This window comes from Larus michahellis, chromosome 5 (assembly GCF_964199755.1).
Source record: "Larus michahellis chromosome 5, bLarMic1.1, whole genome shotgun sequence".
In the NCBI taxonomy this organism is placed as follows: Eukaryota; Metazoa; Chordata; class Aves; order Charadriiformes; family Laridae; genus Larus; species Larus michahellis.
In genome coordinates, this window is record NC_133900.1 from 18,900,838 (window position 1) to 19,045,016 (window position 144,179).

A 144,179-nucleotide genomic window follows, 5' to 3' on the forward strand; every position below is an offset into this window, starting at 1 on the left:
AAATATGCAATACGCTGGACGAGTGCTTCTGGGAATACTGGATAAAGCTGACGTTTTTCCACTCCAGAAAAACAATCACCTTTCTAAAAGAAGCAGCAGTAATAAGAAAAATGTTTTTCCTTTATTTCGCTACCTTTGTATGTCATTAAACTGGTACAGTATGATACTTTGTTTACCTTTTAAAAAACATTGTGCTGCACTTTGGTAATGTGCTGTTATCAGTGAAGATAGCAGGATATTAGTGGAGGGTAAAAATTGCAATTTGAGATTTCTTTGTGCCTGTGGATATTACATGCTGCTAACAATGTTTTGCTTTACTAAAAGGAATGTATCAACAGAAGAATCAGTGCTGACTTCCAGGGTGAAAGTTGGGGAAGTGCCGGAGCTGTGCATTCACCAATTCTCCCTCTCCCTCAAAAAGCTGATCAACATCTGAAGACAATTCTTTTCAACATGCTGTGTAATGTACATTATGCCCACACAAGATATGAGTCATATGAGATGAATGTAATTTTAAAGCAAATACAGTTACACTGTATTAAGCTAAAATTATATTTAAATAAACTATAGCATGAAAAGTATTAAGGATTTTTAGGAGGTAAAAAAAAAAAAAACAAAAAACCAAAACCAAAACATACTGAACTTTTTAGCCCCAATTTGTAATCTACACAACCTGGTCAGAGTCAGTGACATCCTCCGAGATTTAAGACTCTCACAATTTTACTCCAAGAGCAAGGCCAAAGAAAGTAAAGGGGAAGAAAAAAAGAGAGAAAGCATTATCCCACTACATTTCTAAAAATAAATTGGTGCTTGAAGATTCCCTGATTTTCAGGAAGAAAGAGACCTCTCAAAATTCTAATGCTGCCATTCCTGAACAATCTGTACTTCAACCATAGGAGCACGTGACTGACCTGTCTGGGCAGTAGAGTATTCCCCAGTTCTGCATGGGCAAAATGCCTCATCCATGCTCTTTTCCCTGGTCTATCTTGCGTCACACACTCCAGAGAGCATCACCCACCCTCATAGCGACATCTCATGTAGCAATGCAATTGTTTCTTGCAACGCACCCGCTTTTGCCTCGTGCAGAAGACAACCGTGGGCACAGGTTCCATGCTGATCCTGGCACAGGAAGGCTTAAATTGATTTGGGCCACCAAGATGACAGAAAAGCCATGCACAAAGCCACTCAGAATCATTTTTTCTTTCAGTGCAGATTGTTCAGGTAGCTTTACCAAAGCAGAAACTTTGAAAAATACACACACACGTGTGTGTGTGTGTGTGTGCATATATATATATATATCTATATATATATATACACACATGTATAGGAGGACATATATGTCTCTGGCACTCCTAACATTCATCAAGAAACTGGTGTCTCCGAGGTCATACAGCTTTTTCCATTTGTCCCAAGGTTTCCAAAATAAACATCCCTGAAATGTATCTCATTGTACCCTGAGTTTACTGTGCTAACACAACGCCAGGCATCTGCTGCTACTTGACTGACATTTTATAAACACAATCAGCGAGATTTTATATCTTGTGTTAATTCTTAATGGCTATACGTATTGAATTCAGATTACAGCCTTCAAAGTTTGAAATGAGATCTGCAGTGCATGTAGAGGCTATCCCCTTCAGGATATCCATAAGGGATACTCTACTGTAATTGATTTTAACTTTACAAGCCACATTACTTCAACTGGAAAAGCTGCTATCAGAACTAATAGGAGCAAAATAATGTCTAAATAATGAAAAAAAACCCTCACAGTCTTGATGAACATCTAAAGTGGCATAAATGTATTTATTTTTACCTGGGAGAACTGCTGCTACTTCATGTAGGAAATTTCTAACTGATTTTGCATAATGAGTAAGTACCATGTGAAGGGAAAAGCTGTGCAAGGCTTTACAGAGTGCTAAACACTATGGCATAAACCTCTGACATTTACAGAAGCCTTTGTAATCCCTTAGCTAGCTAGATCAGAGAGAAAAAGATGAAGAAAAAAAATCCCAACCCAAAAAAACCCCACAGTTTGAAATTTTGTTTTATTCTTGGTATATTCCTGGTGTATGGCTTTTACTCGGATTCATTACCCAGGCGTGACAGACCGTGCTATTAAAAATGAAGCTCAACCCTTTATATAAAATGTGCATGAGCTGTACACGTTTTCCCGGAAAGCCTCGCTGTTCCTTAGCTTCCAACTTGCAAAAAATGAAAAATGCAATTTTTAGTAAACGTTTGAATTACTACTAAGATGGAACAATTCGCAAAACAATATGAAGTGCCACATTTTTGACAAATTTCACTAATGCAAGCCATTAGTAAATGGTGCCCTAGGTTTTTTACCCATCTCTGATACCTCTCACGAACACATTACAAATAAATGGAGAAGAATATGCCATGGGAGGGAGTTACAAGTTGCTGAATTGAAGAAAAACAATCATCTACTTTGTAGACGTGTCCACAGAGAGTATGGGATGGCACGCTGAAAACCACTCTTGACTACCATATAAACCAGCAAATTTTTAGTCCTTTTTTTTTTGTGCATAGCTTGAAATTAATATTAGGATCAGACAACACTTAGGTCATAGCAGTAACTTAACTGACAACTTACAGGCTTCTTTAGTCAACCCAGATGTCCTTCACTAGACTTCAAGAGCTATTCCTAGGTACGGTGAGATTCTCATCTGTAGATTGGTTCCTAGCAGGTACCACCTACCATCAGAAAGGAATAGCAGATCTGCTTTTTAGGAATGCAAAAAAAAACCCACGCAGATTTCATCTGCAAGGTGTATTTTAAAGTTCAATAGTCAACAGAAATTACTAAAAACAGACGGGTGGAAAAAGTTACTATTTTCATTCTGCAATGAAATATTTATGGTGACTTTTGCCCTTCCAACTTAAGTGTTTGTATGCAAATGCATTGTAGCTATCTGAAGTGTATTTTCTCTGCAGACATCTAAAGCTAGCAGTTACGTGTCATAATGTCTCCTTTCCTCCAGTTTGCTGTGAAGATTTCCAGAAGAGATCTGTGGCACTCTTCCCATGGACTGTCAGAGACATCCCAGAGATGACTCGTCCTCCTTACTTAATTAAAAGTATCAAATGAGCTCATCAGTTGGCTATTTGCTGGAGATTTGTTATAATTGGGACAGTTCATATGCAAGGCATGTTGAAATTACATTGAGGGGGGAAAAAATAAGATATAAAATAAGAGATGGAAAACTGTACAAATAACATGAAAGTTTTGGAGAGAAGTGCTGGCTTTATATTCTTGACTATACAGAGAATGAAATACAACACAACAGACTGTAATAAATGATAATTTCAGCCGAGAAGAATATGGATTTACTTATTTCTCACCTACACTAGTGAAACATAAAAAAACACCCTACTGGCAACTGGAATGTGAATTATTATCTATATAAATGATTTAGCTAAGGTGAGATAAATAGGCTGTCAGAAGAAAAAGGGGAAGAATGAGGTTTCTGAGAGGAAAAAACCTCTCAAACCATGTCACATCCCTTGATAATGAGGATTTCCATACAGCTATTGTGTTACACAATAAAAAATGAGGATATCAGGATATCCCATCATGTAGTGACTTTCAATAATAAGAAAATTAGCGCGCTGTGGGAGGTGTTAGGGAAACTAGATGGGAATTCAAGGCAGTAGTTTGCACAGAGAGGCTAGAGGGAGCAATGAGCATGGATGGAGCATTTCACAACAGCTTCCAGGCGTGATAGAAGCTCTTCAGGGCTACTGTGCCTGTGTTCAGACAGAAGGAAATAGATTTTGATTTTTCACCAAAATTTCAAGGCTTAAACTTGACGAGAAAAACCAGAATACTGATTTATTGCCTCTGAGTCTACTGCCTGACTATAGCACCAATTCTTTGTGATTTTTTTTTTTTGTTCATTTTCCCTCAGTTACAGAGAGCTGCCGTTTCTGCAGAAATACCCCAGCTCCACTGTGTAAACTAAGAGGCAAGATACCGAGAGCTTTTGCAAACACGAGGTAGCCACTGGACACAACAGAGCGTAACTCCTCAAAGACAGCCTTGAACACCTTGTTCAGGTTGGTTAGGGGAAGAAATGAGTGAGCTGATAGAGAAAGAACAGTGTAAATATATACTTCATCTCTAAAGTCTGTGACAGGGAAGTGGAGCTAACAGTAGCCAAAGCATTTCTGTACTAGAGTTCTGCTGTTTGAAAGAAAAAAACAATCATCTGTTTCTATCTTTCTGTCTTACTGATGCCATTACTTGATTTGCCGATTGATGAAGGATTAAGCCCTTAAAGGTACGGAGAAGGAGTTATAAACCACACTGTATTAAAGGGAAAAAACAGTAAATTTAGCATTTACTAGATATCTTCCCACATGGGTAACAATCCCACAGACACCCTTCTGAGTTAAGGACAGTTTGTACTACATTTTCTCAAGAGAAATCACTCTATTATACCTAATGATAATGAATTAGAAGGCTGGTCAAAGATCTTAACAATTATTTTTATTTTGCAGCTGCAACACACCTGGGAAAGTCATTGTCATCAGGTCATGTTCAACGACTGGACTTTAAGAAGGCTGGAGAACTCTGTGATCATAAATAATACATCCTTGCAAATCAAATATGTTTAAAAGGATCCGATCTCATGCTAAAGCGTATTTTAAGATTTCCCTTTGGAATTATTTTTTTCCTTCAACAGATCTTGGTTGGAGAGGTATGGATGTGTTGTTACAGCATCTGTTTGCACAACAGGTTAAGTAGAAATTATAACACTCGCAATGCCCTTGCCTGGAAATGGAAATTAAAATCACACTACAAATTATTGCTTCTGTTTCTACTAAGTGTTCTGAAAGAATAGCGGTACTATAAGGAATCCTGACATGCAGAAAAGAAGGTGCCTGCATTTTCAAAAATTTGCATTTGCTACAGAGAAACACCACAACAGAAAACTAATACTGTCAAATTCAAGAAACTGACCTATGGGTTGACAAACACTGAAGTAGGGACCCTTCATGCTGGAGCAGTGCATCCCTTCTTAAGAAGTCTGTCAAAAAATTTTTTAAAAGGTGTGATCCACCTCAGGCCCAGCGGACTCAGTATTCTTTGCTTTTGTCATGCTTCTTGATAAGTTACAGCATTATATAAAAGTTCTCTGCAGTAGGTATCTGTGGAGGTGACGATGTTTTTCTAAACTGTGGAAGAGCTGAAATACAGCTTTCAGAAAACAACCATTAAGTAGATCAGGCACAATCAGCTCAAACATGATCTGTGCAGACTGACACCACTCAACAACGCAATATGCTTCGACTATGTTCTCCTTCCTCCCTTTTTCCCCTAGCTCCTTAATTCTCCACTATACCTTTTTTCTGGTGCTTCAGGCAATGTTGAGCAGTATTTTATCCTGTGCTTATAACTTCAGTTGCCAGGATATAATTTTAAGCATTAGTGTGACTACAAACATGGATATTTGGGAACTGATGTTTGTACGTGCCACAGAAAGGTCTCACTGACCGGTAAGAAGATGTGCTCAATGTCCATCAGTGGACATAGGCTAACTGAGCCTCAGCTAACTGAGGCTACAAGCTGACACTGAATGTGAATACAGAATGTCTGAAGGTCTTTATTGTCCCCACTTTCTATTTTTATACAATTGTTTATCAGATATGTTAAGTATTTGGAGCTGATTTGCATTTCTATTTTCATTTGCCATGCAAAGGCTTTTTTTTTTCCCCCTTCCAAAATCAAGAGCACATAATACTCTTTCTTTCTCTCACACAATACGAGTTGTTTGCCTTTCCTCAGGCACTTGTCACATTCTGGAAAGACAGGCAAGCTACTAAGACACTGCTAGCAAGCTGAAGTTGTGCACTGCTTTGTTGTGTCAAACTATTTGGCTTTTTCTTCTCATCAAGCAGATCCAAGGGCTGCAAAGACCACAAATTCTCTGAAGGGGACTAGAGAAAACAGCTCTTTCCAGATTTATTGAGTCACGCTTTTTTGTTCTTCCCCTGCCAGCAGTCTCACGGAAATCAAACACGGTAACAGACAGGGATGCCCCATGCGTTATTGCAACAGAATGAAGGAAATAACCTAACCTACCAGCTTCACACCTCTCGCTAAATACCCTGCAGCTAGCAATAGGTAAGCCACTGGTTACATGGTACAATAGCTGCACCCATTCATTTTAAACAGCGAAGGCAAAGGGAAGGATTTTCTCTGTCTAAACCTTCACGCTCTGTTATAATCATATGTGTTGTTTAAATCCTCTTTGCTGTTCCCTTTTGTCTGTTTGCATTTCTCTCTGCAGCCGTTTGCTAAGAAAACAAGAAAAGGTTCAGATAATGGAGTAAAACACAAAACAAACAAAAGGTTTTAAGGTTCTAGAGTTTCCATAAAACAGCTGGTTCTTTCTCTATTTATTTTAATATCTGGATTTATGCACTTCCTTCTTTCAGCCAGGTAGGTAGCAGCCATACTCTGATTCAAAGTGTTCCTCTCTCGCTGTTTCTAAAATCAGCTGTAAATGTACTGTAGCCGGAGGGAATTCTCTTGGGAGCCTGTGCATTCTACTGCCGGGACAAGAACATGAGAAAAAGAAAAAAGTAAAAAAAATGGAAAAAAAGACAGGCTAAGACATAACACCTTATAGGCAGCTTCTAGCTGTCTGAAGCATGCTTTCTGCTTTGGAAAGTATACCGAGGCAGTGTTAGGAAGGAAGCCAGATATACTGAAAAGCTGGCGTTGCACAGACCCAAAACGCAGCAGGAGGTCACTTAGCAGTACTAATATGCTGAAATAGCAGTGCTGCTGTTCAGATGGAATACATGGGCGCACTGTTCAAATTACTGAGCTATTTTTAAAATTGTGCTTGAATTTGAAGTTCATAAGGCTGACCTTTAGACTGATATCCCTTACATGGTCCAACTCCTGAAGTCACTCAAGGTATTAATGTTTGTTTATCTGAACTATGCCTGCTAACTTGTCAGAAAATATCTTACCATGAGTACTTTATGCTGGCCACAGGCTGGATATTAAATGGTAACGTTAAACTGTAATAAATTTTCAGACGGTTCTCGTATTCTCCCCATGAATTAAAACCTTTAATCCTGGATTATCTTCAGCCCAAGTGGCGACCCAGAAGGCAAAGCCCCCAACTCTTCTCAAGGATCTTGCTCCTTGGTAGCTAGTAGGACACAGTGCTAAGCCTGTGGAAGCAGTGAAGATGTATGCAGCATTACTGTGGGGTGTTTCCTCTTGTTTTCCAATCAGTTCGTTTTGAACACCAAAAAAAGTGCAGGATATAAGGGGTAATTTCCTTTCCTTTGATTCCTAAATTCCCCTTATTTTAGCTGATGCACACATCTGATCAAGTGATTCAACATGCTAATCAGTTCCAGAGAGATTCTGCTCTGGCAAGTCTCAAAATTTCAAAACCTAAAACAGTAGATGAGCACCCTCATTTCCATAACACTGGTAACTGACAGTGTTTGGAAGATCACTTGTGCCTTTAGTGCCTCTTATCTCAACCTAACAGCTCCCTACACTAACTAGCAACTTTGCTGTTGCCACTATTTTCCACCGAGACACCCAATCCCTTGTTTCTTTTATTTGATTTCATTGTTCTATCATGATCACTTTATGCAACCACCAGAAAGAAAAGCTAAACAAAGGAAATCAAACAGGTTTCCTCAAGATTCGTCCACTAGAAAATTAGGTAGACTAGGTAGACCTTTTAACTTTAGTAACTTTTAGCCCAAGAAACAATTCTCAGAAATCCCCAACTTTACAGTGAGTGCTGTCCAGTGAGTTGGAGTTTTATTTCACTGTTGATTTTAACAGGAATAGTTAGGTCAACACTGAGCACTTTGAAATTTCACCCTAAACATGATGGCTTAGTTTCTTCTCTGTGAAGCTCCCCAAGTGCAAATGAAGGTTTTGGTTGAGCGGATGCCTTCAAACAATCCTAGGGACGCTTTTGTGTTGTTCATATCTCCTTCCCAGTAAAAGATATTGCTCCCCTTCCCCTCTACCAGCCCTTGTGCTGGAGAAAGAGTTGTGAGATTCTGAAATATGCTGACCCAGGTCATGCCTTAGCCTCAATTTGACACTTTTATAGCTAAAGTATGGAAAAAGAAAGGGGCCTTTGAGAATATCATCAACATGTACCAGAACTGTATTTCAGCAGGACTTGTAAAAAGAACATGAATTTAAGTCTTGCCAAAAATTGTATTTCCTTCTGTGACAGCTGCCCATCATTCAGACTCTTCCACTTTGAAGATTAGATGAAGGACCTGAACAAGGACACAAAGAACTCCTCTCCTCCAACCGCAGCACGTGTCATATCGGACATGGGCGGCTAGCTGATACAATTTGGGCAAGGATAATAATTTCGAGCAAAAAATTGCTCCTAAGTAAAATTAAATATTTGGGGGCAAGAATTAACCTGTGATTTTATGAGAAAAGGGCAGAGGCATGTTTTGAGTTCCTTTTGTACACGTTCTTAACACCAGAATCCAATTAACAACATCCAGAAGAGAAAAGGGCAAATATTTAGCAAGGTGGTGCTTCATGTTTGGTTATATTTGGTAGGAAAACCTCTTTCTTATGCTAGTACACAACCAGACAAAAAAGGAACACTAAGAGTGTGATTGCGCTTACCATCACACAGAGATATCATCAGAGGTTACTTCAGAAATGGTGTTCTCTACTGGAGATGAACCTCAGCACATCATTGCTTATGACCTGGTTATTTTTGCATCAATTTCCTCCTTCCCAGCAACTGCATGAAATTTACTGAATCACCCCAAACCATGTGTGTCCTCTACCCAAGTAAAATTAAGCAGCAGTCGCATCCTTCAGAAAACTAAAAGCTAATTAAAAGATTCTTTCTTCAACAAAAGTTACTTCAGGAAAGAAAAAAAAAACCCACAAGAGGTGTCAGCTGACAGAAGCAATGAGGTTATTAGCAACAGAATCAGAAACACTCACGGTAAAAAAGAAAGAAGATAAATTAAACATTCATATTTTATCTCAATTTCTGAAATATATGTTCTTAAGCCTACTTTGAAGTATGTGATTAAATTTTCCAAAACCTTTTTATCTTTCCTTGATTGCTAAAGTTTGCTATCAGTGCAGAGCGTGTAGCTGATATTGTATATCATCAAACTTGTTTCTTTATCTTCAAAAGTAACATCTAAACTTGTTATGAATAAACATAAACAGGGTGCCTGTTCCTCGTTTATTAAATATAAGCTGTAATAGAGAGAGCGAGCGCGCACACTCTATAGCATAGCAGCAATGGAAAATGTTGTGTTCTCAGCTCAAGAAGAAACATAGGCTAATGAATATGGGGCACATAGAGGAATAAATGACCTGAGATGAAGAACGAGCAGAGTTTTGACAAGGAAGGATATGCACACAGAATTTTTGCCTGCATGTTTGGTGGCCTTCAGGATGTAAAGAAGAGCGGATGGCGATGTTACCGAGGAAAGTTGACTCTATAGGAAGTTCTGACTCTGAGGGTGGGGGTAAGTACAAAACGCAAGAGAAATGCAGCCATAAAAATAAGCAAAGAAGAAAGCCTCCTGAGACCCATAGTAAAATATTCCAATATAACGCCACATAAATGTATCAATAAAGTATAATGAACAATTCCACATTGCTGGCATAGCTAGGTAATTTACAGAGTTGCCATAAGATAATAGTTTTGAAGAGCCTGCCAAAAGCCTGGTAATTTGCATATAATTGTCAATAATGCTTTCCCATTTACTAGATGGAGGTTTTGTTTTTCACAGGATAGAGTTATCGAAATTCAATTTGCAGTCTCTGTTTTTATGACTTTTCTATACAGTACTGTATTATTTAGAAATAAATGGGAAATTTTAGATGCAGTTTTCTATCTCCTGCCCCAAGGTATAAAATACAGATTACCTTTTCACTAGAAATTAATAAATAAAAATATAAAGAAAATTGTTAAAAAAGGAAAAATACAACATTTCTTTGGGTTGCAGTTCATCTTATTTGTAAACATTTCTCAAATTATTTACCTACAGTTTCAAGGAAATAAACATCCTGATTTTTTTTTACAGCAAAGTCAGGATTCAACTTTTGACTTACTAAACCCATGGGGTTGAATTTATCACGGATTTGAGTTATCTAAGAATGGTTACTTTTAACAACAGCAGATTTTGAGGCCAACTGGAGGGTTGAAAACATATTTAACATCATATTTAATATGGGATAGTGATTTACAGTATCATGAACAATATTCTTTCTTTGTAGGAGTATAACTGAGGATTAAATCCTCATCCTGCTGAAGCCATGGCAATCCTCCCAATGACTATAAAACAGACAGGATTTCAATATAGAAGGTTTGTTTGTATTTACTGAAGGGAGGTTGTATAGCTAGCGTGATGATATTTGCATGTATAAAATATGTAGAAAGTATTCAATTGCCACTTGAAGGTAGTGAAACATATTTTTAACTCATTAATCACCGTTTTGTCAGTTGTCACTAAGAATCTGCAAAATAAGAAATTTTTGTTCTTTTTCACATAATGCGGCAAAATAAACAATCACAATAAATAAAAATAAATATTTATCAATTGTATACATATACACACAGTTACTCTCTATGCTCTTTTCCTTTTGTATTAATAAATGTGGATTTTGTGCATTGGCATTCACTTGTGTAGTCTCTGCAATTAAGTATGTAAATTTGAAAACTTCATCTATAAATGACTGAATAGGTATTTCCGTAACACTTTGCGTACGTATACCTTCCTGACGGTTTGTGACTAAATGAAACATGAATGCAAATAAAGCTCCCATCTTTGTGTTTAAACTCAGGCTTCCAAAGGATTCAAAGCTTGGGCAAAACACACTATCACCTAGGACAGTAGTTCTGTTTGGAGTCTTCCAGACATCTGATACTGGCTGTTTACTGGGTTCCTCTTAACCAGTTAATCTGCTTTAGCTTTAAAATACGTTTTCATATTCATACCTCCTTCCCCAAAAGAAAGAAAAGAAAATTAGCCACTACTCCCCTGAATAAGGCTTCATTTTAGTGTGTATATTCTAATTAATTGCTTCAAGGTGTAATTCATTTGACATTCATGGACAGCAATATCACTGAGATTATAATTCTGACTCCGCAGATGAAACCATGCTAACAGTGACATTTTGGACAAATACAGGCTTGAATGTAGTGAGGTGAGGTTGGAGTGTAGTGAGGATGGTTGCCTAGCGAGGACTTTCACTCTGCCATTTAATTTGAGAGAAGGGACAGACATTTAGAAATCATGGAAGCACCTGAGAGGGGTCTGGTGGGAAATGGGGCCCACACTCACAAAAAGGTGTTGGAATCATTACCACATCTGAAGTGCATCTATGCCAATGCATGCAGTATGCGCAACAAACAGGGGGAGCTTGAAGCCATGATGCACCAGGAAAACTACGACACAGTGGCTATCACAGAAACGTGGTGGGATGCCTCACACGACTGGAGTGCCACAATCGATGGCTACAAGCTCTTCAGGAGGGACAGACAGGAAAGGTGAGGCGGTGGAGTAGCCCTGTATATTAGAGAATGCTATGAGAGCTCGGAAATCAAGTATACTGATGATGGTGTGGAGAGTGTTTGGATTAGGTTAAGGGCCGATAAAGCTGAAATCGCTGTGGGAGTCTGCTATAGACCTCCCAACCAAAGCAGTGAGGCAGACAAAGCTTTCTATAAGCAGCTGCGGGAAATCTTGCAGTCACTTGCCGTTGTTCTTGTGGGGGACTTTAACCTCCTGGATATCTGCTGGGAATACAACACAGCTGAGAGGGAACAATCCAGGCTGTTCCTGGAATGTGTGGAAGATAACTTCCTCACACAGCTGGTAAGTGAGACGACAAGGAAAGGTGCCCTCCTGGACCTGCTTCTTGTGAACAGGGAAGAACTTGTGGGGGAAGTAAAGGTTGGTGGCTGTCTAGGGCACAGCGATCATGAGATGATCGAATTTCTGATTCTTGGAGAAACAAGGGGAGGGGTTAGTAAAACTGCCACCTTAGACTTCCGGAGGGCAAACTTTGACCTGTTCAGAAGACTGCTGGACAAAATCCCTTGGGAGGCTGCCCTGAAGGATACAGGAGCCCAGGAAGGCTGGACATACTTCAAGAGAGAAGTCTTAAAGGCACAGGAAGAGGCTGTCCCCATGTGCCGAAAAACAAGTAGACAGGGAAGGAGACCGGCCTGGCTAAATAGGTACCTCTGGCTGGACCTCAAGAACAAAAGGAGAGTCTATGACCTCTGGAAGAGGGGGCAGGTCTCTCATGAAAACTATAAGGATATAGCGAAGCTATGCAGGGAGAAAATTAGGAGAGCCAAAGCGCAGCTAGAGCTTAACCTAGCTATAGCTGTTAAGGATAACAAAAAATGTTTCTATAAATTCATTAACAACAAAAGGAGGATTAGGGAAAATCTCCCGCCCTTACTGGATGCAGAGGGAAACATAGTCACAATGATGGATGAGGAAAAGGCTGAGGTGCTCAATGCCTACTTTGCCTCAGTCTTTAGCAGTGGAACGAGCTGTTCCCTGGGCACCCAGCCTCATGAGCTAGGAGGCAGGGAGGGGAAGCTGAATGAGGTCATCACAATTAAAGAGGAAGTGATCAGTGAGCTGCTACACCGCTTGGATGCGCACAAGTCTACGGGACCGGATGGGTTACATCCAAGAGTGCTGAAAGAGTTGGCAGACGTGTTCGCCAAGCCACTTTCCATTATCTACCTGAAGTCATGGCTAACTGGGGAGGTCCCAATGGACTGGAGGGTAGCAAATGTAGCACCCATCTACAAAAAAAGCAGAAAGGAGGATCCAGGAAACTATAGACCTGTCAGTCTGACCTCGGTAGCAGGGAAGGTCATGGATCAGATCATCTTGAGTGCCATTACAAGTCATATAATGGACAAGCAGGGGATCAGGCCTAGTCAGCATGGGTTTATGAAAGGCAGGTCCTGCCTGACAAACCTCATCTCCTTCTATGACAAGATGACCCGATTATTCGATGAGGGAAAGGCTGTGGACATTGTCTACCTAAACTTTCAAAAAGCATTTGACACTGTCCCCCATAGAATTCTCATGGAAAAACTGGCAGCTCATGGCCTGGATGAGCATACGATCTGCTGGATCAAGCACTGGCTGGATGGGCGGTCCCAAAGAGTGGTGGTCAATGGAGTTAAATCCAGCTGGCGGCCAGTCACAAGTGGTGTCCCTTAGGGCTCAGTGTTGGGACCATTTCTGTTTAACATCTTTATTGATGACCTTCATAAGGACATAGAGGAGTGTATCATCAGCAAGTTTGCAGATGACACGAAGCTAAGCGGGAGTGTTGATCTACATGAGGATAGGGAGGCTCTACAGAGAGACTTGGATAGATTGGACCGATGGGCCAATGCTAATGGAATGTGCTTCAACAAGGCCAAGTGCCGGGTCCTGCACTTGGGTCACAACAACCCCATGCAGTGCTACAGGCTTGGGGAAGCGTGGCTGGAGAGCTGCCTGGCAGAAAAGGACCTGGGGGTTCTAATTGACAAGCAGCTGAACACGAGCCAGCAGTGTGCCCAGGTGGCCAAGAGGGTCAATGGCATCCTGCCTTGTATTAGAAATAGTGTGACCAGCAGAAGGAGGGGGGTGATTGTCCCCCCGTACTCAGCACTGGTGAGGCCACACCTTGAGTATTGTGTCCAGTTCTGGGCACCTCAATATGAGAGAGAGATCGAGGTGCTGGAGCGAGCGCAGAGGAGGGCAACGAAGCTGGTGAAGGGCCTAGAGAATAAATCTTATGAGGAGCGACTGAAGGAGCCGGGACTGTTTAGTTTGAGGAAGAGGAGGCTGAGGGGAGACCTCCTCACTCTCTACAACTACTTGAAAGGACATTGTAGAGAGGTTGGTGCTGGTCTCTTCTCACAGGTAATGAGCGATAGAACGAGAGGGAATGGGTTCAAGCTGCAGCAGGGTAGGTTTAGGCTGGACATTAGGAAAAAATTCTTCACAGAAAGAGTGGTCAGACACTGGAATAGGCTGCCCAGGGAGGTGGTGGAGTCACCATCCCTGAGTGTGTTTAAGACTCATTTAGATGTGGTGTTAAGGGATATGGTGTAAGGGAGAACTTTGTAGAGTGGAACTGATGGTTGGACTCGATGATCCCAAGGGTCTTTTCCAACCTAAATGATTCTATGAGGTACCAGTAGCTTATTTTGGGTGCTTATCCTGACACAGTATGACCATGCAATGCCTTTGCAGTTACCAGCAAAATGCAGTGGCAACATGCAGCCTCTCAAATAAATCTTGGACCACAGCATAGGATGTTCCCCTACTAATTAGTGGATGTGAGCTGCAAAAGAGGTCAAGTCCCAAACCAGCTTTTTAAGCTGAGCTGAGCACCAGATCTGAATAGGAAGATTTAATACTGGTGTAAGCAACTAACTAGATAAAACTACAGGGAGGATACTGCTTTGGAAATACAACCCTTAGTGCTTTCCTTGAGATTTTTACCTTATTTACTATTCTTCTGCCTCGGAAGAGAGAAGAAAACCAGGCCCTGTTGAAAACTTATGATTGTATAGTATTTCTTTCATAAATAATATCTCTATGCACAGCAGTGCTTTAATGTGTCAACTGTAACTTGGATTGTGTCCTTTAATCTATCATGTACTGCACGTGTGCTACAAAAGAAACAAATAATTCATGAGTGGAGCTCTATGCGATAATGTATGATATATGAATCCTCCTCTGAAGTGGAATATATGCCATACATCATGGTACTGAGATATGATTTTTATTGCATAAATAATCTATTTAAATTTTATTTATCTTTCATGACACACTGGGTGCCCATAGGGCATCAAGTATTCAAAGCATTAATAATATAGAGGGGTTTTTTTTGCCCAGGAATAGTCCATTATCTGTAGTACCAGTCAATTTTGTGAAAGTATTTGTGAACACTGGACAAACTCAGTAATTGCTCGAGCAGTAAAAATGGGACTTCTTTCCAGAAAAGTCAAAATACTCTGTTTTAAGATTGCTAAGAAAAATACTTAGACTTTTCATGTCTAAACACATTGAGAGAGGGAGAAAGAAGTCAGTGGATAGTAAAGGACTATATGGCTCAAAAGTAAGATAACATGATGGTATCCCTTCTCACTCTCCTCCCACAAGCTTTTTTTCTTTAATATGGTGACTGAATAAAAGACTCATTGCTCAAAATGCTACTGCCTTTGGTGGCCCTGCTTGGATATCAAATCCCTTTCTAATATTTTTCACTATTTTCAGTCTCATCCCTTCAGATGGGCTTGACATTTGTCCTGCCTTAACAGGGCCTTGTAAGAAGTCCACACTCCCATCCCTCAATGTTCCTGCTCACCCCAGCCAGCGATGACATGTCCCCTGCAGTTAAAGCAATCGGGTTTTTTTTCCCCCTCATCTGTTTCTGTATTCCTGAGGGGAGCTCTGCAACATTTCCCTTCTTTCTCCCCTCCCTCATGTGAGTATGCTCGTTATTTTTAATGTGTCCTTTTCTGAATATATGTAGCCCAGGAAAAGTCCGTGACAGTAGATGAGATCTTTTGCTTGCAGAAGGAAGAAACGCTAGACAAAGAGGTTTTCAGGAGTGAGATAAAACAGCAGCAAAAAATAATACAGTCAAAAATCCTGAAGCTAGCTAAACCCAAGAGAGATATAAAATGTGCACTTCTGGTAAACTGTACAAGCTTTACAACTTCTGCCTCACTCCCACAATGTCTTAGGAACAGACCTGACCATGCGTTGTTTGCGTATCAGACAGCTGTAACTCCATAATGATGCCCCGGAGAGCCGTTAAGCAGCGAGAAGAACATCCTTGTGGGTGTATGGGGTGAGAGGGCTCCCAGACTTCAAGGGAGCAGCAAACACAGTAAAAAACGGGCAGTGTAGCAACTACAGGGAGCATCCACTTGAACGTTTCTTATCTGGCTTGTAAATAACCAAAATTTCCCCACAAACCTGCTAAGGGTTTAAGAGCTTATAAAGGTTATAAAGAGGTTATAGTTCTCTTGCAACCTATTAGCTTTTTTTGGTTTTGCTTTTGTTAACTACTTTTCTTGACAATAAGGTATTGTTGAGATAACACAGGGTGGTGGTGTTCGCTTTGGCACATCGGTGTAGCTGCCATAACCAGCCACTTTGCTGCAACCAGTAACCCTGAGGTTGGGCACCTACTGTCCTTCCTGCAGCCAGCAACGCCCCCACCAGTTACCCACAGCCACCATTCCTCCACATGAGAAGTCACCTGCAGCTCTTAAGTGCACAGAGCCTCCTTTTCTCTTCCAAATAGAACAGGGACACGCTCCTGCCTACCCATGCCGTACACTCAGATTTCATCCTTACACCTACTGAGGACATGAGCACCAAGAGCTGGGAAGGACTCCTGGGTTCCATTGTTGTTCAGGATATAACCATTGTAGCTCTTCCAAGTGAGCCCACCAGCACTTAACTCTCTAAAAAGTCAAGCAAGCAGCGAATGAATTGCAGTGACAAAGAAATTGCTTCAAACCAAGGCAGGACACGTTGCTGCGGTTGAGACTTCTGAGGTTACAAGGGAAGAGCAAAGTTTACATGGGTGACCCAGCATCCCAGGATGCCCTCCCTGTCATTGAACTGGCACCTAACAGCTTATTTCAAATTCTTTTCATGAGCTTTGCCCACCATGTTTGTCCATCCTACCTGCTCATGGGTCTAAACCGGTGGCTTATTCAAATATTCGCAGCTTTTGCTTTACACCAAGGTAGACACATCTAGGCAGAAAATACAGCCTTCATGTCCTCTTCTAAAATAGAAACTCATTTCCTAAGTTTTAGTGGTTCACACCACAGAGATGAGCAGGGAAAAGCTACTACAAGATTTCCTTATAACAATGTTAACATTCACTAATGATAGAACGACTAGTGCTATCATACTTCCCACAGCCAGCGCCCCATCCTTGCAATAATTTTGAAAAATGCTTGGATGGCCTGGGTTCCTTCAACATTTTTAATTCTGCAGAATGTCATGACTGAGAAAAATGTAATGGATGTACATGGATGAATGTTAGATAAATCAGAAAACACCCATGAAAAGTGTTGCAGTTGGGAAATAATATAATTAAAGTAATTAATTCCTTTCTTTACAGAACTCTCCAAAATTGCTGAGTGAGAAATTATCCTCCTCTTCCATTGTTAATATTTTTGTCATAAAATGCAAGGACTGTTCTGTTTTGGTTTGGGGTGGCTTTTCATTGTTCCACCCCCCCAATCTTTTTAGAAGGATAACATATTCTAAAAACATCACACATTAAGAAAAGGAAAAAAAGCCAGTATTTCCAATGTAGGTGTTACAGTGCTGATGTTTTTCAATTCTACAACAGGTACTGCCTTTTTAAAATATGGACAGACAGCAGCAGCTCATGGCACTCCTAATAGTGAATACTCCATCACACCTACTTGTCCCTTCTAATATACTCAATATCAACTTTTACTGTAATTTCTTGCTTATTTCTCCAAGACTCCACTGATTAAAAAATTCAAATTTTGATTAGAATTTCAAACATTGTAAAGGATATTGAGGATCATTAACTTCATCTGTGTACTCCTTTAGAGGTATCAGTTCATTCCCATAATATCAGCTTAATAAAACCATCTCAAAAGTCTTTTTCATTAACGTACACTGCTGAGATGAAGTTTTTGTACCCGGTTGTTTTGTGAGATATTTTTTTATTTTTGCTTGTTTAATAGATCAATACTAGAAATTCTTACGGATTAGTTAGATATCCAAAGATTCAGATTAATACAGTAGATATGTCTGTACCAATGTAAGACAGAGAAATGCTGGAAACACGCACTTACAAGTGACCTCACCTTTGCCAATAAAGACTGCAGAGTCAAAGCTATTCACAACAGCTATTACTAAGGAAACACCGCTAACAGGAGAGTTGACGGTGACAAAGAAGTCACAAATACAGAAGGATTGGCTTTAATATGACTGTAGCATATTTACAGTACTAAATGATAAAACAAGAATAAATTATCCGATGGAATTATGTGATAAAATAAAAATCTAATAATGGAGCAAGTTGACAGCAGTATGATTTGGTGAAGTAACACAGGGCTGAGGGATTTTTTTTAAGTTTCAAAAGCACAAACTTGGGTAACTAGTTAGAAAAGATAATGAGATTAAAGAGTTCAAGTCCTCAACTACAGCAGAAGGCAAAGGTTCTTCGAGGCAAAGATTAAAAACTTACTAGGAATTTCCAGCTAGAGAAACAGGACAAAATATGAAGGGAAAAGCATCAACTGTAGAAGGATATAAAACTATTTTCAAAAGCAGAATCAAAACAGGCGTGTATTTCGGAAACCTCAAAGTGTACAGATCAACTGAGAATTATCAGAATTGAAGCTGAGCTATAACTCTGGAGAGAGATTTAATAAACAGCAAAAGTTTCTCAAGCCATAAAAGGGAAAGATGGAAAATAAAGAAAGAAATCAGATTTTCAGTGACATTTAGCCAAAGTCAATTTAGTTGTAGTCCCCAAATTAAATATACTGTTTCTGTGTTCATTAAGGGCATTAGGACTTAACAAGAGAACGAACTAAGGAAAAAAAAAAAAAAAAAAGGAATATTATTCACCACGATACTAGGATTAAAAAGTGTAAATGGAAATTGTAACATCTAAAGGAAAGCAAAAAAACAAACCCCCCCAAAAAAATAAACAAAACCAAGCACTTAAGGGCTGTAGGTTGGGAAAATCAAACTATCATTACAGACACAAAATAAAGAAAAGTGGCTTTAATGAATCTATGAAAGTGAGTTGGTATTTATGAATGCAGAATAACCATTGTCTTATCTGTATTTAAGAAAGCTGAAAATAAAATGAGGGCACACGAAACCCGTTAGTCTGACTGTAGTAGTATTATCAGCTACAGAAGAACTTTTAGAAGAATTGCTCAGATGAGAATTAAGGTGAGAGAATGAAGACAAGCCTTGAGACCACCTGTTTTGAATGTTTGTTTTCCTCTTGCTAATATTTTTGCATGTTAATGTTTATATGTTTTTGTTAAGGATGCAAAGCTTAAAATCATTACCAAAAGAGAAGACAACATGAACATGACACAAAGTAATGCAACCATTGTTGGGCTATCAATATGAAGTGAAACTTAATTTATAAAAAGTGCAGCTGTGGCTACTACCAGGATTTTCTGCTAGAAAGCAGGTACACGTTATGCGACCAAAATTTTAATTCTGGGTGCACTGGCTGATAAGAGAGCTGACTATGAGCTACAGCTTTGGAAAAAAGGCCAGTTGGTTCTTCTCCATGCAAGCACTCATGGGTTGCACTTAGGCATAGGTATCCCACAAGCACACACCTCTTAAATCACAAGCTGAAGCCAGCTGGTGTCTCTAGAAAATTCCAAGTGGTTACAGAGAGCTCAAAACCATGCTCCTTGAGCCCATGTTTCCTCCTCCTGTCCCTTGTTACTTTTTTTTCAGTCTTCTGCTCCAAACGGACCCACCTAATTCTGTTCCAGTTTTGCCTGTTCAACATTCCAGACCTTCCTGCATAGGGTTCCTTGGCTACCAGCCACAGCAATGAAGGCGTTTCATCCTTCATAATCCCTGAGGACAGTTCAAAGCAGTTGTCATGTTGTTTGCATCTAATGTTTCCATTACTTTATATCAATTTACTGGCGGTATGTGTAGTGATGTGTTAGAAATTAACATAAAATTGAATTTTTATTCTTTCAAAAGCCCAGTAAGAAAGAAATTGCATGTTCATCATATCTTCAAGCACGTCTGCCAAAATAACTACAGGGCGTTGTGCCACGAGTTCCTAGTGTGTCCTAGTGTCACTTAAAAACAATACACCTCTCCCTGAAATTTCTGGTGACTACAGAAAACTTCCATTAATCTATACATTTCCTGCCACGAGGTACGTGTTAATTACACACAACTTCAAGAAGCCAAGTGCTTCATTCAAAGGAATGAAACGGTTCCCGTGCAAAAACCAGCTGTATTGCCTGGATGAGAGGAGAATGGGGGTGGGCCCACACACAACAGGTACGTAAGGAATCAGAACATCATCTCCACAGCTTCTCAGCCTCTACAAGAGTGTTTTGGTCCATTACTTTATGCAGCTTGTATACAACGAAACTAAACACATCTTTATCAGACAAACACCTTGTTTGCCAGCTGATGCTTCCGCATTGCTTCTACTGAAGCCTCCTGATGGCATGTCCCACCCCACAGCAACCCAGCTCTATCACACCCAGATAGTCATAGAGGAGAACGTGGATCAAGCCAATGAGTTCCAACAAGTTTACAGGTCTTCACCGTTAGAAACCTATGATTTTTTTTGCTGACAGAGTGCAAACAAGGTTACCCTTACGTACCTTCAGTCCATTTACTCATCAGCTAAACTATTTACTTTTCAAGCTGTGACAAAAGCTTAGGTACAAATTAACTTTGTGGCGTACGTGCTGCAACTGTCAATCTGCAAAAGCCCAGTCCCTCATGAATTGCTGGCTACAGCGGAGTGAATTATATTGCTGCTTACCCCAGGTAGCAACAAACCTCTTCCTCCAGGTAGCTCCTTATCTTTGCCTGTTCCCCACATTGGATGCTATCTGTTCCACAGACTGATTTTTAGCCTGAACTGTGAGCGTACATCTGACTTGGGAGTTCACAGAAATTCCCCCAACCTCTGCCCAACTTTTAACCATTTTCTTGCTTTGCCTGCTGGATTTACAGCTCTCCTTCTGAAGCTGGCTCAACACAAGCATCACGCTGATGCTGCCTTCACCATAATTCTAGCATAAGATTAGCCACTATTACTGCATGTCCGCATTCCAATTATAAAAACATCAGACAGGACAGTTCCGTCTAGATAGGAAACTATTAATGCTGTTGTAGTAATTGTGCGTATTTACGGCTATCATGGTGAGAACATTCTGCAAATAAATTAAAAGTGTTATTTCATAAGGGCCCAAGAATGGCATCAGTAGAAAATTAAAATACCTATTCACATTACTGCCAACAGGGTAAAGCAATAATGACAGCAGTGTTATCAATCTGTGACTACGTCTTTTTAAGTAATTTAAACATTTTTAACATAAAGTGTGTATTGAGCCAAAAACTAAGTGATAAATAGCGTGTAACAAAAGGGTAGATATTCTGCAAAAAATTAACTGAAGATCAAGTTTAAATCAAAACTAAAAGTACATTAAAAGTTGACAAATGACGCTATTAAAAGTCAGCAAAATCTAATATAGAACATACCAGAGAGGAAAAACCTGTTCAAAACCATTTTTTACTATATTTATAGCTCCTACAGTTTAGAAAAGAAAAAGAGTAGACACAATTTATAAACAGAATTGATATTCTGGGCAAGTCTACAAAAAGAAGTCAAATCACATAAATGTGATTGCACATGGAAAAAAGCAGGCAGTGGCTTTCGTATTTGCTGTAATCTAAAATTTAGGTCACTGGACTGAGAATTGGTAGTCTTATAAATAAAACTCATGCTCTGCCTGACTTGCAGAGACCAGGGACCAGTTGTTTCAGGGATTTTTTTATTTGCAGTATCAGCAGTAAAAAATTAAAAAGACTTGAAGATCTGCATAGAGAAAATGCAAACAACCTATGCAAAAAAGATCTAGTTTTTATCTTCAAGGTATTGATTATACAATACATAATAATGAATGTTTTAAAACTCTAATACAGTACTGTAGAAGTAGGGAAAGAGAAGCAGTATTTGAGACATGAGGTACTTAGGAGCAAAAAACCTAAACAGGATTAAAAAGAATCCTTTTTGACTTCTTTGTTTGTAATAAAAGATTAGCATACATCCAGTTACAGAGATGATGCAGGCAGAGAAATACAAAGGCGAAATCTGAGAACACCAACAGGAATTATGGATCTGTATGTCATCTGTGTAAAAGCGATAACATAAGCCATAGGAATAAAGCAATGCACGAATGGGCTGGTAAAAAGCAGCAGTCCTAAAATGACAACAACTAACACTGAAACAATGAATGTAACATCTGACTGTCCCCTCCCACCTGAGTCAATCACCTGAAATGCACATTCAGAGAGACCTGGCACTACGAAGGGAGTGCGCTGCCCTGGACATCAAATACTGGTGACAGCTAAGGTACTAGGTACTGTAAGAGCATTTCTGTGCCTGCTCCAACACGTTGAACGCTAGTGACACACTGAACAAAGCTCCATCACGTGAAACTCACTCACATTAGCTACAAGAAGGTTTATATATACAAATATAAACTTTTAATAAAGTAAATTCACTTGAGTGCCCTGCTTTGACCCTTGACTGAAATAGGTTGAAACAAGAAATGCAGGAAGAGATAGTTTAGGCAGTGTGTTCCAAGGCTGTCAGGAAAATAAGACTGAGAATCAAACAGGACAGCAAGGAGTACCAGAATTAGATTTCTTTAATACTAGAGTGCTTTATTGGGGAGCACAAAGGTTAAACACATAGTTATTCTGACCAAAACAGCCCAGACTGTCACCAAATGAAACTGAGGGAAATTAATCAAATATTCCCAAAGGTGTAAAAGATGTTCCATGTTGTGTTGTATTCTCTCAGGGGACATCACATCACAAACATTTTTAATTTAATTAAAAAAGAAAAACCATGACATATGCATATATTTCAGTATGAAGAACAGTGAAATGTATGCCTTAAGCAATAAGAGAAATACTGAAGAGCTAATCATGTGTTGCAATTACTTCACTCGAGTAAACTTACAGCACTGCATTCAGTTCAAATAAGTTTCTACATTTATGTTAAACCGTACAGTCCATAGAGGTGTAATTTCATGCCCTCCATTATCCCGTGAATCCGTATGTGAGAACATTTTAATGAGTCAACATCCCACCTGCAAGCTAAATTTGCTTCCCTGCGTCCTGGAGTATGTATTTGACAATCCTACAGCAGAGGCTGCTTCAGCACAGATGAGAAGAAATAGCTCCTACAGGAGAAAACGGCAGCCAGGGACTGTCAAGACACAGGGATAACCTCCCCGTGGGTCACCTCCCCAAGCTGTGCTCTCGTGGGAGTGAGCAGAGTACATAATATTTACAACATCTTTGGAAGATACTATGGTTTCCTTCCCAAAGCTGGATATACTTACTTCCAGTAGGAAGAAGACTGGCTGACCTCAGTACAGCCTAAGAGATGAACCATTTGCATAGAAGTGAGGGGGCAAAAAAAGAAAAACTAAAAAGCAAAAAATAATAATTGTCAAAGAACCAAACCAAAAGCTATCATCTAAAGTAACTGTCTTTATTTGGGGAATAGAGAGAGAAAGTAAGTAAATTTGGTATATAGTATGCACAGGTGGTATTATTTTAAACAAGAGTATTTTCAAACTTCTCCATTTGCTGTCAACATCTCTCTAAGTGCTATTGAACCACCGAGCCATCAAGTAAATGAAAGCAGGATGTTAGACTGAAGTGGAAAGTAAAGACATAATCTGAAGGTCATGGTGACAAAGGAGACACAAAGCCACCCTTGTTATGAAATAACTCCAAACACCGAATAGTCAACAAAGCTATCATTTTAATAAGAGCAAAGCTACCGCCCGTGACAAAATGAATTATGACTCACAAGAGGCAAATATTAATGAGAAGTTGCCTATCTGAAAGTCTCTTACATGACACACCTTTGAAAAGTGTTTTATATATAAACCCTTTTTCAAAGTTTTTACATAAACGTGCATAAGTCATCATACAATAGGATACTCCAGAAGTATTAATTTCTGAAAAGTCTTCCTTTTATGTATTATGGGTATTTGGTGCAGCACCAGAAAGTATTTTAGATTTCAGGTTAAGGTTTAAATAAAGCCCAAGACACCAGTAGATAGCATTTGTGAACATTTAGATTCCATTCTGTTTCTTCGGTAGACATCTCTCATCCCTTGCTACCCAGGTCCAGAGAGATCACCAAGAATCATCTCCTGTCTTTTTTCCACAGAAGGGAGGACAGAAGGTGTAGAAAGCCCCACTAACCTCTTCATTCTATATACAATGCATAGAAGAAGATGAAAATGTCTGCCTTAACACATAGTTATTTTTTCCCTTTCTCTTATTTTCCCTCTCTGCTTACCTTCCTCCCAACCCACTCATCAGGCCATGCAGACTTGGAAATTCGCCCATCTTTCGGGTTCTCCTACAGCGTGCTGACAGTCTAAGAGAATATGAAGAAAAGAAGCCTTTGACAGGAGTTTTCTGAACAGAAGTCTCCCAGCTGGCCAAGCAAAAATTGTCTGTGAATGTGCAGGTGGTAGAGCTGCATAAGGCAGCATCCTCGGGATCTCATTCCCTTCTCTTTCTGTTCATATCACCATTTGTTCTTCAGTCCCTGCAGGCAAAGTGAGTTGCAGTTTTCAGACTGGAGATTTTATTTAGGTTTAACTAAAATGGCGAATGTATTTGTATAAATCCATGTTATTACCTAGCTGTTATTTCCACAATAATCTGAAATATGATCTCCCTCTGTGTTCACATGGTAGCTAGCACCCTAACTTCACACAAAAATCTGCACTCAGGGCCTCACAGGTGTGTGTCAGAAGAGAGAACAGGTTTTGAACAGTTTCCTTCGTGGTTCAAAATCAGAAAATAATTTCTGCAAAAAACAGCTCACAAAACTACAACAACTGTGGACTCACAAAACTACAACAATCATTTTCTACATGTTTCTGTTTACTGATTAAACAAGCAAAAAATCTTAGATCCCTCTATCACTATTAACCACGTTTGGCATTTCATAATGTTGTACCTGACACTTCTCCAAATTATACTGTAATTTGGTTCACTATTTCTGTAGAATCTATTAATCAGAGTTGTTGCACACAGCAAGTACAACGCCTTTTTATAAGAGCAGTACTGTCTTCGTTACTTTTTTCCCAGAAATGGACCTCTGTGCATATGATACGGAGGAGAAAGATTTTTCTGATAGTAAAGCTAGTAAAAACATCTGCCCACTAAAGATACCAAATCATGTTATAGGCAAGCCATACTGTGCTAAAGCAGAGCCTCTATCAGGGCTTTTGCACAGATGGTATCACAGATTTTTAAATTATTATTAGATAATTGTGCTCCTCTCAAACCAAATATAGCCCATCTTAAAACATCTTTTGAGCAATGCTGCATTATAAACAGGTTCCTCAAATGATCAGAAACATTATTTTGTCTTTAATATGGATGGTATCAAATGTTAGAGAAAGGCAAGTATGTCAGTATGTGAAAATAATGGAAATAAACCCAAATGTAGTACATTACTCTTAAAAATAAAGGCTTTCTAACAGTGTATGCCTGTGTATATATATGAAATATAACACACAAGTTGTAAATAATAATTTACTTACTCCTAATAGCAAATTTCTGGATTACCAAGATACTCAGAAAGGAAAACCCACGTTTTTCTTTGCATTGTACAGATAGTAACTTCATTTGAGAACTCTATCCTATAATTTCTTGCTGTTCAGTGTAGTGAACCATTAAAAGTGAAAGAATTTACTGAACTGAACAAAAATAAAAAAACACAGCAAAAAGCCCCTTAAGATGGCAAAAAACATGCCTGAAGCAATGGATTTTTACACATCTAACTCCCAGCTCTCCCATTACATGTGATTAGTCACAAATGGATCCTTATACATTTGCTCTGGTATCATCTTTCTTCTTGACACTTGTATCTGACACAGTCTTTTACCTCCTTGCTTCTCCAGGTAGTTGTGTACCCATTGGAAGTTGATGTTAAGCAACGTGTGTTCACAAGTTCATATCAAGGATTTTGTTGCTTTGAAATTTATTTATTTTGAATGTTCTGGAAAGCACTCATTCAATGAAAATTATCCCATGTTAGCAAATTTAGTAGCAGGTTAACTAACTTGCCTACGGCGGCTACCTCTATCACCATGAATGCTAGCCCCCAGTTAAGAAGTGGGAGCAGATGACTTAGAAAGTGATAATAGAGGTCACGCCATTCAGTGGGATGCCACTTCTTGTTCTGCTTATCATGATCTAGTTCCTATCCATCCATTCCTCCCACCTCTTCTCTACAGCAGCTTTGCTGGTCTGCTGCATACTGAGCAGCAGATGTTCTTTTCTTGATACTACATGCAAATTCTTCAAGCAGCTGCGTGGAGCTGATATTATCATACGAGAAACATCATGACTTTGACTTTCCTTGCTGTCACTAATTTGCTTTCCTGCTTTTCTTTGGAGCCTAAGAATTTACAACTATATATATAATAACAATAATTGTTTTTATTTCTATTGTTGATGCTGCTGTTGTTCTTTCAATTTATCTGTTTCACAGTGGGGCACATAATAATTTCTTGCCTTTCTTCCTCATCTCAAGTACTGATTACTGTATTCTCTTTAGACCTTGTTAAGTTTCTTTATAATTCCTTGACTTAGAGACTTTGCCTCCTCTAGGTTAGAACCTACAGGATATCTGCGAATGAAGCTCCACTTAAATCAGCTAGCTTGGGAGACAGAACCCTCTTTCACTGATGAAGATGCAACACAAAAGATAACATCACCCAATTCCCTTGGTATTTTATTTCTCTTTCTATTCCTTTTCTTTTTAGTATAACAATTTAGTTGTGAGAAATTCTATTTGATTTATAATCAGCTTATTTTTTTAAAATATTTGCTTTGATTTACATGGACTTTTCATGAACTCATAAACACAGATTTGCTGCAAAAGTATCTTGGTACAAATCAATCCTCGGTCTACCAGGAAATGATGAATTTTGACTTTCGCTTTGAAAACTGGCAGAATCTGCCTATGGGAAGCAGCATACTTCTGCATATTTTTCTTACTCTAAGTCCGTTTTGAAGCCGTTTACATACCTGCCAATGACACTGTAGGTTTAAGTTCAAATGCGTACCCATAGTTTTGACCTAACAAAGTATAAATGTTCCTCATTATAGATGTCAATATTCTGCGGTAAGCACTTTACAGAAGAAAACAACCCAGTGGAAATAGAGAACTGCGATACATATGGTCTAGCAATTTTCTTTTTTATTTTGCCACCACATGGCTTCTCCTTTAGGTAAAACGAATAAAGCCTTATCTAATTACTTCAACTACCGTGACTCCCTGCTGTTACGGGAGATGTATTATATAGAGAGGGACATTTCACAGTGATTGCATTTTATCTCTGCCCAAATCTCCTCTGCATGCTAGTAGAAACAAGACCTTTGCGCTAAGCAAACTGTGCTCTGTGTCCCAAATAACAAGTTCAATATTGTAAAAACAATGCATACTAAGCACAGAAAAAATTCTCCACCAAAAAGGCTTATAATTGGCACTATCCCTGTATTAAAATCACCTCCCCTCTCTGCATACGAAAATGTTCAGCTGAACAAATGGTATGAGGAAAAGCAAACAATTTTGTTCCAATTCACTTAATGTATTCACCAAGCACGCAAATACTTTGTATTAACAGTTAAAGTTGAGGATTTCTCATTTGCTGCCAGAAGTCAAAAGCCAATGTTTGAAACTGCAGAACTGCATTCACATATTTTTATTATTTTTTTTTACGATAGCATGCCTGTGCTTATATATGTATTATTGGATAAAACTTTACGGACTCTACCATGCATGGTAACATTTTTCAGTTACCTCATTGCTGCTCCGATGACCAGAATACTGTGTGCGCATTATTAATCAACCTCACAGCTTGAGAAAGGCAGTGCAATTCAGGAAAAGGTAGCGATGTGGACTGTAAGTCAGACTCACCAAATGGAGTTTGGGTGCGGTGAAGGAGACGATGCGGGTGTGAAGCCTTCTATCACAAATTTGTCTTTTGGATGACAAACTTTTACCATTCCAGCTCTGCATCGTCTGTTTGATGGATCATCTAAGCTGCAAAATGCTTTCTTACCCTGATAAAGTGTATGCATGTTTCAGAAAAGGGTGATTGTGGGAATAAGGCCTCATATCTCACAGAAATCCAAGAATAATTAAGAAAGAAGTGATAATACTACTACTTTTTTTTTTCCCCTCAGAAAAAAATAAAAGTAATTGCATGCAACATTTGTAGCTGGTGGAATCTTTCTACTTCTATTAAATCATATTTATACTGAAGTGGCTTTTAAACGTTGTTAAACAAGTAACTTTTCAACTAATCCTATCTAATTATCAGGTACTGCAAGACTTTGGTGTTACAGCCATTTATGTTTGAGAGACTTCGCTAGCAAAGATTTTACGAAGAAAGTCTAGTTCTTTTTCTGATCTTTCCCTATATTTAGCTAATTTCTTTATTTTTACATTTTGGAGAGGAACACAGCTTACTCTGAATGTTTGATAAGTAGGAATAAATTGATGTTTAATCCTGGATTAAGATAATAATTATTATTAACACAATAAATAATACTGTATTGATGATATTTCAGAAACATATTATGAACGGTGAAGAGGCTTCTTGTTTCCCTGTAGTCAAATGGTCTTAATATCAAATTCAGAGTCTCTGTCTCAAAAATAAATAAATAAATAAAATATTTCTCCATTCACCCACATTAGCGTGAAGGCTCACCTAACAAACCAAACTAAATTATCTCTGTGGAGTATCTTCATTCAGAACCAAGCCCCTGGATTTCAACAGATTACAGATGGGTCTCACAGTATCACCCAAAGACAGAAGGATGATGTTCCAGGCCATTGGTCAGGGGGGAAGTCACTATGTGCTTTTCTAGTCCTTTCCAGTTTCTTGTCCTCAGCAGCTTTTTTCTCATCATTCTCTTTTAGCTAAGAAGTGCTGAGGAAGACTTACATAACCTGGCTGCATATAAATAGGGGAATAATCGCCACTTCTCCCAAACAGAAATTATGTGAAATAAATAAGACTGTTTAATTTAAGATTGCACTGGTGGATCAAATTTGGAAATCAAATGTTCCTTCCAGGATAACCAAGTGGTTGCCCAGAGAGTCTGTCTCCATTCTCAGAGCTTTCAAGACCTCACTGGTTAACCCCCTGAGAAACCTGGTCTGATTTCACAGTTGATTCTGCTCTGAGGAAGGACTAGAGACCTCCTGAGATCGCTTTCAACCTGAACTATCTATCCCAGGGTTTTACAAATCCACCTACCACTCCCACCCTAGTCTTCAACATAATCAGGGGTACTCATGAACAACCCCATCGGCATCTCAGACTTGCGATTTTGTGCCTGCAAAGCCAGCAATGCTAAACCTGTCCCATCTATGCTACACAAAAACCCATGGAGCTCTGGGATGCACTTGACTGTGTCACATAGCTGGCCATGTTCATGCTGCACTGACTTCCTGTATTGGGAAACAAGGCTCTTTGGCTTCTCGAACAAGGTAATTGTTCACAACCAGTAAGCTCTGATAGGAACTGAACGTATTGTACAAATAAAAATGAATCTCCATTAACTTGCAATGAAGAAAAATAAAATTCTATTGTCTGAGTGACTAGTTCATATTTTTTCCTCCATAAGACAAAAACTCACAGCAAAGGATGTTTTTATGCATTATGTTTTTAAATTTACAGATTTAATATTGTGTTTATGAACACTGTTACCTGAGCATCTCCCCCTGCAACATACGATAATGTGATTGTCATCTATTATATTTTTTCTTTTCTCCTGTTTCAGAACAAAGAAACACACACAGTGAACTGTGTTCTTTTAGTAGTCTGCTTTGGCCTTACTTCTTTGGAATTTTTTTTTAATACACACTCTACTACTTATTACTTACTTATGTCACATCAAAGAAATATGCCTTCTCTCAATAACAGCAAATAAAAAGGCTGAATGGACCCAAGTTCCTGAGAAAAATTCACTGTATGTACTCAGACTTACACAGGTGAAATACACCCTCAAAGGAAAGTGGTGGTTTGGCAATGAAGTTGGGGACCATTCTCTTTAAGCTTTTGATAAACTACTTTTTGATAACCCAGATTGCCAGAAGATAACTTGTAGATAAAGATCAAAACCTCATCTTAAAATCTGACATCTTGTGAGGAGGTAGTATGGAAAGCTAAAGACAAATGAGATACTTCCATAACATCTCTATTGATAACAACTACCCTTCAGAACTTTGTTCTGGCTGGAAGCTCCTAACACCTGAAGGCTTCATGCAAGCTAGAGGCATAAAGGCATTTCTATATTCTGAGATAACATTAGACTTCATTAAGCTCTTACCAGACTAATACAAGAAAAAAAAAATAAATCTAAAAACATTCTTATGAACAGACTGTATGGATCAACTGTAGGTACATGTATCCACAGTCAATGACAAACTGCAGATGAACAGAGTTCTCCTCTTCCTGTCCTATCTGTAGCACCATCTCGGAGAGGACATCTAACAGCAACATCATTCATTTGAGGGGTGAACCTACTTCAGAGGAGTGAAGAGGAAGAAGGCTCCATAGAAAGAGTCCACAGCTCTTTCCCCATCCCCTTCTACCGGGAGAAATAAATAGTTTACTGCCTATAAACCAAACTTGCGTCCCTAGAGCAATCCTGAAATAACAAGTGATGGGGACAAATTAAGGGCCTAAGTAGGATTTGAATACAGGTTTGTGACCTGGGCATAACATGTAGAACTAGCGTGCTGCATCTTAACAGCCTCACTTAAACATTGGTGAGACATTATCATCTTAGACTCAGGCTAGCAATGGGAAGCAAGATTTCTCCCTTTTTGTTTCCTTACTCCATCCTTACGTGTTCAGACAGCAAGTGGCCTACAGATTGTAACCGCAACGCTCTCTTCATACGTGATACTCACCCTACTCTTCTATCCAGCAACATAGCCTTAGTTTAAAAGCGTGTGGCATTTTAGCTCTCTTGGTTTACTAATTCATTTTTACTGGGGTATGGGGAGAAACTAAGTTTATGCATCTTATTTTCATCTTGGTGCATGTAAATGTCACACAGGCAGAACTGAAAATCCAACCTGAAATATGGGAAGAAAAATGTTCCAGCATTCAGTAATATTTGCATTTTATTTTACTAATGACTTCATTTTTCACTGTTTTAGATAAGCGTTAGGACAGCCACATCACTGTGATTCATCAAGAGAAGCCTGCTTTATCACACTGTTGTATTAAAAAAACCCTTTTGTAACGCTTTATACTTTAGTGGTTTTAAGAGATCAGCATTCATCATTCTGTATCTTGTTGGGTAACACTTCTCTGAGAAAAGCTAGAAATTGAATTGATCTTTCAACTTTACTAAAGTATTGGTAAAGCGGCGAAGTGTTATTGGTCATGCTTGTCTTGCTGTCTGCTTTCAAGTCCGGCTCCTATTGTCATGTACACATAAAGCAACTAAGTGCCAACAAGGTATAAGGAAAATGGCACTCACTGGAGAACACAGAATGCTCTATTCGGGACCTTTGTTGAGATTTGTTCTTAAATTATGGTTGTATCTTCAGTTACGCTACAAACTTATTTTCTGCCTATTACCGAAACACAAAAAGTGTTTCTCTCCAGGAAGGTAGTTCATAAAAGTGCTTAGGTTTTAGATTACTAGGATTTTCTACGTTATGCAACAAATAGAGAAGAAATTGTACACAACCCCTGCAGTCCTTATTTCCTAGAGAAGGCTGTGTATGCACTATATGTATATGAGAAAAGTAACTTCTCTTACATTTTTGCTGATAGTTTAAATTACAAATGAATATACTAGAACAAGAAACTTCTTAACAGAGAAATTCAGATCTCTCGAATAAGAAATTAGAGGGTTTAAAAACAATCCCTGCTGATTCTTTCCTTATAATTGTTCTTACTGAAGCAACTTCTAATGGGTTGCAGCTTTAACTTTATGGATTGCAACAGCATCCAAACAACTGCCTCTAGATCCCTAGGAAAAATGTCCCTGTGCTGCTTCTGAAGTCTACCCGTGTGGGCACAGCTATCTTCACTCCTTCGGTTTTCCTTCCAGACACAGTCTCTAAAGTGACATATAAAGAAACAAATAAAAAGTTGCCTCCTTCACATCTTGTAAAGCCAAAACAAAAATTACACTGGATGTTGTTCTCTGACAGGAGCATTATAAAACTGGAATACTTAAGTTCTGACCTTCTCTTTCTATATTTGACATACAAAACTTTTTCTATATTAGGCATTTTAGTGTTGCTGCTGTTTAATTGCTGTAATCATGAAAACGTACTGTGGGCCTTAGACATAACTTATGCAAAAAACAGGAAATGTGTGACATGAACAGTAAAGGTTTTGGAATTTAAGTAAAATAAAAGACAACAGGTGGATGCAGAGGAAGTGCAAGGAATTAACAGAACAGGCTGCAAACACAGGATTTCAGCTCCTACCTATTGTCGTAAGAAGAACACAGAGGAAGATAAAACTGGAAGGCTTTGTAGATGTTTACAAAGAGCTCCTTTATGGTAAAAGTTAGAAGGTGTATTGTCTAAAAGCCAAAGATGTGCTTGTAGATTCACAAGATCTTGAAGAAGCAAAGTATCTGGGATGCGATCTGTTGTGAACTATCCTTAGAAAATCTGAGTGGGAATCAGGAGAATCTTTCAAAGGGCACGTTGAAGGAACATTAGGACATACTAGGGGAGCGTGGAAAACAGAAACAGGAAAAGATGGATTCACACTCACGAAAACACTGCTGACTGTGTTGAAGTACGCTGGCTGGTCAGGGCTGGCACTATGGAGCCAGGTTCACAGCTTCTGCTAAGAAAAGAACTTTCCCAAGAGCACAGGGGAAATAAAGCGGGAGGGGACAGGGTCCAGCAGGGACAGACAAAACTTTTACAGAACCAAAAGACTACTACACTGTCTTGCCTCTGGCAGTTTTAAGGTACAGGCAAGTAGAGTGTATATAGGAATACCAGAAAACTCCATGACTGCAAAGATACTAATTATGTCCAGAGACAGACATTGCGTTCCAACATCTATATTTTACAACCTATGATGGACTTAAAACTGATTTTTTCTGCTCTTCTTCTGGCATCAATACCTGCACCACATCCTCTGACAGTAATTTCCACTGTAACTCCACTCTTTGTTTCCTACCTTGTAATCAGCACAATATCTATACCTTAGTCCATCAAAAGTTAAAAAAAATTTGGGGGAGACACTAGATAGGATGAAAATTATTTATAAAACTTCAGCGTAAGGATGAGCCAGCTTGAGGCTTCCTCCACAGCTAGTCAACTTATCTAACATGGATAGTAGCTATTTCTCACTCAAGAAAGGCCAGAACAAGCTCAGGATGTAATAGGAAAAGAAATACAGAAAAATCTCCATAAATATCAGAGAAATCTGGTGGAGATTTACAGTGACTTGCTATTTCATCGGAACCCGAATATGCGGTCTGTGGAGATAGCAAGTCTGCTGCAATCACTAGGGAAAAAGGAGAAAACTAGTTTCCACCCTCCACACATACATACACACATGAACTTCTCTGAAGGAACAATTTTTGAAGTTATTCAGGCACACACACCCCAGCATGCTCTTTTGGATGTTCCTCCTATAAAGGCTGAAGAGGAGAAACCCTTTATATTTTACTTTGTCAATACTAATTACAATTTATATGCAGTCTTAAATTACTGAAGAACCACCTTTAGTAATAAAACTAAATACTCAAGTGAGCGCACATTGGCATAAAAACGGTTCTCCTCCTACAAGTTGATTGATTAGGAGTGCGGTTCTAATTATATGAAATTGTTCATGTAATTTGAAGGTAGCAAACACAGTCGCATAGTACACGTGTGGGGGGAAAATTCTTCTTTTCTAGCATAATCTTTTAATGTTATTATCAAAAATGAAAGAGGCAGTTTTGGTTAAGGAAAATAGGTCGACTTACGATTAAAGATCAAACTAGTCAATTCAAACCAAGTTTACATACTTTGGCAGAGCTGGGAGTGCTTGGATCCATATTTCTATTTAATTTCATATGAGCCAGCCACAACATTTGAATCCAAATTCATATCAGAATTATAACAACCTTGGAGGATATTCAGATGGAACGGTCTGGCTTGAAATTATGGTTAGTTTTCAAATTTGCTGTGAATTGGGACTCTTCCATGCCTGTGAGACAATAAATGCTGCTTCTTGGGATGTTATGAGATTTTTTTAAAGCTTCCCTTTCCCAGAAAGCTTTATATATATATATATATACACACACACACATACATACACACACCACAAGGAAACGTAGAGTGCTTATCACTGGGTTGGAATTTGGTTTATAAAGAACGCTTACTTGGATCTGTACCTTCATTACTGTCACACATTCAGGAATTATGTCAAGGTGGGAAACTTATGCCTCTAGGATATTACAAAACATGTTATATTCTTAGTTTCATGTGCAAAAGATGAGCTCTACAAGTAATTACAGACACATGGCTATAATACGTGTCTCAATATATAGAGGCATATCATAAGAGTATTTTGGTTTGCATTATATGCATTGTCAAAGTTCATACTGGAGTAGCTGTACCTTTAGCCTTCTCCAGCTCTTAGGACCAGGTGCTTGCCCAGGACACACTCTTTCTGTATAGGTGCAGGTCCAGGGCATGTACCACGCCCTCCCTCCCTGTGGTGCCTACATGCTCAAGATCCCAAGCACTGGGGCTTGGACTGGGCATGCTGGAGAGCCAAAGGATGTCCAATGCATAGCCAGTCCACATAATGAATACCAGGAGGCTTGAGCAGGGAAGAAAGTACTTTTGATGCAGCTGTTGCTAATCAAAATATTCATCACCGAAATACTCTACTGCCACTTTAAAATTAAAGGTAGTTACAATTAGAAAACAGCACAGATGCCTCTTTGTAACTCATCTCTCCTCATGACTAAACCTTTGCTCTGTAGGACTGTTGGTCTCTGCAAGATCAGAGAAGGATGGTCAGCCTCTCAGGCCCTTAATGGTGGCATCAGCCCTTCTCAGATCACAAATGTAGGAACAAAGATGTGTTGGGAGAGGGGCATGCACTACTGTCTCATGAAGCCGCCTGGAACTTTTTTAAAAACTTTTTGTCAGAAAATGTGTATTTGTCAAAACACATTAACATGAGAATGTATGAACTACTGGTCTGCGGCAATTCAGAGGTCTTCTGGGATTGCTTTTTTTTACTGGAACAATTAATTTTATGGTTCCGCAGAACTTTTTCTGATTACTTTATTTTTTGTGTGCTTATGTATGTGGGGTATAGAAGTAATTGCTATTAAATCTAACCACCTCCACAAGACCATAGGAAGAAAGCGAGCATAGCAGAATTCTTCCTCAGTTACTCTTCGAGTGTTGCAATTAGCAGCAGCTCTTCGCAGTGCATCAGTGTTGCAAAGCCGGTCTTTAGCTGGGGATACAGCACAGTGACTAGACTGCACATTCCCACTTGCTCACACAGGCTTCACTCCATGTCCTCTGGCAACAAGTCATTTCAGGTGGTACCTAGCTGAGACAATGAATTGTACTGAGCTCAAAATCTTCCTCCCCCCCCACCCCCCTGAGCCTAGAAGTGCTGACTCTAAATGCAAAAACTAATTCCTCAGTTTAACTCACTGGCTCTTGAGATTATGCAGCCAACACTATACTGTAATGTACCCACTGCAGTCATCTTTTCTTATTCCTCCTTCACCTGTAGGCCTGAGCATCAGCCACGGCTGGGGTCTCATCCATAGAGGTTCAGAAGGTATTGGTGGACAAGAAATTCTCAGGCATGACAATTTACCCCAAACACACTTTTTTTTCCTAACTGATGACCCTGGTTTTAAAGAAACTGCTTACTACCCCCAAATCTCAGAGGCAAGCGGGAGAAGAGAGAAGTCCTAGTATGGGAGACAGAAAGCCCAGTAAGGTGAATGTTTCTAAAAGGATTCAGCGTTGGGAAAGAATAAGTACAGAAGGTATACCACATGCTTAAGTTTAAAGACGATTTGACATCAACGATTTGTGTCTTAGCCAAAGAAATGGAAATATGTGAGTTCATCTTTTAACAAGGACAACTCAGGAGAGTGAGTGTCTCAGTCAAGCTTATTTAAAATAAAAAAGGTACAAGTATATAAGCTGACCGGCTTTTACATGTGCTCTGGGTTCTTTAGGGACTCATTCTTATTTAAATTTAAAATAAAAAAAAAAAGCTTTTCAGAGCACGCGTAGCTGAAATCTATTAATCTGAATCAATTAGTTTTAAAAAGAAATGATGGACTCTCTTTATATAAAGAGGTTCAGCACTGTCACATTGACGGTAGACTGATGCATGGGGTTTCAGCTGCATTATCCAAACGTAGTGCCTGGCTCATGGATTTTCAGAAGCTGTAAGAGATCTCTCTGAAGGACAACAAAGAAATGGGAAAGAAGGGGATTTGCTTCACCTGAAATGAATGCAAACGGCATCTCCATTCATTTCATTCGCAGCAATCTGTCACCTTCTCGTTTCTGTTTCACACAAAAAATAGGAGATAATAAGGAAATAGTAATGGTATAAGTGCACAGAGTCTGACCATTAAAATGTTTACCATTCCAGCATGATGCCTGCAGATGCAATAAAATTGAAACTGGAAAGGTGTTAGAATTGCTGCCGGTTTCTATTCATTTGAATGGCAGCAACCCGGAACTCTGTTTTATGGTTTATGTAGAGGGTCAATCCATTATCTTTCTTTCTTCCTGGGATCAAATAGCATTTTTGTGAGGATTAGGTCTGTCTCTGTGGCACGTTGAAGTGGAACCAACGTTTAGAGGTTTGAATGTTGAACCTATTTCAAAATTGAACTGCTTTACAAATAGTGAGTTGACTTTGAAATTGAACTTTAAAATATTAAATGGATTTTTAAAAGTTCAAAACATGGAGATTCTCCTTAAAAATTATTATGTATAAACCTATCTACCATCCAGAAAAGTCACAGACATAAGTATTATGAGCACTGGAACAAACTGAAGTAGCTAAATATTAAGCATGTTTTTCCCCTCATTTTCTGTCCATATGATGACAAACATATAAAGTACAGGAATTAAAGGATGCTATGAACTTTTTGGGGTGGGAGAAAAAAAAGAGAGGTAAAGGAGTAAAAAAATTACATTATGCAAGGTAAGTATACACTCTTCTTATCAATGGCAAGGATTTGAATCAAAAGACTCAGAAAAATGTACTATGTATATCCACTAAAAACAAGAAAACGTGGTACTGGCTAACTATAAGTAATTTCTAAGGTAAGCATACATTTTGTTCATTTGAATAGAGGAATTTCTTCATCAAGATTACAGCAATTATGAATATAATCAAAGCAACAAAAGCATGTCGTAAAATAGTGACGATTTATGATAGCTTCAGGAAAGGACGCAAATGCTTATTTACTATATAACTCACAGTCTTCACAAGAAGGAAACAGACAGCAACGCTGAAAACAAAGTCTACTATGGACAATCAATGAAGAGTCTCGAGAAGAGTATGCTGACTCAGAAATATTTGTTGAATTTTCATTTCTTATCTAACTATTCTCTGGAAACTTTGCCACGCAGCAAAATGGGGATGTGCATGGAAATGTGCATTTCCACACGGAAATGAAAAGGACTCTGTAAGAACACAAGGGTCTACTCACAAGTAAACTTGCAACGTAAGAACCTTAACATAAGTAAGTAAGTATCAATTAATAATTAGTTGATTAAACATTGATTGAACATTAGTTGATTAACTGTCCTGAACTCACAGACCAAATGGATCTCCTTCAGCGCCTGACCCACAGAACCGGCTTGGTAAGTCAGTGTCCAACACAATCCACAGTTTGAGAAATGCTTTCCCTAGCACAGCTAAGCTATAGCCTAAAAGATGCTTTGTAAGAACAGGTCTGTTACAATTTTTATATACCAAGTTATTTTTCTGCAGTAAGAAGGGAACATAAAGACCACCGAAGGACATACAATCTATTTGAACAGACTGATTTGAGCACTTATAGTTTGTCAGAAACAGATACACGGGGTGATTGTCATGGCAGGTCAACAGTGAATGCAATGACCAGACAGAAAAAGGTGCAGTCTATACAGATGATTACGAATTGCTGTAGAAGCAGACAGACAGAACAAGAGAGCCAGTCGTTTTAAAAAATTCAATGTCAATATTTATAAACATCTATTTCTTTACATTTTAATTCTTAAATGTCTCAATCTTAATTCCTAAAAAAAGGGCTTTGTGCTCTTTTGTACATCAGTATCTTTAAACCAGGAAAAAGTATCTTAGTGTTTCTAGCACAGAACCTTGGAAGACAACTGTAGCTAGTAACAAGCTCTGATAAACACTGACTGAGGGAGCACTTCCTCTTCAGGAACTCACCAAGAGGTAAGACAACAGAAAAGTGTTAGAAATTAATTAAGAAGCCAAAAGTCCCAGTGAGGCCCAAATAACACCATAAATGAGTACAGCACTCTTCTCAAGTGCTCAGCACTTTTAAATAAAGGCAACTTAAGTATTCGTAATTATGGAATCAACATTTTCCTCCTCCATGCTGCTGGTGCAGAAGAGACTGAAAGCATTCACTGTTTCGATCATTAGCAGGGCCCAAGAAGCTACCTCTGGAGTATGGAAGACTTACATAAAAGCACCAGAAGAGATATCTGCTTTCATAGCTGGCAAAAATTCATTTCAACCACATTTGATCAATTCTGGCAAAAAAATTTCAGAATTATTTTGCATCTCATATATCCAATTTATAGAACAAGTTCTGGACAATATAAATACTCTGCAAAATGTTATGTTCCACAGTTAGGTAAAGCAATGAAAAAGAAAACATAGTACGTGTGTCTATATTAGACAACAATCTTTGTCTTTAACATTTCCTCTGTTCTTTTAGTGAATGATTCTAACATCCAAAACCAGTGGTTGGGTATTACAATGAACCCACCTTAGAAGCTGCCCTTCTATGGTCACAATGAATATGACGCTAAATTTTCTAACAGGGAACAATGATAATTGTTGTACTCAATAGTGTACTGACTATAGTTAGAAGATAAAATGATAGATCTAGATCTTTGCATTGTTTTCAAATTTGTTCATAAGATCTGACATACTTTTATTAACATGTCACTCCGTTTTATTAATGTGTGTAATTTATTAAAGCTGAGTTATAGCAGCACTTGCCCAAAGTTTAATATCCTCAGAACAAGTAAAATCAGAAAACAAAGAACATTTCCTCATACACAAAAAGCAAGATAATGCAGAGGAATGACCATGAATGTTAGATATTTTCCTCCCTGTTATTTCAAGATCTATTGAGTGCCATATGCACCACCCATTTGTGCGAAAGAGTATTCTTCAGGAATAAACGAGATATATCGGTACATGAAGGCTGAGCCGCTTGTTTTGCTGCTCAGACAGACATCTCTATTTATCTAATGAAGTTTGCTTTCTGAGAAGAAAAAATACTGAAGTATGTAACTCAGCAGAGCAAGTTCACTACTCTCTTGTGTTCAATAAAGATAAATTTTGAACATCTGGAACAACTTTGACCAAATTCTGGTCATTAGTGTCTAATATGGGAATTAAATTCAAAATTTTCTAATCAGGCACCAACTCAGCAGGCTGTCAAAATGTGTCTTATTAACCATATCACTAACTAGATCAGAAAACATTACCAAAGAAAAAAAACCTCAACCTGTCATCATTATCAAAGATATATTTTTTTGAAGAAATATATTTTTGAGGATTTTTTTTTTTTTTTTAAGAAATGCTGTTGGTATTGGCAGGCAGATTAATCCAACCAAGTATCACACATCTTAACGGCGAACCTGGAGCACACATTCACAAATGCAAACAATAAAACACCAGGGAGATTACTTTCATGTACTTGCTTCGCTTAACTGAACTTTGGAAGAGGAAGCTAGGTGGTCTCCACATTGCAACCCCCAGACAAATTGCTGCTGGCCATTGGCAGTGTATCATTAGTTTTGATGACCAAAAAGAACGCATCCTGGTAAACCAACTCAAGTAATAAGGAATCTTCGCCAACTGTTAAGCTTTTCTAAATGCTTAGTTTTCCTAAGTTTCTCTCCCTAGAAGGTGGAAGTGTTTTCCTGATATTTGTTATTTCACAAAAGATATTAACACTAAAATCTCTATATCTTCAATTTCAACTTTACATCTTGTTGCCATTTTTTTTTTAAATCTATGCATAAAAAATGTATTAGACACAGAGGAATTGCAGTGTAAACTGTACTTTGAACACCTCTTAAAGTAACTGTTAATTTATTGATGGTGCTCTACTACTGCAGGCTTTAGGACACAATTAGGCTTGACTTTGTGCTCTGTAGGTGGGCCAAACTCCTACTGAAATTTGCTTCAGTTCAGTCTCCTAGACAGAACTGACTTACTGCTGATAAAAGGCATGAAGACAGTGAGGCGTGAGCTTTATTTGTTCAGCTTTCTTAGAAGAAAGAAAAAATACGACTGCTTTACATACTTGTATTAGATGAATGAATACCACGAAGAGAAAGAAAACCTAGATAAGGAGAAAACAATGTTAAGTAAAGAAAAAAATGTAATAATGCCCGGATCATAGGTTTTAAAAATAGAGATTACAAGATGATTATTAACTATCTGATAACTGAAGGTTCTGCAAATTACCTCTGGTAGGAGTTGTGAATATGAGAAACACAACTTGTTTAAAAGCTGGGCTTAACACAGTGGTTTGAGAGATTTTAAAATGTATTTGCGTACAATAACGGTAGATTGGACTCAAGAGCCATACTTAAGTGCTTAAAAGCAGGTTCAAGAAAAAAAAAGTGAGGGAACTCTGATCTATCCTTATTGGAATAGTAGATATCCAATGAATAGAAAAGTTTGCACCATGCCTTTGTAAATAAATAGATAGATAAGATAAATAAATACAGCTATATAGCTAAATCCCATTCTGCTTTAAGTACTGTATCCCCAAAGTTCAGCTGACTATCGTTTATGAAGAGTTTATCTCAGCAAGCTTTACATTTTAAGAAAGAGCAAGACCACAGCAACAAAACCAAATTAATGCAGTGAGAATGAACGGCAAATCTGCAGTAAACCCAGAGACACTTCTGTCAGAGGGCACATCTTGAGTAAGGTATCAGGTCTCACATTACAGATTTCCCTAAAAACTGAAAGGTAATTAGGCAAGATATAAACAATCCCAAACCTAAACAATCTCTCCCACCACAATATAAGCTTGCTAACAAACTGAAATTGAAAACCACAATCACAATCTGTTCAGGGAATGAAAGAAAAAGCTTGTAGCAACCAACTGGCTAATTCTTTGCACTAGATTCAACATCCTTCATAATGCAGGGTCTTCTCCTTCATGTTACATAGCCTGCTCTTCGGAAGAAAACTTGAAAGCTTCCCTGGGAAATCAATGAAAATCAAAATTGTTATCTTCATGCACAAGCATGTCTTTGACACTTTGCCACTCTTGTCTCTTCTGAAGAGCACTATGGTGTGGGCCTGTCTCAACTACTCCTCGCGCCTCCCCTAATCACATATACTCTCCTCTGGCACAGCACAAAGGAAGGCTATGGAGAGCATGGTGCCAGTGCTTCTGTGGAGCAACTTAAAATGCCACCAAGCCTGACCATGGTTTGGCAAATAGGAAACAAAGTTATTCATCTTGGGCATCTTTCTCTATTTGCCAAGCAGATGGGAAACAGCATCCAACAATCAATTGCAGTAAATTACTGATAAATGATATCTAGTTCCTCTTAATCCTTTTTCTCCCCTCTGATATTGGGGTTTTCTCCCTTCTCTTTTACTTTGTACCAGATTTTTGTATTATGACCTTCCATTGTTTTGCATCTCTCCCACTGAAAGGATTGATTTCTAATTGGCAAAATTATCTATTTAAGGGGCAGTTACATCATTACAAAATCTGGTTCTGAATTATAGAACACCACAATGGACTTCTGCAATCATGTTTTAAGATAACCTTTATAAACAGAATATAATCTCGGCTCCCACTGAAGAAAAAACACATACAAGGAAATCATAAAAGCTAGAAGTGAAATGGTATCTTCCAGCTGGAATTCTGCGGAGCACAATACCCAGTGGTAAACAACAACCATAAGGCGATCAGGAATTCTGGCCCAAAGTATTCTAACAGGAAAGCAATCAAATGAAAAATTTGATTGATCAGTCATCGCACTGATCAAAAGCCTGCTGGGCGAGACTTGGACTGAATGCATTCTCACCACACCCAAACGCAAGGTACAGAAGAAAACTCTCCAAATTCCTGAAGAGTTGGGAGCAATTTGGACAAGCAGCTAATCTAGAATACGTAACAAATGTGAAACGCTGGCTTTCGCTCAACTGAGATCGGTATCACTCGAGCAAGTACAGACCTGTATACCACATACTACATATTCTTGCTTATCTACCTCTCTTTTTTTTTTTTTTTTGGAGAGGCTGTGAAATGGCTCTCCAGACATCAGGCTGCACTGTAATTTTTACTTCATAAGAAATTTACAGTTTCATATCTTTCCTAATGGGATTACCTGAATCATTTACATTTCAGGAAATAACTTGAGCATCAATCACTCTGACTCACAAGTAAGAACAGACAGAAAGGATCAAGATGAATCTAAAAGTTGTTTTATTATTAGGAGTTCATTTTTAAAGATCTTGACATGTATTGGCTTGAAATCAGAGACAGTACAAGAGACTGGTTTGCTGTTCAAAGTTTCATTTTTATTACGTGAGACCTAGAAAAACTTCTTTTGTTAGAATCTTGTTCCTGTACAATTCCTACCAATAGATAACTTGAATAGCGTGTGTATGTGTACATTCATGTGCATGCATGTCTCTGATTTTAGTTGGACTAGCATTTAGATATCAACTGACCTTTTTTTGTATATGAAAGCTGATAAATTGTTATCACCGTAAGAAAAAACTCTTTCATCTACATCCCCCTTGCAAGTAGCACTGCAGCAGTCACAACTTGCCAGAGACTACCTCTAGAAGGGAGTAGCCAGCTTCCATAAGCCACTCAGTTCTTGCTTTTCCCATTATGCTATCAATATTTTGCATTATTATTATTAACGATCCTCTAATCAGAAGGGAAACCCCAAGAACACCAAACTTCATACACAGGCACAGCGTGTCATTTGTAAACTCCGCTTAAGTAATATAGAGTTAGTGAGTATATCAAATCTTGGTTGGGAAAGCTTAGTCAAGACCTACCAGTTTCTGAATATTCGAATAACCAGCAAAAAAGCCAAAATTTGCGCACTTCCATTTTTTCAAAGATCATAAGTCTCTAGTTAGATCTGTGTCCCACATCTGTAAGTAAACAAGAACATTCTTATTTCTTATGTGAAAACTGTTTACAAGAGAAATAGCAATTAACAGAGAGTATTTTCAGATTTCCATCCTAAAGTATAGTTACAAAAACTATACCTGCTGTCAACAGCTGCTACTATTATCAAAACCCAAAAGTCATAGTTGCTTTTTGCTCACAAGGAAAAATTTCCAGCAGTCTGCAGAACGCTGCTATAAGGCAAGATCATGCAATCACATTCAGTACGTTTATTTGAAGTCCAAATATATCACTTGACTAAATGGATCTAGATAAATGGATTATGACAGCACTTTCAACCCAGATTTTGCAAGTAATTGAAGAGGAGAAAGTAGATAAATTAGGCAGATATGAACATATATCCTTAGTTCTAGGTAGAATTTTTCAGCAGTTACTTTTGAAGGAAGTAAATATGACAGAGACTTACAATAGAAAAAAAGGACATGGTTCTTTGCATGTGCCGTGTTTGAACAAAGTTGGATAGGAGGATTTATTGCATTTACGCTTGTATCTAATTTTCTGTTTTATCATTCAGGACTTCCCTTTTGAGATACAAAAATGGTATGCAACTGGCTAAAAGTTCTAAAGCTCTATTACAGCAATGTTTCTATGCAACTTCACAATATTTCTTTGTGATGGCCCACAAGTATGTAGCAGACAGAAAAGGAAATACATCTCATACTTTTTTTTTTTTTTGGAGTATAGACAGACCTAGACCTACTAAAATTAATTTATTTTGGAACAAAAAGCATTGCAAGTAAAGTGACAAATATTAAGCAGAGAAGCGAACTTTAAATTTCATTTCATGATGAGACAGTTTTAACAGAAGACTAAGTGTTTTACAAGCATAATTCCTTGTCTGTCTTCAGAAATTCTTCCAAGAGAATCACTCTGGCATGTTATATAGAATCAATCGTATCAATCGTATGTATGTATAAGCACTGTGTTTACCTATTTCTAAAAACCCTTCCTGTCTGCACAGCAATATACAACCCCCATGGTTCCCCCCCAACACTCCCTCAAACAGAGTCTGTCATATTGAAAGACCTGAGAAAGGTTTGATTGAAGAAATTTTTGCATTTTGAGGTGATGGCAAGTTGGAAATGAGAGTTTCATTTGAAAGAAGCCAAGGTGGATGAAGGAGATAGGCAGGTGGAGAATGCAAGGATGCAAAAAGAAAGCGGAGAGAAAAAGCAGAATAAACAAAAAGTAAAAAGAAAAGGAGAAAACAAAATAAAAAATATTTAAATAGAACAGCAGAAAGGGAAAAGATTATTCTGATACAATAAGCGTAATAATTGAGAACATGGACACTAAAGAGAAGAATCAGAGTTGTACATGGCAGAAGAGAGACTCAATACAGTTTTCTGTAAAGAAACTCTTTGATCCCTCACCACCATAAAACAGGCTCAGTTCAGCACAGCCAGACATTAAGAGTCAGAAAACCAGTTCTACAGTTTCAGTAATACTCAAAGACATTCTCGTTGTATGAAATCTGCTAAATAAAGCATGTAATGGATGATCTGTATTACCATTTACCTTTACAAAGACGTAATTAATATGTTTACATCCAGTGTAATAGTAGCTTTACAAAACTTATCCCCACAGTTCCTACTTTAGAGTTAGATTATATAGGACAACTGAGAATTAGACTTCAAGTATAACAGAATTCAGCTTTGTCACCATCAGGATAAAATTCCCCACACACCAAATAATACTGAATTACAGATCTCAGTAAGTTATCACAGACCTTCACATTTATTGAAATTTTATTATGTGAAAGAACCAGAAAAAGTAGAAAAGCATAATAATTAAAAAATAAAGCAGAACACTTGAGATGTTTGCATTTCAAACCTTGTAACCAAGCAGTGTGAGCAAAGAAATTAATTTCAATCTTTGCTCCCTTTAATATCAGTTTACAGCATTAATTTTACAAATGTACTATGTATCATAAGATGTAGGTGTACACTGACAACTGATAATTTTGTGAAGCTAACTGGGTAGGCATATTAATAATTTTCAGATGCTTTGAATGGGACAGATATAAATGTGAAAGATTATAATTTACGTAACTGCTGGCAACACTTATCATCTCAAACTAATTTATCAAAATCACTCAGAAATGTATTGCTCTCCTCTATGTATTTAGTATTTTCTTGCAAAGGAGGGCTTTATGAGCAAAAAGCATGAGCAAAAAAAAAAAAAAGACTGTCCCTAGGAAGTCTGTAAATACTGATTGTTGTGTTCATTGGCTGACTCTTGCTTTGTTTGTTTTGGGGTTTTTTTTGTTTTGTTTTGTTTTTTTCTCTGTGTTGGGATTTTTGTTTTGTTTTCATTTTTTTTGCCCAGAGAGATATTCCTGAACAGCAACCACCAAAGCTTTGTCTTTCCTTCTGATAAATATGCACAGACAGTTTTGAGTCTTGTGAACTTTTTTATTATTATTTTGTCAATTGTCAGCATTTGTATTTCATTCCAATGATGAATGGAAGCATTAGGTTTCAGCATTAAAATGTAGTTAGGATTGTAATGAGCATCATTAGGAAGCATAATGGGAATCAGCACTGGATCTCATTTTAGGGTTTTTTTTTTTGTTTTTTTTTTTTTTTTTTACTTTATTTATTTATTTTTTCTTGCTAACAGGCAGGTGAAAACTCTACAGTGCTTATTTATGTCTTTGAACAGACAGCCATACCTTCTTACGCAAGAGCCTTGATTCTTTTAAATCCTGTCTTATTTTTTTGAAGTCAGAGCTAAGAAGTCCCTGTAAAAGCATCATCACAATCCATTCTATAACATACATATTTTGATTCTAAATTCTGTTGTGTAGCTCAACTGTATGTCCTTATGAATATAAATTTTTAAATGAATATGAGCCATCCTTGCACATAAATCTGAATAGATTCAATTACTTTTTACAGAAATTAGTAGCTTACTACTCTGAGGTGGCCTTATAGCAAAGAATTGCAAAAATGAAAGATAATCCATATTCCAGCTGAGTGACTGGTACATTTTTATTTTCAGAAGTTCACAAAATATTTGCCATAACCCCAGCTCAGGTTGCTGTACAATACAAATACGAACACTAACCAACTGACCCCTCAGGGAATCCTTCTAATTTGTGAATGTGAGATTCAGTTCTTCATAGATTAAATAGAGATTAAACCCTGCGGTCTGTAGTTTGATTTGAAATTGCAGTAATATCTTGCTCGAGTATTTTAATTTCTACTAAGACATGCTTTTAGAAAGAAAAATTGTTTCTGCAATAAGACTATGCTCAAAGCGCTTACTTTTTCAACCTCTTTGTGCAGATCCTAATCTAAATCAGTTAAACACATACTGACAATTGACAAATTAAAATAACAATAAGGACAAGCAAAGTAAAACGGAGATCATTATCGGTATGTAAATCAAAGCACTTTGCAGTTTCTAACCCAGTGTACATGGGGTGTGGTACACGGATGAAGATCATTGTTCATGTAATCCCAACAGTCTAGGAAATAGAAACCTGTAAAAAGCATGGCTAGAATGCAAAGAACCCTAGAAGGGCTTTCAGACTAAATCTGGACAATCCACCTAAGAGGTTTTTTGTACTTAGGATGTAAACAGAAAAAAATCAGTGTCTGCCTAAGTGCTGAATAAGAGATACATATTGCTGGAAAAATACTGCTGACAGGTGACAAGATCACTCTACATATGCTTGGTCTGTACAGAAGCAACTCCATGAAGGTTAACAACCTGATTTTAGAAGCGTGAAACTTGACAAAACATCAAGAATGGAAACCAGACACCAAAACTTGTAATTATACCATGGAGCTTGTAAATGTGTTTCCACAACTGGGTCCAGACATGACCTGTGATCAGAAAAGAAGAACAGTCGAAACTAAGTCTGTTCCCAGAAACTGTGTTGGATAAACACAAATCTGTTTTGTTTTCCCCCCTTATCCCATCATTACTCGTCTGTATCCCAGTATACTTCCTTCTCTGTGTGATGTCTAACCTTCTACCCCAACTTGTATAACTATTCTGCATTACTAAAGCTTCTTTCCATGCTAGGAACACATTCAAATACAGGCACAATTCTATCAGAAAAAATAAAAAGCACAAATTGTGGAATGAACAGATTAAATGAACTTGATGAATTATTAAGCAGAAGGTACACTCACTCCTGGCCACCTCATTCTGAGCCATCAAGATCATCTACCATTCCACCAACCCTGTGACTCCTGAGTGACATCGCTCACATGTCTCAACCATTCTCCATTCCAGAATTACATCTTTCTGGCTTAGGTTGAAGTTGTTTAATAGGAGCAGTTTGTCCCAAATCTAAACTTATTGTTTCATTTAGAATTCTGTTCCTTTGGAAATCCAGGCTAATTCCCCCATTTTCAAGCTTGATGATGGTTTCTTGTACACAAACTGTGCTGAAATGAAACGCAGCATGTGGATATCCATTTTCATGTCTGCCATAGACAAAATGACTATGGTTAGGTCCCAGCACGCAAATCAAGTCTGTTAAGAACTTTGTTCTCTTCTGTATCTTGCAGAGTTGGTGAAAACGTTCATATTCAGCAACTGCAAAATCTAAACCATCATGAGATATGCAATCTTTGTATGAGTAAACTAAACCACAATTGTGAACTATAATAAAGCGTTTCTAAAATTGGTAATCTGAGGGTAAGAGTGATGAATGTGTTGTCTTTAGTAAATGACCCATCATGGTAACATTGTTGAAGCAACTTTCCTTAGTTTTGTGAATTACACTCCATTTATTTCCATTTGTGGTTCCATAACAAAGACAGATTACTAAAAATATTGGACTTTCTTCCATATGCATAGCTTCGATTTTACCCTTTTTATGTACATTAAATGCCCCGTCGGGAGTCTGGGAAAGGAATGGATAAGAAAAAAGAAATGTTAATTAAGTCTGCTGTGTGACATGAGGTCATGGCCTTGATCTTCTCCACACCATCTGTCAGATCCTAGCTAATGCTGTAGGGAAACTCATAAAGAGTGAGTCAGCTAGAGAAAGTTCACTTCTCTTGCATACTGTTTTCCATCTATATGGTGCAAAACGCTTTATAAAGGAGTTTTGTATCATTTTCCTTTTAAAGTTTCGTGGTGTGGTTGCGATCCATGACATTTCACAAGGCATAATGGCTTCTCATTTTATAATCTGGCTCGATGTTACATTTCACCAAAGAAGAATCTTGTTTACTTTTATGTTCCTGTTTATCTAAATTAAAACAGTAAAACATTTTTGCTTAAAGCAAAGCAATCCTTTCTGAAGGCTATTTTAAAGAAGCAGACCTATGTTCTGCACAGGCACATTACTTTTTGATTTAGAAGCAGACTTTTTAGCTCAAAAACTTTATCTTGTAAGTGGAAGAATGGTTCCCACTTAAGAAATAGTTCTAAGTGTCTTAACTCCTTCATCCCTGCACCATCCATTTTCACTGTCAAATATGTTCTTGTCCTGATTAGATGTTGAAGGTTTTGAGAGGAAAAGCAGGGGGCAGGAAAGGGCCATTTTACTTCTACACCTTTTATCTGTCTTTAATATTCATTCTTCTATCTGGCTGTCCTGAGAGCCCACCCTTAACATGATAATCAAAAGCATGGTTCAAAAATAATCATAATTACAAATATACATATTTCAAATTAATATAGTTTTAGACTAGCTTTAGGTGTTTGACTAGCTTTTAGTGCACAATGATTTTGCACTGAACAGGATTCTAACTAGAAGTATGTCCCACCCCCCCTTAAAAAAATACTCATGTACTGCGTAACTAGTGCATTTAGAAACAGCAGTAGAAGAATTTTAAGCATTGTAAGTTTAAAATAGAGCCTGCTAATCTTTAGACTACAATTGGTATTTACCTGTCACTGACTGACTTAGGTCTTTATTTTATCAGAGTTTCCCAGCTATGCATAATTCTATTTTCCAGGAGACTGACCAACATTAGTCCACTGCACCCATCGTCAAAGTGTCTTTCATTTCTGAGCAGAACAGCGGGCACCATCTCTCGTTAACACTGGTTTCATTTCCTGCCTCTTCCTGGTGGCGGTTTAGATTTCTCTAAACACACACTTTGTCATTGCGATCTTTAGATGATACCAGACCGAGAAGTAAACATTCCACTGCTGCATACATTAGCACTTTTATGGGTATGTTGCCAAATACTGTATGCTGTGGTTTTTAGGATGCGATTGGAAAGAGCATGCACGCGAGTATTGTATTTGTATGTGAAATAATCCATATATATATATATGCTTTAAGGAAGATTTCTCCTGCTAAATTAAATTTTGGAAAAGACAGTATTTCAGGAGGGGAGGGGAGGGGAAAAACCACCACACAAACTTGATCACACTGTGGGACTTACCCTTTAGTTCTTAATATGAAAGAAATCCCTACTGAGCAGCCCCACTGACTTAAAATAAGGAAAATACTCCCAGGATTTACAGTTGTTGGATCGAGCCATCACACACGTTGCTTTTGCAGTTGTTTTTTCTCCATAAGGAGGTTTTCTTTTCCCTTCCTTCTTCCTTTAGAGCAGCTTAACCCCACACTGAAGTCAAAGTCTTTTACTTATGTGATGCCACAGCAAAAGTCTGTGCTGCTATGGAAAGGAATTTGATACCACAAATTCAGCAGTGCAACTTCACTGTAGGGATTAAGTATGAAAGGGAGACTGGCTGAGAACAAGCAAGCTTTTAATCTCTCCCATAATTATCAAGTGTGGCAAGACAAATTATGAAGAACAAATGAAGGGTGAATATTTTAATTATTTTCAGCCTGCCATGTTTCAGAGTTTCTCCTGTGTCCTTAAGTCCATCGTTACTGTTGTTTAGTTAGTAAACATATATAGACACAAATTATAAACTACACAGAAGTCCACGTCCTGAGCATTTTACAGGTGACAATTATGAATTAAAAAGGTCATAAAGGAGAACCCCACATCCACCACTTTCTATCTTATTATTTGCATTCTAAGGAATTTTTCTCATTGGTGAAACTGGTAAAAAGGACCAAACCCACCTCCTAAATTAAATATTTGGGGAACACTCGTTTATCACAGGAAAAAGATTATGCTTTAGCTACAAATAAAATTTGTTAGTCACTACTACTTAGATTATATGTGTGCAATTTCTTTCCACTCTAAAAAACAAAACAAACCAAACAAAAACCAAAACAAATGCAAAAAACCTCAAGGACATGGAATAACATTTTTGCTCTAGACAGTCATTTTCAAAGTATAGGCAAATGTCAAATTAGGCTATTCATTAAAATAAAAAAAAAACTAGTTTTATTTGTCACCTGTAAGAAATATCTATTCTCTGATAGAGAATACCCTACAAATATGGATAAATTATACTAAACAATTTTGAATAGCGGTACAGGGAAAAGGACAGCATGTACAAGTAAAAAACACAGAGAGAGGCAAGTACATAATACAGTATTACGCTGATTGTATTATTAATAAATTCAGCAATGTAAGAGGAAGCATGGTCTAATTAGCAGTGCTTTGTCTCAGATTAAGGACAGTTGTAAAATGGTTGGTCTGGGGAAGAGTCAGCTAATTTTTCTGGGCATGATGACACTGGATACCTACGTCACACATGATCCTGTTTGCTTTAAGCAGTTCAAGGCAATAGAGTGCTGTACAGACCAGTTATCCTTTTAGGAAACAGTATGTCTCCTCTTTGCTTTCCTTTCCTGTTTCTTCTCTGTATCACTTTAGACCTTAAACTCTTGGTAGCCTGAAAAGCCTTGTCCATTTGTCTGTAAGTATTTGTCCATTTATGTATCCTAGCAGGTATTAATTCTGATTATAACTTTTAGGTATTTCGAACAAACAAGAACTAAATTACCCATAGTAATAAAAAAATTTTTTAAAAAAAGAGGACAACATTGAATAATCAACTTTAGCACACAGACCAAAAAATGAGCCATATAAAAGCATGTTAAAAAAGGCCCCAAACAACTATCTAATTGTCAAGGGAAGATAAAAAAAGTTTGAATGATTTCTCTGATAGTTGAAAATAAAATAAAATACAATAAAACCTCTTGGTGCCACTATAAGGACAATTTCCTTTCCTTAGCATATAAGCATAAGACAAATTCTGCTCTAGTGACAACAATGACCCATCTGACTGAAGTTACCTTAAGGAACAAAAGATGGCCAATGGACCTGATAGGCAAGAAACTGTTTGCAGCAAGTGAATGCTGTTTCTTCAGTCAAGCTTTCATCGATTATATCCAAGACATTTCATATTTTTAGTTGTTTGACCCAGTTCAAGACTCAGAAAACAACTTCAAATGAGAAAATGGATAATTTTGTTCTATATTCCAGACCTATGTTTATTAACCATACAAAGGTCCAAAACACAAATTGTACAACTGAACTAAGCACACAAGATGACTTCTATGGATTCTGTATCTCTTTTTTCAGTCTTTCAATATAGATTCCCAGTGATCAGTGCAAACTACAAACTTAGGATCTGATTTATCAGGTACCACAGCCATGACTCCTGCATCCATTGCAGGAGCTACCACTGCATTGCCAGACTGCAGATAGTCATCCTGCAGAGAGGAGGACGTCATTTCTTGCCTTGTGGTTGTGAATAGAATTATCATGTAAGGTTGTATTTTAAGGTATAGCCTGGATTTATCCTTATTCCTTCTCTCATTCTTTTGTTACTGCTTCCCTCTTTACCCATCTTCACTTCTAGTAAACTAATGATTATATTATTCAACTCAAATGTGTTTGTGATGTGTAATGGCAACGAGAGAACCACCTTCGAGCCAAAATCTGAAATAACTATCTTAATTCAAATTATGATGTGGTTGCATACATGCAAGTCTAGCACGGCCTCATACCCAAACTCAAAAGCGTAGAAATTCAGTCATTTACACTGGACATTAACTGAAGACTTATCAGAGATGCAATGTCACAAAGTAGAAAAAATAACAACCACATATATACAAATACAAAACCTGGTTAGAGGGGAAAGACAGACAGACAGAAATCTCCTATGTGCTGCTTGGAAGAAAGAGGAGGAACTGGAAGTTCCCAGTTAATTATACAATGTTCACTACCTGCTTTGCAGCAGCACAGTAAACACAATTAGTTCTGAGCATGATATGTGAGATAAAAAAGCAGAACTGACAATAGCATAAAGCTGAGCCTTTGCTTGCCTTCCTTCAGTGACAGCACCAAGCACCCCGATGTCAGCTCTACGCAGAGAAATCGTGTCAGCTGCATTCTCTGATGACCACTATTTCCCCAACCAAGAGACATTCCAATTTCTTCCTGTACTAAACTTTAGCCTCCCAAAGCTACAGCTGCCAAATTACAGGCTCCCTTCCACATTATGAATCTGTTCCCTTAGGAAAGATGGTATTTTCTTATTTCACTTTTGACCTTTTCCTGTTACTGGTAAGAGAGGATGATAATTGACCCTATTGTAGAAGAAGAGAGGTTGGTAGGAAATGGAAGCATTATCGAATACATAAAAATTACTTCTCTATAATCCCCATACTTCTTTTTAAGGAAAAAAGAAACTCTTTTCATCCAAACCCACTAAAGAGGAAGCAAACAAAAACGTTCTTTTTCTTTTAACTAAAAACCACAGTTCTTTACTCCACATAACAGGGATGGCAACACAATAATAAAAGTTAGCATGTCTATAAATTATCTGCTCTTTTGAACTATTATGCTCTGCATCTGAATCAGTCAGAGCTCAGGTGGGTTTTTTTCTGGCAGGGTGTCCTTGCAAATACTGAGTTTATTTGTATGGAAGATCAGATGTCAGTTATCATGTGATTGAAACAAAAGGTTCTTGAATTTCTGTCTGTCATGGATTTACTACTGGAACCTATAACTTCACCTGATCTCTTGGCAAAGGGCAAGCAGGTAAAAGGAGGAAAATGTTTAACCACTTCTGCTCTAGAGTTCATGCATATTTTATTTCAAAATTCTTGTTAAAACATCAAAGCTGTCTTGTTGGTTTTGGTTTTTTTCCCCAACTTTGTGATGGGTCCTATTCTGAAGCCCCTAAGGCCTTAGCACTTCTTCCTCTCCCACAACACGGATTTTGGTGTTCCTGTCAATCAACTTCACCTTGAGTAAATTCTGGGCAATGGTAATTGATGTGAATGGCATTATTCCTTATTTATCCCAGTGAAAGCACACAAGGAAGAAAACATGTTCTGTAGTGTGCATTTCTCATACATTCCAGCTCACTGCACAGTGGAAAATGAATGTTTCTTGACTGTTAACTATAATTTAAGACTGGAAATTGTGACTTTAAGTCATAAGTGTGAAAAAGCTTTCACTTTAAGGGTACTCATGTGCATAAGCTTTGGCATAAAATATTTTGTTTTGTAAGCAGAAGTTAAAATTACCCCAGTTTGAAGCAAAAGCCATTATAGATTGAATTAATGTTTGATTCCAGCATTTGACTGAAGTAGCTGGCCGAAAGAATACTAGTAGGAGCAGATCACATATTTTAACAGTATACTGAAGGCACTGCGGTGCTTTTTAGATTGATCTGAAAGAGCAGATTGGAACATGATGTTCAGCTTCCCACTGAATTTCTATCCAGGTAATTGCTCAGCAGACAGACTGGGAGCTGCCTTTAGGCTGCTGAGGACAAGCTGTGTGGCAAAACACATATCGCTGCCCTAACCCATCACGTTCAGTGGGTCACACCAGCCAGAGACAAATGCCAGCCATGCTAGGGCCATGCCCGGAGGCTTGCAGTGAGGTAGGTCGCAGTTCTAGGGGCAAGTCAATAGAAATACAACCCATATAGCCAAAGTTAGGGCTACTGCACTGATTTGACCCCAATTCCATATATCTACATTTAAGATACACTTAAGCACAGACTCTTTCACACACAACAGCAAACTTAGGACTGTGCCAAGACATGCCATAGTTTGAGTACTTAAAAAGATCCCGTATCGAAGAGGTCTGACTTGGATGAATCTGATCTGGCATAATTCTCATTTAAATTATGACTGCTATTTATTTCATACCCACTCAACCTGTACAAATTGAGAATACAGGTCTTAAGGCCTTATTTTACTGATGGAACAGCCCAACCTCTAAATAAGAAGCCTCAAATTTTTTTTACTCCCTTTTAGTTTTGTTTTCTCTTTTTCATCAGGCAGATAACACAGAAATCTAACAAATACAAAAAAAATACATCCCTTATCTTTTTCTTCACAGTTTGCATTATGACAAACAAAAGAAAAATCAAATGTTAGTTTATTGCACTCAATCTAATCTAAACCTACGAGTTAGGTTCTGGATAGAAAAGGCGGCTGGAACAGAATGAAATTTTTACAAAGCCAGTATTTCATAAAGTCAGTTCTGGAAATAGGGAGGGCTGTTAGATTTGTTTTCTTTCTTTTTCTTCCTAGCTTAGAATATTAAATGATAACTATATATAAAAAGGTGGTATTTTCTTTGTTCCAGCGAGGCTATAAAACAATATTACATAGCGACAATCAATCTGAACTTTAGCAACAGAATTCTGCTGTTTCAGCTCTTTTCCAGCTCTGTCATTAGCAGAAAATAACTCCCCAAGGCTTACTTACACTTTAAAGATTTTTTTTTTTTTTAAAGTGCTTAAAACAAATATTTTCAAAGGTAATCAACAAACTTGAATTTCTTTTGCTTACACTTACTCATCTAAAAACATTCCTAGAGTGCTCAGCGACAGAAATATTTTACACCACACACACTTCAGAGCCCTTCCTGGGACACAGTCACACCAGGCAGATTTGCGTTTTAGTGATTTATTTTTTTTCACCTCGACCACATACAAGCTGACAATCCATGAGCTAAAAAAAAAATCACTCTGTGCATGGGAACAGGCACATTTGACTTTTCTATATCAATCTGCATCCATTCTGCTAAGCTAGAACTCATATTTATTATGCTACTCTAGTTTAGAAAGCATTGAGACAACCACAATAATGCCGTAGGGGTATTCAGATAATCTCATGTATCAACACATGGTAACAGCAAAAGTTGTGAAGTTAGATGCATTCTTTAAAAAAAATGAAGAGAATGTAACACTAAACTACAGAATATAACTTAGGATGTATTCGCATAGGATTCTGAGCTGAATGTAAGTTTATTCTGATAACAAACACAGCATGAGCCCACATTAGAAAACACTGATGAGAGGTAAAATATATTAGGGTATTAGTTTACGTGATTTGGTCTGCTTGAAGGTCAGGCAACTTTTGATCACTTTCTGATTTACTCAGAGACAGAGGCTGCAAAACACTGTATCAACAGCCTCTGCACTAAGTCCAGAATTTGCTTGAGCTGTAGAACAGCTGCCGGAAATACAAAGTCTTCATACAAAGATTACAAAAGAGATCATCTATTTCAATGGTTACTTTCTTGACCAAAATGTCAGGTTTTATTCTAGACTGGTTTTGCATCTATCAGAAAGAGAAGTGACATCATTTTTTAACTTTAAGTCTTTCTTTCTTCCTTTGCATTAAGCGCAAGGCACCTTAAAACAGTTGATTTGCTGTAGATTTGGATCCCAGTTTATCTTCTGGAAACATACTGTCATGCCCAAAGATCAGCATTTTTCAATGAGCTCAATGGACCAAATTACATCTATAGAAAAGGAAACTAATTGGCTTTTCTCTCCCCCTCTTAGATGGATAATAGCCTGTGATTATTAATAAAGCATTTTTTCTCACTCAAGAAGTTTCTTTTGCCTTTTCTTTGGGTTGTACATGCATAGGGGTTGCACAGACATGGGTTGCATATTGAGAAGCAGAAATGCAATACCAGAAACTGTTGTTCAGTTATTTTTTTACATTGCCTACAAGCAGTGATTGCCATTTATCTTGCTGAATATGTGTGCACAGAAATTGAAGAGGATGGAAGATATTTTGAAACTCTAGACCTCCTTGCTGTGTGCCCACATACAGAATGATGTCTAGCTCTTTAAAACGTGTAGGTGGAAAAAAAGATTAAGTAGAAGAAAATATAGGAAGGAAAGAAGAAAACGTGGCCAATTCCTTCCATGGAGAGTTTGGAGTTAGTGAGGGGTCAACACTACATATCAGAACCTCTCCCTTGCTTATTTTCATTTATCTTAATCTCTCTTTTAAGAGGTTTCATCTCATAGTCAAAGATTAAAAAAAATAACAAAAAAAATCAAAAAGCCCTTCTTACCCTTGTTTTTTCCATATGAAGGAGGGAATTGAGCGATTTTCCTATTATTTCATTACTGTTTCTCCCACAAGTCTATGAGTGGGAGGAAACATTAAGTTGAAGACTCTGAGAAGTAAGATGCACTCAGTTCACCTGCATGATGGCTGAGACCTGAAGGGTCAGGGAAGTCCACTGTGTCTCCTCTTAACCTACCAACTAAGTAACTCCACTGCTCTCAGGAAGAGCTTCATGTACTTCAAAAAGTTTCTGTAACGCCTTCCCCAGCCTCCATGACCTTACCAAATTCAGCTTACCAAATGCAGCCCTAGAGGGATACACACACGCAGCCAGTCACTCTTCGCTCTCTCATGTTCCCTTATTTCCTTTATACTTGGGTATATGTCACCACACCAACTCTGGCCTCTTCGCTATGTACGCCTCCAAGTCTGCTGATCTCTAATATTAAAAGCCACTATCACAAAATCAGGAAAGAAGAAAATTCATCCTGTACAGAAGATTGTCAGAGCCCAGCAGCTACAGGAAACTCTCCGCTTCGCTGGGGAACACCCAGCACATTTCACTTGCAACTTCAAAGTCACATCAGAATTTCTTCTCATTTTATCACATCAAGTCAGAACTAGTTTTTGTCAAGCTAGGGCAAAAGTGTAATCAGGCCAGTATGTGTCAAGTTATGTAAAGAAAAAAAACAGTGCTAAATCAAATACAATGGGAAGCTGGCCTTCAAGGTTTTCTTTTTATTGGAAGCATGCCCCTTTGGAGTTGTCTGCGGATGTGAACTCCCTATAAATAAATTTGAAATTATTGCAGGTGACATCTCTAATGACTGCTGATCTAGCTACTAAACATCTACATTTTTTATTATATATCTAGGGCTCCATTTTTAAACAGAGATATGACTTGTGAGCTCATATTCTGCATGGGAATTTAGGCCCTAGTCCAAAGCCTGAAGTCAGCATAAATTTAACGGAAAGATGCCACTTGCTACCGGTGTGATTTTGACCATGACTGTGCCTGCTTTTATGTATCTGCAAGTAGGCACTAACACCCATCCAAGACAATTATCTGTATCTGCACGCCCTGTGTGCAGCCATACACACATCAGCAATTGCAACAAGCGTGAACTCAAATTTAAATTAGGATGTAGACTTGTGAGTTAAAACAAAGAAAGTGGCAGGTACTACTGGAATTTAGAAACAAAAGAATTTATCTAGAAACTTTGAAAATCTAACTGTATTTCTCTTCGCAAGTAAAATCACAATAAGAAACGCTGCACTATTTATTCATTTTATTATATAAAGGATGGATGTGTCATAATGACCTGTTATGTCAATGACATAACAGGTCAAGGTATCCAACGCTGTTAACTTAACTCTGGCACTTCCAGAGAAAGCAGAGCACGCTTTGCTAGTGATCAGCATTACATATCTGTTACAACAATCTGCTGTTAAGCAGACAAAGAATTGAAGGCGAGGCATTGTACAAATCTAGTCTGAAGCCAGACCTGGTTTCAACAAAGACCTTACTCCTTTCCCATCACTCCTACTGTCTTCTCCCTCTGGTTCCTCTTTTCAGCTGTGGTTTTGTTGGCATTAACTACCCTTTATGGGTATTTGGTTAGAGTGAGCTAAAACATCCTTTAGAGGAAAACAAGACAGAGGGACGAAAAAGAGGAGAAAGAGCAGGTAGGACAGCAAAGGTTAGGGGGTTTTCCTCTCCCAGCACTGAATTTTAGCAACCTCGCTACTGGAAAAAAATGCTAAACTGGCAAAAGTACTACACTGGTTTTGGTTTTGTTGTGTATTGTATTATTTGCTATTGCTGCCAATATTAAGAGCTTGAGTTTTGCAAGTACTTAAGGTAGGAAACAAAGACAAAGCAAACAAAGGTCCAAATGAACTAAATGCCACATGAAACCTGGGAATTAGTGGACAATATCTGAAATAGGGCTGATTCTTATTGCTGGATTTTTCCAATTCCCAAGAAAGAAACTACAAGACACAGTTGGGCGTTGACCATGATACTGGGATGAGAAGTCCTCTGGAAGATGTGGAAGAAAAGCACATAACTAATGCAGAAAATTCAGCAGAAATCCAGTCTCAACATTTTAAGTTGCTGACTTTTGTCTATTACTCTAATCTTAACGGGATCTAACCCTTAATAATATCTCCGTAATAGTGGAGGACTGGCTTGTAGGATCAAGTTCTCATACAGAACCACCACAGAACTACACCATGCTTAAACTGGGCACCTGTGAAGTATTTTTCTTCCTCCCAAAACTTTTGAATAAGAGAGAACATGTGAGCCTTCAGTATTTCCTAAAAACCAACAAAATAAACACACTGATGTTTTAACACCTAGTATTTCCTTGCCAATATATAGATTAGGCTATGTTTTTATTTTGGTTTAGCATTTTCTTAAGAGGAAGCAGTTCTTCTGAAGCTAAGCCATTACTGTAACCTGAAGCTCTACAAGGAACATTTCATAATTATCAGGACACTTTAATAAAGTCAGTATTCTTTACTTCTATGTACTATTGTACATTAAAAAAAAACTATGCATCTTAAACCCAAATTCTCATTTTAGCAGTATTAACTAAAGGATAAATAAGGATAAGTTAAAGGATAACATAAATAATTGAAGGATTGTTTTTATCAGTAGAACAATATGTAATATTTAAGGGTCAAAATAGTGGAAAAAGCTGACATTTTAGTAGTTTCACTCTTAATTGCTCTTTTTCAGGTGTTCGTTTTCATTGTTCACTATATTACTAACTAGAATCAGTTCAACTCAGTCCTTTAGCACCAGGCCACCTAAGCACTAGTTTCTCGCTGTTTTCCACAATGACTTTTAAATTGTCCAAAGATTCTATTAAATGAATTAGTCATTCGTTGCTTTTCGTTTTCATCAATTACTTCCCACTTGTCAGCACTGTCTGACAGAGAAATATTGCCACTTACATTTACAAATTATTCCAAATCATATGTTTTGGTAGTGTGTGTTGTACAGAGAAAAGGTCAACTTCATGGTTTTGTACATGTGATCTATAAATAACTTCCACAAAATTGTTTACATCAAAAATGAGTCACCAAGCCACATATCTCTGGCTGTTATTTTCTAGGTCTCTATCTTTACCAGTCTAAGTAGCCTGTTTTTCAGAAGAACAGGACCAACACTGTATGTGCTCTGTCTTTTTAGGAAAGGAAAAATGGGAGCCATCCAGAACTGTTGTACGTATGTTTCTGGACTAGTAAAAAAAGAAGGAGATAAACAAAACCTTAAAGAAACTTACATTTAGTCTTATTAATGGCTTCTTTCTTAGCTGTGCTTAATCACGGGTATGAGTGACGCTTACTTGTGTTTAATTCATGGCTGACACTTAATTTCAGTATGACTGAAAAAGCAATATGCCCAAAAAGCAAAGCTGAACCACAGAGCTGCACCTGGACTGCACCAGACTCCACAACCAGAGTAAGAGGTCAGAAGACGCCCGTGCTGCCCGCTTAACCCTCACAGAAGAAAAGTTAACTCCTGGGAACAGGAGAGCTATGTTTCTCAGAAAGGGATCAGCTGAGAGCCACAACATGAAAGCCAATGTGCCTTTCATTGCTCTTCAGAATGACACCGAGGTGGTGGATCTCAAAGTAGCAGCACTACCCAGGGAAGATACGCAAGTTGAAGATCTCTCATACATCAGAGATTATTTTCCTTAAATATTCAAGTTCCCCTTAATCTCCCTCTTCTCATTCTTCTACAGTTATTGACAACAATTATTGCAGGCACTCAAGATCATGATCTTTTCTAAGTAGTCTTGAGGCAAAACACAAGAGCAACAGCAGGTGAAGAAAGCATTGTAATTCCAAGCCAAATCTTAGTACTAGTAGTTAGTACTAGGTTTTATATTGCATTTCACCATACCTTTGTGGAGTTTGAGAAGTGGCCAATGTTGCCTGCTTCTTGAGCAGCACAGAACCTCCACATCCCTAATTAGTTGTGGATAGGAGAAACAGAAATTCACCCTTTATGATCTTAGGTAAGATTTATATGGGAGGGAAAGCACTACCATCAGCATCCTAAAACTGCACAAACATTATAATATCAAGAAAAAGCAAAACAACAATTACTTCTAATTTCACAGTGCAAATGTCCAGCAGTTGTGTTGAAATCTAACATGTTCATAGTTTGATTTGGTTACAAAAAAGGATAAAAAATCTCTTTGAATCTCCAGACATAATACAATCATACCATTTATTATTTTTACTGCCTTTTTTAATCATAGGATCATCAGCATTGTTTGCTGATTTCCTGATTGCCGCCACCAATAAAAATTAATATTTAGGGCTCTGAGACTGATTCTACTTAGTTTGGGAATCAGTGTAAAGGGAGATAGGGAATAACTAATATAAATTGATGATGCTTTTATTATGCATCTCATTAAAGAGATGCCACTGGTAAATAACATAAGGTACAATATATGGACAGTTCATTAGAATCAAAACACAAAGAACTACGAAAAAAACTGGGCAAAGAGATGAACTTTTTTTCATAATACCCAAGTGAAGCAAATACAACATAAATGGAATGTGCCCTAAACACAGTTCCCAAATAAGCATCTAACATTCTTCAAGTACAGGACATGTCACATTATAGACTTCCTTATTGCAAGTTTCTGCCAGAGGCAAAAAACATGCATACAGAAAGACAGCATGGCAAAAGTATACAAGCACAATATAATTGGGCTAAATGTAGCTTTTCAGGATGAACTTCTAGAAAATAAATCTCTTCTAGAAGTCTCACATTGTGTTTTTGAATCTGTTAAAAAAAAAAAACAGTTCAGAGTTGTCATGTAAACTGCTGGTAGTAAGGTTCCGTTATTTTTTTTTTTACCATTCACTACAGTAATTTGAAATTACCAGAAGAGAGCATTATTAGCAGTGTAAATCAATAAATTGAAGGCATTTCCTGAAGAAGCTAATATGATGCAGTTAACCCTGAAATATGAAGATGAAGATACACAATCACAAATAAATAAGAGGTTATCACCACCAGTAAACAGAACAAAACCCATGACAAAATAGTTAAGTAAACAGAGTAAACAAAAGAAATGCCATAAAATCATTTTGAATAATAAAGCATATATTGTTCTGTAAGATCTGAATTGCTGACTTTTACCTCCAGTGGTTTAAAAAAAACCTAGTGGTTTCTTGTAGACACAAAACATAACTGCAAGTTTACCAAAATTCAGAATTTAAGAACAGAACAAGAACTTAAGATGACACAGGCAGATGACACTGCTTACAGTGTTTATTCACCTTGGGTGAACCAGGAACCTTCCTGGGATGATGTGAAATCCAATTTGGTTTTGTAAGCAAGAATACAGCTTGGCATTACAATCTTCCACACTTTTAAAATAAAAAACCCACCAAAATTTGTAAACAAAGTTTAGCATTGTCCACAATCTGAGAGATACATGGAGTGTAGCAATAAACTGAAGGTACACTGATCTTATTTGAACCATTTAGAAGTGAAAAGACAACCAGTGAGCAGTCTGTTGACTACGTGTATTACATCATTCGAAAGAACCTATTGTCCTATTAGGCTTATGTAGGTAAACATAAAAGCACTGAAAGACCAATGATGAATAGACTATCAGCATTCTGCTGTTTCTTTTAGGCAGAGACTGTTGAAGTCTTTCGCATTTAGAAAATCTCAAGCAGACTCCACAATAACTGGACGTGCAATGATGAAAATTAGAAAACTGAGGCAGAATGAATTGTATAATAATACGCGTCTGGCTGCATGAGGATGAGTGGGCTGCCCGAACATCAAGTTGTAAGACTGGATCTTAATGATCATAAACTCCCTCTTGAGACAGTAAAGAGGAAATGGGGAGTATACACCAACAGTATCAGAAAGGACAGGGAGGACCTCAAAAAATTCTAGGAAAATAGAAGATTTGATAACTAACTAAACTGATAATACAGAGCCACAAGGTCAAGCTGAGCTATCTAGGCTAAGAGGTCTGAGGTCTGAACTCTTAGCAGGGTTCCTGAGCTGCTCAGGCGGAAACAGAACAACAAAGGTTTCCTTGACCGGTGACTAACAACAGAGATGACTTCTCACTTTGTATTAGAGGCCACGATACAGGATAGCAAAAATTTACCCTTCATCTCTAAATAAATGTGACAAGGAGAGTACAGCTTCTCAGGGAACTGCCTCCTTGCAAAAAAAAAAAAAAAAATGTCACCCTTCCAGTGTCATCCTTTACTCTTGGCTACTGCAGCTTCCACAACCCTTTACCTGAAGATAAAATCTTGTCCTAATTTCCAACAAGTCATCCCAGAATCTTTGCAGCTTTCAGTGTCATCTGATCTATTAACTTATTTAAGAACCTATCCACCATTACTAGCAATAATGGAATAATCATAAAGTGATTTCGGGTGTTGACTTTTAAATTCTATGTAGGAAGTTGCACTGTACCCTTACTAACATTTCTATACAGGCATTTGAAGTTGGGCTTAGTATAACACTTTCCATATCAAAGCATGTTTCTATGTAAAATAAACAAAGATGACTAAATAAGAATATGAAATATACTCCTCTAAGAGCAAAGTTAAGTAAGTTAAAATATTGATGCTATATTTCCAATGAAGACTATTAAGGACTACATCAGTGTAATTTAAATGCAAGCCAAAGTAATTTTGTTCTAAAAAAAAAAAACACATTCCAGCAAAATCCCCATCTCCAAATCCCAAACAAGTCAGTCAGACACTCCCGAGCTGTGTCTACTCGAGAAATCTAAAATTTCGTTAACGTAACCATATAACATAGTTGGTCTTGGAGACCTAGCTAGTATCTGTAGAATTTATATGGCTTATTCGTGCCTTATTTTAAGCAACAGTAGCTTTTGCCTTTGGACACATTCCATAATCACACTTCAGCTCCCTGGTTTGCAGCACTAGCTATCCTTTAACTTCTAGATCATCCCCCTTCCACATTTTCTTTAGTTTCCTGGCCCCTTCCCTACATTATCAGGAGCAAGATGGAAACACTTATATTCAATAGACATTCAAATTTACTTTTCTCTTCAAATATTCTCCAGAGCTAGTGCATTTAGAGTAATAAGAAAAGGGCTTGAAACAAAAGTAGTAGGACACACAAAGGCTCCCTTTACCTGCTACCACCTCAACTCAGATTCTCCATGGCACAGTAGTGAAGACGCTAAGTATAAACAATATTTAAGAGAATAAAAGCTGCTTCCACAAATAGTAACATCATAACATGGAGATAAAACTATTTTCTGAACACTTTAGAACACTATTTGCTTCAAAATATAGGAGTATCCATGGGAAGTTAATTCTTTTCCCTAAAGTTAATGTCTGTACATTTCATTAATCACTAAAAAAGAATTTAAAAAATATATTTTAATGCACTTCACAGAGAGATTTAGGCACTATTTTAACCTCTAATGATTTAGAATTTTCCTTTCCCTGACCAAATGAATTGTTTTATGCGTGACCAAACTGTTGCAACAGGGGAGGTAAAAAGCATACCCAGATGTTTGCAAGTTATAACTCACTCAGAGGCAGGCAGAGCAGAAAGGTATTTCTGGAGATAGCTGCCTGGTTGTTTAAAGATTAGATAGAGCTATCACCGCCCATCTCCAACCTCTGTTTTTTCTAGAGGCACTTGGAAAGAAAAACCAAAGAATTTCATTCCACTGTGTAAGTATCCAAACCCATCACATTTTTTGTAAGCATTTTCCCAGCACACCAACCAATTAGGGGCCCTAAGAGATATCGGCGTAAAAAAAAAAAAAAAAGCACTTACATCCCAGACCTCAAAGGAATGAAAGATGCCCAGTGGGGGAGCAACAGGCACCCAGAGAGCAAAAAACTGAAACAGGGAGGCCAATAAGGTTTTCCAAGTTAGGCTCACAATTTTTCCCCAATTTTACATAGAACCTGATTTGGATACCTAGATCTTTGGTGGATCTTGCACTAAGTAGTTAAACTTATTTTAAAGTGAAGGTGGTTTGCTTATGGAAACCCTTAAGAAATTTAAAAACTTTAGTTTTACTCTGCCAATTTGTGTTTGTTAAAACCATCCATTTTGTAAAGATGCTGCATCTCTCAGTTTTATGAAATCATGAGGGCTGCTTTATTATATAGCGCCTCTAGCCTGAAAGTCATTACCACTCACAGCTCTTGAGTGACTCAATTCAGAGCTCCCTGGTCTCTGCCCATTCCCGAGCAGAAAGGTGCCCACGTTACAAAAACTGCCCTCCCAGTATGAGCTCATCACTGCCAGCTCAGCAGAGACAACAAACGAGCACCAAACTGGGTGCCCCTATTGACTATGCTGTCAGACTCAAAATTAGTATTTCTGGAGAAGCCTCCAGTAATATTAAAGGACTCCATAGGAGCTCTGCATTAGACAGGCTATATGTGACCTGTGGGTAGGTAAGAGGTGTTCAGCATCTACCACATTGCCCATGGCAATTTCGAGTCTTTATTTGCTATAGAAATCAGAACTTCCTACTTCCCAAGCTTACCTCAAACATTAATTAATATTTATTTGGAAATGCTTGCGTATTTCAAAATTATATCAAACAAGAAACAGCATCAGGTGATATTTTTTACTAATAGATTTTTAGCAGTTCTGTATAATGCAGCACAGCTGCATGAATGCTTCAGGAATAATGTGCAAGACATACTGCCTTACTTCATGTACTAAAAATCTATAATCAACTGCAGACTCATGAAACCACAGTTTAAAGTTATTACATTTTTAAATCATATTTGTGCAAATGAAAAGGTAGCATTATCACACTCTTAACATTAGTTCCAAATTACATTTTTTGTTCAAATTAAACTGGTACACCCCTAAAATTTCTCAAACATCCACTCATCAAGATAAAATTCTACCTTATTAAACATAGAAACAATACCTTCTTACCTCACAAATCTGTGCTGTTATCTCACAAGACTAGCAAAAATACAGGTTTAATTGATTCTTTTACTTCTATAAAACTGTTGAGCCAACACAGCTGAAGAATTTTATTCCATCTTCTGTATCATCATAAATACCAACAGCTCCATGCAAGACCTGTGAGTTCAATGAGCGTTTTGAAGACATAAACCGAAATGGTTGCACAGCAGTAACACAAGACTTACCTAACACAATCTTTGTCATCACTGATGATGCATAAAATGAAAGTTACCCATCCCAATTCAAATTACTGTATTCTTGGCAGTTTTGAAATAAACCTCTCTCAGTTTCATTGTAATCTGGGTATGCATATTCTGAAAATTACTGAAGTGAAAAACATTAATTTCACAACGAGAATTTTCCAGACTCACTCACAGGAGTAGACCTGCCATTTAGGAAAAAAAAATTCCCTTCCAGTGAACATTAAGAGTAGATTAATTTAAATAAGGAGGAAGAAAATAGTCTTTAAAATATATTTTTCCCACATGCTTCTTGTCAGACCAGATCTATCACAAGTGCACATAGTTGTTTGCTGAAATCAGAAATTAAAGAAACCCATGAAGATTATAATAAATGTGAAAGAAAGTATTGCATACTAAGGTTTATTCACTGTTCTTGAAAAAGGACTAGTCCATTCCTAACAAATACATTCAAGGAGCCTACAATTTAAATACAAAGATCTCAATACAGCAAGGTGCTGACAGCTTTCATTTATGTTACTAGGAGGTGAAAGGCTTTTGGTACCTCATAGGATGCTCCATTTGTTAAAAAAAAAAAAATATTCGTTTGGTAGTCAATTCTGCCTTGAATGATCAAAAGTGAGTTACAGGTAGGTGGTATTTCAGTTTAGTAGGGACTTTCCATGCATTTCTGTAACATTAAGTTCTGGGACAGTATACTAGCAACATTGCTGTGAAAGCAAAAAGAAAGTCTGTAGATGAGAATGTCAGAGCTCCAGCTTCTCCAAATTATTACAATACCCATGGAAGATATGAAAAACATGGGTTCAGTTTCTCTTGCTGCTTTCTATATTTTTATCTCCTGCACAGACAGGTATTTTACAGTTTAAGGGTTGTAGTAGATAGTTCTCAAATTTTGCCTTAGGCAGTACAGCATCCTCATTGGAAAACTGCTCTCAAAACCTCACTATTACATGGCTGAGCATTTCAACACTGGCGTACTTGGTCTATTACTTTTTTCATATTCTTTGCCGTGTATGAATCCACTTTTTTTATTTAGAGCCAATGCTTATTTTCTCTCTCAACATGAATTGTCTCCTTTTTCTTCCCCTCACATGCTCTGATTAATTCCAAGATCCTGCTTTCATTTGTTCAATTATAAGAGTTCTTCTGTAACCATTTTTCACCTTAATTGATTTACAGTAATGCCAAAGTTTTATTTAAGGAACTAGCTGATTTCAATAATTAATTCTACTGATTTATCGAAGTTCTGTATTAATAAAAAAAAAAATCTACTGCTATTCAGTGGGGTTTGCTTTTGTTTAATCTGAATCAGCAGCAATCACTCACTTCAAGACTACTCTGAACCTACTCATACAACTGCTGCTTAGTAACTTCTCTTCTGCATTAAGAGAGCCCCCTTCATACCCCAAGCCACATCACTCCAGCACGATTTCTTTTGCCTCCAGCAGCACTAACATCATCTGTAGGTCGAGCTATACCCAAAGCTAAGTTGTCTACAGTAGATACATAGCACTGCTCTAACAGAAAGAACTCCAGCTCCTATTGCTGGTAAGCCCAGAAACTCAGCCCTACTGATTTTCAGTTTGCTATCACTTCAAGCACTTCTTCCTCAGTTTAGAACTCTCTGCATAAATCAACCCCACCTCCTCACTAGGTGTTAGCAATTAAATGCCAGCAGCAATCAAAAAGAGGCACTAATCACAAGAAAGGCTTGTTCCCACCTTCCTTCCTCACTGGAGGAAGTCCTATACATACTTCTATTTCATGTGCTATTGCTTTATCCTTGTTTTAAGATACAAGAGATGCAAATTCAATTCCCTGTCCTAGGGTATACTCAGTGGTATGTAATAAAGTAAATGAGAAGCATGCAAGAATATAGCTCCATTTACTGTTGGGTAGTCATTCCTACCAAAATAGGAACAGAGGTTTAAAGCTTTGGTAGGATATAAACTCAGTTCTGTTTTGTCTGGTGCAAGAACTGAGATTAAAAAACAAATAACTGGACTTACTCAAGCTGAAGTTGTGTATCTTCAAAACGTTAATGAGCTTTTACAGAGTTTCTGCATTTGAATCCCTCTCTGGATTTTTTTTTGAATAGACTTTTTTTGTATTAGTAATTTTGTTATCTCCAGGAGAATGAAAAAGCTATAAAGTATTTAATTTAAGAATTTAATTTCAAACAGATAGATGAACAGGAGTGCACTTTAAATTATAAATAGGAAAATTGAATGATAAGAAATATGCTTTCATTACTTTCTAAGTACAGTAATAACACTTGCTACCTTGGGCCAGAAGATTATTGGCAACCAAAGTTTTAATCATCAAAACAGAAAGATTTTGTGTGTCTGCAAGATAGTTGTTTCTCTACTACAATACATTTCTTGATATTTTGAGCTTTGGCTAATAAACATTTAATAATGATTATATTAAAAGTTATTGTCCTTGGGGCTTGCTTTTGATGTGTACCATATAAAACAGGTGTCTTGTATTATTTCACTGGCACTGGGGCTTTCCGGTTTGCACTGAGCTTAGATTTATTAGTTTAGAATCCAGTTGCTATCTTTGTTATTGCTTTGTAAAGTTCTAATTAGAATTTGGGAAGTCTAAAGAAGTAATATGCTTTATGAATAGCGCTATGTCTTTTAGATGCACGACTGCTATTCACTTTCTTTCACTTGTTTTATTAAGCAGAGAACAGCAAAGAAGTGTTTGAATAATCTTGTATATTTGATCTTTGTGTGTTAGAAAGAATTTATTAACAGTAAGAATATGGGATGATGCTCAATCAGGGTCCATTCTGATGGTGTTAGAATGGAGATGGTGCTAATTAAAGAGTTTGATTTAGCAGAATCCGTATTTAAAAAGTCTCCACTGGTCATTTAGACTGTATGATTCCAGTACCTTCGGTCAGAAGGGATTTCTCAGGTCATCTAGCCCAGATGCCTTCACAAGCACACGTGACACTCCAACCTAAATGTTGCACCAGGTTTCCTCATGAACACCTCTACTGCCGATGCCCCCACGATTTACAAGGCAACTGAGTGTCTGTCCTCAAAGCCAGGAATCTTAAGCAGTATCACTTAAAATATTTCCTTTTTTTCATGCACACTTCTACTTTAACACACACACACAGTTAAGACTGTCATTTCAATGGAGTAACATGCGTACAATCCGAGTCCTACCTTCCAGTCAAACCCTCTGATACCTTAATCTTCCATAGACATTGCTCCATAGATTTTTGTATAGCTCCATAAATAAACTGTTTACAAATATTCAGTGACGGGGCGGGGGAGGTCAAAAGACTGACTTCTGTCCCTTCAGTAATGAAAAGAGATCACAACAGGAGTGCAGGTTTTCCACAAGGACTGATACACTCTCCACTAAGCTATCACACAGCCTGCTACATAAAAGCAGGGTGAGGGATGGGAGGTTGGGTATCTTAGGCAAGAAGGGAAGCTGTTGAAATGCCTGTATCTAACAACTGGCTAGCAAAAGAGAAGTATGTAGTTAGAGATGTGTAAATAATTGATTTTTCAATTTAGCTACTGACTTGAAAACAAATCAAAGAAACAAATTCAGACCAATTGACCCAGAATAGAAGCGTTTTGGGGTTGCTTTTTTCCCCCCTTCTCATTCTCTTTTCAAATACACTGAATGTGACAGCTATTGAGTCTCTCTTCTTTTTTGAATAGTTAGGACTGATCTAGATAGAAGGGTTTCAGCTGATGAATCAGAGAAAGGTCCACCTCAGAAGGCCTCTAGCTACTTTTGAGAGGCATAAGATGCCTGAGTTCAAGGCCATCTTATGAATTAGAAAAAGATTACAGGTCAGTTCCCTAGCTACTGGCTTAAGAAAACAGAAATGCTTCAGTTCAGAATGACAAAACAGGATTATTTTGACATTTCAAAACAACTTCTTTTCTTTCCCCAAACTAATTCTCAAATTCAATCTGGATATGCAGTTTTAGTTCAAAATAAATATATACACATTTTCTACCTGGATAAATCACTATTTTTTGTTTGGATTTTTTTCCTGGGAAGGGGTTTGTTTTGTGACTTTTCCCCCTGAGCTCTGTATATAATCAAAACCAGATTATCTTCAGCGCTGTGGGCTACTTTCTTCTTCTCTTTAATGGTCAGCAGTGGAGTGGAAAGTCAGCCAACTGGATTAAATCTCTTGCCTGTGTTAGGCAATCCCTATGGAACCCTCATCGCTGATGTCATTAGCAGGATACAAAATGCCATGTCATTTTACCTCTGTGAATGGCTGATCTTTGGCAGGTGCAGGTAACTTACTCCAAGATCTAGTAGCAAGCATGTTCATTTTACTCTTGAAAATAGGAAAGCTGGACTTCTGCTTATTAACTAGATGTAGCAGCTCTTAGATTTCCTTCTTCCACTGGTTAGTCACATTAGTTAGGTCTAAATCATTTCAGTATCACCTAGTTGATCCGTGTGCATCCCTTAACTAGAGACACTGGGCATTTAGCATTATATTTGCTAAAAAGCTTAACATTTTAAGTTTGGTGCTCCATCCATTATGGAACATTTGTGACTTCTTTTGGACTTGGCAAACAAATACGATTAAGGGACTGAAGAATCATTCATAAGAGGAAAGGCTGAGAGATCTAGGACTGTCCAGCCTGGAGTAGATAAGGTTCAGGGGAATCTTATCAATGCATATAAATACCCAATGCAAGGGAATAAAGAAGCAGGAGCCAGGCTCTTCTCAGTACCGCCCACTGACAATGGTAAAAGGCAGAATAAAAGTTACAAGATATAAAAAAAATTAAAACAAACAAAAACATTAAAACTATGAAATTCAATCCAAACACAAGAAAACAGGTTTTACCATGATAGTGATCAAACACTGAAACAAGTTGCCCAGAGAGCTTCTAGAGTTTCTGTCAGGGAAGATACTCAAAACCCAACTGGACAGAGTCCAGGACAACCTGCTCAAAGCTGCCCCTGCTGGAGCAGGGGCTTCCTTCCAGCCTAAATGGCTCTGCGATACTGTGAACAAAGTGAAAAAGAGCAAGTCTACTGAGGCAACGTAACACAACCTACCAGATACACTGAGCTGGTGCTGAATAACTCAGCTGGCACTGAGAACAGGGCACAGCCCCGCTGCAGTTCAGTGCTACATCCCCTTCCAAACAGGTCAACACAGTTTCCAAGCACAGCAACTTTGCATCAGCCTGTAATTAATCATCCAGGGAGCTACCTTCTTACCTGTCTAGAGTAATAGTTATTTACAAAAACCTCACTAGGGCCAGTCTATGGTCTCCTTTCACTCAGAAAAGCACTAGTTAAAGCATGGGTTCAGGGTGCCCATCCTTCTGTGAGGACGATGAAGCCTCCCATCCTGCAGGTGAGGTGAGTGCTTTTGCCACTAGGACAGAGGCCAGAGAAAGAGCAGGGTGCCTTCCAGCTACTCCTGCAACAGGTTACAGAGTCAACACCAGGCAGAACAAGAGTGAATGACTCTATAGCCTCATGGTTCACACAGCTACAACATGAGCCAGGTCAGGAACTCAGGGTTCCCTTTCAGTTTTAAATACTTTATACCACTGCTAACAGCCCTGACAAGAGTAAAAACAACTCTGGCTATTGACCTGTTTATAAGCTACAGGATTCTCTTTCAAAGGAGAAATCAGAATTTACAGATAAAACTGTAATACAATTTCGACTTTTGCACATTATACACTGCACTATTACAAGGTCTCAGAGTTGCTCATCTTCCATGCTGATCCCATAACAAGAAAGTTGAATAGCTGCCAAACATTTGAAAGTATTTAAAGATATATCCAGGTGTCAGTTAGTTTTAAATAACTTTTAAAAACTGGCTCACAGGAACTAAATCTGTCAATTAATTCTCATATTCTTTTTTCCTTTTAAAAATGGTTTCCTGTATTTTAAATATTTTGACCCATTTACTATTTTAAAGTGCAGCTTTTTAGCAAAACAGTTTAGTGCTTAATGACTACAAGCAAAGTGAATAAGTGCTTTGATTGCAAATGAACAACAAAATATTTAGGATGCAATTACGTTTCCAATGCTTTTTGACATTCTTGGAGGATGTATTACATTTCATACATGTTTTGTGTCCCTTAATTAGAACTACAGATACAACTTATCCAATCTGTTTTATACATTAATATTAATTTATAATATGAGACAAGGAAAAGATGTGGTTAAGGCAGTAAGAAAAAGTGGAAAATACCTTTTCTGTTTCTCGCAAAGTGTCAATTACTGTTAATTGCTTATTTGTTTTTAACTTTGTGCTCACATTGTCTTTTTTTGACAAAAATCTAGTTACTTCTTTAAAGCAAGTTTGATAGCCCACTCAGCAAGCCACCAGTAGCACAGTAGTTGAATTTAAGATCTGTTCTGATTGCCTTGTTCCAGTAATCTAACAGCATAGATGTGTGTGCACCAAGAAAACCTTTAAAAAATATATATGCAAAATGAAGGAGTCATGAAAGTGTTGGTTTGTGAGACAGTGGGAGATATAACAAGTTCATTTTTTAATGTGCTGCTGCTTTCAACAATTGTTTGTGCCTAACCACAAACTTAACTAAATACACAGGGAAAAGTTAGAAATTAGCTAATAAAATTAGATAGCTAAATAGAATGTGTTCATACAACTGTGTTTAAAAAAAAAAAACACAAAGCAACACACCTCTAGCTAAATCTTAGGATCTCCTAGATTACACTGACAAAATGACCTGATATCACTGGTTGCCCTAAAATGGAGAAGTCATCTGACCAAGGCACTGATGAACAATGGGATAATCATTAAGATTACTGTGTTATTAGTTGCCTTGAAAACCTGTCACTCTGTCATTTAAGCCTCTGTCTTGCCAAATGGACAGCAGTTGTTCTCTCTTGCACTGAAAGGTTAAAAATACCGGAATTCTTAAATAGGAGTGACAGAAGATAAGTTATGGTCTCTTCAGTGTTTTGGCATAAGTTTGAAGATTAGCACAGGAAGCAGGAATAAGGAAGTCCTTCCCTGGGACATGGCCTAATAAAAATTCTCTACTGTGTTGCAAAACTTGTATTTCAAACTTAAAAGATTTGAGCCTTTGATTTCTATGATTCACTGTTGAAACTCTCATCTCTTTCACAGTATGAAAGTCACAGTACATGGTCATTCACACATTTTATTAACAGGGGAAGGACTGAAATAGATACATAAGAATATAAATAAGAATACAACAGTGTTCACCTTGGGAAGTTCAATTTTCAGATGTCCTGACCTGTAGCAATGCTATAAATAAAGGCTGAGAAGAGACAAGTTAAGTAAATTAAATTTTATGTAGAGGATTCCTACCAAAGTACTATATAGTTCTAAGTAAACTAGACTCACTCTTACTGATACTCTGAAAAAAATCAACACGCAAAAGCACTACACAAATTCAGGTACCCACATGTGAGAATGGCAACACCAATGCTCATTATTGCAAAATTACTAAGCTGGTTTGCCTCAACTTCACTTCATTTTGTAAGTATTAATGAGCCACGTGAAAGAAGAGGGTATGGTTTAGTCCTAAAGAAGGTTTGCAAAGTCGTGGTTACAATTCAGGTAGTAAGAGGCATTTGCATCTTTGAAATTATCCCCTATGGGCTTTGGTCAATTTGCCTGTGTATAGGTTTTTTCCTTACATTTATACCGCTACAGAATTAAGTAGTTATACACAGAACGCAACTGCTTATGAAATGGAGGGGAGAGTCTGTCAGTGAGCGCAGTCCGAGACAAGATCACCACAACTCTATTTCTGCCTTCTGATGGGGATTATTCAAACCTGCAATCACTGTGGCATGACAATTTCTTTGGTTCCACTCAAAGCCTACTGTAAGAAGATATAAATAAACCACACACAAAAACACCCCTAAAAAAAAAAAACAACAAAGCAATTCTTCCTTAACTGAATGATACTGTCCAGGCAGATGGATAGCAGTAGGCAGCTGGTAATTGCAGCACGTACTGTCTTTAACAGTTCTAGTGAAAACATATCTGGTTTGTGGTAACACATTTAGGGTCATGTTTGTCTGTGACTAAACAGAAGCAAATTTAAATTAATTCTTAAAGATTTTAAGCAAATAGAGTAGGAAAAAATATTGCCTCTTGAGGAACAACCCCCCTACAGACTCGGACCTCAGAGACATTTTACTTTAGCCTTTATTGATTATGTTATTTTTCACATTAGAGAGCTGTATCAATTTGGTTACCCCTCGAGTTTTTTCCCCTTTGTAAGTGCTAATAACAGTCAAAGATGACAGGGTTGGGTTGTGGGGCTTTTTTAGCAGAGCTTTCTACAGCTGATTTATATGTACACCTTCTGTAGCCAGCTGAATCAACAGAATTGGAGACACACAGTACCACTCCTTCCTGTATTCTTCTGGGCTAATACTTCAATTAAAAAAAAAAGAGCATCAGTTGAAGTCCAATTATTTATTTTTTTAATACTGTTGTACAGTTCTGTTTCCCCAATGCAAAAGAATAGATGCAGTATGTCTACAAAAGACATATAAGAACAAGTAACAATACAATAAGAACAAGTAACATACTTCTATAAGACCAGTTCAATTAACTCAATTCACTAGCCGTTAAAAGAAGTAATCAAGATACAATAGCAGTTTACCAAATTATGAGCATAACAAAAGTTCGATAAAGAAGGATCTGTTTCCTGTTTTCCTGTGATCGAACACATTGCCATCACATGAAACTAGCATGCAGAACAGTCAAAAGAAGGCAATTCCTTGCACAAGGCCATAGGTAAGCTGTAGAGCTCCTCACTGGGGCATACTGTGGATGCCAGAAGTTTACTGGGCTCAAAAGGTGTTTAGACAGATTAACAGATGGAGAGGGGAGGGGGAAAAAAAACACCACAAAAAAATAAAGACAACATCAAGGATCGTTATAGACAAAGGCACTAATTCACCCATTCTACTTTGGAAAATCCTGGATCAGAGTTTACTGAGGACTAGGGAAGAAGGAAGAAGTTGCCTCAGCATTTACTATCAGACACAATCCAAGAATGCATAACTGGACTAGATTAAACTTCGTCTTTTAGTTCCTTAAACTGATGTTTATTTGTTATCTATCCCCATTGGTTAACCAGGTTTCAGATCAGGTCCTACAACTGTGTCAAAACAAATTCAGGAGAGTTGTGTAATAAAATAAATTGACTTCTCTGTTTATCAGTCTACATTTGAATTAAATTTCAAAAAACACCCTACTTATTTTGTTTTACCTTAATAATTTAGACATTTCTCTTGAAATCACTCTGCCAGCCTTGTGATCTTCTCAGCAGCTGAAAAAGGTAACGGAGCTATCATACCTTTGTTACTTAGCAAGCTCAGTCTCAAGTCATAAAAAGTATCCTAGTCCTGTCATGCCATAAGACATCATGGACAAGTTTTTCTCAGGCAATGGGAACCCAGGAGATACGGACAACTGTATTCCAGAAGCTGTGGAAGCAATGTACAAATTCTAGGTCCTCAGCAAGTTAATCTTTCTGAAATCCTAAACCAGCATCTATTTACTAAAATGCTCTACCGTTGAGTGAGGCAAACTATGGATCAGGCCCTTTCAACTTTCTTCAAGGCGCAAGGGAAGATGCATAGTAAGGTAGAGTCAAAAACTTCACGACCTTCAAAACCTTCACAGACAGCTAAATAAATCTTTCAAAGATTCCAGAAGGGGATATTAGGGAAGTGTTTCCTAAAATGGACACTGAATCCTCCCCTTGGACGACTGTTGTTATTATGCATATTCACACATTTAAGGAACAAGGAGTTCACCTTAAATGCATTAGGGGGTTAATTAGGTTTTCAGTAAGCACTTCTCTAATTCCTCCTCCATGCATAACATTTAAACTGGGTCGCTGGGGGATAGCTGGCAGCTGTAAACATGAATCATGACAACTACAAGTAATATTGGCAGTATAGTGATTTACAGTTAAGGTCATTTAAAGATAACATCTACTCTTCATTATTCAGTCACATACAGTGCATATGGCTTTAGGAAAGACACTTACTCTGTTATTTAAATGAGGATGGTCCAAGTATGCTTCTCCCTATAATTCTTCTTTTTGTATTTTGGAGGTGTATCACTTTACTCACTTTTATTAATAAGAATTTTACCCTTTGGGGGTTTTTGTAATAAAGAGTAGGAAAGTACTATTGCGCAATCACTGTAGTTTGAAACTTACACTTCTGAAAAAGCTTCCTGCAATGAGTGTTCTGGTAGGTCTGCAATGATTCTGAGACTGACTTGTGATGTATGTTTAAATTTATCACCCTGTTACCTATGCAGGTTTTTCTTAAAACAGCACTTGCCAGAAGAACACATTTCCCCCCCACTGTCATACAGCAGCTTTCCCAGATCACTACCACTGTCCTACTGGTTCTTTTCCAGGGAAAATGGTAAGGAAACAACATTATTTTATTATTAGTTACTCATAATACCGGAAAGAACATTAAAACAGGATTAAATATGATACTCATACAGATCCTATAACCCTTCGTCGTTTTCATTCTCAAATGAGATTAAGAGAAAATATACTATGTATTTGGAATAGTTTGCAGCTATTCTACTTGTGCCTCAGTAAAGTGTTATTCCTCTATTTTAGACGAATATAGAGTAGGAGCCAGTTTTTCTTTATTTTGCCCTGATAATGCAAAAGCTTAAGGATTCAAGTAAATTCATGCACATTGTAAACTTAGTCACATACATAAATGTTTGCAGGATCATGCCTTAGCATATAAATTAGCACCTAATATTGTTTACCCTTAGTCATAGCACAATATGCCATGCGGGTAGTTTTATTTTGTTAATTTACTGTGTTGGATTCCCAAGTAGTGGAGTTGCACCAACGCAGGTGGGAGAAAAAATGAGCTATTCTCTTCTATGCAGGTGTTGAGATACCTTCTTATTTCCAGAATATTACTTTTATTAAAAATAAGAAGCATTGTTATACAAGTTATTAAAATGCAATTGATACTTACTTTAAACTCAAAATATTACTTAAATTCATTTTAGTTCTTTCAAATGAGTATCTGATAAAAGAATGTAATCACGTGCAACCAGGAGGAAAATAAAAGAGACTACTGAGTTGATAAAAATATAGAGCTGTTAGATAACAAGATGCATTAAATAACATATTTCTGTGTACCAGACAACAATGTGTTTTGTTTAACAGAAAAGTCCTTTACTTAAATAATTGAATGCTAAAAAAAATAAAAGCTATACTATAGTGCAATAGGTTATCACCTAATCAACTTCCTACACAGTGCACCAAATACACTTTTACTAGAGTTGTGCCTTAAGAATAAGCCTGCAGGTACTTCTGGTACAAGTTTGGTTTTGGTTTTGTTTTTTTTTTTAATAGCTGGTGTCATCCATGCTACTTTAATTCTACATTTCAGTGTTATAACAGCAGTCGGTTTTCTCTGAGTTGTACATATGCATCTTGTTTCCACAAACACTTTTGTGATTAACCATCTTAGCACCGGCAAAGCTTAAAACAGAAATACATTGTTCTTAAAAGGAATAATACTCTGGATTTCACAAATACATTTCCTAACCTCTAAGGTAAATGGTTAAGTCTTCTTTTCCTTTCTCTTTTGGTATCACAGTGCCTGGCGACAGTTTGTTTGGAGGGTTTTTTTGGTTTTTTTTTTTTTTTTTTTGCTTCAAAGGGCAACTTTCAACCAGGAGTAGTAAGAATATCCTCCCCATGCAAAGAATTTATCTTTTTATAATAGTTATTACACTCTTCAAAAAGATGTAGATTTGAATTTCCTCAAGTAAATACATAAATTGAATCTAAATTTTCTATTTTTTTGGAGGCTGACTATGGAATAGCATCCACTGTACTTAATTTTTTTTTCTCCTTTTTTTAGAGAAAATCATTCTACTGTTATTCATCAGGCACATCCTGAGCACACCTGATGGACCAATCCCTGATACAGTCTACACATGACACGGTACATCCCTGACTAATGTACACGCAGAGCCAAAAGACTCTGAACCCAGGAAACACAAAGGATAGAAAGAGAAATGCACTGAATCATCTTGACATGGCAACTGAGATTTGATTCTTGCAGTTGGAGCAAGAAGTATCATCCAGGTAAGAACTAGGTACCATATGAAAAGAAGTTTCTCCACAAAATGTGGAAAGAGCTGAGCTGGGGAAGGACATGGAAAGAAAGAAAAAAACCCACACATTACAAAGGTTGAAGGTGGAGGAAAAGCAGCATATGATTATCTTTAGAGAAGACTACTTCAGAATGGGATGGGTTGAGCCTGTGATTTAAATCCCCCTTGAAAAGAACGTAGATCTAAGCTGGTTTATATTTTGTCATAGGACTGAGTGTAAAACAGCTAAAGCAACCCTCAAAAAAAGGCTTAGCAACCATAGAGATGAACTGATTACATGAGAAGAAAGCTGCATTTTATTAAGTGTGGGAATTATATATATCATATATAATTGGGATTTGTATATGCACAAATATACATATACAAGTATGAGTACTATATCTATTCCAGTTCAATTAAAACAAAGTGGAACAATCTAATTTAGAAAAGCCAGTATATACTGCATTATTATATTGAAACCACTACCACAGAGAGGGAAAAAAAACTAAGGCACAGCTGAGCTCATGCTGAGGAAGGAACAGAGTCTTACTTTATGTTTTTATTCTCAAGTTCCATAAACAGACATTTGTTATCACTTTCAGAAGGGGACAGTCACATTTGTTTCTATGTTTTCTATTACAATATAATTCTCTATCAGATTTATCACCGTTTTCCTTCTCAGCACATCGAAAGCACAAGAACAATCCTGTAAGTGTCTTTCCTTCATTTGAAAAACAAATGGAGTATAATTGGACTATTCTTGTGCTTAAACTATGGATGTGGGATGGAGACCTGATCTTACAGTGCAAACAGACATTCAATTATGAACATGAAACATTTCTTTCACACTTTAGGCAGCCACAGCCAGAACCAGTTTGGGTTTCTAAGAGCTCTAGGTAAAGTCCAGGTCACTCCAGAGATCACAGCACATATGAGTTAAATGCTAATGCACTAAGAGACAAGCCTTGTCTGGGAAGGCTCTACAAGGTAAGTGATTAAAGCAGGGTAGGAAGAAAAAACACTTCACAAATATGGAAAGACTAACCCACAGGTCATGTGTACAGAAAGGTTAGCAGAGGCAGATGTACACTCAAATCCCCTGGCTTTCTAGTCCAGTGATATAATTAGCTTTTATTGCAGCACAGTGGAAACATGGTCAGGTGTCTGTTTCTCCACTTCAGCATCTCTTTCTCTTGAACTTTTTTTTATCCCATAATTTAACACCTTGATTACAAGTTGTCAAGTTAAAGTAATCAGTCTTCCGATTTTTTGCAATTATTTTGAAAGTTAGGTAGAGTTTTAAATCTTAGTATGTAAATTCATAAAATATTTTAAAACTATATTTAATAAAAATTGTCATGTTCTATATTTAAAATTAATTTCTCAAGCCTTCAAACAATTATAAAGTAATTTGTAATAATGTTACACTTACTGCTTATTCCATTACATTCCCATCCTATCCATACGTATGGAAATGTCTTCTTAGCTTCATCATTAAAAGTTCAGTTTCTGGTCTGCAGCATGTCACATGTTTAAATTGTTTCTTCCAAATTTTAGTTTCACAGTTCTAAAATGTTTGAAGTTTTCATCTGTTGACCTCCTTCAGATGAAGATCATCACACAGAGAAAGTTGTCCATGTTCTCCCTTAAGATTGCCTCAGTCCCTCACATTCATATACTCATTCTGGACAAAAGCATTTCTTAAATGTTATATATTAAGACAGACACTTGTCACACACTTCACTGAGGCTGGCATTTCAAGTGTGTATTTTGACTTCTAAACGGTATAAAACTTTATGTATTAAACATTAGAGATGAAGTAGAACTTGAAAGTCTGAACTGTCTTAAAGTTCAGGACTTTTCAAGATTCTGACATCAGTTTCTGAAAGATTAGTAACTCTCTCCACCTCCAGAAGACGCATGCAGACTAGGTTTTTTTTTTTTGGGGGGGTCTTTCAAGAGCCAAGTACAAAATTTATATCATTATATCAATTTTACCATCCTGGAAAGCTCTCACATGCTTTCTATTTTGATTTCCTCCTGACCTCTTTACTTTTAAAATAATTGTAATATATTCATTGGAAGTGAGAACAAGATTTTACTGATATAAGCTACTGTTAGTTCTAACTTTTTTTAGACATTTTGCACACTGAACAAGTAGAGCCTCATCTTGTTAGCTTCCTGTGATCTGGGAGGTTTTTCTCTTCAAGTAATAAAATCATTATAATTAGAAGTGTACTCTATAATGAAGAAATAACAGAGATATCAGAGATTGCATTAACAGTGCTTACAGTGTGTTAGGATACAAATGAAGGCAACCAACACACCAGCAAGGGGCCAATTAAGTCTGGTTTGTTATACCTCTTCAGTGGTTTTCAGCATACTTCTCTAAGCAGGGTTAACAAAAGACAGTAGAGACATCATTTCTTTTGTAGCTCCTTTAAAATTTAAGGACAACTTAATAAAACCCCATTTGTCTTAGACTTGTACTACATATTGTACTTCATTAACAATTAAATGGCTTCATCCTAAAAGCACAGACTGAAGGCTTGTGCAAGGGCCTTGTTAACTTACATTTTTAAACTGGTAAGAAGAGTTTTGATGAACCATTATGGTACTTTACTGCAGTAAACTATTGTCCCTCTTTTGTTGAATTTAATTGTTTTTAAATGTTAATTACTTACTGACTCTTCTCCTCCCCCACCAATTAAATTAAAAACCCTACCTTTCATACTCTTATTTTCCTATTCTTTTTGACTTCGTGTAATTATTTCCTGGGAAGTTAAAGAAAAGCTTCCACCGTTGTTAATACACTAAAAAGCCACAAAAGCAATCACATAATGCAAATATAGCACTGGAAGAAGAGGCTTTGAAACAAACTATCCAGCAATGCTCAGCTGAGTTTTAGAAGCATAGACATGAAAGAACTAAACAACCCAATCAAATAGTTGCTAATTGTATGGATTACTAAACAGCATCATCCACAAGCCATATGAATGTTTGCTCTGGCAAAATTAAGCTCTGAAACAACGGTGAGCTGTCACAGAAATGGATGGGAAACTGAGAAGCAAGTGTTGCCTGAATCAGGAAGATTACTGCCTTTCATTTCAACAAACTTGATATGTTAAGTGAACAATCTCCCATCCCTGTTTTGGTCAAGTGTATCGCCATTTCAACAGGCTTTTACTGATACAGTTTGTTCTCTATACACTGTTACGAATAATGGAGGTTGTGCTGGCACAAACACACAACCCTAATGTCACTAGACACAGGAAATAAGAGCTTGGGTTTACATACACCTGTTGGTGCAGACCAGTATCATACCAAAATGAAAACTGTGCAAAGCTTGGGTTTAAACACAGAATGTTTCATAGTAAGTTTTCCTCTACTGCAGAATAAGCATTGTAACAGACGCACTCTTTGGTGCTTGGCAAAAGGATTTCCTTTTAGTCTAGAAATCGCTAAGGAAACCATGAAGAAAACAAAGTTGCTAGCAGCTAACATGAAAATTGCTTCAGTTGAAGCGAGTTCAACTTCCATTTAGTTTAGTTGCCTATTTAGCCTTACAGAAGAGTATTCAACTGCCTAAATATGGTTTTAAAATTAATATTTATTGTTGTACTCCCAGAAGGGGATCAATCTATTATGTTCCATGAATGCAGCTTAGCCTTCAGAAGAGATGGTAGTCTTGGTACAGTCTCTCCAAAGCAGTTTATTAGAAGTAGATCATCTTTTTTTGTCGTATTTCTCTGCTTGTTTGTCTTAAAGTCTTTAAAGGCAGAGATGTTTTCTGGTATTATTTAATTTGCTTTAAATTCATTTGCATATTAAAAATAATTAATTTTGGACCAGACAAAAATAATACCTGCACTTCTACTCTAGTCAAAATGAAAAAGATGGTAGCTGTTTTCCCCTAGAGTGAGAAAGTCAAGTTAGGAAACTACCTCTATGAAAAGTCAAAGAAAATATTTCTCACTAGCACGCAAGTCCAGAGCTTCATGATAACCAATTCTATGTGAAATCAGACTTCATGGATACTGAAGATAATGTCACCACATTCTGAATATTTAATGCTTTGTTACAACATTTAAAAAGAAGAGTGATTTTTATTTCCAAGAGGTACTTCTTCATGTGCAAATTAAACACATTTTAAAAATGGAATTAAACATTTCACTCATTTTCTTTTTTTCTGGGAAAAAACTGAATTCTTACTTACAAGCATAGCTTTTTCGTTTGATGGATATCTTTACTACTACCTACAGCAAGAAGCACTTCAAAATCTTGGTTCTAGGTAAAAGCCCTGGTTACTTTCCAGCCCAGTATCACAGCAAGGATTACTGTTCCCATCACCTGGGATAATATGCGAGAAAAACTTTTTGTGAGAGCTGAAAAGAAACTCCGAAAAACTGCAGGTGTAACCTTGGTACACCCTTAAGATTAAAAAAATGTTATTAAAGTAAGGATTCTTATATCTAACTTTTCCCTGATGGAAAGCAATAAAGAAAAAAGGTAAAGAACTTGTGTCCACGGAAGACACTAAAACTGTGATGTTTTAGATTAATTTCTAGAAGGTTTGGTATACTTCCTATCCTAGCATTTCTGCATCAGTAGACGTAAACCAGTCTTAAATTCCATATTATATGAAAACTGTTGTTTGTTACAAATTTTATGGAGGAAAACAAATTTCACATGTAAAGTTACATTAGCGTGTTTTTCCGCAGTTTACAGGTATCAGCAGGGAGACAAATTCAATACAGAACTGCTGTGTATCTCAAGTCCTGTCTTTCAATTGCTAAAATTTCATACAGCGTTGTCAGAAGGAAAAAGATTCCACCTTTGAAGGTTATACTATATGAGTAAACTAAAGCCTTAAATAAGCAGAATTTATTGATTTGTCTGCTACACTGCAAGATGACAGACATCACCAGCCCAGTTTAGGGTTCTTATTATTTACTATTTAGACTGATACTGTGTAGAACAAGAGTGCACACGCTCATCAATTCACTGTTACAGAATCAGCAAGTTCCACATAACACTATCCCCATCCAGCCTTCATTCCACAATTTTGACATTAATAATCCTTTTGAACTCAGAGGAAACTTCAAAATCTGTATTATATAATTCTGAAGTATCTTAACATTGACACAGGTGAGGGATAAAGATCATCTGCATGTTTTGGGCACCTTGTGTGCGTGTACCTTTTTCATTCCTCTCCCAAGGAAATACATACATGCATGCATGAACATGGACTAGAAGTGTTTTTTTCCTGGATTGAGACCAGCATCAGTGGACAGACTGTCCAAAAAGTGCTGATGGGACACTAGACAGCCAACCCATTTTCCATCTAAAATGAAGGCAGGAAGGAGAACAAAGATGTAGTTAAGTGAATTTGGAACCTGACCAGCATAGCAAACTCTGCAAAGAGTGTCAGAAGTGTTATTAGAACAAAGACTTTATTTTTGATGATTAAAAAAATAAAACCTGAAGATCATACTGGTAAGAACACAAACATATGAAAGGAATTCCATTGCTTATATTGGTAGGAAGTCACCAGGGTTTTTTTTCCTGCAATAGTTTGATCTCACTTAAAGCACCACATTCTTTCACGCATTTCAAAATAAATAAATTCAAGAACGTTTAGAAGAGAGAAGCAAAAAATCTCAAGAACAGGGGAAAAAACAGGATATAGAAAGAAAGATTACAAGAACAAGGCATGTTCAATTTAGAAAAAAAAAAAGCTGAGTATATATGTAACTGTCCACAGATAGGTAAAGGGTCAATATAAAGAAGAAAAGGATCAATTACTCTCATTAGCTAAAGACAACAGAAGAGGATGTAGTGGGTTTAGTTGCAGGAAGAATCTTTTAAGTTAAACATTTGGGGAAAAACCAATAGGTGTAAGAACTGATAAGCAGGGTAGTAAAGGGTCATTGAAAGGCTGTGGTTTAGGCTAACTTGACACCCATTTATTGAGACTAGTATGCAAATAATTAAATGTTTTGGAATGAAGATTGGCCAAGATGTTCCACTAAATGTGCCTTTCAAACTTACCTCGCTGTTTGCCATATCAATAGTTGCTTTAAGAAGAGAGATGGAAATGGAAGTGGAGGTCAATTTTAAACAAATATTGGGAAAGAAACAGTGGCAGTCAAAGGTAGAATTAATATGGATATTTCAAATTTTTCAGCAGTTCAGCTGAAGGGGAGGGTCTTTTCTTCTGAATCCATAACATATCAGATGTCTAAAATACAGATGTCCAGTATCCACAAGACACCCAAGTATAGTTTAAGAGCCACAGTGTTAAAATGATAAACTATGTCTCAGCTTTCGAATTATCAAAAAGCTGCATTACTAAGATCAGAAACGTTGCCAACATCAAAAGTACCTAATCAAAACCAGGGTCCTTATCTGCACTTAACAGAGCAAATTATCAGACAATTTGAAGGTTCCCTTGCTGCTAATGTTTTCAGCTGCTTGGCTTCCTTGTCAGTGGCACACAGGTTAAATTTTTACTCAGCAGTTGCCTTTTTTTTAACAAATGCTTCAAATCAACTAGAAAGAGTGAAGAATACGCCAATATTGACTTGCAGCTTCAAGTAGTTGCTCTAGAAATTTACTTTAATTTCAGTGGCTGCATGAACCTTATATTAACTATATTTGGCTGCATTAGAAGCCATCCATCAGCTGCCATAGATGGATAACTTATTACGTATATTCTCCATCATTTGCCTAGTTATAAAGACAGGAAGAATTATCATCTACATCTGTTGCTCATATTGTTCAGCCAGGCAACATAAGGAAGATTCTTAAACTGCAAAGGCAATACTAAAGCCATACAAACACACATTACATCAGACAGGGTAAAGATCTCCTGGCTCTCCTACTGATTTTGTTTTGAATACACAAGTGCTCCTATCTGCTACAGATGCCTTTGAAAAAAAACACATTCAACTGTTGTTAGTAAAACTTGAAGCCTTCACGCAGACCTTAAGCTGTTTTCTGGTTTTGTTTTCAATAATATGTCAATTATACTTCTTCCCTGAGAAACAGGATGATACAGTGCTGCATGTCAGAGAGACAGCCAGCAGGCAAATTACAACAGGGATCTAAAGTTTGCTAAATGAACCTTAGCAGCAACAAGATAGTTTTTTTTAATTCTTTTTCTCACTGCGGGATAAGGAAAGCAAATGAGCATGGCTACTCTAAAGGGCAGCAAGAACAGCATTATGAAAACCAGTAACACTCCAGTAAATAAATATGTAAGCAGAACTGAAAATGACAACTTACTGGTAGGACTTTATTACACTTTAATGGTAAGAAAAAGTTTTGATCTTCTGACATCTGTTATCTTCTGTCCTTCCCCCCCCAACCTTGTTTTAAAGTCATCAGGACTGATACTGTAGCCATATATGCAAACAGGGGGACACAAGTTTAACTAATTACTCATGAAGATTCTTTTTCCATTTGAAGTGTCTTACAAAAGGATACATACACAAGTTATCTGCGTTTGTATGCAGTATCACTCCTCACAAGGAGGCTGGATTTTTAAGACATTTGCAAATTGTTACATATGTATGTAGGCATATTTAAAGAAATACTTCAATGCAATAGATTTGTCACTGGTAACAGCAACAAAACAGTCAAAATAATGTTATTTGGACATGGAATGACTAAAAATTTTATACAGCTAGCTTGCTTTCTTCCCTTTGTTGCTCTGATCAACACTCATTTCCCCCCTCCCCTTTTTGCTTTCCTTGGGTTACTACTACTATTCCATCACCCAGACACTGTATATGAATAAAGTGAAGTAGTGAACTCACGATGCACCTTCCCATCCCTTTGTCCTCAAATACACTTACTCCTCCTTCTCTCAGCTTTCCCTTCAGCTATCCCCGCAGCACTTCTCGAACAGAAACAGTCCTTTTCTTTTGTTAGAGTCTCTGCACTCGATTCATGTAACAAGCAACAGGAAATTGGCTGCACAAAACAACAACAAACATATCTCTAAAGGCCACAGGTCTCTTGCACCTTCACCTATGCTTAAGAAGCTAAAAAAAGGCTGTTTGTGCCCTGGTAAGAACAGTGATTATGATCAGCCTAGAGTGATATATCCTAACAACAAGATGTAGATTCTGTGCCATTATTAAAGATGAGTCAACACATCCTGGCTGCCCCCCTGCCTCCAATACCCATCAAGGCTATTTGAATGAGTCTTCCCTAGTTCAGGATTTTATCTCAGACTTATTCACCAGTTTTACATTCATATACCTCCACTGATCCAAAGAAACAGAAGATAGATAATCCCTAAGTTGTTAAACTTCTCTCCTCCCCAGTGAGGAAACTGCCATTTTAAAGTAAGTACAACAAGTTTTCATCAAGAACAGAGAAAGTTATGGACTGACCATATTTGCCTTCTTAGCTGACTATATTTGCCTTCTGAGCTGCCAGTGATGCTCCCCCTGATAAATATGTTGTTTATAGATAATTAGTCACCTGAAAGATACTTTTATAAGTAACCAGTATTTGCTCATCAATAATAGTTATGTCTAGGGTGATAACAAACAGATGAAGCAAGGAATACTGTAAACCGAAAACAAAGGTATACTGTATCCTTATAATGCATAATAAAAGTTCAGAAGACTTCATTTGTAATTAATTACTGCAATAATGAAAGTATAGTAAGTGATAAAGTGATAGTAGATGGAATGCACAGTAACTGTCTTGTTAGTAGTGTATTTTTATATATCATAATCAAGAAACAAAAACAAATATACACACATTCTAAACATGAAGCAAAACTTAAGTTCAACACCTGCTCCAAAGAAACATGTTTTCTAAATGTTGGCATTATGGAAACACATACATACAAATAAAGCAAGTGGAGGGGGGTTGTTAGTTTTCCCACTCACAGACTAATGATGCTACAAACATCCCTGTTCAGGAAGACAAGTTTACAACCGGAGTGTGAATAGCAGCACTGAGATCTATACTCCATTTCACTGGAGACAGCCAGCAGTAGATACATCTGGCCACAAGCTTTTCTATGAAGAAGTTGTATATGGGTTTGATACATGTTGATTACTACTGGAATGCATAAGTCAATGCACCAGAAGCCCATTTTTCCTTACAATTCCATAACTGGGTACTTAAGGGGTACAGCAGCGCCTCTCAATATAGCCTTTTATCTTCACCTCCAGCTCACAGGTCCCTAGATCCATACTGAACTGTTCAACCTCACCATATAATACAGACACCAAAGTTTCCACTGTGCCCACCCTGTAGAGCCTTTACAAGCTAAGGAGGCCCTAATAAGTAGCTTCCCATCTTCATTTAAGTATGAGAGCAACCCAGAATGCATCACATTATTCTGTGAGATGTTCCAAGGATAATTTTATCTATCAAGTGTACTACTTGAGTAACAAAACCAAACAGTTTCTCACATTTCAAATTTCTCTCATTTTGTCTTACTATGTCCTTTAGAGGGAAGACATTCACCAAGTAAGTCACTCACCGCCAACAGAGGGTAGACATTTACCACTTACCATATTCCCATAAAAAAAGATCTTTGAAAAAGCCGTTTTCAGCCCTTTAAATATTATTCCAGCTGCTTCTTCAAAATCCCCTCCAATACTCAACAACTTTAATGAGCTCTAGTCCCCAATATATTTTACCACACTAACTTTGGTCTCACTAGTGCTTCTTCCCAACTCCTGTTCAGTCTTCAGGGGATGGTGTTCATTTCTTTAGCTACTTGCACACTCCATTTGAGTTACTCATCACAATGCCAAAAAATTTCAGAATCATAATTTAAAGAAATGTTCTTCCATCCAAAAGAATAATTTGCACAGGTTTATTTTCTTGCTCACTTGCCAAAACCGCAAACAGAAGTAATTCAAGTGGGACACACTTTTATAGATTGCTCATTGTAACTGAGGTAAACTTGAAAAATTACATGAAAAAAAAAAGCTTTAGAGCTCTAAAGAACTACAAGCCTTCTGTTTTCTCTACCAGCCTGCTGTCATCTTTGCAGTAATACCATGCCCACTGTTGAAGATTCAGTTGAGTTTCATGGTTACACCTGCAAACAGCTAGAGAGTTACTTTTTTTTCCAGAACCTCCTTGGCACTAGCTATCAGACTCTTCTTTGTGATCATAGAGAAGAATAGACAAATTTCTTCACATGCTTTCAAACTCCAGTCTGTCAGTAGACCATTTAATACCAACTTATAAAATCATCTGTGTTTTAATACAAAGCATGTTCAGTATTACTGCACAACTAACTCAGAAAAGCATTTGAACTAGTAGCAGTGAAGACCTGGGTAAGACTATCAATGGTGTGCGCATTTTATTCCTGGAAGCGATCTATTACCTGTTCCTGAGCTAACTGAATGGAACTATGATTTTTAGAAGAGATTGCATAATGGCACTATCCTTGAAATCACGGTATAATTATACCCTTAGTGGAGATGCATTTTTGTCAACCAATTGTCTTTTTTTTATAAAAAGTATACAGAATGTTAAATGTAGAAGAATAGAAGAAAAAGTAACTGCAAGAGGAAGTATTTTAGTTATACTAAGCATAAAATTCTTCCTCCATTAATGCGGCTGGGAAGGCTCCACAGCAACAAAATTCCTTAGATTACCTGTGATACTTGAGCCATGCTCAGACTAAAAACTTTTTTTGCTTGCCCTAGCTATGGAAACATTTTGCTTTCCATACCAACAATGTAAATCTATATGATGTTTAGTATTAAGCACCATAAACTGGGGCCACAGTCAGTCTGGTGGCTTCCAGCTGAAAACTCAGTTGACACCAGAGCCCATGTCCACATCAAAAATGTGCTGCTTTGACTGGATCTAACTGGCAGATGTCATTAGAATTAATAAAAGCCTGATTGAATCATTGACATAGTTTTCTACATCTTTATTATGAATGAGACTGTGTACGCACACACGTACATAAATGTGAATCTATACAGCTGTGTGTACAAGAACACAAAAACGCTCTGGGCCTCACCAAGCTATGAACCTACATACAGGTTTCACTTCATACATACAAACCATCTGCCAACAGACATCATACTCTGAATTTTTGTGAGCTTAATGAGAAGTGACATCTTTGAAGATGTCAAAGCAGAATTATTTACAGGCAATGTAAAAAGTATGCAATTAATATGCAGGTAACAGTTGGCACTAGATTGAAAATAGAGAAATTATGGGGAAATGGAAACTTTTTTGCCTTGCTTTTCCTTTTTCTGTGGTTCGAGTAAGAGATAATTTCTGTATTTTACAGTAATACCACAAGCCACAGGACAGTCATAGCTAACTGGTCTATAAACAAATAGAGAGACTATTCTTTCAGCGTTTTGTAGCTACATCATTCAAACTATTATACTGCCTTAGGACAGACAATACTGTTTCAATATGGACAGTAAAACAATACGAAGATCCCACTTTATCCTGACACCTGCAGAAATAAATGTCTGACACAGACAGCAAAGACAACATGACCCATATTCTTCAACAATGCTGTCACATGACAGCAAGAGTAGATGAGAAGCATCTTCTGAAATTGAGAACCAACCTCTAGAATTCTTTGTTTCTTGTTCATGGTCACTTCCCATTTCTCAAGGAGATGGTTATCATACCAGGACTGCGTCATGTCCTTACCAATAACCATCAAAATTCACTAAAAGAAGGAAAATTGTAGTGAACTGAAAGAATAGAAACAGCAGCCTGATACTACCAATATTTTAGCCATGCCCTGAAGACCTGTTTGAGATTAATTTCCCATAGACGTTCATTAACTGTTTCTCTGTTTCTATTTAATTTCCTGATTGATAATCTATTGTCTGAGTTGCAGAAGCACTGACGAAAAAATATAACACTTACTAAACTGGAACAACAAATTAATTACTGCATGTGAAGAACTCAAACTATACTGAAGTTGGCAAAAAAGCCTGTAAGTAAATTAAAAATTGTCTTAAGAATAATACACGATAGGTAAATAAGTTTCAAGGTACAGGCCAAGCATTCTCCTAAAGACAGTATGACAAAGAAAAATTTTAAATTTTTTCTCCACAAGAGTAAACAGTCCTTCTCAGAAGAGGAAGGGGTTGCTGAGGCAAAAAAAAAATAGCAGTGGCTTGCATTCCCATCATTAAAGTATATCATACCGCATACATATGTGGAATACATTAAAGCTGCACAGCCAGCCTCCATTTTAGCACCTCACAAATCTGGGACTGTTGACTTTGCAACCTCAAGAATGTGCTTTTAACAATGCGTGTACGTGTATGCACATTATTTATGTTATCCATGGAGGGAGTATATATGATCTCATGCTCCAGTATAACCATTGTACTTCGAGGCATTTACAAGTGGTGAAGCAATGTGTGATATTTTACACAGAAGCATTACTTAAGAGCATTGCAGGGAATTTATATGCATACATTTATTTCTCTATACACATGCATGCTGGTAGATGTTCTTAATAACAAGCCATTTAACTACATTTAATAAGATAACTGGAATTGTATCACAAGTCAAGCTGCCATTATTAGAAATAACACTTAACATCATAATTTTCAGAGTTTCTTGAATTATCCAGAATATTTTTCACAATATACTGTTAAAGTGGGAGATACCTGGTTTTGTCAGATACCTAAGTGACAATTTTATCTTACAGAAACCTGTTTGTTGCTTTCTTAAAAAAAAAATCCTAGAAATTAAAGTTTACTACTCACAATGAATCACAAGATTTTATTTTATATCATCAGTCATCTAATTGTCCTTAACTATACAGTTCTCAGGCTATTTTTAAAATGTCAAATAGTAATGAGTGGGACTGGTGACTTCGGGGCGCTATACAAGGTAGTTAAAGGTCAATTTAGATTATAACATAGCTCCATAGTTTACCATGTATATTTTATATAACATATGTACATACACAAGCACACACACAGTTCATAAAAGTCATATGCTAGAACTTAAAGCAACTCCTGAACTTTTTAAAGGAAGTTTTCAGAGACCGAAACAGAGGCATATCTTTTCACAGGTAGGTTTGAATGACAAATATTTAAATCTCTCTCCTCTTAAATTATACTACGTAACACCACACTTCAAACAACAAAGCATGGAGTTTAATTTGAAGACCTCAGAACCCACATTTATCTGAACAGAACTATATTCTGGGGCACCCATTTCACATTTGATACCTGTCACCTGGCCATAACACCTGTGGAAGCCAAGGGCTTTGTCCACAAGGTCTTCACCAACACAGTTTTATCTTGTCATATCCTTTGCCCCATCTTGTCTCAAAGCAATTAAAAGTAGTCTGCCTCTGTAGCATCATTTTTTGTTTGTTGTGGTAAGAAACACTACGAGAGTGCTGAGGCTATTAATAAATTTTTATATAAAATAACTTCTAGAATTTAGAAATAAGGCATAATTCTTCCCTTAAGATACCTAAGAAAATCCATTTGCCCAGCTCATCAAATGTGATGTTCTTGCTTTGTATCTTATAGAACACATAACGGATTTTCATAAAATGCTGGTTTTTTTCATAGCTGATGTGCAAGTTCAGATACATAAAATCAAAGCTCTGTGTTATTCATTTGACATATATTGTTATTACTAATAATCCTAAACTGCAATAATATTTTGCTTTGGGAGAAAATATTTTCTAACATCATTAATCTTTTATATCCTATACTTAAGACTTTTTTCTAACACAGGAAGAAATATTCTGCTAAACAGTCTTTATCTAAGATTCATCCAGATGATTCATTAGAATCACAACGCACAGATCCTGAAAGTCAATGACAAGCCTTATACCAACTTGACAGGAGCTTGGATGGTATTGAAGGTGAGGGCTATACCTAGCTCCAGACTCCAAACATCTTGTCACTCTATGTTTTCTTTACATCCATAAGAGAAGAGAAAAAAAGACTTTATGTCATGGTTCATTTAACCATAGAACAAATCTCTCAAATAGGCCAGATGACTCATGCCATGGTGTGGGCCTTACGTTTTTTCCGTTGGTCCTACAGGGAGTTCTGGGCAACCAGTTGCATACTAGAAGTCTCAAATGATGTAAAAACTCCCTTTGTGTACTCAAGTAGGCCAAATTAATCAAATTAAACAAACAGATATTTCAAGAGCCAAGCTCTTTCAATCAGTTAAAAAAATAAAATTAGAAGGTGATAAACTAGCAATACTGGGAACACCGATGGCCATGATTTTGCTGATTTGAGTCCCAGATACCTAGTTACAGCCTGAAAAAAAAATATCTGCCTTGAGTTCAGTGTAAACAGCATATAATGCTCATGCTCTCCTTGTCCAAATTCCACTATGGAGAGTCGCATGCAAGAAGCATAGGTGGAAAATTATTAGATAGCTGAAGTTTTACGTTGCATCACTGTTAACAGCAACTTAACTTACATTATTTGGCTCAAGGGCACAAACTTAAAATTATTTTCAAATGGAAAAACTGCATTCTGAAAATGCACCCAGAAAACCCACACTTCCCAGAAAAGTATATGCTTTAAAGTTTTTTCAGTCAAGTATGTCAACTCAGCAGTGTTACTACTGCATAATCTTTGCAACAAAAAGAAATCAGTTGCAACATTCATGTCGTATAACCTCACACTATATTTTGTCTATACACAAATATTACACAGATGAAATCACAGAACTAGTTTCCAAAAATGAAAATCACAGAACAAATCAGTATGTACAAGAAAAAGAGATCTTAATTTTTGAAATATTTAGATAATTCCAATACATTATATCGTTACATCATTTAAAGGCTGTACATTAGCATGATACTAATAATTCACTGATGACTTAACTGGTTTTGCAGACACTAGTTTATCTGATAAAGTCTGTGAGCCTGGCCAGTCTGAGCTTTCACTTATGAATGATGGCTGATATATCCATTAAAGATAGTGAAGATTCTTATCTTTCTGTTTTTCTTTTCTTTGGTTGTAGATTTTTTTGGGGGGAGGGTGGTGGTGTTTGATTGGGTGTTTTTGTTTTGTTTTTTAAAGCTTTGGGTTCATAAGCTAGAATAAAATAAGTGGCAGCTTCTGCTAGACGCAGCAGTGGTGTTACATCACCGACACAAAGCCATCACACTGCCTGACACTATTCATAACAAGGGGAGTCTGTGCTGAGAGGCCCTAGAGTGAGTCTGAGGATTGTGTCAGGCCTGGATTAACCTACACTGACAACTGCATGTAGAAAGCCAGTCAAATGTCTGTTTATACCTGGCTCAACCACAGTTGGATTCTCATTGCTCAGGCATTCAAGTTAGCATTTGTAAATAATTAAACCAGTAAAAAAAGTATTCTTTATTAACATTAAGAGATATTCAGTTTAGTATTCTTTCTGAAATTGCATATTATAACGCTTTGCCTTCAAAATGGCTGAAGAAACAAAGTAAGAAACAGTCTTATCTGCATTGCAAAAAAAGCAATTAGATGCTCTACTCACCCCAGATTTCCCACATATAGGTCATTCTTCATTTTAACTAACTTCAATAAATTATGATAAGGAAATACTATTACTCTTCTGAATAACAATAAATGAAAGTATTATGCTTCAGGGTAGACTTTTTTTTTGTTCTTGATAAATATGCAGCATTAGCAACTACAGAGTCATTACATGTTTTATTGTTTTTGAAAGCTAGGGATCGAATGCAGTCACAAAATGACAGAGGAATCTGTTGGAAACCTTTCAAAGAGCAAAGGCAGTGTCAGATGCCTCTATCCATCATATAACTGATGAGGACGGTATTGTAGCCACCGACCCAGTTGCTAAATTAGTCCTTAGAGTAAAATGCATTTATAATCAGTTAGAATCCAAATTCTATACGGGGAATTAATTGTCCTTTGGTATGGAAGGATTGATGTTTTGGCTCTAATTTCTGGAGCCTATTCTCTTTTAATGAGGCTCTTCCTTTTTATATGCATGTTTACGTGATGATTTTCATCCTGGAATATTATTTTCTGAACGAGCACAAACATTAGCCATCCACAAAACAATACATCACCTAAAGAACAAGACTAGTTGAACTGCTTCCATCTAAAAGCAGAAGAAAGTCATCAGCTTTCTTAAAAGACTGAACACCCAAGAACATCTCTCTTTTTTGACCTGCCTTTTTGTTCATTTCAGAAATGCCTCAGGCCAAATGCCAGTGGTTTAGTGACTGCCTAAAGCTAATTCTAAAGCTTCCATATACCTTTGGCTACTGGTAATCTCTGTGGGCAGTGTTTCCCACAGAAAGGCTGCATCTCTGACCCCGGCAAGCCCACAACCAGGACATGTCTCAAGCATGCTGCAGCTCCCAGCAGCCTGTTTGCCCAGATTTCCTTTCCTTGTGCCCAGGTCTTTCCTCAGTGTGGATCTGGAAAGCACTTGGGACATGTGTCTGGATAGAGAGTTGAGAAGTCTCCCTGACCCTGGAAGCATACAGTATATAGCTGTGCTCACACTGTACAAGGGATGAGCCTGGAGCAGGGTGAATTTCTCCCCCAGCCCAGTTACTAGACTGTGAAAGAAGCCTGGTGTACTGGGCCCTGATTTCAGGAGTACTTCTGATTTTTATCCAGCAGCTATTTAATAGCATGCATAACCAGTTCTGAAAAAGCCTACTCCTCAAAGCAAAACCTGCAGTTTCTAGCCAAATCCCCCCTTTCCTACGCTAGAAAGTCATGTTTCACCTGATGCAGTATTTGTTGAGGCAAAGAGAAGCATTGCTGGATGAAGACTGGCAGTTTCTACAGTAGCAAGTGTAGCAGTTGGCAACATACCTTAGAGCAGGTGAAAGTCTCACCTATGAGCATCTTGCCTGCAGGAATGAGAACGAGCCCAGATACCAACACTGAGAGATGCAGGTTCTTCTTCAGAAGAACCTTTTCCCAGCAAAGTACAACATCACCATATTCTGTTATTAAGAGATTCCCCCTATTCCCACACCTGAATCTGCATCTCCTTCACACATATAGTTTAATTGATTCTCATGTAAAAACCTCTCCGTACAGGAGAAGTGCAGAGCTAGGCCAAACCAACTCCAGGAACATGCAGACGCAGCAGCTGTATCCAACAGAAAAACTGTTTTTAGAAGCCAGTGAGCACCACCCTGCAATCACAGTCTGAAATGGTAGTGTCTGAACTCATGAAAGGATATACAACAGTTAATTTGCAGCTTCTCTACTTTCTTTGTAAAATAAGTCCACAACTAATCTCTACTGTGAGGCTTAAAAGCAGTTTATCTCCCACCCACATACTATTTCTTTGATAGCATTTGGTCACACCCTTCACAAAGGTTGTTTGCATTTGATTTATGTAAATCCCAAATTGTTGCCTTTGTTCATATCACCTGCCTGGGGAAGTGTATGAAGTGTTGCATTTAAAAGTTAAATATAAGCATACATTTTCAGTAGCTGATTAGAACAAAAGCAGACCAAAACTACTTTCTTCTGCAATATTCTATAGACACCAAGCAGAATCAAGTCCTCATATTCTACTACACTTAAGTTACTTAAGTATTAACTAGTAACAACTGGCCAAGTATGCATACAAAGAAGTTATCTGATTATGTTGAGAACATAACTAGCTCCGTTCATTCCACTTTTAGCGAGTCACGTATCACCCTGGTGTTTACTTTAGAATATAAGGAAAAAAACAGTAATATTATGTATTTTGATATGCTAAGTAACATAGTATTTTATATATAGACACTATGTATAGACAAACATATTTTATATGAATACATACACAGAACAGGGCACAATATATAATGTAATTTTAATATATAACTGCAATCTATAGTGTAGATCAAAAAAGAAACAGTTCCATAGAAAACAGAACTATAAAACAGAACTACTTCCAAACCCTCCAGACTCAGAATTGTTGTTCTTTCAGCATATGGTGTTCTCAGCCCCCCTACATATCCTCTTCCCCTTTTCACGCTTTCTCTTGGAAAACTATATTATGGCTGAATTTAAACAGAAATATAGCTTCAGTGAGGAGTTAGATTCTCCAACTGTAAATCTAATTTTGTACCTAGTCCTACAGAGTGAATTTTAGTTTTGCTCTTCATTTGTTTCAAATACTAACATTCAAGTTCCTTTTATCTTTCAAAGGGGCACAAACTCAAAGAAGCTGCATCTACATCTTGCAGAGAAGCTCCTGCATTTGTATGGAACACAGCATTAGAAATATGCAGTGCCCTGCAGAAATCTTGAAACTCCAAAATAGCAAAGGGTAATTCAGAACTTAATGGTCCAAGGAAAACAGCACAATATTGTCGAACAGTCTGAATGTCAGAAAGGGGTGTAAAGGGTTAAAACAAGTAAGCCCATTCCACTGCAATATACAACCACCAGAGAAATCTGGGAATTGATTAGCACCTTGCAAAAAATTTGTGACACATCTTACAGATAACTCTTAAGAGCAATAACCTACAAAGCTGGCAACATATTAAGCAGTATCCTGTACACAGACACTAAAAACACAGCAGCCAGCTTTAGTTGTAGCATTCTCTAAAGCAAGGAAGGATCTCTCAAAAGAGATTCAGGCCTGGTTTTACAGCATATTTCAGTTATTGACTAGCCCTCTGGCTCACACCAGGCTGTATCCTTTCTGTAGAAGTCGGTAGTGGCCACACGCTGCTCAACATTCATCACACTGAAAATGGCATTGAGAAGCTGGTAACATCACAAGCACTGTATTCAGTGATCTTCAAGTGGCATCTGACCGGAATCCCTTGGAAGCCTTTTGTTTCAATATCTTGTGCGACACAAGATCATCACATAGTGCTACTGATACTACGTCTATTAGCAACTTGACTCTGTCCAACTGTGAGGAAGAGCCAGTGGCCAAAGACCAGCATGCTGCAGGTGGATGTATTATCTTTAATACTCAGCTTCCACACAAGTGGCCAATGTTTAGCAATTGAGTCCTTTTGTTAGCATATAATATTCAAAGTGTAAAAAACCTATCATTATACATCACTGAGCCCAACTACAACACAGTTTTTCACTGTCAAACCACAAATCCAAAAGGCAATTCTGGCAATTTGGAGTAGGGCACAATTTGCTCACTCTCAGAATCTAGTTTACCCAAGCAGACATTTGCTTGCTTTTCAATGTGCACCCCAGAGAAAAGCGTGATACTGGATTCCTGGACAGTATATTGGAGAAGTTTACACACATCTTATGTAGCTGTTTCAAAGGTACCATGAGTCCCTGCACCTGCACTCTGTTATTCTGCACTTTTTAATGCATAGTCAATGTGGGAAATATTTGCACATGGAGAGTTAAGCACTGTGGTGACAGGAAGTTGTTGATGCATTACTAGATATGCCAAGGCTGCCCTTCTGGATACCAGGAGAGCATTCACTAATAAAATAAAGAATTCATAGAGCAGACTGCAGGTACAGAGATACTGGAACCATTGGCAGGATGAAATTGGCAGCTTTCTTGCCACAGCAGAACTACTCTGAAAAACCCAGATACACACAAAAAAATGCATCATTGGAAATGCCATATTCAGTATGTTTGATCATAGACTGCACATTAACATTAATGCTTCTGGATTCCTACCTAAACAAATCTAAAGCCCTTCTTAACGAGAATAGGCACAACATTCCAGAAGGGAGGTGCTTGGACAGTATGTAAAAAACACAAGGAAGTTATACTTTTATCCATGCTTAGAAGAGCCACGTAATATTGAAGACTGAGCAAGTGCTACAAGTGAGTTTCTATCATGTATCTTATTCATGGAAAAAATACATAGCTGTGGTAGAATGATATGGGAAGAAATAGCAGCCATTTATCCTTAATGATAAGAAAAGGATATAACATGTCTAAAAATGGATTCATAGTAATAAACTTCAACAAAAAAACTAAAACAGAAATGTTATTGTGATTCAGTTTGAATTCACAGAGAATCCTAAATAGAATATCATACACACAGTCACATTTCAATCAATTCCTGCATGACTCATGCTAGGCATTTTACAGCACTGAGTAATTGGCATAAAGGTAGAAAAAAAAATCGAAATTGAAGGAAAAAACAAAACAAACAAAGCTCTACTTGCCCCTTTCCCCCCCCCCCCAGCTCCAGGCCCAAATCCCAGAAGTAAAATAAAACTATTATGTTTAGATTCAAAGCCTCCAATATATCAGGACTTTCTGAACTCATTTGGTGAGGTTCAAAGCACAGGTCAACTGACAGGCCTCCCTGGTACATTCAGAATAAAGAGCCCCATTAAATAAGACAAAAGACAGTTCCAAGACTCAGTTCCAACACACATCATTTTGAGTACACATTGTTCCCTAAGCCTAATTGCCTGAAAACAGCCATAGTGTGTTGAGATAGCTGTTGCAGGGCCATGCAGCAACCTCACCATCCTGAGCCACCTCCAAATGCTGCTGTGGCAGCAGAGGGGAGACAAGGACCAGCACAATCAATAATCAATCCTTCAGGTGGGTAGGATTTTCTGCTGCAGTAATGAGGAGTGTTAAAGACTTTTTGCACTAATGGTCTACCTCTGGGCACATATAAGACAAATTTTTTAACAGCTGGATGATAGCATGATAAGTCAAGTTGTATAATTTATTAAAGGGAAGTAATGCAAATGGAGAGCTCTGAGGGAATACGAGCTCGCTACAGTTACCTTGGGGAGTCTGGCAATAGAAATTTATTTCTGTGAGCTTTTCAGAGGGAATTAGGTTTTTCCTTTTATAATCCGATGTGGTGGGTAAGACAGGCTTTGCATAGGACCTCAGTTCAGCTGCTTAGAATCACCCTGTTTTAAGAGCTGGTTAAAAGCAAAATAAAAGAAATGCATTAACTTGGGAATCCAAATGACACAGTACTGATACAACATATAGAAACAGCCTTACTACCACACTTGCAGAACACGCTGAGCTTGGTCCAGAAGAATGACATGGCCATTACCATAGGAATCCCTCAATTGGAAGGGGCAGTGCTAGCAAGAAACTGACAAAAAGTGAGCATCTGCACAAAACATGGCATAAACAAACACGATGAGGCACAGTAGAAATGTTATTACCATGCCAACCTAGCCTGTATCAGCATTTGAAACCACATATTCTTAGCAATGAATATTTTACAGCATCACATATGATCACATACTTGCACTGGTTCCTGCGCTCACTCACACCTACATACATAAGCAAGCATTCTGAGCTGAGTTTAAACCATTTCTTCTCTCACAGCTACAGGTCTTCACATGCTACTAAAAGTAGTACTAGGAAGTCTACCTAGACATAGCTTAGTATTCTCTTCCTCATAAGGTGAGCTCAATGAGGATAAGACTATAAGACAAATCTTCAGTTGAACTGAATTCTTTAGCCTGATTTCTGAAAGTTAGTATTTGATACCTGGAATGCAACAAAGAGCCACATTATTCTTCTCTTGATACAAAAGCAATCAGAAAGGTTAAAATCATAACCACATAACCCAAACTAACAACTACTATCTGAAGAGAACTTCTCTTTTGTCCTTCTTTAGCTATGAAACATTTTTATCTAATTATTCAAAGACACACATAGTATACTACATCCATTGAGATTGTTTCTGTATAGATAGAGTACACTCTGCTTTTCCATGCTCACTCCTGCAGGACTTTTTTAATCCTTATTTTTTGTATCATTACAAAATCTAAAAGAAAAACGGCGGCTTTTTTTTTTTAAGGTTTTCCAGTAACACCAGTGAAAATTGAGGGTGCACAGAATACAATGAAACAAAGTCCCCAGTTCCAATATTGTGTAAAAAGCAAACTTTAAAATAGCTGGAGACAGATATGCCCTGACTGTCCCAATGCTGTCTAGGCAGGTAGACCTTCCTTTTGCAGCCCACTGCAATTCCAGCTGTCATCTTTCCTTAAGTTTTAGATCCAAATTCTGGCTCACTTAGTAACACATATTAGCTTTTAGCAATTTGTAAAACAAACTTTTTAAACTAAGTATTCGGAATTTTTAAGAAATATCACAGTATAGCCCAATTGCAAGTCTAGAAGTTAAAAGAATTCGAAGACTAAGTTGATTAAGTTTTAGCTTTCATTTTAACATATACTAGGTCAACACATCATGCAGGCGAAGAAATTGGGTCTGACAGTAAGAGTAGACAGATTTTGTTCAGTATTTCCATACCAGCTTGAAATGTTCACAGTACACACTCCATTTACTTAGGTGTCTGAAACCACAGCAGAGGCACTAGATACGCCCTCCCCACCCCATCAGGTAACTGCTGAAATAACACTAGAATAACTTAAAACTGTAGAAAGTAAATGCAATTTCTATATGCATTTTATCTACAAGCCAAAGCCTACACTCCTGTCTCAGTACAAACTGATTCCCACTGAACTGACTGGTAACTGGATAATTTAAAAGCTTAAAGAGATTCAGTTAAAAATACATATTTCTCTTGTACAGGCTATTAAAAGAAAATGAGTTCTGAATACAATGATTTTACAGTCACAATACATAGTCTAATAGAAGCTTTATGTTTTTAATACAAGGGGAGAAGAGATTTTGAAATTGTATGTGCTTTTCTGTTTTTACTTATTTAATAACAAATACCAGTGTAATTGATGTATTTGGGGGGGAGGTGTCTCAACAATCAAGCACAACATAGTAAAGACACTTAAGTTAACAGCATGTGACATAAGTCCCTTCTGTGTTCTTATTGTTTTGTGCGCTTGCAGTAGTATTTAATTAGTCGTTTGTTTACCTAATACATGATATTGAAGCCATAGATTTTAAAATACCATTCTCTTCCCACTGCTTTCTCCACTCCAGTTACAACTAAATACAATCATCAAGAATCTTTGTGACATGTCCACGAGCAAACTCAGACACTTGAGCAGTATCTTAAAACCTGATATGCATACATTATGTAAATCTCACTGCTCTCAAAGTATGCAGGATAACCCGTGGGACTGATAACAGAAAATGGCATCCTTCATTGCTAGGTTGTCAATTTGAGACTTTTGAGTTACCAGCAACTTTACGTTGTTAGTGCCTGCTGAAAATTGTGTTACTTGGTGGTGTTTGTCCAGCCTCCACTGGGCAAATGTTCCTGTAGCAAGACCGCCCACAACAGTTGGCACTTAATATGCACAGGTTTCATTAGAGCCAGCACAATAGGTCAAAAGCTACACTTCTCTGCTCTCTCTCATTCTAAAGATTATTTTTCCTATGTCAGGGTTAGGCTGTAATTCTAAATATGGTAAGTTATACCATAGCTCCCTATAGACTATCTGGCTCTCTGAATAAATCATAGAACTGCAATGAACATCCAGGGTTCTCAATCTGCGCTATTTAAGAACCAAATTCATTCATTATATTCAAAGAAAGAGACTCAAATAGTACTTCCATGTCAAAAGTTAGAAAATAACATTCAAAAACCAAAGTTCCATATCTTAATTTATAACTCATTTATCAAGTGTTGCTTAGTTTCAGAGAGTTGCTCTCACCTGCATTTTTAAGCATCAATAACTGAAACCCTCAGCAGCTCTATTTGTTAGCTACTGGTTTTCTTCATTCTGTACTGGTTTTTTTTACCTATTTAATCATGAAAAGGTTGCAAAGAAAAACTACCATGTGCCCCAAGTTTTGAAGCAATACATATTTGTTCCCCAATTAGGAACAGGCAATTACTTAACCTGCAATATTATTTTTTTTTTACCTCAGGCTTACATGGTGAAAACTGAAACTTGCTAGTGTTTACATTCAGCCTGTATTTAAATATACTGTCAAGCTGATTTCTACACCTACTAGCAATAGATCACTTTATGCAACTACAATTATACATTATGGGTCGGCACAGAGGACTAAACTGATTTCTTGGTGGGCAGTTCTCCCAGTGTGTTAATTTAAAAGATTAGAATATGAAATAAGAGGTCTATTCTAGCTCCTACAAAAATCAAGCTTGAAAAATGTACATTGCATTTTTTATTGTGTGAGGGCAAACCACTTTTTTTTTTATACAGGTTTTTGATGCATGGCCTAACGCAGGCCTCAGCAAAAAGATAGCAAATCTTAGAATTTATTATTGTCAATAGTCTGCATGACCTTTACTTTAACTGCATCCTGGCTGTCAGTAATAATCCAAGGCTGCACTTTCAATGATAGAATGAGAGATTTTGCATATTGAGTCTCCAGGTCTCCTTGAAAGTGTTCAGAAATCACAGTCATTTATTCCTATTGGCAGGGCAAGGTCCATTATGAAAGCTCATTCATCTTCACTTGAAGATGAAGAGTGGAGAAACTCCATTTTTGCTCTGAATCAAGTACTAACTACTGCAGTTTTCCCAAATAAATCAACAAGGAGGCTTCCAGGTCCAGGGTCTGAAATCTTTTCTCATTCAGGGCACCTGTTCTCTAATGGTTCCCTTCACCTTTCCAACGTACAATTTTGGTAGTAGATAAAATAGCACTTTAACACAGACCCGGGGATTTTACATTCTAACCTTTCTTCATTTGTGGTTTGTTTTACCTGACAGGTTAGAGAGTTTGCAAGTTCAGAAAGAATCTAGCAAGGACAGAACTGCAAGGGCAATAATAATAAATAATAGGCTTGTACTGGCCTCCTCTCCCTTGAGATGTTTTTAAAGCCCAAAAATTACTTAAGCTATGTAAGACATGATAAGTGTAGCTATGTAATAAAACACACTCAAAAGGTGTTTCAGGCTAGGTGCAGATCAACCCCAGGTAGCTCTCTGCTGCTTGAGCTGGCTGGATGAGTCAAAGCCAGCCTGGAAGTTACAGAGCTGTACCGGCATGACATGCACAAGCTGATAGGTTCCTTCTGTGTAGATAGTCCCACGCAAGTATGCAAACACCATGCACTTTTTAAGGAGAGACTGTGGGACACGAAGAGAGAAGGAAACAGAGGGTTTTCCTACAGGGTCTGTAATAAAAACTGCATTTGAATCTCATTTCTTCAATCTCTCCCCAGGCTTTACATTTCTGGCATCACATAGGATCTCTATGGGAGCCCTCTTCAGATCCATGACAAGAAAAGTCAGGGCAGGGAAAGGAAATGATTCACCCTCTGAGACAACTGCAGCATCCTAAGAAGAACGCCTAGATCTAAGGTCCTGCAAAGGCAGATAGGTAGCTTTTCTCCTGCAGAGTGACTTACTGAAGCACACAGGCTTCTGCAGAGACTCAGCAATCTGTAACACGTGGCAAATTGTGAGATGCAGGACTAAGCTTGAGTTAATTTTTCCAGCAGGGTAAATAAAAAACCACCCCCAACTTTCCCCCTTTTAATCCTCATTTTATGGCAATTCTTCACAAGATAAATTCCAAAGGGAACAACAGGCACAGGAAACTCTAGTTGCCTGTGCCTATCACAGACAGATTTCTAGTGAGGTTGAACAACCTTTTCTCCAAAAAAAGTTTGCCCACTAAAACTGTACTTTCAGGTCAACTGATACTATTCACAAATTCGTTTAGCTCATCACTCCAGTGAGCGTGCATCCATCTATGTAAAGCGGAACACTCAACAGGAGACGGCCAGCAAGTCCTACAGGCACAGCAAGTGTTTTCCTTCATTCGCTAGTTAAAATGCAGGACCCCATGAGGTATTTGTTCAGTTTACCATTCTGAGCCTGGGTACAGAGCCTGCAGGACAAGAGTGAGCCAATTTCATACACAGAACACATCCTGAATATTCCATAAGAAGGACAACGAGGATACTAATACACCTCCCATTCTACCCTCTATAAATTGGGCTGCAATGAGGACAGATTAATCCCTTAAAACAATCCTTTTCCCTCCCACCTTCATGCCCTAACATTATTTTAAAGTTTGCATCACAGGGTTGGGAATTATCATCACAATAAGCAAGAGCTGAAATCTTATGTGCCTTAGCTCTTTTGATCACTAACCAGCTGCAAAACCTTTGAGAATAAAAAAAAATAAATCTATCTGATTCTGGCTTGGCCATATAACTGCTGGCAGAAGTCCTTCTGTACTTCCCACACCTTCCTCCACCTTCTTGACAAGAATCTCCTTGAAAGTCAAACAAATCTGTCTCACTGCCAGTGCTCTTATATAAGTCTTCACATCAGATGCACCCCAAGCTATAACACCCAGCATATGGATTGTGGGCTGAGGAACCATCCAACTTCCACAGCATACTTTCTACTGGCTTATAGGCACTATTCACACATCCTCAAGCTAATCTACTAAGTTTAATTCATAACTGCTATGTCTTCTGACTACATACTAAGTAATAAACACATACAAGATGATAGGTGAAATAGGAAGAGGGGGTTTAAGCTCTCTGATGACAGATAGGAAGTTTCTAGTTCCCATAATTATGGGATAAACCTCAGAAACAGGACAGGAAAAAATATAAGATCCTGGGATCTGCCAGAGCCCGATGACATCCTGAGTTCCTCTGAGAAATCCAAATAATTCTGTGATGCCAAGAACCCCAAAACCACCACTACAGCATACCACATGTGTAACAAGTCTAAACAGCTTCCTCCATTCAGTAAGTGACCAATTAGCCACCGATTCTTCAGAGAATCAAGCCTGTTAGAGTTCACTACTATGTTATGGTGCTCTAGCAGGATCTAGGCATAACAGATGAAAATAAATTAACACCCTTACACCACTGTATGCTCCTGAAGTCTTTTAGTCATTGCTATGATCTACATCACCCATGCACCTACATGCAGAGCACAGAGAATCACAAGATTTTATACAGCCCTGTAAAAGTCCTCAACTCTTTCCCGTTTACTATTGGATATGACAGTATTTTAACCAGTTTGGACTCTCATGATTTATACCAGCATATGCTTTCTAGGTTCAGCAAGCACAGCACGGGTAGTTTACAGTGTAAAAAGTCCTTGTATTCCAAGCCACTTTTCCCCTTTTTCCACATGGCCCAAATGATGGAATATATTCATTCCATAACAGAACATTTTTCTACTCTGTATGTAGAGCCCTCTTACTAATAAAAATGTATGATTACACTAGAACATATCACTGGAACGTCAAACTATTTTGCCAATGACCTGATGAGATCTTCAGAGGTTCACTGAAGTAGCTATTTTTTCCCTCGGTGGCAGGGGGTTGTTGCTCCCCCCCTCCCCACACCAAGGGGGGAAACATAGTGATACAGTGTGTACAGTATCTGCTGCAGACAACGAACTTGGTTTTTTTTTGGTCAATTGCACAGAGTATTTCAGCACTCCACCGGAAGTTTCCAAAACAAAAACATACACATGTTGATACTTTCACTCCAACTTAATCCCTTTTGTATTTAAACATACCACATGTCCCCAGAGCTTCCTATTTGCACAGGCTACATTCACTTTTAAAGGCTAATGAAGATTCTTAGCCCCTAAAGCCAGCAGCAGAGAAACACAAAAATGAATCAGTAACTCATTTTACAACCATAACGAGAGGCATCCCAACTACAAACTCTGATCACCAGTTGCAAAACACATTTTTAAATCCCTAGATGGTTTTTAATATTTTCATTGCTAGGTTACATTAGAAGACTGCTAAAATGCATTAAAACTTACCTTACACTCTCTTGTGAATAATTATTTTACTTGCTACATAAAGTTAAGAGATCATGAGTGGGAGGAGATGGTCTATGCATCATAATTTCAGAAAAGCCTGACCAGAGTAATTGTATTCCTTGCTTTTTACATCTATTCTGGTAGGAGAGTACAGCTACCTATTGATGGCAGCTTGAGGTGCCAGAGGTGAAGCTAATTAAACAGATTAAAACGAAAAGTGCTCCAAGAGAGGATAAACAAAACAACAAGTCTCCCCAAGATGCATCCAGCCAAGGAACTGAAAGAAATAAGTTAGTCTTCAGATGATTTTTGTTTCGTTAAATAATTTTCATAGTTGGATATACGCTTTCAGTAGGATTTTGGGTTTTTTGTACATAGTTTGTGCAAAGGTTCAAGGAAGGGTAGCCACCTCAAAGGGGAAAAAAAAAAGAAATTAAGTGTTAAGTTCTCGAGGTTCTTTCTAGCTCTACAGGGCCCTTCCCACCATCTTCAGCGGGTGAGATGCGGGGGCTCAGGAGGAGCTCGGAAGGAATACCACAACATTCAATTTCAAAGCAAAAGTAAACAAAAAAACCGCCACACACCTTAAGCCCCCGGTTCAGCTGGCAGGACGCTTACCCGTTGTCCGATGAAATGCTTGGTGGGTGTCCCGGCCACCGGCTGGAGCCTCTCCTCCCTTGCCGGAGCAGCACGACGCCTCACAAAATGGCGGCCAGTGGGGAGTCATTTTCGCACCTTAGCCAAGGTCTCCGAGGGCGACTCTGTGAACCACCCTCTCTTAACGGAATATCCAAGGCCGAAATCAACACCTCGCCCCACAATAAGTTTAAACTGACTTGGAGAATTGTGCTCTCACACGCTAGCAATACAATAAAGACTAGAACAGCAACACCAGCGGAGACGCATGGCTGTGGCGATGAGCCACGAGGAGGCCAGGCATTGGAGACCCTCAAACCCCGGCTTGTCCCCGCCACCAGCCCGCGGGCACAGTCCCCGAGAGACACCCTCACCAACAAGACGCCTGCTTGGGGAAAACAAACAAAACAAAAACCAAAAAAACCCAAACCACCAAACACTAACAACCCGCAGCTCTTCCCGCTCCCTTCTCTTGGCACGGGAGGTACCTGACAGGGGTCCTGAGGGGTGGCTGGGCGGCAGCAGGAGGGCGGGCCGGGCGACCACTTCAGCCCCAGGGCAAGCAGCTGGACCCGGCCAGGGCGGCGCGACGGCTACAGTCGACAAAGGCGAGGAAACAAGGCAAGTCCGAGGTCCCGCCATACGGCGACTCAGAGACGAGGGCTAGGAGCCCAGAGGTGGGCTAAAACGACGCTGGGGGCGGGCGGGCTCCAGGTGTGGCCAGTCAGGGCTGTTAAGGCCATCAAGAACTGTTAATGCCCCAGGGCTGGCAGCAGGTGGGACTCGAATTACCCCTAAATAGGCTATTTGTAGTGGAAAAACCCAGCTGAAGGGGATTTTCCCATGCCGTCCCCGCCCCGCGCTTTCTCTGAGGGCTATGGCGGCTCCCTCGGTGAGCTTTGGCGGGCAGGGCTGACAGCTGCCTGGTGTTAGCGAAGGGCGAGGGCAAAAAACAATCTGTCGTGCTGGCAAAAGCTGCTAGGGGAAACAAACGGAATCCTTTTTTTTTTTTGGTCTATGTTAACGGAATCGTGGGGCTGGAGCGTGGCCTGGCTCCGGGTCACACAAATGTGGCTCAAAAAATTCAGAGAGAGAGAGAGGTGTAAAGGTGTGCCACAGGCCCAGCTGCCGAGGAGAAGCCCAAGTAGTCCTTCAACATAACTTAAAAGCCTGATTTCTTTTTTTAAGTAGGAAAAAGAAGGAATAAAGCCCTGTACAAAGTGTGTAATTTTTTTTCCCCTGCGATTTCCAGCCACCACTGAATTTTTCTTATCTTAATTCCTTAAAAGAAAAGTCAGACAACTAAAATTTATAGACTGTACTAATCCTCAGAGTACAGATCCACTCTTTTGAAAGCCATAAATACAGAGTTAAAGAACCACAGGAAATTAGCTCTCTGAGTTATGTTAATCGCTCCCAACACTCCAGTATCTATCTACACAAGGAAGGAATACGATTTGAAGAAGACATCATAACACATCATTGTTAAAAAAAAGTTATGCCTAACGCTTTTTCTTACGAATTAAAAGGGGTTTGAACCACTTAAGAGGAAGAAAAAAAAAAGAACATGTCTGAAACATGGGCAGAAAGTATGCACACAGTAGAAATAATTGATCCGAGTGCTGTGTTATCTGTCACTTTAAATCCCCCTCTCTAGCAGCAGCAGCAGCAATAAGGGAGTGAAACCCGTGAAAAGCAGCTACAGAAAAAGGGAGAAAGGAAACAACACACTGTGATTACAGTTTGGAATTCAAAAGATTAGAAAAAATACATTTCGATATTAATAAGGTGGCTTCAAACAACATGAAGGTAGTGAGAAAAGTAAATGACGTTAGAAGAAAAACATATTGATAACTGTATTAAAACAGTATAAATCTCACAGTGTAACCAAAAATATAAGCAAGAGCACTGTGAAAATTTAAACCGTAAGAAAGCTCTTTTATGTTAAATGCTTGGTTTTGTCAAATTAAGTGTTTATCTGATGTAAAAAAGAAAAAATGTCATTAATGTACACTTGACAACTCTGAATGCTGAAGTTTGAATACTGGCCTTGTACCAGCTGCATCTCAAGTACTTTCTGGTTTATGAGATACAGTTTGTGTTGACGTACTGCTAGTCGATCCAAAGTTTTTGATGGCTTAAAACAGGATAAGCATCAGCTAGCCCAATCAATGCGAACTCTGACCTTCCTTGGCTCAATTTCAAATTTTACACTCCTGTGAGTATACCTGCCCTTCAGCTCATGTGTATTCGTGGCTGAGCGTGGAGATCGTCACTGTACTCTGTCTGGATAGGATACAGTAGGACAGTGCGTAACCTGTTGGATATGCATATCAATTTACAAGTAACTCTTTCTAAGAGGTAATCAAAATGCAGATTTTGTAAAGAAAGAAGCTGGTGAATTTCCTAAAGTTCCTGTAAAAAAAAATTAAAGGGCTATGCAAATCTCCCTCTGTCTGAAAATCCATGAAGAATCTGATTTATATCACTGAAATATTAATTAATTCTTAATTTCATGTACCCCAAACAAGCAAAGCTATCTTACTTTTTTCTTTTCCATATCAAAAAGAAAAATAGTTTGGAGGTTTGGACCATACACAGGTACTGCCTTGCAATATACATTCAAGGTTAATTTCAAAACTAGCTACTGAGAATTTTCTTAAATCTACATAGAAAACTTTAAAAACATGTAGTTGTTTTTGAGGCTCCCTCAACTTGTCCTGATTACAGGGCCTGCACAGGTCAGCCAACTTGAATATAATCAGGTGGCTATGGTAGTGTCAGAAATCTATCTCAATTATATTGCATAAAATAAATGATAGTTAGGAATGGAAAAATGTGCAGTCCTGCACAGAGCAGAGCTAAATCCTAAATCTCTATGCTACTTTCAAGTTTGTATAGCTGTGATGAATAGAAGACAGTCTGGCATGTCAGGGTTTTCTATATGACTGATAATGTTAAGAGATATTTCCTCATGGCTGGCTACACAGGAACATGCAGCTTTAAAAGAAAAATAACGTCTTTCATTTGCATATTGCGCTAATTCTAAAGTTGAAATAACTTAATGGAATTTCAGTGGTACTTCACATCTGTTATTTGCTATGCAAAATGCATTTATGAAGTAGGAAATTACACAAAGGCCTAGGAAGTAGGCTTTTTCTCCCCTAGCACAAGACTAAAACTTAAATATTTCTCTTTTTTTAGCACTCTGGCTCTTGCTGCCCTGATTGGCAGTGTGCTCCATGCCACCGTGCTCCAGCGTGGGCTGATGAATGGCAGTCCTCATTCCTGGTATTAGCCTAAAATTTGCTTGTCCTGATCTGCTAGAATAGCCACTGTTGTCCCAGCTGAGTTTCAGGACTCTTGTAACATAGAGATTACTTACTGGAATAATACTTGAAAGAAACATGTCCTAAATCAAAATAAGCAGCTGTATACACTGTAGCCTGAAAGACATTCCATTTGGTGTATAGCGTTTTGTGCTCTGTTGCCTGCATTCTCAGTGATATGTTCTTAATTGTCATTCTTAGGTTTTTTTTTTCTCTGATGGTTTTCTTTTCAACGGCTTTGTGAAATCAGGCTTTCATTGCTAACATCTTCTTGTTTAAGTTTGGTTAAATATTTCATATTTTAAATATAGCATGTTAATAATTATTTTTCACTTCTGAATTGGAACAAGTGTAGCTGAATGCATTATTCAAGAACAGCATCTGATCTTATTTAATATCATGTAACGCTTTGCTTGTTCTTACTCTTTTTTTCATGTAGATGCAATATAGCATGCTTGCCAAATGTGTACAAGTACCTTTTCTCCCAAACAAGCTGTTCAGAAATGTTATTAGCCTAAATATCTTGTCCTGAATTTTTTAAAGCATGTTTCTTCTGAGTCAATCATATTTTTTTTGAGCATCAGTTATAGTAAGCTATTTCAGAAATGGCTGTGCAATAGGATGTACCATAATATGATAAGGAAAAAGTTAATCTGCTAAGAAAGTTAGTGACCTTTTTTTTTCCTGATTTCTAAGCTGCTCACTGAGTCTGCTTGAATCTCTCTCTTAAATATCTCTAGGGTTTGAGAACCAAATGTTTTCAGGTAGTTGGATGCCTAGGGATTTATGGTTCTGTAGTTTTCCAAGAGTATTTAGGCATATACAGTAACTCCAGTGACAATCAGCAAGTATCACACAATTATGTCCTCCTGAAAGTTCCATAAGGTGCCTTTTTACTTCCTTGAGAACTAAATTTCTTAGTTTGTCTTGTACAAGTTGCGATCCTGGCAGTAAAGTCATTTTAGACTTTCCCCAGCACAGACCTGAGCAGCCCTGAGAGGTGGTGCAGATGGGTTTGCCTGAAAACGGGCACGTCCCCGCTCTGGTAGTGACCTAAGTTTCTACTGCTGAAAGGATAAGCTTCGTGTATACAGAAAACACAAAACTAATTGTTTTTTATTCTCCATCTCCAGCTTCTCAGTGCTGGCACTGCCCGTTTATTTAAAAACTCACTCTCTCTCACCTTTCTGCCTCACCCAGAGTCTTTTTTTCATTCAGTAGACACTTACTGCTTCATCCTTTAGTCATCGTTGGAGCTGTACATTGTCACTAGCAATAATTCTTGATACACACCTTGCCTTAGGAGGCATATGCATAAGTTCATACGAGATGCCAAGCTCCTTAGGGCGTACTGACTCTTCTTTTGGCTCCATAAAGATGCTTTTCTTTTTTTCATTTTTCCAAAATACCTCACGGCTATATAAATATGGCTGTCAACACAATGCTGAAATTCAATATTAAGAATGCTATGCTCTGGTAGTATACTGGTAGCATTTTTTGTTTCTGAGTATCATCAAAGGATCGCGCTCTTGTGAAGAGAAACTACTATGTCAAAAGCTTCTGTAACTACACAGAATATCCTTCCTTTCCTGACCTTTTGTATCAGGCCGAGTTTCTCTGGCAAATTTAAAGCCTACTGTAAATGCAGATCATTTGTTTTCTCTTTGTAAGGATGGGAGCTGTATGTTTGGCTGTGAGGCTAAACGCTGGCCCGCACAAATTGTTCAAGTAAAAAAGATGGGTCTGAATATCATGAGCCTGGAACATCTGTGGCCATGTCCGAAGCTAATTTTTTTAATTACTCAAAATAGCAAACAGGATGTGCAGCCAGTAACCCTCCTCACCATATCATAATGTTTTATAGGCAATTTTACATTCTGTGTGAGCTTCTTTCCTCTCCGTTGATACTAATTTGGATTGGCTGTGGGATGCGACATATGAATAAGTGTGCAAACTAGAGTACACAGTGTGTAAATCTGCTTATAAAACCTTATGATAAAAAAGGCATCTAAATTAACCTTTTTTATCCTGCTTATGTGAATAACATGTTGGTGGGAAGCGCACCTGGTGACACCAATGATTTTTATATAATGAAGTCACAACAACATTTCTGTTTGAATTTTCTCCCGAATAAATGATCAGATAAATAAGACAGGGAATGTGTGGGTTCTGGTAAAACAGATTATGTTTTTAAAATAATTCTGAAGTTGTAACTTGCTTGACTTCACAAGCAATCTCATGTGAAACATTAAGCTTTAAAGTTGGTTTAATCAGGTCTGTAGGTCACATGGCAGAGGCAAAACAGCTACATGATTTCACTTCTGAGTCTCAGATTTGTGCTGTGTGTATTAGTCACTGGAGTCTGGAACGTTGATTTGATGATTATTTTCCACCATAATATCACTATTTGCTAGTTTTTCCAGTATTTCTTTCTGTAAACTGATTTGGTACAGTGTTTGGAGAAGACAGACACAAAAGAAGTGCAAGCACAGTAAAGCTAAGTTGTTTAAATTTAGAACTGGCTGGGAAATTTTCAATTTTCTTTCATTAGAAAAATGTTGGTTTGTAGAAAACAAAAATTATTCATTCAATTCAAGCAATTGCCTACTAAGGAAGGAACTGGAAAGGGTTTATAAGCAATTAAAATACCAAACATTTTAAAATAAAAGGGTCAAGTCCTCTTTTAGAGTTTTTAATTAAAATACAATAAAACTATGATTAAAGAAATAAAAGGGAAGAGTTTAAAAAAGACTTCTAAAATCACACAGACTTAGGTTGATCTGATGAAAAACGTGAAATTTTAAATAAAAAAGTGGGATATCAACTTCTCTTACCAGTACTAGGTATGAAGAAATACAGATGTCAAGAAAAGTGTCACATGATGGAAGAATGGGTGTCTTGCATCCATCACTTCTGAAAGATCCTGATGGTGATTATAAACTGGAGCAAATGGGGAGTGGTTGACCTGGGTCCGACTCCAGCTCTGCATCCACCTTTGTATTTGACTGTCTCTTTCCATTTACTGCCCAGGGAATATTTTGCTCAGGTGTCCATAGTTCTGTATTCTGAGCACCCAGTTGATTTCCACTTTTGTCAAATTTTGCTTCTCCTTTTCCATTAATAAGCATACTTGTTTTAGAATAACAGATTGAGAAGCTGGGTTTTGGTCCCTTTGTGCTATAACCCAGAAACAAGTATTCCAGAGAGCATGCATCTGAGCTGATGCATCTGCACTACAGCTGGGCTCTGCATTTCCATGCCTCCTTCCAGCACGTGGGGTGAGCTGGGACAGCAGAACAGAAATCCAGCGTGGCTATTTTCCAGTGGCGCAATGCCCAGGACCTGACAACACTAAGCTCCTTGGCAGCGGCTTCCAATTTCATTGGAGTCCAGCCTGGCCTCAAAATCAGGGAGCTGATCACATATCTCTACCATCTCACTGGCTCCAGGACTTATCCTCCCAAGAGAGAATGTGACACCCCCCACTTTCCATGAGACTGATCAATCATGATTAACTCTGCTAATTAAACTTGGGCTACAGAGCTGTAACACCAGTGTAAATGATCAGAACCAGACCCATCAGCCATTTTGGTTCTAATTTTCATTTGCGCAAATGTGATTTCACATTGCTTATTTAACATACTGCTCTCCTTATACTGTCAAAGCAGGAAAAGTGTCCTAGCATACGAGAGATGTAAATCTGACTTGAATTTAAAAATTAAATAAATAAATAACCTTCCAAGTCCCAGAAAATAAATCTTTTAAATCTTCGCTCTTTGGGACTTCTCGCTTGTAGAGTGTTAAGAGTAATTCATGTAGACAATAGTTTACGTGCTCAAACCCTATTTCTACAACCTCCCATTCTGATCAGAAGGGAGCAAAGCATTTCTCTGATAAATATGCTGACCTTTTGCACAGAATATGCAACAAGTATGCACGTGAAAAATTCCTTTTAGATTTTAGATGTCTCCCATTTTATTTAAGTATATTATACTTTTACAGTAAATACACATATATATCCTAATTTAGTTAGGATAATGTATTCAGTCAAAGAAATATTCATGTGATGAATTTCCCCAAACGTATTATGCAAAGAGCATTATTCAGAATGAAACAGGAAGAGTCACTGATTTTGTTTGCTAAGATTACAAGTAAAGTACCATAATGCAAAATTAGCAGTCGGCAAATGCTATTAAGGGCATCCGTTGACTACAATTAGACTATAGAATGCAATCAGATGGATACTATTCTAGGCACCTCAAACACGTACATGATTAAGAGTCTCCTGTTAAGGAGCTGACCTTATGTGCACTGCGTAGGAAATACAAAGGGTATGAATTAGAGACATTTTGAAGATCAGTTACAAGTCGATTGATAATACATAATACTAATCAGCAGTCTGGTTTATTAGCTGCCGATTTATTCTTTCTATACACACACAAAAGCTGGTGATTTTGTTACTGCTACTTTCAAAGGAAATGTTTCTACTGAACTGCGTGAATTTTCCTTGGGAAGTCATGGTTCCTGTCCTGGTAAGAGGATAATCCAGTAAAAGCAAAGCTTCATAGTGACACGTTCATATGAAACAAGAGGCAAAAAGTAGGAAAAGAACACTGGTTTATAACATGACAGTATCTGGTCATCTAGGGCTAAATTAAATAATAGCCAATGTCGATGATAGCGGTTTAATTTCTGTTTTTTTCACAAGGTGAAATACTAACTATAGTGATAGTAAAGTCTGTGTTCCTCAGAAGCAACTACATTCTTGGATGAATTATGTCAATAGCCAAGGATATTGGGACCATTCAGAATAACTGAAGGACAACATAGGACAACACATATTTTTCTTTCACAACTTGGCAATTTTAATGAATAACTCATCTGACTGTCGCAGTCCTTTGGCTTTAGACTTTAGTTTGCTTGGCTTATCATCTATTGTCAAATTAATATTTGTAGAAATCCTGCACATTTTCATATAGAAAATTTATTTTGTCACTTCTCTTTCTACCTTTGATGTATGTTGCTGGTGTTACAATTGTTATAAATAACATTTTTATGGATTATGATGCACACAGAACTTGCATGCATTTTAGATATAGACAATATAAAATTAAAGATAAAAGATTTAGTATGCACTCTGGAAGATGCTGGGGGCAGGGGAGAAGAAAATTAAAAAAAAAAAGAGGGAATGGAGAGAATGAAAATGTCAGTTCTTTTGGCCATTCTGCACATTCCAAAATGTATTTTCCTGTGAATTTCGCAAAGCTGTTTTTTTATTGATGTAGATTACTTTTTTCATGAATCATTCAAAAACTGCCTCTTGAAGAAGAGGACATGCATATTTTAATGCATACAATGAATTGTATATTATATTAGAATAGCAAATACTTTCAGTTTTCCCCTCTACCAGTGTTAAAAAGGAGAAATCCATGTGACTAATTATATTAACAGGGAAAATGGGAAACAAAATAAAACGGTGACAAAATAAAATGCAGTCAAGAATTTGTTTCATTAAGATCTCAGCAACTTCTGCAGATTTTATTATCTGTTATTCTCTATTGGTGAAAATGCTTCAATGAGGGAAAATGGGACCAACCGCTCCTGCAAATAAGAACTCAAGACCTGAGCCTGAATATTTCCTTATATTCTTTTTTTCCTTTTCCTATTTCTGCATTTTATCACCGTGGCGAGAATTTTAATCCTGGAAGTGAAGCACATGAATAAGCAGTAAACTTGCTGCTATTTTTGATTTTGTAATAGATTCCCTATGTGGGCAAGTCATATATGATCTGATTCCACAGCCCTGACTTACACAGTAGTCATTATTCACAGGAGTGATTCCATCAATATTAATAGGGCTGCTTGTGCACATCAGAATTACTTACATAAAGGGTACAAAACCATGCCTCTAATTCTTCTGTATCAGTGTTTCTTAGCTTCTTCTTGTAATAGGAGTATGGCTACGTTAAACATGTCCAATTTGCAAGAGACTGGATGTTCGATAGAAGTGTATTATTGTCAATAATTATTTTGTTTCGTAACATGGAACAATGGGCTGTGACATTTTATGGCTTTAGAATTTCTGTGTAACAACGGTGTAGATAATAACACAAAATATTCTGATAGAGCTGATTTCCAACTTCTCTGGAATTAAATAGCTTTGATTGCCTCAATCCCTTAGTTCCTGTTCAAACTCCCTTTGAAATCCTATCTCATTTTGCTGCTGGAAACAAAATCGTACTATATTAAGAATGCAAAACCTTCCCTCTTCCTTTTCATACAATACTTCCCTAAACTCGTTTGTAGAGGGGCAGTGTTGGATGTAAAATGCAGCTTTCCTACATTAAAAAAAAAGATGGTTACAGTCCATTCTTTTAATTACATGGCTTTTCTAACATGAAAAATAAACCTGCCTGCAAATACCTTCAGAAAAAAAACCCCTGCATGTACAGTATGAAAAAAAGATAAAAGATATCTCAAGAGTATAGTATCTGAAAGCCATCACGGGATCACTTCAGGTTTTTTTGTTTTCTTATATTTTGAAAGTGTGACATTTTGAAAGGAATGGCAGTGAATGAACTATCAGATAAAGGGATGACTTCACCGTGAAATGAGCGTAGTCATTGTACTCAGAAAAAGAAAGTATTTTTTTCTCTTTTTTTTTAAGTGTGGCTAATCTTTGTGATTTAAAGATCCTTGTTAAAGTTAGGAAGTTAAGTGCAGCGCTTTCCCATTTTTCTAGTTCTGATTGGGAACTGGCCATCCACGTTTTGAAGGGTTAGGAAAGATTTGAAAGATAGCAAGAGGGAAAAGTGCCTATTTCCTTTAAAATGGTTCTATTCTTTTTTGTTATACATTATACATCAGAGTGATATTTGAAGGCAGATTTATTACACTCCCTGGCAGAATGCTTTGTACATTTATAATGCAAAGCTTTTATCTAAAATTCAGAGCATTATTTTAGAAAGAAGGTGTATCATATCTGTGAGACAAGTTCTATTCCTATTGAGAAGCGTCCGCAGGAGTTGAAAATATGCAGTAAAACTGATGGTCAAGGAAAAGCTGAAAATGATCTCTGAATGGTTTGCTTTCCGTAGTGTTGCTTTTGAGCCTTATTATCCTGATCTCGTTGAAGTTGTCCCTGCTCATTGCAGGAGGGTTGGACTAGATGATCTTTAAAGGTCCCTTCCAACCCAAACTATTCTATGATTCTATGAGATCCACGGCCAACTGCTTGATCTGTTAGTTATACATGATTTGATGAAGTAAAACTGATTTATATTGTATGCAACTACTGAATCTGTTAGAATCTGTGGAAATATCCTAGACACAGTAAAACAATCTTAAAGGAAGAAATCTTTAAGCTCCTTCTGTTTGAAATTATTTCCCAAACATGCCCTTAGCACACGAAAAATTGCTATTGTGAGGAAAGAGGTCTTATCCATGAGAGGAGACTGAGCTGTGTTTTAATCCTATATTGACAACTAATGGCTGGAATTTCCAGAAATTAAAGCATTTGGACAATCAATTTCCACCAACATTTAAAACAGCAGTAACTTTTGACACTATGTGGCTTTGAAAATGTAATCTGTTCTGCCTGCCCTCATCCCCATATTTTCAAATATCACTTGTCACTCTGCGTTTTCGTTTTCTGATGTTCCTTGAACAATTTTGAAGCAGGTTAAAAAAACAAGAGTTTTGCATCTAAGCCCTTCACTCTCTGCTCATTATTGTTACTTAAAACATCAGTCAGTCCACTGGCTTAGTGCTTGCAATGCAGGGGGCTTTCAAGGGTTTTTGCTTTCTAGCGTTTCAGCGCTGGGAATTCAGCACTGAAGTGAGAAGCATGTAACGAGTTCTCAGAGCTCACCGGCAGTTCCTCTATTTGCGAAGGAATAAACACGATACTGCCAGAGTCATACCCTGCTAAGTAAAAAACCTGCAATAAAAGGGTTAAAAATGTTTTGATTCAACTTAGTTATCTTTAATAAGTTAACATGTTAATATTTATCCAAAATTCTTGAATGTTACTAAGTCTAAATTTGCTATTAATAATATTTCTTGAGGCAAAGTAAAAACAATAGTCAAACGGCATTTTTTCCATTAAACATTTAAATAGTAGTCAACTTTCTCTCTGTATGCTTTATGACTACTTGACAGTTCTTTAGAAAGTCATCCCTGTCCACAAAGAGAGTTAACATGTTCGTGTCAAAGCCAAATGCAGCGATCCTAATCTGTGTTAAAGGTTTCATTACCGGAACTAAAAAATTATAAATATTTCATTGTAGCAATGATTTCAGTGGGACTATTTGTGAAGTCACATACAGCTAGGTATATAAGTACCATAATTTGGATTCCCTGGCTGACTATCATCTATACCTTAGTTTGTGATAAGATTCCCTGGATCTGAAATGGTGTAGGAAACAAATATATTCTTTTTTTTCCTGTCTCTCCGAGGCCAGCTGTCTTCTGTCAAGCCATACTGATGAGACAGACAGGGGAATGTCCACTTTGGAAATACTTCTGAGAGACCCTCACAGCTTCTGTTTTAGATTAGGTTTTGAATTTCTCATTAGCTGTGGAATGGTATCAGCATTTGGAGAGTTTACCATACATGCCATATGGCACAGAAACTTAGTCAAATTTGAAAAGCTGAGGAGTGTCATCTGAAATGTTACCAGAGTCCACAAGGTGGGCTTAGGTGTTAAAAAAGCTGGTAAAGAACCTGAGTATCAACATGTTTGTAAGAAAAACAGGTATCTGTAGGTGGCCTGTTTCTTCTGTAGACAGAGACATAACAAGTTTAAACAACTGGAACTTCAAGCCAGACGATTTCATACAGAAATACAGCCAAGTGCTTTATCAGTGAGTGTAATTAACCATTAGGAAAAAATAACTGCAGCTGTGATAATTCTTTGTCATAAGACTTTAGTACAAGAATCAGTGTCTTCTTGAAGGAAACGTAACCCAAATGTCACTTTTATCTTGATGGTCCTGTTGTACTGCAAAAGGGATGGCCGGGATGGCCACAGTGGTTCAGAGCAAAAAGCTTCCTGCCACCTCCACTGATAATGGTGCTTTACTTTCCTTTTTATTTAGCTGTAATGGATTTCATTATTCTAGTGGAAATAATACTTTCATCTTACTTCATGAAGATGGACAGACAGATGCTCTTCCTAGAGCTCCTAAAACATACATGTTTTAATTACAGCAATGGCTGTAATTGTAACGAGATACACTAATAGCATATCTCCCATATTTAATGTAGTACTTTGGACATAAACTAGCGTCCATGTTCTCAGGAAATACTGGGTTTGTTCTTCTTTGCGTACTTGAGAAAGAAAAATACAGTGGAAGGGCGTAACACATTCAGTGACATGTCAGACCCATTGCTCCTGCACAGAATGCTCTTGAAGGCAGTAAAATGAATTTCTGCTTTTTGTCATACACACCCACCCATATAATAAATGTCACATCAGGCAAATAAATGTTCATCCTTTGGTACTGCATTTATGTCTTTCATGAAGTTTCATACTTGCTTTGAAAGTTTCAAAACTCTCAGTGATACGGTTCACAGATGGTTCAAAATCCACTGACAATTCAAATGTATGTTTAGCTCTAAAGTAGACCGAAGACCTGGTAATTAATGTCCTGAGAGACTTCAAAAAGCTTATGCACACATTTGTAGATACACTAGTATTTGCTGTCAGTGTTCAAACATTTTCAGTAAACTGAACTGTGATTTGGAGCATATGTTTCTTGTTCCCTAATTGGTAATCAGGCCCACTGAGGGCAAGATCCGCACACGGGCAAGTAGCAAGGGCTAGAAGGTAAAGCATTGATTAAGAATTGTAGTTGAGATGATGTTTGCTGAAGTGAGCATCAATGGGTCTGCGTATCTGTTGCGCAGTTCTTAGTTTGAAAGTGTTAAGAAACAGATTTATAAATTTAAAAAGCAAAATAATCAAATCCTTCATAAATGGAATGAAAGTTTCCATCTAATGGGCTGACTTTGCAATATTTATGTAAACAGTACAACCACTTGCTATTTAAAACAGAAAAAGTCAAAACGGCACAGATTTGATCAGTCAAAACCACTCAGATGTATTTTAGTAGTTACTGCTACACGTGTGGGGTGTATGTATCTGCAGAGGAGTTCATCCCTGCCAGCGAAGAATAAGATTTTTATATTTGAGCCCCTTCATTCCTCCTCCGCACCAGACATTGTCTTTAGTTTCAGAGCTCTTTGTGATATAAACCATGGAAAGTCAGAACAAGCATTTCCATAACTCGCACTTTCCAAAAAACCTAATGGCAAAGATATCACAAAGCATGGCAAGCCTTAAACAGCAACTGTTACGAACAGAACCACAACTAATGGCAGTAAGACAGACGCTGAGGGATAAAGAGCAGCTCCTTTTATACCCACAGTCTGAATCTTCCAATCTGACAGAAGGCATTTTTTACAGACAAACAAAGAGCGCCTTCCAGGATGTTCTGCACAATCCAGTCGGGGTGACAAAATTGTTTATAGAACAGTTCTGTAGTAGAAAAAATGTTTACAGCACTTTGCTGAACAGAAAAAGGAAAATCTTCCCACAAAGACTGCAGCCGTTCACACCTTGACACACACATCGTTCGGGTTATTTCCCATGAATCAGTCAGGTTTGTCATTGGCAAATTCTATAATGTCAAAATCTGAAAGCCCCTGTGCTGTGCTGCTTGCTCACTGGGAGACCTGGGACCATAATCACAGAGAACAGTTTGGGTCCACCTTCCCTGAACTTTCATCTACCTTTAACGAAAATTAGTAATTTAATCTCCATGTCACTAACACATTATCACCTTCAAAAGTTACCAGTCGCTAGTGCACGGGTCAGCTCACAGCCCTTCATTTCATACTATGTTAAGGCAGTAACAATAATTCAGCTTTTAATACTACGTGAAATTTCTCCTCTGTCATTTTCGTTATTTTTCCTGTCCTAAAAGTAGATGACAATCATTTGTGCTCTGATTATAAGCTATATCTTTATCTGTAGCTTTTCTCATTGTAATATATGAAAGTGGCAAATGAAATCTATAAGTAATAAGTATGGCGTGAAATTTCACAAGATCCTTATCATTCCGTGTCATTATTTTTGTCTTTGTTTCTCTCTCTGTCTTCATTGTAGGAATATTTTTTATTTAGCATGGGGTTTTTTGTCTTTGCCTTTTCATATTCTCTTTGATGACTGAAAGTATTCTGCTGTCTAAAATAGAAAAATAGTTTGTAGTCTTTTCAAAATGTTGATTTATATTCAAACTTACTGATTTTTTTTAAGTTTATCTCCCTCTTTGTTTTTCAGTCATTGAAATGCTAGAGATTTAAGGTGCATGTGTGTACTTGTGAAATTAATATAACTGAGCAGAGCGTACCCTGAGCTGTACCCTGAAATGTTGTAAATTTTGTGCTAATGACATTTCAGATCATGTCTCTTCTTGACCTTAGAACACACCACTTGCCCACTCTTACCAAAATACAAAGATACTTCTGTACTTCCAGGTATATTTGTTCAACTGACAGGAAATTACAATTTTTTAGAATTTGTGTTTCATTTTGCTTTACTTTTGCTTGAAAATAAATCTCCTTAAAATTCTTTGTGAGGGAAAAGTTTGATGAATCCCAGCTGGTTGGCAGCCATGAGCCATGGAAGCTTTTGATTCTCAGAATTAAGGACAATCTGATTTCCTTTGTCTACAGATACTGGAAGCTGTGTGTTCACAAAAAAAAAAAAAGGCAAGAAAGAAAGAAATGAAGAAAGCAAGCAAGCGTGCTTTCATGTGTAGGAAGTTTCTGGTGAAGTAAACACTTGTCTCCCTCTTGGCCTACCAGACTAACTGTAAAGAAGGCAAATAAAGTTAGGAAATCAGAAACTTGTACCTCAGTCCTCTAAGTACGTAGCCATGGATCTGGACCAGGTAAACGGGTTGCCCAGGGAAGCTGTGGCTGCCCCATCCCTGGAGGTGTTCAAGGCCAGGCTGGATGGGGCTTTGAGCAGCCTGGTCTAGTGGGAGGTGTCCCTGCCCAGGGCAGGGGGGTTGGAACTAGATGGTCTTTAAGGTCCCTTCCAGCTCTAACCATAAACCAGTGGAAAGCAAACATGTTTCTGATAGAAGCCCACTTGCATACCAGCCAGTATCCATTAGGTTTTAATTAATATTCCCTGAGACTTCTTATTTTTAGAGATTTCATTGATAGCCACAGTTTTCTGATAATAATTTGTAAATAAAAATGAAATCTTAAGATATGCCAGCAAAAGGGTAACATTATTAAAACACGAGAGCAATCTAGAACCTGAATACCTCAAATAAGACCTTACTTTTAAGAAGAAAAGTATTTCTAAAACGTAGTGAATTTTGGTGGCATCCGAGATCCTAGAAATCTCCAAGGAACCAGGTGGATGGAAGGCAGGAGTAAATTATCTGCAGAAGGCAACAGGAAGTGGGCTCATGTACTAGCCAAATTTATGGCATCTCTATAAACACTTATTTTGTAAATAATAAATGCAAAAATGTGCAGAATATGCAAAATGGATAAACAGAATTATACTAGGAACTCTGGCAAACACATATAGTTAGGGATGTTTTAAAGATTCACTTCTTGGAAACAGGACCACATGAAGACTTGAGATTTCACTTTGTAGTGCTCTTTCAAGCATCTCTTCGAACCATTAAGAAACACATGAAGAAATGCAAGACCTGAACTGGATCAAACTAATGATAGCTACTGATTCAGATCAGTAAGTGAAATCAGGAAACAGGACCAAACAAAAGGACTTGTTATCACTGTTCAGTAACATGAAAGTAAAGGGAAAAATGCCTGGCTTCTGAATAGTGGACAGTATCCCCAAGACACACCTACACCCGGGTGGCATAAAACATGTTTTACCTTGTGGTAAGACACTCGGATCTCTCTGCATCTCCTGTTGAAAAGGAGAGAAAAATTTTCCCATGATCTCTGATTAACATTCTAACAGAATAAAAACCATATTTCAAAGGCCAGATCACATAGGTGGCAAGCTACAGTTTGAAAAAAGCTCTGTGATTACAGTGCTTAAGAGTACAGAACACAGAGTTTTATTAGCAGTCATCAAAGAAGAAAGTCTGCGCCGAATAGTCACCAGTACACCTGTTGCAACTATCGCAGAAGGGGTTAGCTGTCTAATAGTGGTGACCATTAATGAGGCTTAGGTGACAAATGAGGCTTAGTACGGATCTAAACCCACTTACTAGTTACTTGAGAAAGGCAGCATTCATTACATGTGACTGGAGATAGCCTGTGTTATTTATCCAGCACAGAAGTATTCACTGGTGGTGATGGGTTTTGACATGCTGAGCTAGATAAGCCATCCAACGATTTAACAAACCGTCTCGTATTTGAGGCTTTGTGGGTCCCAGCCCAGCTCCGCCGTGACGCCAGTGAATACTGAACCAGACATTGGAACAAAGCCTGCTTGTGTAGGCAGGTATATACATAATTTCATATAGAATTATATTTATATTTACCAATGAATGATACTTGTACTGTAGGACAAAGTGGTTTTCATAGGGAACGCATCCAAGCTCATATTATCAATGTGAAAATTCTGTAACAGATGTCAGGAAAAAGCAGCTATGTGCGAGTAGAATAGATGGAGTTGAGGGGAACTAAAGTATTTTTGCTAATATGAAGACATTGTTTAGTGCTTTAAAAGATTTTGTCTTAGCCTTTAAAATACATGAGGGACCGGTGAACCCATACATCAGTCAATAAACAGAAAGAAACACCACAGACTTTACATTTAGAGATAAGAAACACAGAATCCCAACTTGGAAAACTCTGGAACACTTTTTTCCCCCCCTCATTTTTAATCACTGTAGCAAATCATTCCTTTAATCTGGGAAGAATTACGCAGTGAAAGATCGTTGGAGAACGGCCATCTAGGAACTGAAGACACATTTTTTCAATTTACAGTGTGGGGACACAGGCCACAACACACTGCAGTACAATTTCAAGTACTCAATGCTAACCTAAGGCACATTCTCCCGCCTGCCCCAAAACAAAAGGATTAACATGAATTTAAGAATAAAATTGGAGTAGTTACCAAATAATTCTCAGGTATGATGACTGATAAAGAAATCCAGGTCTGAGGCACTGCTGCTTTCTTCTCTTTTCCCTGTGCATTTAAGGTGGCAAAACAAGGCTTTCCAAGAAACAGACCCCTCCCTTTCCCTTCTTTTCCCCTTCTCCTTCCCCTTTGTTCAATCCTTACCTTCTTCTGAGTATTGACACATTTCTCCATTCCTTCCATAGCTCACGGTGTATGCTTTCCCATGCTTCCATACAGAAAATACTGTGAAGACATTAATAACCATACTATTGTCAATACGCAAAAAGGTAATTGTTCTTCACCTTGATCACATGAGCAAACACAATGACTACCAAACCAAGCTGCATAAACGAAGCACATACATTTGGCTCAAGATGTCGTTGCTGATAGCTTTGTTAGTATTGTAAACAGATCTTTATCATACCAGACAAAACATTAAGATCCCTATGCTGAGAGCTATTAAAATTGTATAAACTGTGTAAGAGTAATAATGGATAGCATGAATAACCGTCTTTACTGTATTAGAGCAGTGGGATCTTGAGAATGCAACAAGATATTTTGCAGAATTTCATTCAGGCAGCATTTGACTGTTCACAAGATTTAACTATAGACCTTAGGAGAAAACTATTTTCCATTTGTCTAATCAATAGAGGTGCTGGTGTTTTAATCAAGTGTTTTAAATGTCAGTGATCTTAACAGGAAATACCCTTTCTCCTCAGCTACCTTCCTGGTTTTAGAACCCGTCTTTCCTCCTTGTATTTACCAGCGGTGCTTTCCAGTTACACATCCCATTGTGCCTGATGTTAAAGACTTCTTTTGCCGCCTTCCCAAAGTTGCTTGCTTGTAATCGTCAGTCATTTTCACTCGTTATAACAGTATTATAAAGCTTTGTGAATCTCAAATCACAAAGGCATTCAATATAATATGTCATTTTTGCACCTTGCCTCTTTACCCCCCAAAAGATTCACTCTTTGCCTCTCTGGCTCTGGGACTGCTTGGGGAAAAGCAGGTTCCCCAAGAATCTGAATTCAGTGCAGGAAGGACCTTCAGTAAAAATATCCTTCGTCTGTGTTTGGTGTGTTGCAAAATAATGACAGAGTCTAGGCAGTTCATCACATATGGTGATGATGCCTACGTCTAAAGGCAGTTCATCACGTATGGCTCTGCGTTCTGCACAGTACTGCGGAGGCTAAAGAAGAACCAAACTAATGGTCTGGCCATCCAGCAAAACACAACAATTAAGTTATTAGAGTGTTTTCACTATCATTGCTGTTTTTTCTTTTAAGTTTATTTAAATAAAATGGCACACAGGCACAGATTTCAGAAATGTGAATTTTATTGAGATTTATTCCACAGAAAATTTAAATACAAGAGATTAAATAGAAAGTCTTGTCAAGTGAGACCCTGTGAAACTAAGTTCCAGTCACTGAGCAATGTCTGATGGAATTGCTAATTAGATCACATATTTCTCCTTAGCTGTAGAACAAGGAATCACACCAATGATTCCACTTTTCATCTGCAGAACAAGTTTTCAATCCCTTTTGTAACTGGTTAATACAGTACAAGGTACAAATTCCTACTGATGCTGAACAGAAACATTTATGTATTTATAAGCTAATATATGCCTAGGGAAAAAATGCCTCCAACTTTTATTTTTCCAATATTTATCGTCCATTCCAAAACAGATGGTCGGAGGTAAGCCAGGTTATCTCAGACTTCTTGCGATGGGTTCAGTGGCAGAGACCCAAACTGCCTCGTATGCAGCAGAGTACCTATCCCACTGGCAGCCAGTTTTTTCCACTCAACTCCTTTTTTCTCCTTGGAGCCAATCCAGCCCAGTTCAGCTCTTTTGTAGGAACTGAGGAACCAGTATTGATTTCCCATTTAAACCAATCTTGCGTAAGCCCACCACTGCCTCCCTTGCTATGAATAGGGGGAGCGCTGGAGGAAACCAGCTGCAGCATTTTCAACGCAGAATTGCTTCTTCGAGCTGGACGTGAGCGGAGTTGCAAATTAGAAAAATAAAAAGCGAAAATGGCAGTGGAGATAGGCTTTCTTTTCAAGTCTGATACACATTCAGCACTGCCTTCCTAGAGAGGATTCTCGGAAAACAGGGAATTTGCTTGTTAGAGCAAAAGAAGGAGATTCTTATTATAGGCTTCAGTGCAGTTGTCAGCCAAGATAACAAATCCTTGTACCAAAGTGGCCTTAGAACAGTGAGGCAATGAGGGCTTTCTTAAAAAAAATATCAAAATTGTGCGGCGTATTTTTAATGAAAGTGTGAAAATCTGTTGTAACTGTCTTTACCGAGTGTTTATGGATTTAAGCTGAGGACTGCAGTGATGTACGAGGTTTCTCAGGCTCTGTGCCATGAAAGTTATGTTACCAGATTCTGAGTGTTCGGCAGGCGTCCATTGCAGTCAGGGAAAAAAATACCTCCTGCACAGATATTTTTAGGGACTAGCAGTGAAGTTTTCCCACATGCTTTAAAGGAGAAATTAATGCTAATAACATAGATATAAACTTTCCAAAGTCACTCAGCAATAAGCTTCAGATATCTAGGATGCAATTGCTAAAAATTGAAATGTAGATTGGTAAAAAACTGGGAGTATATCCTGAAGTATAACATAGCAATCGTGTAAAATTTTCGACTGCGGACTGAAAGCCAGAGAATATTTGGCCCCTACACGAAATTGCCAAGATAGCCTAAAAATCCTACTTCTCGAGATCTCACTTAAAATGGCTTAGCAGCTCTCTGACCTAATTTGCTCACTCTCTGTTCTTAGCTGTTCACAGTCTCTAAAATGGGAATCTATATCTGGAGTTTGTCAGGGACAAATTGTAGGAAGCTCTTGCATGGAAACAGGATACCTCGTTCTTCTCCTGGCATATCTCTGCAAAACACTTACAGTAACGATCCCCAGGCACTGGGAGAGTTTAGGCACTACTTGTTCCTGATTTTCATTGAGAAACAAGCCGCCAAACCCAGGTCATGACTGTGTTCTTGCTCCACATAAACACCATCGGTGCGGTGAGATTAGTCCGCTGACTGTGATTAATAAAGACTGAAAGGACAATTTGCAGCGGCCTGATGGATGGAGCAATTTCAAACTCTGCCACATGCATGTAGGAAACCAGAAACGACTGCAGCTTCCTGACTCGGCCTCCCCACTGCTCGTTTTCAGGCTTTGTGCAGCCCAGTGAACAAAGATACAGGCTGCTTCTACACAGAGTTTTCGACTAATGTGGAGAAAAGACCGCTTTTTTTTTCTATCTTGCAAATACACAAAGCAATTGGATAAAATGGAGTCCATTAGGATATTATGAAGCTTAGCTGTCAGCAACTATATTTTTGGGTCAGGTGTTCTTTGTCAGAGAACTTTATGCAAGAAGATTTCCCAAGGGAAAGAAACTGAGAGTTGGGTGGATTGTTTTCATGTAGTGGAATCAATAACCTGAGTTTCCTTGGTGAGTGGTCAGAAAAGCCAAATATTTGTAATTCTCAATTCTCAGGTATCCTCACCAGGGAATAATTAGCAGCCTAAGCTGCTGGTTTGATTGATGAGGCTGCTGACTGATTATTTCTCCAATTTTCCCCGACTTCAGTTCTCAGAGAACAGGATCAGTGAAAAAGAGGAGTTCATTTTAGGTTTTCAGATACCAATATTCAGATTCCTTCTGTATTTATTAATATATTTTATCTGCATTTTCAAAGAGTGAATCTGGAGGCTGAGAAGGTAAAAGACTTTACTGGGATTTTTGTGGGAGTTTTGCTGAATTTATGGCATCTGGTAGAGATTAGAAAGAATGACAGAACGGATTCTGCCCAGCAGAAAAAGAGTCTGAGGAGGAGGCAGTAGTAATATTGGAGAGAGGGAGAAAGTTGTGGAAGGAGAGATGAACATCAGAACGTTATTTGAGATGTAGTGCCCAGTGAGAGAGAGGAACGGGAACAAATGTCAACAGGAACAAACCAACCTTTTGCTTTTTAATGTAGTCATAAAAAACTTACGTGCGAATAAGGAATATTTAAAAATGCGCCTCAGATACAAAATGTCATTCACGTCTACTGAAAAAAAAAAAAAAGGCTGTTGCCTGGGGCTATGCTAATTCTTTAATGTGATGGCATTCCTGTTAGGAGAGCTCTGTAAGCTTTCCAGGCTGCCAAGCATGCTTGGCGCCCATGTCTTCAAGCGCTATTCCTGCAAGGCTCCTGAGTACATTTTCATTTTAATGGGTTCTTAAGTCAAGCATCTCTGGCAAAGTTGCCCTCCTAAAAAATGAGTGAGAGCTCATGCAAGGGACAATGACATTCTTTAATATTTACTGCACTAAAAATAGCTTTTAAAAACAATACAAACTATACAGAATGTTCTCCTTGTTCAAAAATGGCCGTTTTTAACAGCATTTGATGGATGCAGTGGGCTCTTGGTAAGTACAGTTAATATATTCTCTCTATATATTCCTTCAGTACTAAAGAGCAAATTGCTTAATATGTAATCTTGAGTAAATGTTTCCCCAGTTACATTCACTTTCTCTTTTTGATATGCTTTATTCCTGCCTGAGTATTTTTCTCCTTTTAATATTCTCAGCAGGCTGGATTTATGAGCCTATGAAAGCAAAGAATAGGAAGCATCTTCTTCTGAAGCCAGCTGCAGTGGTGAACTTATTGAATAGCTGACCGAGTACTGAATGATAATCGTACAAAGAGAAGAGCAAGAGAAACAAAACGAGGGAAAATCACCTTCTTTTTCCCCCAAAATTAGAAAGGACAAACACCACACAAAAAGAGATAGGGAGAGAAGAAAAGAAAAACAGGGAGAGTGAACCCATAGTTTGTTTCATTTTTCATTCTAACATCATTTCAACCACAAAGAATGACAGTATAAATGATCAAACAACTGTTTGCTAATGCATTATAGATAGTCATACACAATATGGCAGCTTTATACTTGTATATTTACCCACCATGAATACAAAATATACTAAGAGTGACAGGTAATGTAGCCAAAGCTTCTACTCTCTGTAAGCATCTGTGTACTATGAATTATAAATGAGAGTCTTGTGTCCAAAGGTAGCAAGTAGTGTAGATAATGCCATCTGAGTAAATGAATAAATGTGAAACAGATGCTTTTTGCATTCAGGGCACACAGGTACAGCCAGGAAGCCACCGGTACAGATTATGGATGCTGGTGAGACAGCTGTTGTCTGCATCCAGTGCCAGGTGCATTCCTACCTGGACTGTGTCGAGCCAGTAAAAAAGGCCTTTGTCTTACTCGTTTTTGACGAGTTTCCAGAAGGATGAAGTATCTTCTTATGCAGATTCCTAAGGCGCTTGGATTTCCTCAAGGCTTTCCTAAAAATTAAAATCGGCATCCTTATTAGAAAAGTCTTTTATAGGAGGTGGAGAAACTGCTGGAATGGAACATTTAGTTTTTAACAGTCATAAAATACTTATTCTTTGCTTTTTATGCAAGTCTCTTCTGGTTTGCTAATATTTTTTTATCTGAACAAATATTTCACCTCAAGATGAGATTACATGGCATAAGAAATTACCGCTAGAAAGGCATTAAGAACTTTTATATGATTTTTTTAATACATGTAAATTTGCTCATTTTATAGGCAGAGAGACATGCACCTGGACTCTGGTTGGGAACTGGAGGGGTTTTATTGTCAGTACAGACTGCCCCCTTGATACCTAAAAGGTAGGTTGAACTCCCCAGATAAAATATTAAGCCTAACTGTGCTGACAGATAGTTTTTACTTGTGACACACAACTACTGCTATTCTTTAAAGTTCAAGTAAGTTCATAATGTAATTTGGGTTTGTATTGCTCTTGCAACTCTTCTTTTTCTGTCTAATGCTAGATTTCTGCTGGGTACATTTCCATGTTTGCCCAAGAAAAACTTCTGTCCTTTTCACTTGCAAAAAGGAAGCCCTGAGACCCATTTCTCCGCAGATTTGTCCTTCACGAGTTAGTTATATCATGTAGGGTTGGGCAAAACAGTAGTTTCCAAGTATGTAATGAAAGTGTATACTAATACAGTTTTAAGAAGAAAATGAACAAATGCAGTAATAGAATACATCTTTTTCTTGTTTAATTGAACTATATAAAACCCTAAAAAGAAAAAAGTTCCAGGGCCAAATAAATATCTGTACATGTTCTAGAATGTAATTTCACTGCCTCCTGCATAACTGAGCATTTCAGAGAGAGAAAGTATAATCAGAGGTTCACGTAAAGTTTTAGAAAAGCCCGAAGGATAACATACAACTTCTCAGAACTCACCATGAAGATATTTCAACCCTTAACAGGCTTTACCCGAAACTACCAAGGCAGTCATTGCAATAATTTCACAGCATTCTCTTAGAAGCTAGTTTTCTTCCAGACCAAATATCCCTAACTCTTCAAGCCTTTTGGCGTAGGTGTGGTCAGTCAGGGGGTTTGCCTGCCATTGCCAGGCTTTGATTTCATATTGAGGCCAATCCAGAGTAATACAGCTGATACCCTAAAAGAAATGCTGCATTTATGCGGGTGTCAGAGAGGAATGAGCTTTGTAGCCCAAAAGCCAAGACTGAAACCTTAAACCAGAACAATACAGGTCCTGCTCTCTACTATCTTTTTTCTTTTTCTCTTTGTTTCATTTGCATCTGTGCAAAGTCAGCATAAAACATGGTCATTGTTCCAACTTGTCACTTCTACATCCCAATTTTTCACTCCGTTTGCAAAAGTGGAAATAACAGTACCCCTCGCTGGGGTGTGCAATAGTAAGATAGACACAATCCAAGTAATAGGGATGGCCAAACCATTCGTGGTCTCTTAAATGACCTATTATTGCCATTGTGATATTCCAATATTTTTAACCCAGTAAAGAAAGCAACTCCTTGCGAGTTACCACTTTTGACTTACAAAGCAAGGAAATTTCAAACTATACGGCTTTGAAAGCTGTAATATTGCTTTCCAAACAGCACTGATTTTATTTAGAAACAGTAATTTTAGCTACCAAAACGCCATTAATCCACAGGTGGCTTGTTCCTATTTTTCTCCATGTCCTTTTCTTTGTTTCAGCAAGCTGCGCTTGCATTTTTTCAGCACAAAAGTTGGGGGGGGGGCAAAAAAAAGAGACCATGTAGGTTTTTAAGAAGTTTGAAAAGTAATTTGCAAAGTGATAGTTTCTGGTAATGAAGGCTACTACCTTTGCCTAGGTCTCTCAGTATGATAAAATTGTTTCAGAATGTTAATTACTGAATAATCAGATTCCCTTGAAAATGTAACCTCAGCTTTTACTGAAATATGATATTCCTAAATTATATCAGAGCTGTAGTACGGTCAAATCAACAATTATACTAAAAGGACTCCTGCAGTCTTTTCTTTGGGATGAGACTCTATTATCTCAAAAGAATTAGAAAAGCATCTATGATGCATAGCCAATATGGAGACATTCGTCCCATTGGCCTCTATTATCCCAATAGAAATGAGAAAACACTTCCATTAAATTTTGCAGTGATCCATGCCTTTCTCTTTTTAAGTCAATATATCTTTCACTGTAGTAGTTTGTGCATGTGTGCAAAAATGACCTTTTGCAATTTGGCTGCTGAGACACGTGCTGAGAGAGATGGTACAGGAATTGTAAAAAGAGATGCAAACCATTTTTTACGGCCAGGCACGTCCTACCATGGAGTAATAAAATGAGGCCTGCAAAGCCTCTCGCTATAATATCTTATTGTTCTTTGTATCACAAGTCCCTTCCCAAATCAGTTTCCCCTAATCAGTTTAATTGCAGTTGATGCTCAAACCACAGAAAAGTATTACGAAGAGAAAGTCCCTCTGGTGGCTTTTGACCTCTGTGGAACCACAGTCCCCTCTATCACATCGTATGTCTACATATCGCCTGTTCAAAAACCTCCTTGAAAAGAACATAAAATCACATCGATTCATAGAAGAAAGGGCATCGGGGGGGCACTGAGCACTCGCTCTTTCAAAAAAAAGGGAAAAAAAGAGAAGACTTCAGAAAAAGTACTTTGAAACTGGTGAAATAATCTCCTAAATAAACCACCAGTGGGGAATAGCCCCAGTCACTGAAGATAGCATGCTGTTCAGCGTATCAACAAAAATACATTTGGCCTGAGGCAATGCTGAGGGCAAACATATCCCAGACGGACCAGAGAGGCCCGAATACCTTCAGAGATGAAAATTTAATTAGAGGAAATGTCACCACAGTGAACAAAAGGATTGCTTTAGTGATTTTTCATCATTGTTTACTACAAGTGAAGTATAGTTTTAAGTGTGAGGACAGGCTAAGTACAGGAGTGTTCTTAAGCACTAGAACAGAGATGAAAGGAAGGGATGTTGAAAGTCGCAGACAATCATCCACACTTGAGGACTGATCAAAAGGAGTAAACGATCAAATATTGTCAGATAGCATTTTTTAATTGCTTCATTGATGTCAAAAGGTGACAAAAGGTGCCAAAGGTGGTGTTTCCAAGCCAATAAGGAGGAAAAACTGACCTCATGCTGTTGGTCCGTTTAGGGTTTTGTTGGGCTTTTGTTGTTGTTGTTGTTGTTGTGAGATCCCAAGCATGATAGAAAACTTGGGTCTCTCAGAAGTACAGAGTCACCCCTGAAAGTTGAGATGGCTCACTGCCTCTTTACCTCTTTGATAATTCCCTGTATAACATTAATTCTGATTCTTGCACAAGTCAGGGGTGAAATTGCTGGAAAAGCAATATGGGAGTTGTTGCAGCAGAGTCACATGGATTCAGCCCCCTTAACTGAAAATATGTGAGTTCCAGCATAAGTTCTGAAAGCTGTTTGGGATAAATTCAGAGAAAATAAGGCATAGCAACCATTACAGAAAGTCTGTCAGACTATGGCATACTCCACGTTTGGATTTTACATCTTCAGAATGCAGAGTTGAGATTTTCGGTATGTGAACTTTTATATCTTTTTTTCCCATTGAGCCTTCATTTTGTATTTTCTACGGAAATGTTCTCCATTTAGCAAAACAAAATAATCACCTTAATTGAAAGGATGCACAGCATGCTCTTCCCATCATAGTATCAAAATATTGCTAATATAGCACTATTTTTGTTTGCTGTTACGTAACAGGAATTACACACTATTATATAGGGTAAAAATAATAACGACAGAAATAGTAATTATTATCAAATATCTCACACACAAATTTCACTTGATTAATCTGCTTAAGAAGATCAAGGAGATCTCTACCTATATACACCTGGAGAGGAGGTTCATTAAAATGGGCCACAATTTAAGTAAAAAAATGAAGAAAGTATAATTATATCCATTTTTATATATATTATATACATATATATACAAGTATAATTATATATATTTATGTATAGATCAGTATACTCACTTGAGCTTAAAACCAACTTCTGTTTTGAGATAAAGAGCTCATTTGCCTATTTCCATTGTATTTCAGTTAATAAACGTTTTTTTTCCCCATATTAGATCTTTGCTAGATCCCTTGGATTTCGCTCCTGCTGCTGTGATATGTGTTCTTCTGGATCAGATACAACTGTATGCAGATGGATTCTTTTCGTGTAAAAGGTACTGGGGAACATCAAGTTTGCTGAAGATATTAGGGAATCTTCACACCAATTTTAGCAGAGTTTGGATCAAACCTTTGGAGTACCGTATTGACTTCCTAAGTTTATTGGGCAACGTGTGTCTTAAGTTCAGGTGCTTGATTGTGGTCTCTCTTGATGCTACTGTTTATTATCACCAGTTACTCACACTTTCATATTCTGGCCCAAATAATCTCCCTAGATTTCAACTGACCGGAGGCAGTATGCTTTTGCTGGCAGTCAGAATTGGCTTTGTGTTCTCCCACGTTGTCTTGTTAGTCCTTCCTCTTTTCCTCACCTGCTTCCTTGTTTCATTTTTTTTCTTTCTTTCTTTTTGGCAGATACAGTTCTACACAAAGTTTAATCATATATGCAGAAATTTGTTAGACCAATGCCAAAGGGCTTGCCCAAAGGCAGGCTCTAAACACATCATTGTTTGAAACCTGTGACAGAGAGTCCAACCAGCCTCTGATTAGGCAACATGCCATACTAAGCAGATATTCATGAATCTTGGCAACCAAGTATGAGAAATCAGTTTTCTTGCCATCCCTTCTCTGTTACAGATGGTTATCTGGAAAACCATCCAAACAACAGAAATATACCATATGTAAAACAAAGCCTCTCTTTTTATTTCCAGGTTCACAGACTATCAGCTTAAGATTTCACATTATTTATTATTTTTATAATTCAAGATGAGCAAATGCATCAATATCCAAATGCATCCAAATTGTGGAACACTGAAGAAAGCAATACTGTGCTTTATGGGGATGTGATCGTATTATTGATGCTGTGGACTTCTTGATGATCCACTCAGGGTATACGGACTAATTTCTTCTGTATCTATTTATCAACACCCATAAAATGGAAGTACTGAAGTCAATAATGCCAGGTGAAAACATGTAAATAGGTGTTTAAAGAAATATACCACCAAGCTAGATTAATATCGGATTAAATTACAGAGATTCTGAAGAGATATTGAAGGCACAGTAATGAAGCATAGACATCTATTTCACTATTGTAGTCTTAGCAAAAGGCTGTTGATGATAAATCCATCTTCAGCTAAAAGACAATTCTGAAGGGGAAACTAATTCTCAGTGTGTAGCCTTCTTCCTCCGCTGATTATCACCAGAGTAGATTGCCCACTAACTATGTACTGATTACAAACTTGAAGTCACTACAGTATGCGAGACAAGACGCAAGACAAATAAACCTCCTTAATTAGATGTAGGTGACACTCTCTGCAGAGACGTAGGAAACTTAAACATACGTAGAAAATATGTGTGTATATTTCCACATGTAATCTTTTATTGTGTTTCTTGCTAACAATTATTTTTCTGCAGAAAACCTTTATGAAGTTATTTCCCCAGCAACTGGACTAGAACAGAGAAAACCAAATGCCCGAGGGGAAAACAAAAATTCATAAACAGGCAAAGGGTGACTCCTTAGCAAGAAAAAGAATTCATAGGTACAAAACATTTCTATGGGGTTTTTCACATAACTGTGGAGCTGCTTACATGTTTTTTTCAAAATATTCTGATGACTTATGCACTATATGAACCATCTTGTAAAGCTCCTACTCACACTCACTCCAAAATATTTGATCTAAGTTCTTTAAGAGCACAAATGGTGGAAGGTAACTACCCAACAAGAGGAAAACACTGCAATATACCATTAAATTAGTGAAATTGCTCACATTATGTAGAAAGTAGGAAAAGGTGAAAGTCTGCTGCAATAGTTTGCAAAGCAACATGAGTAAGAGTTTTATATTCCTGCCATAAGGGCCATATCCTAAAAAAGCTCCTAAGTGCCAAAACCAGGATATATGAGAACTTTTGGCATGTAAGTCCAAAACTTCACTCTGAAATAAACCCCCTCACCATCTGCATAAGTCTAAAGGTAATGAAGCTCACTAGGTGCTCTCATCTACGTTTTTCTGCAGATCAAAATCCTTTACATCTATCTTTTTTAAAAATGACTTGACTGACATTTTCCCCTTTTATTTGTCTCAGCATAATCATCGAAGTACATTAATGTGTTTTACCTGGTGTACACTACCATCAGCATGGTAGGATTTTTCTTTTTCTCTCAACTTTTTTTTCTTTTCATTCCAGGATGTGTCAGCACGGGTATATTTTGAATATATCAACTTTTACGCGCCAAAAACTCAATTAAAAGAAGAACCCCCAAACACACATATGAAAGTCTGCAATCTATTATTTCGGTTTATGCAGACTTTCAATTGGATAATTAGGCAGTTAACAAGTAAAAGCTTTTCATCATTAGAAGATGTCCGAGAACAGGGTTACGGGTACAGGAAAGTTTGTTAGTTTCTGTATCTGCCAGTTAATAGGAGCAGAGCTCGTGTGGGGGGGGGATAGGGAGGAGGAAACTACCACATGCAGTGGACAGTGCGCTTATTTGGTATTATATACAGAATCCCATGTGTTTGTTACCCAAAACTTAAATTTTCCTCTAACGCTTTATTTGGTTTTTAGATTGGTTTCTAGAGTATATTTAATAACTGGGAGGTGAAGAATGAGCTTAAGAGAAAGAACTCTTGCTGGCCCTCATTTTTCCTTTATGTATTTATAGCTCAAATCTGTACATCCTTGTAAACCTCCAGGTTCTGGTACTGTTTCCTGAGAGTGAGGACAACACCATCTAATAAAGACAGTAGCGCTCGAATATGGATAGTGAATAAATCTGATCTTAAGAGAAAGCTTATCAAACCCTACAGGAATAATTTACTCATAAATCCTTTAATATGAAATTCACCTCAGCAGGTAACCCAAGCACTGACACCGATGTCGACTGGAAGAACATTAACCCAGCTACGCCAAGTTAAACCACAGAGCAAATAACTTCTCGCAGCTAAATCAGAGGACCGAGTTTTCGATACAGCTCTTCTGTGGCTGCTGTATATGTCTGCTTTAACCCATCTGCTAAGTGAAATAATTACATTTTGCTATCAGAAAGAGGGTTGGGAAGCTTAATTAATATTTGTAAAGCAAGTTGACTTGCTCAAGCAGAAGATACTACCAAAGTGCAAGTATTATTTCATATCAAATAAACATACTTTGACACAGATTGAATCAAAATGTGGTACATAATTTGAAAATGAGCAGTAAGAGAAGCCATTAGATAATGCTTCTTACATTGAAAGGAAAAATATCTTTTAAAGTGTCTTGGCAGAAATCATACAGAAAGTCAGTTCACCTGCTCTGAAGACTCTGTCAGCAGAAATCACATGGATTGAACTTGCCACATAACTGTGGACTACAGAAACTGGAGGCTGTTGTTGGCACTGACAAAAGATTAACCAAAACTGACCAGCAAAGGTATGTGTCTCCCCAGATTCCTGTTATTTCCCTTTGCCACAGAAAATGGTGTGTATGTCATCACTGAAAACATACTCTTAATGAAACAGAGAGAGAGAAACCATCATACTATAAACAAGTTAGTAACGGTTGTATAGAAGTTCCAGGTACCTAGGGAGCAAAATGAAGAAACAGAATTAATGCTGAAATGCGTCAGGCTGGAAGTAAGAGAGTTACTGGAGATGCGTCAGAGGACGAGTGGCAATGCAGTGGAGGTACTGAACTATGTGCCCTGCACAGAAAAATTAAAGAAGAAAGCGATGGTGCAGAATTTATTGTGGGCTAATGGTATGAAAGACTGTAAGAGGCAAAGAGGGATAACATAAAACTGGACGTTCTGATGTCAATATCTTTGCAGAGTGGTTGTGTACTCTTGAAATTAATGAATATATTGCCTCAGTTTTCAGTGTGGACAACTGAGCTAGGAATGAGAGCACGAGAGACAGTGGGAACAACGTCATGGAAGTAGAAATTACCATGATAAAAAGAATAATAGTGTAAGTAGATGAACGCACTAGCGTGCGTTTGAATGTAGTAAAGGAATGGGAAAATCTCAAGCCAACAGCTCCGAGAGAACTGGTGCACAGGATCGCAGGCCCAGCGATGAAGATTTCAAGCAAATCTACCAAGGTATGGAAGAATCACAGCAGTACTGCCTGTGTTCGGAAAGAGGACTAGAGATCCCGCTAATTACAGCCCGTATGTCTAATGTCCATGTAAAAAATGTAAAGCATTAGAGTAGATTTAGGAGGAATTAATCATTGCAAACATACGTGAAAAGGGAAAAAAAAGAGAAAAATATAAGAACCCAGAAATTCTCCATTAGCAGTATGCAGAATCTAGCAAACATTTGGGTATGGTCCAGATAGTCTTTTATTAATAATGGCTTCCTCTGAAATGTTCAGGTGTCCCAGGTACCATTTTCTCTTTCAGTGTTTAAATCCAATAGCCATGACAGAGCTTTCAAAATCACTCTCATTGAAGGATTTTCCAGAAATATATTCTCTCCCCTCTCCAATGAGGTACAGATTCTCAGCTAACTAATGTCAGAATTATAATTTCTATTCACTCTGTTGCCAGGAAAAGGGGCAGCAAACACCCAAGGAAGGTGGTATAACAATGGCAGCAACCTTAACATAGCAAAGAAGCAAGTTGAGATTGCACATCAACAATAGCAACAACAAACCCTGAAGGCAGAAGCACAGATACAAAAAAGACACACGCTTTGGGACACCATAAGGATACTTTCCGTGTGCATCCCATGGTCTCTTCTTGGAGTCAAAAGTTAGCTCCACCAGGTGAAAGTAAAGGAGCGTGTTCTCTGCAGAATATGGCTCTTCCCTAGAAGAACTCACAAATAAGACATCCTCTCCTATTAACTATCCTAACTATAGGATAGTTACCAGGATATACATCCTATTTGATATATATCCTATTTGAACACTGGTATTCAGAAATTAGTGATGGAAAAGAACCTCTGTCCTATGAGCATGTTTTCTCTGCCAGAAACAAATTTAGATTGTATTTTCTTCTGGTTTTAGGAAAGAAAACTCACTCTGAGCATATTACTCGGATCCTTCGTTGCTAATAGAGTACACACCAATGAATTTGGGGCCTTTACTCTCCTTTTACCTTGCCCTCAGATATTTAAAATGTTTTTATCTTCATTTCCTTTTCCCCTCTTTCATCCTTACTTCACATTTATATAACGTTTCTGTAAGCTCCCCTGTGTCTCCGTTTCATCTCAGGTGCATATCTTGCCAGTTCCGTCACATAAATTACTTCCAAATTCCATTGCAAAAGCTTCCCACCTAGTAACAAGAAATTCATTGTTTTCTTTTTATTGCTCTTTCCATTCTAAGTAAATGGAAATACATATTTAAAAGTATTCATGAGAGGCAGACTATCAGTCTCTATATGCATTTCTTGCAATTCATTTTATGTTTTCATTGTGTGCTTCCAACATAGGATTTAGCTTTGACAAATGTAACTTCAACAGCTTACTTCTCCTAAAAAAAGACGATAGGGAAGAGTTGGATATTTTTTTTTAACAGAATAGAAGCTACATACTGAAACCATATGTCATTTTTTTATTTTGGAATAGGTAAAGATTCCTTGGTTTTAACTGACATCAATTCCCATACACCATACAACATGATTTTTTTCTCTGTGAATATTGATTTGAACTAGTTGCTTATAAAGACACACCTGTATTTGTCATATTTTATTTGTTTTGTAAGGAAGTCATGGGAAAGCAAACATTTCTTGGTCATGTGAATAACTGATTTTTCAGTTTTGCTCAAAACAAAAAGATAATTTGAATGAATCTGGGTTTTGCTCAGTTTTAATATTTTCTCTCTTGAATATAAAATTTTAAAACATTCCTCACTTGGACAGTCATGGCAGTTAGGGAAAAACAATGAGATTTAATAGTTAATCTGAAAATTATAATACTTAGGTGAATGAATAAGTGGGAGGGTGGCAGATCAGGCTTCTATACCCTATGCTAGTGAATGGCAAAGTATGCATCTAAGTGAATGCAGGATTATTAAACGGATACTGAGACAACTAATGAGCTCTGAACTTTACAGGGCTGAGCTGCTCTTTTAGGATGCAAAGATTCATTCAGGCACTAAACCTTTGTTTTTCACATCATAGATACACTCCCCAACCTCCATAAATCCTGCAGTTTGAGGCACGGGGAGGGTGGGAGTGGAGAAAGTAAAGGAGAATACTTACTAGAATTTCTTTGCTTTTCAGGAAGTTTTGCAGCTATAGATCTGAAAATTTATGCTCGGCAACAGCTTTTATGGATTCAATCACTTCCTCTGGATCCAATGTGTTCTTTCCATGACTTACATTTTGGAGGTTAACGGAGACCAGAGCCTGAGGTAGGTCACGGCCATCTGAAAGGTGTGTGAATAGTGCGCAAGTCTCTGAATACGAACATCTGTGAATTTTTGTTTTACTCTGAATCTTCTAGACTACTAAATCCTCCTTGTTCGGGTAACACACGAAAAGACCTCCACTGGTCCTCCACTCTTCCACACTGGAAGAGTGAATCAGGTGACAAACGAACCTACAGAAAGCACTGGGAAACCAGCCAGCTTTTCAAAACATTAATGATGACAGCTCCAATTTGAAGGCACTGAAAAAATAAGTAAAGAAAGTTAATCTTTATTCACAGCATTCTCACAAATTAAAGGTTAAAAACAGGCAGTGCAAGCTCACTAGCAGTTGCCAGCTCATATTTAAAACATTGTCACATCAACTTATTCTTTTGAGATAATGTCACTACAGTCACCCTATACACAAATGTTGCTTATTTCCCTTTGCCATTTATTCAGCTTTGTGGCAGTAATTAGCAAAGGACTGTGATTGACTCGGAGAAAACTGAAGACATAAAACAGGAGCATGATGTGAAATGAAATTTCTATTATCATATTTACACCTTCCTCTTACATTTCACTATACAAATCAGAACTAGGAAGAATAATAGTGGAGGTTTTTTAGATTCTTAATAATCTTTTCCTGCTCGTTTTGATTTTGCATTTCACAGTCAAAGTTTTTTTCTGCCCTCTGTCCTTTTCCACTCAGTTGCCTCTGTTTACAGCAATTTTGTTCTATCTAAATATTAGACTCTGAGTTCCCAAAGCTAGCTAAAAAGCTCTTAAACGTCCCTTGAAGCTACTTCTGCTGCAGATTTGTGCATCCATTAGTTGCCCTGATACAACTATTCTTAGAGCATTACTGAAACAGTCAAGCTCAGAAAAATAATTTCAAGAAAGGTTATCGTTATTTGTTCTGTTTTAGCCATACAAGCACAGCATAAGTAACTGATCCAGCATATTTTAGAAAGGAGTTCAGGAGCTCATACAAGAAGGAACATGGCACCAGAGGTGGGGTATGGCAGTAACCTCCAAAACTAGCTTTATTCTGAGAGATTTTAACAGGGAAGCTCAATTTCCAACTGAAGTTCAAACTGCTTCAAGTATGAACTTACCTCCCTCTTTTGCTGCTTTTCCTGCAATCCCTGGGGCTTCCATGAAATGAGGCATTAAAAAAAAACCCAACAAACTCTGCAATTCACAGGAAACAAATGACTTGTGATTCATAGCCCGATATCCTGCTTCATACTTAATTGATTCCAGTTAGGCGTAGCAGGACAGTAGTATTCTGCGTTTTATGGCCTAACAGAAATGTCAGCCATCTGTTTGCACCTGCTGAAGTTGCTATGGATAAGTATTACAAATCCTGTAAGCGTCTGGGCCTGGATTTCCATACCAAGAAAGTGTCTTTTGTTGATGACTGTCAACATGAAGGCATCGATAACCGATGCTAGAGACACGTTTGAGAGGGACTGCTCCCTCCCATACGAACAACGTGAACATTTTCAGCTATACCTAACCTTCAGAAGGACTGAACAGACATTTAGTTCTTGCAGTTTTGCTATTAAGTTATGGTGAATGAACTAAAGTGTAGAGTCTATATTACTTGGGACAGATGGGAAATTAGCATGTCATAAAATTCATAAAAGAGTGGTTGATGATGCTGTCTGTCTCAAGAAAATAATTACATAATGATTACCTCCTTTGAGAACACCAACAGACTAGGTTAGAGAACAGCCAGTTCTCTGATTTATCTAATAGTCATTTTTTAGATGTTTGATATCCTTCAGGTAAGAGGCTTTGTACTGTTAACTTATTCCTTTTATTTACAGTTTTAACCCTTAGTGTTAAATTTTTAGATGCTTTGTGTAACTGAGCACTAGTGAAATCCAAATTATGAATCTTGTTTCAAATATTTGCTCTGATTTAGAAACTGATTATTTTCTTCCAATATTTCTTACTTATGATGGCTAGAAAGATGTACAAAAATATCTTTTTTGTGACAGACTTCATTGATTCCATACAGCCTAAAATGGTTGTGGAGTTCAGCAAATTCATGAAGAGCTTTGCTGTTGCCTTCAGCAAGTCAGATACTGAGCACTAATATGGTTAGAAAGCAAAAAAAAATAATAAAGCAAAAGCCAAGCAGGTAGCAGGTACTTAACTCCTGAGTACAGGAAATTTATACCAGTAAAGCCAACTGAAACGCTTGGAAAACTTTAGTATTCTTAATTCATTTTAAAATGTACATTCAGAATGAAAATTTATATGTAAGAATAACCCTTTTTGGAAAGTATATGCTGCAACGTTTTGGTTTGTTTTCTGTTCCAGTGTATGTCTTGAATTTTTGGAGGCAGGTGTAAAATGAGGGACATGTAGCACGGTCTGACTCCCTATCTGTGGAAAAGACACTTGAGCATAAGGCCCCATGAGCTCACTCATCCTCTGGGAGACCAAGATCTGGGCACGCTCCTGGTGAGACAGTTTAGACACAACCATTTTATTGAAATGGACTAATTCCAGAAGAGCTATTCTTTTCCACCTGCCCACTTTTTGTGAAGAGATGAAAGTCCATAATTTACTTCATTGGTAATTTTGTCAGGTTGGTTCAAATCAATCTCATCTGCAATTTAGACCAGAAAAGATAACTTTGCAATGAAATAAATGATGGACGTTTATGGAGTTGTGTCTAGGTTTGCAGTCTACCAGCTGTGGGGAACTTTCCAGTAGCTGAGGGGTAGTGTAAGTTATTGAACTGAGTCAGGATTTTCTTCTAGAATCTGCAAGCTTCCTGTGCTGTGCTAATGTTCAGATATTAAACTGCAGTATAATAATAATTGTATGTGCTTTGGAATTATAAATACAGAAAAAATATCTGTAAGCCTGAAGTTTAAGGACACTGGTGCATGTGAGGATTTTTCACCAATATATTATGAATTGTTAGCAATGCAAAAAAATTAATTTAACTTTTCTGTTTCTGTCTTGCAGAACTCTTCTTCTGTTCTAGAGTACCAAAGACAATCATTATACCTTTCAACTTATTCATAAAGCTAAATAACATAACACAGAAAAGACAATACATTCGACATCTCCTTTGTGCAAGAAATTCAACGTTAAAAGCTGCAATGAATGAAGTAATTCACTTGAGAGTGACAGACCACAAGATATTGAGGGCGTCCAATTACAGAGAAATTTTACAGCAAAATAAACCTGGAGAAAAAGATAAGGTTAATAATATAAAATCTATTTATTTGCATTCTTTTATTTTTACCTGGGGAACGAGAAAGTTCCCCTACAAATGTTCTCCTTTGAAAAGAGGGATCTCCCTCACCAGTTTTCAGAAAAGCCCTTGCAGTGGCTCCAGTGAAGCCTGCGGTAGGCTGTCCTCGAACGCTAACTATGAAAGCAGTAACAAATACCTACCTGCTTTTTGTCTGCCTAGAACTATCCATCATTTTAACATAATATAATCAATTATTAGAGGAGTTCAAACAGCGAACAGTCATCAGAAAATCAGGGATACGGAGAGCTGGCTGGCTCAGGTCAGCACAGTTAGGGATTAAAGAGAGAGGGAAAGGAATTACAGTATGCAAGGAGACAACGAAGTGTTTTTATCAGGTAAGCGTTTCCTGCCAGAGCAGAGAGTGGGGGAGTCACTCACCCTCTTCCTTCTCTGCTCCCTTTACACTCAGATCTGGAATGCTGCCAGATCCCTGCACTCTCTTCTGCCATGTGCTGGAAGGTGGGATAATCATGTTTTGCTGGGTAGGACCGAATTGTCTTCCGCGCTCCCCTAACAGAACAAAAAATCAAGGGCAACCTTTGGCAAAGTACAGGTTTACCTCCAGGTCATAAGAGCAGAAGCCCAGAGAAGAGCGGGAAGGCTGCTGACAGTCTCAGAAGTGAAACCAGTGGTTTTGCGGTACCTGGAGAAGCTCTATGGTGGTTTCCGCCACATGCTGTTCAGTGTGCTCAGCTTACCACAGGCATGCTCCTGTAGCGGTATCCATACAGCCCGGTGACACCGGGTGCTGAAAATGCCCATTCTCGGTGCGTATCACAGTCTCTCAAGCCCTGGCCCTAGGCAGAGGGGATGAGGAGACTTGTTAAGATGAGCAGCATGATTCACACTTTTCTGTCTCAGGATACGTTCATCTGGGAGGTGGGGGAGATTCTCAGCTGAGATCTCAACAGAAAGAACGCTTTTCTGAAAATCCTATTCTCTTAAACCTCTCTGAAGTTCTCAGCTTCTCCAGGTATCTCTGATTCCCATGTTTACTCAGGACACAGACAGACATTTTTTTTCCAAGCATACAAGAGTGACTAACAGTGCTGTCACTTACAGCTGCTCATCACCACTCCCAAGCTGGAAGTTACAAACCACAAAACTCACCTGGCAAAATGGAAAGTCAGAAGTGTCTTATCTGCACCAGTGCAGTCAAATTAAGTCAAAAAGTTGTCAGGCAAAATGCAGATTTGGGCATTGCAGTGCCTGAAGACACACCCAGATGACTATTGTATGGAAGCACACGCTTTCTGCATGGGAGTAGTGGCTTTTATGATATTTAAACTACTCCAGCTCCTTCCAAAAGAACACGTGACTGTTCCCTCAGTTGCCTTGAAATCTGGTAGGCACAGTAAGAACGAGGGGCCAGATTAATGATCCAAATATGCTGTCACTTAAACTAAGGACTCTCACAGTACAGTCACCTTAGACGCACAGGTATATAAACACACACACATCAAAGCTTTCCCAAAGACTGACAGATTCTGTCA

General features: G+C 37.8%; 1 long non-coding RNA gene across 2 annotated transcripts; it reads right to left on the minus strand.

Moving 5' to 3' along the window:
• Positions 1-43,663: 43,663 nt before the first annotated feature.
• Positions 43,664-106,847, minus strand: LOC141743712 (uncharacterized). Of its 2 annotated transcripts, none has more exons than XR_012587177.1 (3): positions 106,581-106,847; positions 106,075-106,217; positions 43,664-47,174 (listed from the first exon to the last, which is right to left on the minus strand). It is a non-coding gene; the product is annotated as an uncharacterized LOC141743712 (long non-coding RNA). The 2 variants fall into 2 exon arrangements; XR_012587176.1 differs by having other exon boundaries at positions 106,041-106,217.
• Positions 106,848-144,179: the final 37,332 nt, after the last annotated feature.